Below are 144,179 nucleotides of genomic sequence, written 5' to 3'. Positions count from 1 at the left end.
GACATGGAGACAATAAGGCATGGAGACAATAAGGCATGGAGACACTAAGACATAAGACACTCAGGCATGGAGACACTAAGATACTGTCATGACGTTGGCAGTGGGGGTAGGTTTATGACAGTCATAAATACCTCTTTCCCCCTTTTTCTCTTCCCTACTGATGTGACATAAGAAAACCCCTTGGTTAACATAGAGATTCTGGGGACATCAGAAGGTGGGGGGGAATGAACTATATTCTGGTAATCCGACCAACGGATATGCGGTGGTACTTAAGGTATATTATGTCAGTTCGGTTGGCCTCTGACACAGTCTCATCAATGATAGAATGACATAAACTCTACTGTGGAAAGTCTAAACCTCAGAGGTACCTGATTCACATGGAATTGTTGTTTAATTCAAATGTTTGAATATTAAATTATTTGTGAAGAGATGAAATTTAATTTTAGCTTCCAAATGAGAGATCTGTGTTTTCATAAGCTTGGCTTCTGCTAAACCAGGGGCCCGCCCCTGGGAAGAGACATGGGTTATAAACTTTTCAGACACACCCCTCTCCCTCCACTATAAAAGCCATTGACAAAAATATAACTTCCTGTTCCTGGGACACTAGGATGACGATCCGGTGTCAGAATGGTTCAGATAATAACTACAGAACTAAGCCAACAGCAGCATGGACTTTGGTTGTGAATGGTATGAACTTTGAACTCGTATTCACTACAGAAGGGATACCTCCTAGCCGTTGAGTTAGCAACAGCTGCTACAAACGTAGGTTAGGAAGGACAGTCAGAGTATCCCGTCTACTACACACGACGTTACTCCAACGTATCCAGTGATCACCAGAGACATTCTTCAAAGGACAGAGGACTCGGGTTGGCGATACGGTCTTCCATCTACCACCAACCTACTGAAGCGCAGCTCAGAGTAAATATTTATTGCATTTCCCTTTTTCAAATGGGCGGAAATTTAGAATTCATAAGATACTGTATTTACGATAACACAGCTTCGCCTATGTTCCAGTCTCCCGCACTTTCACTAAAATCCCGCCCCTTTTCTTTGTGTAACAAGCTGTCATATCTATTCCGCCCGCTAGGGACGTTTTTCTGTATGACGGCACTTTGTAATCAAGTTATGATTTAATTGTATATGTGTGATTAGTTAGGTATTTAGTAAATAAATAATTAAACCCAATTTTGTATTGCTGATTCAACTTGTTATCCAGGATTCTTGCAGATAATCAAGGATTTACAACTTTCAGATGAGATTGAATAAACTGACGATTAATGTGACTGCTATGGGTGTAAAATATTACTAAATCTTTAAGCGTTTATTCGGAAGATAACAGCTCTATAAATATTATTTCGTGGTGTCCCTCTCTAGTTAATGAATATTTACATGATTAGTTCAATCAGGTAATATTAATTATGGAGAAATTATTTTATAGAATAGCATGTCATAGCAATTAATCTGGCATAGTCAAAGACACGACAATACTAAGACACTAAGACAAAAAACATGGAGACACTAAGATACAAAGACATGGAGACACTAAGACATGGAGAAAATAAGACACTAAGACACTAAGACATGGAGAGACTCAAACATGGAGACACTGAGACACAAAGACATGGAGACGCAAAGACATGGTGAAACTAAGACACTAAGACACTAAGACATGGATAGACTCAAACATGTAGACAATAAGACACTAAAACATGGAGACACTGAGACACAAAGACATGGAGACGCAAAGACATGGAGACAATAAGACACGGAGACACTCAGACACGGAGACAATAAGACACGGAGACACTCAGACATGGAGACAATAAGACACAAAGACATGGAGACACTAAGACATGGAGACACTAAGACACTAAGACACCAGGCCATGGAGACACTAAGACACTAAGACATGGAGACACTAAGACATGGAGACACTAAGACACAAAGACATGGAGACACTAAGATGTGGAGACAATAAGACACAAAGACATGGAGACACTAAGACACTAAGACATGGAGACACTAACGCATGGAGACACTAAGACATGGAGAAACTAAGACACTTAGACACTAAGACATGGAGACACTAAGACATGGAGATACTAAGACATGGAGACACTAAGACATTAAGACATGGAGACACTGAGACACTAAGACTTGGAGAAACTAAGACCTGGAGACACTAAGACATGGAGACAATAAGACTCTAAAACATGGAGACACTAAGACATGGACAGACTAATATATATACATATATTTTTTTTTTTCACCTTTATTTAACCAGGTAGGCTAGTTGAGAACAAGTTCTCATTTGCAACTGCGACCTGGCCAAGATAAAGCATAGCAGTGTGAACAGACAACAACACAGAGTTACACATGGAATAAACAATAAACAAGTCAATAACATGGTAGAAAAAAAGAGAATCTATATACAATGTGTGCAAAAGGCATGAGGAGGTAGGCAATAAATCGAATAATTACAATTTAGCAGATTAACACTGGAGTGATAAATCATCAGATGATAATGTGCAAGTAGAGATACTGGTGTGCAAAAGAGCAGAAAAGTAAATAAATAAAAGCAGTATGGGGGGTGAGGTAGGTAAATTGGGTGGGCTATATACCGATGGACTATGTACAGCTGCAGCGATCGTTTAGCTGCTCGGATAGCAGATGTTTAAAGTTGTTGAGGGAGATAAAAGTCTCCAACTTCAGAGATTTTTGCAATTCGTTCCAGTCGCAGGCAGCAGAGAACTGGAAGGAAAGGCGTCCAAATGAGGTTTTGGCTTTAGGGATGATCAGTGAGATACACCTGCTGGAGCGCGTGCTACGGGTGGGTGTAGCCATCGTGACCAGTGAACTGAGATAAGGCGGCACTTTACCTAGCATAGCCTTGTAGATGACCTGGAGCCAGTGGGTCTAACGACGAACATGTAGCGAGGGCCAGCCGACTAGGGCATACAGGTCGCAGTGGTGGGTCGTATAAGGTGCTTTAGTAACAAAACGGATGGCACTGTGATAAACTGCATCCAGTTTGCTGAGTAGAGTATTGGAAGATATTTTGTAGATGACATCGCCGAAGTCGAGGATAGGTAGGATAGTCAGTTTTGCTAGGGTAAGTTTGGCGGCGTGAGTGAAGGAGGCTTTGTTGCAAAATAGAAAGCCGACTCTAGATTTGATTTTGGATTGGAGATGTTTGATATGAGTCTGGAAGGAGAGTTTGAAGTCTAGCCAGACACCTAGGTACTTATAGATGTCCACATATTATAGGTCGGAACCGTCCAGGGTGGTGATGCTAGTCGGGCGTGCGAGTGCAGGCAGCGAACGGTTGAAAAGCATGCATTTGGTTTTACTAGCGTTTAAGAGCAGTTGGAGGCCATGGAAGGAGTGTTGTATGGCATTGAAGCTCGTTTGGAGGTTAGATAGCACAGTGTCCAAGGAAGGGCCAGAAGTATACAGAATGGTGTCGTCTGCGTAGAGGTGCATCAGGGAATCGCCCGCAGAAACAGCCACATCATTGATATATACAGAGAAAAGAGTCGGCCCGAGAATTGAACCCTGTGGTACCCCCATAGAGGCTGCCAGAGGACCGGACAACATGCCCTCCGATTTGACGCACTGAACTCTGTCTGCAAAGTAGTTGGTGAACCAGGCAAGGCAGTCATTAGAAAAACCGAGGCTACTGAGTCTGCCGATAAGAATATGGTGATTGACAGAGTCGAAAGCCTTGGCCGGGTCGATGAAGACGGCTGCACAGTACTGTCTTTTATCGATGGCGGTTATGATATTGTTTAGTACCTTGAGCGTGGCTGAGGTGCACCACCTTGACTTGGCTTTCGAAGACCTTAGATAGGCAGGGCAGGATGGATATAGGTCTGTAACAGTTTGGGTCCAGGGAGTCTCCCCCTTTGAAGAGGGGGATGACCGCGGCAGCTTTCCAATCCTTGGGGATCTCAGATGATACGAAGGAGAGGTTGAACAGGCTGGTAATAGGGGGTGCGACAATGGCGGCGGACAGTTTCAGAAATAGGGGGTCCAGATTGTCAAGCCCAGCTGATTTGTACGGGTCCAGGTTTTCCAGCTCTTTCAGAACATCTGCCATCTGGATTTGGGTAAAGGAGAAGCTGGGGAGGCTTGGGCGATTAGCAGTGGGGGGGGGGGGGGGGGGGGGGGCTGTTGGCCAAGGTTGGAGTCGCCAGGAGGAAGGCATGGCCAGCCATTGAGAAATGTTTGTTGAAGTTTTCGATTATCACGGATTTATCGGTGGTGACCATGTTACCTAGCCTCAGTGCAGTGGGCAGCTGGGAGCAGGTGCTCTTGTTCTCCATGGACTTTACAGTATCCCAGAACTTTTTGGAGTTAGAGCTACAAGATGCAAATTTCTGCTTGAAAAAGCAGGCCTTTGCTTTCCTGACTGACTGCGTGTATTGGTTCCTGACTTCCCTGAACAGTTGCATATCGCGGGGGCTCTTCGATGCTATTGCAGTTCGCCACAGGATGTTTTTGTGCTGGTCGAGGGCAGTCAGGTCTGGAGTGAACCAAGGGCTATATCTGTTCTTAGTTCTGCATTTTTTGAACGGAGCATGCTTGTCTAATATGGTGAGGAAGTAACTTTTAAAGAATGACCAGGCATCCTCAACTGACGGGATGAGGTCAATATCCTTCCAGGGTACCCGGGCCAGGTCGATTAGAAAGGCCTGCTCGCAGAAGTGTTTTAGGGAGCGTTTGGCAGTGATGAGGGGTGGTCGTTTGACCGCGGACCCGTAGCGGATACAGGCAATGAGGCAGTGATCACTGAGATCTTGATTGAAGACAGCAGAGGTGTATTTGGAGGGCAAGTTGGTCAGGATAATGTCTGTTAGGGTGCCCATGTTTACGGATTTAGGGTTGTACCTGGTGGGTTCCTTGATGATTTGTGTGAGATTGAGGGCATCTAGCTTAGATTGTAGGACTGCCGGGGTGTTACGCATATCCCAGTTTAGGTCACCTAACAGAACAAACTCTGAAGCTAGATGGGGAGCGATCAATTCACAGATGGTGTCCAGGGCACAGCTGGGAGCTGAGGGGGTTCGGTAGCAGGCGGCAACAGTGAGAGACTTATTTCTGGAGAGATTAATTTTTAAAATTAGAAGTTCGAACTGTTTGGGCATAGACCTGAAAAGTGTGACAGAACTTTGCAGGCTATCTCTGCAGTAGATTGCAACTCCTCCCCCTTTGGCAGTTCTATCTTGACGGAAAGTGTTATAGTTGGGTATGGAAATCTCTGAATTTTTGGTGGCCTTCCTAAGCCAGGATTCAGACACGGCAAAGACATCAGGGTTGGCAGAGTGTGCTAAAGCGGTGAGTAAAACAAACTTAGGGAGGAGGCTTCTGATGTTGACATGCATTAGGCCAAGGCTTTTTCGATCACAGAAGTCAACAAATGAGGGTGCCTGGGGACATGCAGGGCCTGGGTTTACCTCCACATCACCCGAGGAACAGAGGAGTAGTAGGATGAGGGTGCGGCTAAAGGCTATCAAACTGGTCGCCTAGAGCGTTGGGGACAAGGAATAAAAGGAGCAGATTTATGGGCATGGTAGAATAGATTCTGGGCATAATGTTCAGACAGGGGTATGGTGGGGCACGGGTACAGCGGAGGCAAGCCCAGGCACTGGGTGATGATAAGAGAGGTTGTATCTCTGGACATGCTGGTCTCAATGGGTGAGGTCACCACATGTGTGGGAGGTGGGACAAAGGAGGTATCAGAGGTACGGAGAGTGGAACTACGGGGTCCATTGCAAACCAAAACAATGATAACTAGCCTGAACAACAGTATACAAGGCATATTGATATTTGAGAGAGACATACAGTAAGGCATAAAGTGATTGCAGGTCTTGATTGGGAGAGCTAGCTAAAACAACAGATGAGATAACAGCAGCTAGTCAGCTAACACAGCAACAGCAGGTAAAAATGGCGACGACTAGGCAGAGAGGGTCGGATTAACTACACACAGAGCCTGAGATAAAACACAGAGCCGACAGATTAAACACAAATAAACAGAATGGAGTACCGTGAATTAATGGACAGTCCGGCAGGCATCAGCTATGTAGCTAAGTGATCATAGTGTCCAGTGGGCAGCCGTAGATGGAGCAGGGAAGCCGCCACTAAGCTAGCACGCGGCATTTTAAAGTTAGTAGCCCGGGGGGTGGTCTGCTCAGACGGAGGGGGTCTGCTCAGACGGAGGCCGGTTGAGGGCACAGCGGATGGGGTATTCGTCTGCAGACCAGACGTGGTCGTGTCGACAGAGAATCCAAGCCGGATGGCAATGGCGAAAGAGAGGTTGTAATTGTAGAATTGTGTTTGCTAACTGGTGCTAGCTTCGTGGCAGTGGCTGCACTAGCTGCAAGCTAGCTGTGAGGATCAGAAGTAGTGGCTCAGGGATTACGGCAGGAATCCGGCGTTGTTGTTGAGAGACAGTCCGATGCTGGTAAATTGGTGAGTAATATCCAGGCTAATAACAGGGCTGGTGTCTGTGCAGAAGGTAAAAGCTGCTAGCAGCGGCTAAAAATGACTAAATAGCTTGTAGCTGATTCGCTGGTTAGCTACTGGGGGTTCTTGAATGTGTTCCAAAGTAAAAAAAATAATAGCGATTCCGTATCACATTGGGTGAGGTAGGTTACTGGAAGGTATAATCGAATTAAAAATCGAAAAGAGAAAAAGAGAAAAATATATATATATATACAAGAAATACGAAAAATACAAACGTACACGAGAGGACTAAACAAACACGTCTACACTGCTACGCCATCTTGGAATAAGATATGGAGACACTAGACACTAAGACATGGAGACACTGAGACACTAAGATATGGAGACACTAAGACACTAAGACATGGAGATACTAAGACACTAAGACATTGAAACACCAAGACATGTAGACACTAAGACACTAAGACATTATGAGAAAAAAACTGAATATTTTATTGACAATATTGAATGCCTGCTCTTATCCCCCTGCACCTCCCCAGGTTTAGCAGAGGTTTCAGACCTCTGGTGTTCCAGTAAGGGATTTATACTAGCCTGTGATGGATACCTACAGTTCTTATTAGCCAGCTGTGTGGAGTTAACCTCCAGAGGTGTTCATTGGTGCGTCCTCAGAATTATGGGCTACACATTACTTATATTCTGCTGTGTTGAATGAGTTCGAATTTAAAGGCACTTCAGATTTCTGTAAATTAAAAAGGGGGAAAGGTCAATTGGGGGACTTGGGAATGCAACAAACAACCTTCATTTTGTTACTAGGCTATCCTAGAAAAAGAAAAGCACGAGTATTCAAATGTCTCCATAGATTTTGAAGTATATCAGAAAAGGCCAGAATGCTCCAAGGCAGACATGTGCACTTTCCTACTGATCCCATAAACTGAACTGACCTGTATTCCTGTAGTCCCTTGACTCTAACTCTAACCCTTGCAAACTGTGATATTCAACTTAGATCGTTTTTAAAAGTAATTACCGAAAACGGGAAAACGACTAATCCCCAAGCTTATACCTACTGCTAAAGGCTGGATCTTTGCCATTCTTTTTGGCTGCGGAAAATAGAGAATATCTCAAGATTAGAAGAAATGTTGTTGCAATAACTCATTTTCTTGTTCCATCACTCACAAGTGGTAGCCATTGCAATTTTGCTTGGCTCGGGGGGCAACTCAACTCTACTCTCACCAGTATGAAAAGCCTTAAAGCGCAGGCCCAGCTCACCCAACTCTGGCTGAAAATGAGTCTCGCTGCAAATGCTGCTGCATTTTTTATGAGAACATCTGCTGCCCCGCTCCTCTGGTAGAAAGCAAGGCTTGCTTAATCACACAGTTTATCCCTCTAGTCCCGCTGACTGGGACAGAGAAGGCAGAGCGATTAGGTAGCTGACTAGCCACTTCACAGAGGACCAGGGGAGGAGGGATATTTGATATCAGAACTTTAAACACGTCAGATGAAAGTTGAAAGGGGAAAAGAACATGACATGGTTCTAGACTGCAGCTGGGAGACGTGTGCCCATGGACAGGCCTCCACCTCTGGGAGAGGGTGGGGTTGGTTTGCTCCTCCTCCTTAAGCCCCAGGAATCACAACCTACATAAGATGAGTGATTTCATTTCCTCTGTAAGTTATCTTATGTCCTCTGTAGTACCTTTGTGAAATATTGGAATAGACTTCATAACAGATCATCATATTGAATAAATCTCTAAATCGTCCCTTCGTATTTCACCCTAATAAAGGAGATCTGAGGAAAACGCGACCGAAAATCTATCAACACATCTCCTGTGCTACACGTGCATCATATAGCCTGGATCATTGTTACTCTCTCTTCCAAGGTAGCTACAAGGTCCTCCCCCGCCTTCCCTTTGGCAAATCAGATCACGGCTCCATTCTGCTTCTTCCCACCTATAGGCAGAAACATAAACGGGAAACAACCGTGGTAAGGACTGGTCAACATTGGTCTGACCAATCAGAATCTATACTTCAATATTGTTTTGATCATGCGGACTAGGAAATGTTTCGGGTCTCCTTCGAGAACAGGATTGACGTATACACTGACTGGTGACTGGATTCATCAGGAAGTGCATAGAGGATGTTGCTCCAACTGTGACAATTGCAACTCATCCAAACCAAAACCCGTGGAAAGACGGCAGCACTTACGCTAAACTGAAAGAGGGAACTATTGCATTTAACCATGGAAAGATGACTGGAAGCATGGACGTTTACAAACAGACTGGCTATGACCTATCAGAGAGGCTATCAGAGAGGCAAAACAACAGTACATGGACAAATTAGAGTTGCAATTCAACGGCTCAGACACGAGACGTATGTGGCAGGGACTCCAGACAATCACGGAATAAAAAAGGAAAGCAAGCCACGTCGCGGACACCGACGCCTCGCTCCCGGATAAATTAAAAATCTTCACCCGCTTCGAGGAAAATAACATTGAGCCGGCGATGTGGGCCCCTCCGCTCACGAAGAATGTGTGTTCTCACTCTCAGTGGCTGACGTGAGTAAGTCATGTTAACCCTTGCAAAGCTGCCGGCCCAGATGGCACCCCAAGCTGGGTCCTGAGAGCATGTGCAGACCAGCTGGCTGGAGTGTTTACGGACATATTCAATCACTCTATATCCCAGTCTGTTGTCCCCACTTGATTCAAGATGTCAACCATTGTTCCTGTACCCAAGAAAGCGAAGGTAACTGAACTAAATTACTATAGCACTCATAGCACATTGCACTCATAGCACACTTGTCATCATGAAGTGCTTTGAAGCACTAGTTAAAACTTCTTGAGAATACAGGGGGTGCTGTTTTCACATTAGCATAATTGCCTCTACAGATAAAACTGCCTCTTATTCAATTATTGCTGTTACTATATGCATATAACCATATGCCATTGGATAGAAAACAAGCTATGGTTTCTAAAACCGTTCCAATTTTGTCTCTGAGTCAAACACAGGTCATTTCACAGCACTTTCCCTGAGCCAGAAAAAGATTGCAAGATGTGTATGCTCGCTTCAAAGCTCTGCCTATATATGGTCACGCGACCTATGACCCGAAACACACTTCCTTCTTCTTCCTCTGGGTGTCTGGAAGACGTCAGAGGAGAAAGTTTTTGTTTATCTTGTACTGACGTGAAATAAGACCTATTTCTTTAGCGTGACCGACAACTTCCGGTTTCCTGAGATGCGCGTTTAGAGAAGCCATTGACTTTTGTTATGCTGACGTTATGGATGAAAACTATCTCCGTGTCAAAGTTTGTTTGATACATGTGACCATATCACCGTAATGTATGTTTTTTCAATATAGTTTAATCAGATTATTAGAATTTTTTCGGGAGTTTTGCCGTGTTCCGTTCTTTGAGTTTTTTAACTTTGGACAGAGCCGTGCTAGTCGACCAGTACCCAGGCTAAATGAAGAGGGGAAGTTGCCATTGTGAATGGATTGAACGACTCATCAGGACTAAGGACACCTTGATCAACATTCTGATGAAAGACCAGCAATAGTAAGACCCAATTTACGATGTTATTTCATATATCTGTCGTGCATGTGAACTGGTCGCGCGCGTCCAGCTGGTTCTGGCTGGCCTGGTTATGCTAATTTAGCGCTACATTTTGTTTTCGCTATAAAACATTTAAAAAATCTGAAATATTGTTTGGATTCACCAGATGTTGGGCTTTCAATGTCTGTACGCTGTGTATTTTTTCTGAAATGTTTTAAGACAAGTAATTAGTTATATAACGTTGGTCTCTGTAATTGTTCTAGCTGCATCAGCACTATATCAGATTGCAGCTGCAATGTAGAACTGTGATTTATACCTGAAAAATGCACATTTAAAAAAAAAAAACTATGCTATACCATAAATATGTTATCAGACTGTCATCTTAAGAATTTTTTTGTTGGTTAGTGGCTATCAATATCTTAGTTTAGCCGAATTGGTGATAGCACCTGATGGAGTAAGAAACTGTTGGAGTAAGAAAATGGTGTCATTTTGCTAACGTGTTTAGCTAATAGATTTACATATTGTGTCTTCCCTGTAAAACATTTAAAAAATCTGAAATGGTGGTTTTATTCACAAGATCTGTGTCTTTCATTGGGTGTCTTGGACTTGTGATTTAATGATATTTAGATGCTACTATTTAATTGTGACGCTATGCTAGCGATGCTAATCAGTGTGGGGGGTGTGGGGGGTGCTCCCGGATCCGGGTTAGGTACTCTGTAGAGGTTAAGGACCATATCCCCTCCACCTTACCGTTCAACCTAGACCCTCTACAATTCGCCTACCGCCCCAACAGATCCTCGAACCATGCAATCGCCATTGCACTGCACAAATCTCTATCCAAACTTGAGAAATACCTATGTAAGAATGCAGTTAATTAACTACAGCTCAGCCTTTAACATCGTACTACCCTCCAAGCTCATCACTAAGCTCAGGGTACTGGGTATGAACCCCTCCCTGTCTAATTTGGTCTTCATGACGGGCCGACCCCAAGTGGTGAAGGTAGGCAACAACATCTCCGCCATGCTGATCCTCAACACCGGGGCCCCACAAGGGTGCGTGCTCTGCCCTCTCCTGTACTCCCTGTTCACCCATGACTGCGTGGCCATGTACGTCTCCAACTCAATCATCAAGTTTGCTGACGACACAGCAGTGGTAGGCCTGATTAGAAACAATGATGAGACAGCCTACAGGGAGGAGGTGAGAGCCCTGGCGGAGTGGTGCCAGGAAAATAGCTTCTCCCTCAACATCAACAAAACGAATGAGCTGATCGTGGACTACAGGAGACAGCAGAGAGAACACGCCCCCATCAACATCAGCTGGGCCACAGTGGCTAAGCCCATGTCACAAAGTGCTCTACAGAAACCCAGTCTAAAACCCCAAACAGTAATCAATGCAGATGTAGAAGCACAGTGGCTAAGAAAAAAACCCTAGAAAGGCAGGAACCTAGAGAGGAACCAGGCTCTGAGGGGTGGCTAGCAGGGTAAAATAATAATTATCACAGTGGTTTTAGAGGGTACAGGGCTTTTCATAGCCGATCATTCAGAGTTAGAGACAGCAGGTGCGGTAGAGCGAGAAAGTCGAAAACAGCAGGTCCGGGAAAGGTAGAACATCCGGTGAACAGGTCAGGGTTCCATGGGGCAGGCAGAACAGTTGACACTGGAGCAGCAGAAGGTGGACTAGGGACAGCAGGTGGACTTGGGACAGCAAGGCGTCATCTGGCCAGGTTGTCCTGAGGCATGGTCCTAGGGCTCAGGTCCTCCGAGAGAAGAGAGAAAGAGAGAGTTAAAGGGAGCATACTTAAATTCACACAGGACACCGGATAAGACAGGAGAAATACTCCAGATATTACAGACTGATCCAGCCCCTTGACACATAAACTATTGCAGCATAAATACTGGAGGCTGAGACAGAAGGGGTCAGGATACACTGTGGCCCCGTCCGACAATACCCTCGGACAGGGCCAAACAGGCAGGATATAACCCCACCCACTTTGCCAAAGCACAGCCCAAACACCACTAGAGGGATATCTTCAAACCACCAACTTACTACCCTGTAGTAAGTTGGTGGCCGAGTATGGCCCACGAAGATCTCCCCCACCGCACGAACCCGAGGGGGGCGCCAACCCGGACAGGAAGATCACGTCAGTAACTCAACCCACTCAAGTGACGCACACCTCCTTTAAGTTCCTTGGCGTGCACATCACTGATGACCTGAAATGGTCCCTTCATACAGACAATGTGGTGAAGAAGGCGCAGCAGCAACTCTTCAACCTCAGGAGGCTGTAGAAATTTGGCTTGACCCCTGAGACCCTCACAAACATCTACAGAAGTACCATTGAGAGCATCCTGATGGGCTATATCACCGCCTGGTATGGTAATTGCACTGTCCGCAACCGTAGGGCTCTCCAGAGAGTGGTGCAGTCAGTCGAAAGCATCATTAGGGGCACACTACCTGCCCTCTAGGACATCTACAGCACCTGGTGTCACAGGAAGGCCAGGAAGATCATCAAGGGACTCAGCTACCCGAACCACGGACTGTTCACCCCGCTACCATCTAGAAGCAGGAGACAGTACAGATGCATCAAAGCTGGGACCGAGAGACTGATAAACAACTTCTATCTCCAGGCCATCAGACTGTTAAACAGTCACCACTAGCCGGCGCACAAGTTTGTGTCAAGAACTACAACACTGCTGGGTTTTTCGAACTCATCAGTTTCCTGTGTGCATCAAGAAGGACATCCAGCCAACTTGACACAGCTGTGGGAGGCATTGGGCCAGCATCCTTGTGGAACGCTTTTGAAACCTTGTATAGTCCATGCCTGACTCAATAAGTTGTTCTTAATGTTTTATATACTCAGTGTATATACTGTATTCTAGTCACGGCTCATCCTACACTATATTATTATGTCGGTACATTTACATTACATTTACATTTAAGTCATTTAGCAGACGCTCTTATCCAGAGCGACTTACAAATTGGACACCTTTTCTATTCGTATACTGTCCGTATTGTATATACACACCATTATATATTTATATTCCGTACTCTGTGTCACGTTCGTTATAGCGATGAGACCAAAGCGCAGCGTGATTTGAATACATCTTCTTTAATGAAGAAAGAACACAGAATGAACTATACAAAAACAACAAAACGAACGTGAAGCTATATAATAATAGTGCTGACAGAGGCAACTAACCATAGACAGGACAAAAAGCATATGTCACCCTTGTCACACCCTGACCTAACCAAAAATAATAAAGAAAACAAAGAATACTAAGGTCAGGGCGTGACAGAAAACCGAGTGCAGGCACAGGTTGAACCGGGCTGTGGGTGAGCACTGGAGATATAGTGCATACTACTCGCACCTCTCCCTTAGGCTCAATTCCCACATTCGCCCGGCACGAGCGGAGCGCAGGCATAGGACCCCCAAAAAATGTTTTGGGGCTGCCGTGCTGCCTCCTCATATCGCCGCCGCTCAGCTTTCGCTGCCTCCAGCTCTTCCTTGGGGCGGCGATATTCCCCAGCCTGTGCCCAGGGTCCTTTTCCGTCCAAAATCTCCTCCCATGTCCAGGAGTCCAGAACTCGCTGCTGTCCGATACCACGCTGCTTGGTCCTTGGATGGTGGGTGATTCTGTCACGGTTGTCGTTGGTGGAAGGAGAAGAGGACCAAAGTGCAGTGTGGTACGTATTCATAATAATTTAATAAAGAATGAATACTGAACAAAAACAACAAACCGACATACCAACAGTTCTGTAAGGTGCAAACAAAAAACACTAAACAGAAAATAACTACCCACAAACCATAGTGGGAAAACAGGCTACCTAAGTATGATTCTCAATCAGAGACAACGATCGACACCTGCCTCTGATTGAGAACCATACTAGACCAAACACATAGAAATATAACGACTAGAACAAAACATAGAAAAACAACATAGAATGCCCACCCCAACTCACGCCCTGAGCAAACTAAAATAAAGACATAAAAAAGGAACTAAGGTCAGAACATGACACTCTGACATTTCTCATTCTGATATTTCATAATCTCTTTCTTTTTACTTTTTGGATTATGTGCATATTGTTTTGTATTGGTGGGTATTATTACTACACTGTTGATGCTATAAACACAAACATTTTGCTGCACCTGCAATCATTTATGCAAATCTGTGTCCGCAAACAATAAACTATGATTTGATTTGGTTATGCAGTTATGCATAATGCATTACACTCTTAGAAAAAAGGTGCTATAGAACCTAAAAGGGTTATTTGGCCGTCCCCATAGGTAGAACCCTTTTGGGTTTCGTGTAGAACCCTTTCTACAGAGGATTTTATATGGAACCCAAAAGGGTTCTACCTGGAACCAAAAATGGTTCTCCCATGGGGACAGCTGAGGAATCCTTTTAGAACCCCTTTTTCTGAGTGTACATTAACAATTAAAGTTGGTCTCCAGAGCAACATGTACAGTACAGTAGAATAGCCCAGATTGCAGATTAAACAAATGCAAACATTAACAAGTGTGTAGCGCAACCAGATAAAATCATTAGAGAATGAAGCATGACAACATGGTCTGGCTGATCCTCATATAGCTGGAAAATCATTAGAGAATGAAGTATGACAACATGGACTGGCTGATCCTCATATAGTGGGAAAATCATTAGAGAGTGAAGCATGACAACATGGACTGGCTGATCCTCATATAGTGTGAAAATCATTAGAGAATGAAGCATGAAAACATGGACTGGCTGATCCTCATATAGCGGGAAAATCATTAGAGAGTGAAGCATGACAACATGGACTGGCTGATCCTCATATAGCGGGAAAATCATTAGAGAGTGAAGCATGACAACATGGACTGGCTGATCCTCATATAGTGTGAAAATCATTAGAGAATGAAGCATGACAACATGGACTGGCTGATCCTCATATAGCGGGAAAATCATAAGAGAGTGAAGCAGGACAACATGGACTGGCTGATCCTCATATAGTGGGAAAATCATTAGAGAGTGAAGCAGGACAACATGGACTGGCTGATCCTCATATAGTGTGAAAATCATTAGAGAATGAAGCATGAAAACATGGACTGGCTGATCCTCATATAGCGGGAAAATCATTAGAGAGTGAAGCATGACAACATGGACTGGCTGATCCTCATATAGCGGGAAAATCATTAGAGAGTGAAGCATGACAACATGGACTGGCTGATCCTCATATAGTGTGAAAATCATTAGAGAATGAAGCATGACAACATGGACTGGCTGATCCTCATATAGCGGGAAAATCATTAGAGAGTGAAGCATGACAACATGGACTGGCTGATCCTCATATAGTGTGAAAATCATTAGAGAGTGAAGCAGGACAACATGGACTGGCTGATCCTCATATAGCGGGAAAATCATTAGAGAGTGAAGTATGACAACATGGACTGGCTGATCCTCATATTGTGTGAAAATTGTTAGAGAATGAAGCATGAAAACATGGACTGGCTGATCCTCATATAGCGGGAAAATCATTAGAGAGTGAAGCATGACAACATGGACTGGCTGATCCTCATATAGTGTGAAAATCATTAGAGAGTGAAGCAGGACAACATGGACTGTTTGATCCTCATATAGTGTGAAAATTGTTAGAGAATGAAGCATGAAAACATGGACTGGCTGATCCTCATATAGCGGGAAAATCATTAGAGAGTGAAGCATGACAACATGGACTGGCTGATCCTCGTTTTGCGGGAAAATCATTAGAGAGTGAAGCATGACAACATGGACTGGCTGATCCTCATTTAGTGTGAAAATCATTAGAGAATGAAGCATGACAACATGGACTGGCTGATCCTCATATAGCTGGAAAATCATTAGAGAATGAAGCATGTCAACATGGACTGGCTGATCCTCATATAGCGGGAAAATCATTAGAGAATGAAGTATGTCAACATGGACTGGCTGATCCTCATATAGCGGGAAAATCATTAGAGAATGAAGCATGACAACATGGACTGGCTGATCCTCATATTGTGTGAAAATCATTAGAGAGTGAAGCAGGACAACATGGACTGGCTGATCCTCATATAGCTGGAAAATCATTAGAGAATGAAGCATGACAACATGGACAGGCTGATCCTCATATTGTGTGAAAATCATTAGAGAGTGAAGCAGGACAACATGGACTGGCTGATCCTCATATAGCTGGAAAATCATTAGAGAATGAAGCATGACAACATGGACTGGCTGATCCTCATATAGCTGGAAAATCATTAGAGAATGAAGTATGACAACATGGACTGGCTGATCCTCATATAGCGGGAAAATCATTAGAGAATGAAGCATGACAACATGGACTGGCTGATCCTCATATAGTTTGAAAATCATTAGAGAGTGAAGTATGTCAACATGGACTGGCTGATCCTCATATAGCGGGAAAATCATTAGAGAATGAAGTATGACAACATGGACTGGTTGATCCTCATATGGTGTGAAAATCATTAGAGAATGAAGTATGACAGCATGAACTGGCTGATCGTCATATAGCAGGAAAACGCAGCCCCAGCTTTTGTGTAGAAAGTAATAAAAAAACTATGCTCTGGAAAGAGAGAGGGTAGTGTGTGTGTGTGTGTGCGTGTGTGTGTGTGTGTGTGTGTGTGTGTGTGTGTGTGTGTGTGTGTGTGTGTGTGTGTGTGTGTGTGTGTGTGTGTGTGTGTGTGTGTGTGTGTGTGTGTGTGTGTGTGTGTGTGTGTGTGTGTGTGTGTGTGTGTGTGTGTGTGTGGGCGTGGGCGTGGGTAGGTGTGTGTGTGTATGCCTCTGTGTTTCTGCATGTGCGTGTGTGTCTCAGAGAGCGACAGGCAGCAGGCAGGCAGACTGGCCCCCTCAGCAAACTGCAGTGAAATATGAGCTGGTGAAACAAGTGAGACTACTAGCCTTTTGGTGACCCTCTACTGAGGCCCACCTCCTACCCAATGAAATAGTTCAGATAATGCACCCTGAATGATGCTCTGTGCCTGGCAGCTTTTTAAACAACCTCCATGTCTCTGGATTAGACACCAGGCTCTGCTGCTCCACGCTGGGGGGGAGCTGACGCAGAGAGTATGGATCAGGTACTTATATACACGCACACATTCGCGCTCGCGCACACACAGACAAACACACACAAGAAACGCATGTAGAGACACACACACACACACCAATCTGCTCTCCCACCACAAAGCCCTTCCTGTCCGTGAATGTTACACCCATTACACCCCATTGTGCTCCCCACTACATTATCTTATCTGGTTACTGAAAACTGGCCCATGCAGACTTGCTGGAGACGGTGTAGTGTAGAAAAACATACCTCCATATGACTTGTGGTTGCTGCATGAGATATGCCACCACCATATATCACAGAGCTGGTAATATCAGACCTGCCTGACAGCTTCATTGTTCAGTATCGTATACAAGTGCTAGGCCCAGACAGACAGGCATATCAGTGTTGTGGCTTTGGCCCATAATCATGCAGTAAATCACAGTGACTCCTACCACTGCTGTCTGTTGTTTGTCATTACAAGTACTCCAAATGAAATCAGCACAGGGAGATATGTTCTGTTGAGTTGCAAATACACAAATAAAATTATGTATTTGGTTTCTGATGTTCTCTACCCACAGTATCATAACAACTACTCTAACTAGAGTATAGTAACAACTACTATATCACAACAACTACTCTACCCTACAGTATCACAACAACTACTCTACCCTACAGTATCATAACAACTACTCTACCCTACAGTATCATAACAACTACCCTACCGTACATTATCATAACAATTAATTGTCAGGAATGCTAGTGGTTAGAGCGTTGGGCCAGTAACCACAATCCCTGAGCTGTCAAGGTAAAAATCTGTCGATCTGCCCGTGAGCAAGGCAGTTAACCCACTGTTCCCCCTGCGCAGAAGACATGGATGTCGATTAAGGCAGCCCCCCGCACCTCTCTGATTCAAAAGGGTTGAGTGAAATATGGAAGACACATTTCAGTTGAAGGCATTCAGCTGTACAACTGACTACGTATCCCCCTTTCCCTTTAATCTACCCTACAGTATCATAACAACTACCGTACCCTACAGTATCATAACAACTACTCTACACTACAGTTTCATAACAACTACTCTACCCTACAGTATCATAACTACTACTCTACCTACAGTATCATAACAACTACTCGACCCTACAGTATCATAACTACTACTCTACCTACAGTATCATAACTACTACTCGACCCTACAGTATCATAACAACCACTCTAGACTACAGTATCATAACAACAGCTCTACCTACAGTATCATAACAACTACTCTACCCTATAGTATCATAACAACTACTCTAGACTACAGTATCATAACAACTACTCTACACTACAATATCATAACTACTACTCTACCTACAGTATCATAACTACTACTCGACCCTACAGTATCATAACAACCACTCTAGACTACAGTATCATAACAACAGCTCTACCTACAGTATCATAACAACTACTCGACCCTATAGTATCATAACAACTACTCTACACTACAATATCATAACTACTACTCTACCTACAGTATCATAACTACTACTCGACCCTATAGTATCATAACAACTACTCTACACTACAATATCATAACTACTACTCTACCTACAGTATCATAACAACTACTCTACCCTACAGTATCATAACAACTACTCTACCCTACAGTATCATAACAACTACCCTACCCTACATTATCATAACAATTAATTGTCATGAATGCTAGTGGTTAGAGCGTTGGGCCAGTAACCACAATCCCTGAGCTGTCAAGGTAAAAATCTTTCGATCTGCCCCTGAGCAAGGCAGTTAACCCACTGTTCCCCCTGCGCAGAAGACATGGATGTCGATTAAGGCAGCCCCCCGCACCTCACTGATTCAAAAGGGTTGAGTGAAATATGGAAGACACATTTCAGTTGAAGGCATTCAGCTGTACAACTGACTACGTATCCCCCTTTCCCTTTAATCTACCCTACAGTATCATAACAACTATCGTACCCTACAGTATCATAACAACTACCGTACCCTACAGTATCATAACAACTACCGTACCCTACAGTATCATAACAACAACTCTACCTACAGTATCATAACAACTACTCTACCGACAGTATCATAACAACTACACTACCCTACAGTATCGTAACAACTACTCTACCTACAGTATCATAACAACTACTCTACCCTACAGTATCATAACAACTACTCTACCCTACAGTATCATAACAACTACTCTACCTACAGTATAATAACAACTACTCTACCCTACAGTATCATAACAACTACTCTACCTTCAGTATCATAACAACTACTCTAGACTACAGTATAATAACAACTACTCTACCCTACAGTATCATAACAACTACTCTACCGACAGTATCATAACAACTACTCTAGACTACAGTATAATAACAACTACTCTACCCTACAGTATTATAACAACTACTCTACCCTACAGTATCATAACTACTACTCTAGACTACAGTATCATAACAACTAATCTAGACTACAGTATCATAACAACTACTCTACCTACAGTATCATAACAACTACTCTAGACTACAGTATCATAACAACTACTCTACACTACAGTAACATAACAACTAATCTACCTACAGTATCATAACAACTATTCTTCCCCACAGTATCATAACAACTACTCTACACTACAGTATCACAACAACTACTCTACCCTACGGTATCATAACAACTACTCTACCTACAGTATCATAACAACTACTCTACCCTACAGTATCATAACAACTACTCTACCCTACAGTATCATAACAACTACTCTACCCTACAGTATCATAACAACTACCCTACCCTACAGTATCATAACAACTACTCTAGACTACAGCATCATAACAACCACTCTAGACTACAGTATCATAACAACTACTCGACCCTAATGTATAATAACAACTACTCTACCCTACAGTATCATAACAATTACTCTAGACTACAGTATCATAACAACTACTCTAGACTACAGTATCATAACTACTACTCTACGCAACAGTATCATAACAACTACTCTAGACTACAGTATCATAACAACTACTCTACCCTATTGTATCATAACAATTACTCTAGACTACAGTATCATAACAACTACTCTAGACTACAGTATCATAACTACTACTCTACGCAACAGTATCATAACAACTACTCTAGACTACAGTATCATAACAACTACTCTACCCTATAGTATCATAACAATTACTCTACCCTATAGTATCATAACAACTACTCTACCTACAGTATCATAACAACTACTCTACCCTATAGTATCATAACAATTACTCTACCCTATAGTATCATAACAACTACTCTACCTACAGTATTATAACAACTACTCTACCCTACAGTATCATAACAACTACTCTACCTACAGTATTATAACAACTACTCTACCCTACAGCATCATAACAACTACTTTAAACTACAGTATTATAACAACTACTCTACCCTACAGTATCATAACAACTACTCTAGACTACAGTATCATAACAACTACTCTACCCTACAGTATCATAACAACTACTTTATACTACAGTATCATAACGACTACTTTATACTACAGTATCATAACAACTACTCTAGACTACAGTATCATAACAACTACTTTATACTACAGTATCATAACAACTACTCTAGACTACAGTATTATAACAACTACTCTACCCTACAGTATCATAACAACTACTCTATACTACAGTATAGATAAGTGAGACAGTGGGACAGAGGAGTTCAATTTTCAAGGCTATGGTATCTCTACCTCGTCAACTGACAGAGTACTTATCCAGACATCGTGTTAAAAAGACTGTGTCTATGTAACTTAATATTCCTATCCTCATAAACTCTATGGTGGATTCAATGGCCTGTGGGGGCGTGAGCTGATCTGTCATGAGACACATGGTTTGCGATCCAACACGCCCTAATCCCCAAATCATGCACTACTTGTGACTATGGCCCTGTCCAAAAGTAGTGCATGGTATAGGGAATAGTGTGTCATTTGGGACTTAGCCATGGTTATCAAACTCCGATAGCATTTCAGTTAGGTTGTCATGATGTTTAAACAGGTGCCATCTAACAATGGCTAGATGTAATAAGAACCAGAGTGCTTAGAATTCAGCTGCAAGGCACAAAAGCACATTATCTTTATATTGCATCCAAATGATATTACTGGTGATGGTCTACTCTACGCAACAGTATCATAACAACTACTCTACACTACAGTATCATAACAACTACTCTAGACTACAGTATCATAACAACTACTCCACCGACAGTATCATAACAACTACTCTACCTACAGTATCATAACAACTACTCTACGCAACAGTATCATAACTACTACTCTACCTACAGTATCATAACAACTACTCTACCCTACAGTATCATAACAACCACTCTACACTACAGTATCATAACTACTACTCTACCCTACAGTATCATAACAACTACTCTACGCAACAGTATCATAACTACTACTCTACCTACAGTATCATAACAACTACTCTACCCTACAGTATCATAACAACCACTCTACACTACAGTATCATAACTACTACTCTACCCTACAGTATCATAACAACTACTCTACCTACAGTATCATAACAACTACTCTACACTACAGTATCATAACTACTACTCTACCCTACAGTATCATAACAACTACTCTACCTACAGTATCATAACAACTACTCTACCCTACAGTATCATAACAACTAATCTACCCTAATGTATAATAACAACTACTCTACCCTACAGTATAATAACAACTACTCTAGACTACAGTATCATAACTACTCTAGACTACAGTATCATAACAACTACTCTACCCTACAGTATCATAACAACAACTCGACCCTAATGTATGATAACAACTACTCTACCTACAGTATCATAACAACTACTCTACCTACAGTATCATAACAACTACTCTACCCTACAGTATCATAACAACTACTCTACACTACAGTATCATAACAACTACTCTACCCTACAGTATCATAACAACTACTCTACCCTACAGTATCATAACAACTACTCTACCCTACAGTATCATAACTACTACTCTACCCTACAGTATCATAACAACTACTCTACCTACAGTATCATAACAACTACTCTACCTACAGTATCATAACAACTACTCTACCCTACAGTATCATAACAACTACTCTACACTACAGTATCATAACAACTACTCTAGACTACAGTATCATAACAACTACTCTACCGACAGTATCATAACAACTACTCTAAACTACAGTATCATAACAACTAATCTAGACTACAGTATCATAACAACTACTCTACCGACAGTATAATAACAACTACTCTACCTTACAGTATCATAACAACTACTCTACCCTATAGTATCATAACAACTACTCTACCCTACAGTATCATAACAACTACCCTACCGTACATTATCATAACAACTACTCTACCCTACAGTATCATAACAACTACTTTATACTACAGTATCATAACAACTACTCTAGACTACAGTATCATAACAACTACTCTACCCTATAGTATCATAACAACTACACTACCCTACAGTATCATAACAACTACTCTACCCTACAGTATCATAACAACTACTTTATACTACAGTATCATAACAACTACTCTAGACTACAGTATCATAACAACTACTCTACCTACAGTATCATAACAACTACTCTACCTACAGTATTATAACAACTACTCTACCCTACAGTATCATAACACCTACTTTATACTACAGTGTCATAACAACTACTCTACCTTACAGTATCATAACAACTACTTTATACTACAGTGTCATAACAACTACTCTACCCTACAGTATCATAACAACTACTCGACCCTAATGTATAATAACAACTACTCTACCTACAGTATCATAACAACTACTCTACCCTACAGTATCATAACAACTACTCTAGACTACAGTATCATAACAACTACTCTAGACTGCAGTATCATAACAACTACTCTAGACTACAGTATCACAACAACTACTCTAGACTACAGTATCACAACAACTACTCTAGACTACAGTATCATAACAACTACTCTAGACTACAGTATCATAACAACTACTCTACCCTACAGTATCATAACAACTACTCTACCTACAGTATCATAACAACTACTCTACCCTACAGCATCATAACAACTACTCTAGACTACAGTATCATAACAACTACTCTAGACTACAGTATCATAACAACTACTCTACCTACAGTATCATAACAACTACTCTACCCTACAGTATCATAACAACTACTCTAGACTACAATATCATAACTACTACTCTACCCTACAGTATAATAACAACTACTCTACCCTAGAGTATCATAAAACCTACTCTAGACTACAGTATCATAACAACTACTCTAGACTACAGTATCATAACAACCACTCTACCCTACAGTATCATAACAACTACTCTACCCTAGAGTATCATAAAACCTACTCTAGACTACAGTATCATAACAACTACTCTAGACTACAGTATCATAACAACTACTCTACCCTACAGTATCATAACAACTACTCTACCCTACAGTATCATAACAACTATTCTACCCTACAGTATCATAACAACTACTCTACCCTACAGTATCATAACAACTACTCTACCTACAGTATCATAACAACTACTCTACCCTACAGTATCAAAACAACTACTCTACCCTAGAGAATCATAACAACTACTCTACCCTACAGTATCATAACAACTACTCTACCCTACAGTATCATAACAACTACTCTACCCTACAGTAGTATAACAACTACTCTACCCTACAGTACTTTAACAACTACTCTAGACTACAGTATCATAACAACTACTCTAGACTACAGTATCATAACAATTACTCTACTCTAGAGTATCATAACAACTGCTCGACCCTAAAGTATAATAACAACTATTTTACCCTACAGTAGTATAACAACTACTCTACCCTACAGTATCATTGTCACGTTCCTGACCTATTTCTGTTAGTTTGTTGTATGTGTTAGTTGGTCAGGACGTGAGTTTGGATGGGCATTCTATGTTTTCTGTTTCTCTGTTGGTTTAAGGGTTGCCTGGTATGGCTCTTAATTAGAGGCAGGTGTTTGGCGTTCCTCTAATTGAGAGTCATATTTAGGTAGGTTGTTTCACAGTGTTCGTTGTGGGTGGTTGTCTCCTGTGTCAGTGTTTGTCGCACCATACGGGACTGTTCGGTTTGTTTTTGTACGTCGTCATTATGTGTAGTCTATTTTCCTGTTCGTGAGTTCTGCGTTGTATGTGAGTTCGCATGTCCAGGTTTGTCTACTCCGTTTTGTTGTTTTGTTAGGTTATAGTGAAGTTCGTGTTTTTTCGTCTTTTCTGTAAATAAATATGTTAACTTCAGAAGCTGCGTTTTGGTTCAATCCATGCTCCTCCTCTTCGGATGAAGAGGAAGAAGACTACCGTTACAATCATAACAACTCCTCTACCCTACAGTATCATAACAACTACTCTACCCGACAGTATCATAACAACTACTCTACCCTACAGTATCATAACAACTACTCTACCCTACAGTATCATAACAACTACTCTACCCTACAGTATCATAACAACTACTCAACCCTACAGTATCATAACAACCACTCTAGACTACAGTATCATAACAATTACTGTCACGTTCCTGACCTGTTTTCTGTTGTTTTGTATGTGTTTCGTTGGTCAGGACGTGAGCTGGGTGGGAATTCTATGTTGTGTGTCTAGTTTGTCTGTTTCTATGTCAGCCTAGTGTGGGTTCTCAATCAGAGGCAGATGCTAGTCGTTGTCTCTGATTGAGACTCATATATAGGAGGCTTGTTTTGTGTTGGGATTTTGTGGGTGTTTGTTTCCTGTCTCTGTGATTGTCTGCACCAGATAGGTCTGTCTCGGTTTCTGCACATTTTGTTATTTTGTATGTTGTTTGTAGTGTTTCACTTGTTATTTTATTAAACATGATGAACACTAGCCGCGCTGCACTTTGGTCCAATCCTTGCTACTCCTCTTCGGATGAAGAGATGGAAGAAGCCCGTTACAATTACTCTACCCTAGAGTATCATTGTAACGGCTGTCTAATGCCTCCTCCTCGGACGAGGAGGAGGAGTAAGGGTCGGACCAAAATGCAGCGTAGGTTGAATCCATAATGATTTATTTAAAGACGAACACTGACACGAAATACACTGGAATAACTACAAAACAACAAAACGACGTAGACAGACCTGAACATGTGAACTTACATAAACACTAAGAACACACAAACAGGAACAGACTACATACACGAACGAAAACGAAACAGTCCCGTGTGGTGCGACATACACAGACACGGAAGACAATCACCCACAAACAAACAGTGAGAACAGCCTACCTTAATATGGTTCTCAATCAGAGGAAACGTCAAACACCTGCCTCTAATTGAGAACCATATCAGGCAACACATTAAACCCAACATAGAAACACAATACATAGAATGCCCACCCCAACTCACGCCCTGACCAACTAAACGCATACAAAAAACAAGGAAAACAGGTCAGGAACGTGACAGAACCCCTCCCTCAAGGTGCGAACTCCGGGCGCACCCCTAAAACTCAAGGGGAGGGTCTGGGTGGGCATCTGTCCGCGGTGGCGGCTCCGGCGCAGGACGAGGACACCACTCCACCATTGTCTTTGTCCCCCTCCTTAGCGTCCCGTGAGTGGCGACCCTCACCCCCGACCCTGGTCCAGGAACCTTCACCAAGGCCCCTCCTAAATATAGACAACTCAGCACAGAGAGGTAGCTCAGGACAGAGGGGTAGCTCAGGACAGAGGGGTAGCTCAGGACAGAGGGGTAGCTCAGGACAGAGGGGTAGCTCAGGACAGAGAGGTAGCTCAGGACAGAGAGGTAGCTCAGGACAGAGGGGTAGCTCAGGACAGAGGGGTAGCTCAGGACAGAGGGGCAACTCCGGACTGAGGGACAGCTCCGGACAGAGAGGCAGCTCTGGACTGAATGGTTGCTCCGGACTAGATGCAGCTCATGACTGGAGGGCAGCTCATGACTGGAGGGCAGCTCATGACTGGAGGGCAGCTCATGACTGGAGGGCAGCTCATGACTGAAGGGCAGCTCATGACTGAAGGGCAGCTCATGACTGAAGGGCAGCTCATGACTGAAGGGCAGCTCATGACTGTAGGGCAGCTCATGACTGGAGGGCAGCTCATGACTGGAGGACAGCTCATGACTGAAGGGCAGCTCATGACTGGAGGGCAGCTCTGGCGGCTCCTGACTGGCTGGCGGCTCTGGCGGATCCTGGCTGGCCGGCTCTGGCGGATCCTGGCGGGCCGGCTCTGGTGGATCCTGGCTGGCCGGCTCTTGCTGATCATGGCTGGCTGGCGGCTCTTGCTGCTCATGGCTGGCTGGCGGCTCTTGGTGCTCATGGCTGGCTGGCGGCTCTGGCTGCTCATGGCTGGCTGGCGGCTCTGGCTGCTCATGGCTGGCTGGCGGCTCTGGCTGCTCATGGCTGGCTGGCGGTTCTGGCTGCTCCTGTCTGGCGGAAGGCTCTGGCTGCTCCTGTCTGGCGGAAGGCTCTGGCTGCTCCTGTCTGGTGGAAGGCTCTGGCTGCTCCTGTCTGGCGGAAGGCTCTGGCGGCTCCTGTCTGGCGGACGGCTCTAGCGACTCCTGTCTGGCGGACGGCTCTAGCGGCTCCTGTCTGGCAGATGGCTCTGAAGGCTCATGACAGACGGGCGGCTTTGAAGGCTCAGTACAGACGGGCGGCTTTGCAGGCTCAGTACAGACGGGCGGCTTTGCAGGCTCAGTACAGACGGGCAGTTCATGCGGCGCTTGGCAGACGGACAGTTCAGACGGCGTTGGGCAGACGGGCAGTTCAGGCGCCGTTGGGCAGACGGGCAGTTCAGGCGCCGTTTGGCAGACGGGCAGTTCAGGTGCCGTTGGGCAGACGAGCAGTTCAGGCGTCGCTGGGCAGACGGCAGACTCTGACCGGCTGAGGCGCACTGTAGGCCTGGTGCGTGGTGCCGGAACTGGAGGTACCGGGCTAAGGACACGCACCTTCCACAGGACTCTGGAGACGCACAGGAGGCTTGGTGCGTGGTGTAGGCACTGGTGGTAATGGGCAGGAGACACGTACCATAGAGCTAGTGCGTGGAGGAGGAACTGGTGGTACCGGGCTGGGGACATGCATCTCAGGGCTAGTGCGGGGAGCAGTAACAGGACGCACAGGACTCTGGAGACGCACAGGAGGCTTGGTTTGTGCTGTAGGCACTGTCTTAACCAGACGGCTAGCACGCACCTCAGGACGAGTATGGATAGCTGTTCCCGGTGACATCAACTCACCAACACGTTCAGTCGGACGGATGTCGTGCCTCATGCAACAAACCAGTACATCCCTCATAACTCTCTCCTCCAATTTCCTCATTAACTCCTTCACTGTCTCTGCGTCACTCACCTCCAATTCCGCCCTCACCGGCTCCTTGCGGTAAGTAGGAGGAGTTGGCTCAAGTCTCCTGACTGACCCAACTACACTCCCCGAGAGCCCCCCCTCAAGAAATGTTTGGGTTTGACTCGCGGGCTTCAAGCCTCGTTTCCGTGCTGCCTCCTCATATCGCCGCCTCTCAGCTTTAGCTGCCTCCAGCTCTTCTTTGGGACGGCGATATTCTCCTGGCTGTGCCCATGGACCTTTTCCGTCCAATATTTCCTCCCATGTCCAAGAATCCTGCGATCGCTGTTGCTTACTCCCACGCCGCTTGGTCCTTTGTTGTTGGGTGAATCTGTAACGGCTGTCTAATGCCTCCTTCTCGGACGAGGAGGAGGAGGAGTAAGGGTCGGGCCAAAATGCAGCGTAGGTTGAATCCATAATGATCTATTTAAAGACGAACACTGACACGAAATACACTGGAATAACTACAAAACAACAAAACGACGTAGACAGACCTGAACATGTGAACTTACATAAACACGAAGAACGCACGAACAGGAACAGACTATATACACGAACCGAAAACGAAACAGTCCCGTGTGGTGCGACATACACAGACACGGAAGACAATCACCCACAAACAAACAGTGAGAACAGCCTACTTTAATATGGTTCTCAATCAGAGGAAACGTCAAACACCTGCCTCTAATTGAGAACCATATCAGGCAACACATTAAACCCAACATAGAAACACAATACATAGAATGCCCACCCCAACTCACGCCCTGACCAACTAAATGCATACAAAAAAACAAGGAAAACAGGTCAGGAACGTGACAATCATAACAACTACTCGACCCTAAAGTATAATAATAACTATTTTACCCTACAGTATCATAACAACTACTCTAGACTACAGTATCATAACAACTACTCTACCCTACAGTATCACAACAACTCCTCTACCCTACAGTATCATAACAACTACTCTACCCTACAGTATCATAATAACTACTCTAGACTACAGTATCATAACAACTACTCTAGACTACACTATCATAACAACTACTCTACCCTACAGTATCATAACAACTACTCTAGACTACAGTATCATAACAACTACTCTACCCTACAGTATCACAACAACTCCTCTACCCTACAGTATCATAATAACTACTCTACCCTACAGTATCATAACAACTACTCTAGACTACAGCATCATAACAACTACTCTACCCTACAGTATCATAATAACTACTCTAGACTACAGTATCATAACAACTACTCTAGACTACAGCATCATAACAACTACTCTACCCTACAGTATCATAATAACTACTCTAGACTACAGTATCATAACAACTACTCTAGACTACAGTATCATAACAACTACTCTACCCTACAGTATCATAATAACCACTCTAGACTACAGTATCATAACAACTACTCTAGACTACAGTATCATAACAACTACTCTAGACTAGAGTATCATAACAACTACTCTACCCTATAGTATCATAACCACTCCTCTACCTACAGTATCATAACTACTACTCTACCCTACAGTATCATAACAACTACTCTACCCTACAGTATCATAACAACTACTCTACCTACAGTATCATAACAACTACTCTACCCTACAGTATCATAACTACTACTCTACCCTACAGTATCATAACTACTACTCCACCCTACAGTATCATAACTACTACTCTACCCTACAGTATCATAACTACTACTCTACCCTACAGTATCATAACTACTACTCTACCCTACAGTATCATAACTACTACTCTACCCAACAGTATCATAACTACTACTCTAGACTACAGTATCATAACTACCTTTCTTCCCTACAGTATCATAACAACTACTCTACCTACAGTATCCTATCAACTACTCTACCCTACAGTATCATAACAACTACTCTACCTACAGTATCATAACAACTACTCTACCCTACAGTATCATAACAACTACTCTAGACTACAGTATCATAACTACCTTTCTTCCCTACAGCATCATAACAACTACTCTACCCTACAGTATTATAACAACTACTCTACCCTACAGTATCATAACAACTACTCTAGACTACAGTATCATAACAACTACTCTACCCTACAGCATCATAACAACTACTCTACCCTACAGTATCATAACAACTACTCTACCCTACAGTATTATAACAACTACTCTACCCTACAGCATCATAACAACTACTCTACCCTACAGTATCATAACAACTACTCTACCCTACAGTATTATAACAACTACTCTACCCTACAGCATCATAACAACTACTCTACCCTACAGTATCATAACAACTACTCTACCCTACAGCATCATAACAACTACTCTACCCTACAGTATCATAACAACTACTCTAGACTACAGCATCATAACAACTACTCTAGACTACAGCATCATAACAACTACTCTACCTACAGTATCATAACAACTACTCTACCTTCAGTATCATAACAAATGCTCTACCTACGGTATCATACAAACTTGAATATGACTTGATACTAGCCAAGTGAACTGAAATGACCTGGGAGATGACGAAAAATGTATCTATGCGTTAGGCACATCTCATAGGGTATTATAATGCACTTATAAAACATTATGAAGAGGGTATTAGTAGGAAGTGCTGCCATGAATCCTTTTGTCAGTCAATTGCAGCAGCACTGCCTTAACTTAAGGGTTGGGTGACAGGGCAGGCTACAGTCTCACATCCTATCTATCCATTTTGGATGTCTATATCTCATCTCCTAAATGATTTCCTGAGCTGTCACTCTAGTTAGGAGACCTCAGCGAGAGGAAGAGTGATTGATGTTCAGACAAAGCGTGGCATGGGGATTGGGGACAAGGCCGAGAGAGAGAGAGAGAGAGCGAGAGAGCGAGAGAGTGAGAGAGCGAGAGAGCGAGAGAGAGAGAGAGAGAGAGAGAGAGAGAGAGAGAGAGAGAGAGAGAGAGAGAGAGAGAGAGAGAGAGATGGTTGTCTGCCTTTTAAACATAGATAGATAGAAAAGAGAGACAGGGGACAGGAGTCTCAGCCAACCTGACCCATCTGTCCGTGAGCGAGAACAGAGAGAGAGAAGAGAGAGAGAAAGAGAGAGAGAGTCACAGTTTGTTTTCACCAGGATCACGGTGTCAGATTCTCTGACAGCAGTGTTGTCCCTGAGCAGTCAGTCAGTAACAGAGACGGACCAATAGAACAGTGTGCCGTAAGGAGAGCCGAGTAGACTTTTTTCATATTACAATGTTGCGCTGTACATATTCATCACACAAGTCAGCCAACTATTCCACTCTAGTGGAGTTTGTGTTTGGGGAGCTCAGCTCTCCTATTGTCTTTGACCATTTTACCTCCTCACTCAGTCTCAACAATGTTATCGATGTCATGGGTTGTGGGGCTCTCACTGACTCAGAAGTGCTGTGTAGGATAACCTTGTAATAATATCTTCAGCTTTTGTCGCTAATTCTCCTTTAAGGGGGGACCTATAGGTCACAGTTTGTCAGGTGCTTTTGAGATTTGGCAGTTGTGGCGTCTCTTTTTGGGTGAGAGTTACTACACTGGCTTTGAATACATAATTTGAGTAAACCTGTAAACACAGTAAATCAGTTGATTACATCTCAATAGGATGTATACGGAATGTTCAAGATCCTTTCCACACGATACATTCTCATTATGTCAGGCTTACAAACATAAAAGTCAATCAAAGTTAAAAAACTATTGCGAGATGAACTGTATGTCCCTTGGTCATTAAGTTTTGAATAAAAATTTAACAAAAAATCCCCCCCTTTTTCAAGTTTATGTAATCTCCATCATACTGCTATTACAGTACACCAATGGTTAGATGGAATGAGAACACTCTATGCATGCAAATGCATAAAATTCTTAATTTGGTGGCAAACATTATCTCAGCATTTAAATTACTCCTCCACAAATACCCTTAAAACATTTCAGAACAACAAGTCATTAAAATGTGAGATTATCTTCCATTGGCTGTTTATTCTCTTCTGTTGCTATGCTTACAGGTTCCTTTAAATTACACGAGGAAGTCTACACCTACAGAGGTGAGTAGTGTGTAGGATACCACTTAACATCATTACCACTGGGTTACTCACACAAGATTGACCTTTAACTTTGTGAAACAAAATCAGAGTCCATGTAGTCCTTGTACTACATAGTAGCACATACTGTAAGTAGCTAATAACTGCACCATCTTCTGTGAACATTGGGCCCAGCTTTTCCTTCTCAGATAATTGTAAGGTCACGGGTTCGGGAAGAATTCACGGCCCCACTTATAACACTACAAGCCTGATGAATATACACACACGCATGCGCGCCCACATACACACAAAGACACACACACACGGAAACGCACGCAACACACAGACACACACACACAGACACACACACACAGACACACACAGACACAGACACAAACACACAAAGACACAAAGATACACACATGCATGCGCGCCCACAAACACACACACACACAAACACACACACACACAAAGACACAGACACAAAGAAACGCACGCATGCATACACACGCACACAGACACAGACGCACAAAGACAAAAAAGATACACACAAGCATGCGCGCCCACATACACACAAAAACAAAGACACACACACAAAGAAATACACGCACACATACACACATACACACACACACACAGAAACACCAATCGGATTCACCTTTTCTCTCTCTCTTACACAACACAGTAGCACAATGAACCATCCCAGTCTGATATAGTAGTACAGCTTTTATAATACAAACACGATACTGCATTATGCATTATTTCACAGTGGGATTAATCAGTGGGCTTGCCATGGGATAGCTCTGCCAGGAGACATCAGACAAACCCTGCCTGGCTGGCTGGCTGGCAGGCATTATACCCTGGAAAGCCAGCCAGGTAAGAGAGGAAACAACTTGCTTCAGGTGCCCAATCTCCCAGCGGAATCCATATTGATTATATCTTCTACAGCACGTGCACAATCTCCCAGCGGAATCCATATTGATTACACCTTCTACAGCACGTGCACAATCTCCCAGCGGAATCCATATTGATTACACCTTCTACAGCACGTGCACAATCTCCCAGCGGAATCCATATTGATTACACCTTCTACAGCACGTGCACAATCTCCCAGCGGAATCCATATTGATTACACCTTCTACAGCACGTGCACAATCTCCCAGCAGAATCCATATTGATTACACCTTCTACAGCGCGTTCAGTATCTCTGCACTCTGACAGTGCACCGGCTCTGACAGTGCACCGGCGAGGAGAGATGGATAAACGCTCTATCATTGATGTATAAAGGATGTTTGGAAGGCAGATTGGGGAGTTCTTTTTACGGGTGTACATACATTGTAGGGAAGTGTTATCGGGTGTTGTGTGGAAAGATACTGTATCTAGGAAACCTAAAATGTCATATCCTCGTTTATTATTTGACAATGTTTTTTGGCAACAGACTCATCTGGGAAAAAAAGTTTTTAAATTAAAATGTATCTGAGATTGACAGCACTCGCAGCAATGTGAAGAGGGAGTCAGACTCGGGGAGGTATATTTCCAGAACATCTCCAAGGGCTGTTCACTTCTTGACTGTTGCTTCTTAAGAGTAGTAGAGGAGGAAGAGGATGGAAAGCCTAGCTTCTTCATGCTGAGCTCCCAGAGGTAAAGGCTGGTGGGTATATGGAGCTGTTGATTATTGAGATGAACAGCTATAAACTCAATATTTTCAGAGGGGGCGGTGAGAGGACTGCAAAGTAGGCAAATAGCTGCTCTCTTGCTCAGGAGAGCCGCAGAGTGAGCCAGGTAAATGGGTGGAGGGGGATTTATACGGCTTCGTCAGGATAAGGAACTAGAATCTAGCAGTGGAGATGTTTTTATACTCCACAGCCCTGGGGCTTTTCTCTCTCTCTCTCTCTCTCTCTCTCTCTCTCTCTCTCTCTCTCTCTCTCTCTCTCTCTCTCTCTCTCTCTCTCTCTCTCTCTCTCTCTCTCTCTCTCTCTCTCTCTCTCTCTCTCTCTCTCTCTCTCTCTCTCTCTCTCTCTCTCTCTCTCTCTCTCTCTCTCTCTCTCTCTCTCTCTCAGTTTCCACAGTCTGCGACAAAGGTGGTGAGAGAGCGAGATTGAAATGTGATCTATACGCACAGTTCCAGGTCATTTGGAAGGATAAATTGTACTCTTTAAACATGTACATGTAGCTCAGCACCTTGGCAGCCAGTAAACATGCTGCCTCATTGTATACAGAAGTTATAGTGTAATAATTGAGTACAAGTTTCATGTATGTGGTGGAATTTTGAGTGTGCAAACATTAACTCTAGTCATTGATTCATATTGTGCAGTATTCTTTGGAGATCTCTGTTACTCTGTGCACTGTAATTTCTTCTCCTCTCTCTCTGAAAGCAGTCTGCCCCCCCAACCACTGTGGTAGTAGCAGTGTCTTACAGAGGATTAATCAGAGAGGAGTCTCTCCCCTGACACTGTTACAAGAATCTGGGATCAGGTTGCTCTACTTTTATTTAGGTGTAGTGGTGGATGTTTAAATATTTTCGCTATCTGAGAGCTTAGTTTGTTTTGACCTCGTCATCAGGGTGGCTTGTCTCACAGACACTCAAGAGAGAGAGAGAGAGAGGGAAAGCTAGAGAAGGAGAGAGAGCGAAAAAGAGAGAGACAGACAGAGAGGGAAAAAAAGAGCGAGGGAGAGGGAGAGAGAGAGAGAGGGAAAGAGATCAACAGTATCCAAACAAGTAGCGAGCTCCTCTGCTTTCTGGTGACGGTTGACACTGATGAATTTGGAGACATGCCTAAGCATTAATGGCACTGAAACAAAAATAAACCATCTCCAAGTATAAAATGAGACACACACACAGCTGCGGAGGAGAGAAGACGGCAGGGTTGTCTTTGATTTATCCCTCTGGGAGAGGCAGGACGATATGTGAGGAAAGGAGAAGAAAAAACTCCACAGTGCACAGGGAACATTCGCTACTCACCACAGGAAATCAATTTATTTGAGAGGGCAGCCTGAACTAAAAATAGGGAGCCCCTAACAATACGCAGAATTAATTGCCCAGATTTTGTAGAGAGAGCGCAAGAACACGGAGAAGACTCAAGAGAGCCAAAGTTTATTCTCTGTCTTGTTTTTGTGTCTGTGTTATGGAAATATTAGTGCAGTCGGTCTGTCATGTTTTTGTTTAGTGTTTTTCTACTTGTCTGCTGATATCAGAGCTGTAGCGAAGACTTCCTCATTTGACAGTAAAAGAGGATGTGTGTATGCCTGTCTGTCTGTGTGCAAGCGTGTGTGTGTGTGTGAGCACTGTGTGTAAATGCCTGTGTGCATGTGTGTGAGGGAACACCGTCTGTGTGTGGGGCCTAAAGTGAGCCGACGTGAAGCTTTAAATGAGATCTCACAGTGTGTTTAAATATTTAACAATGCCTGGTGTAGCCCCTCCAACAGCCGACAGGGAAGTCAACCGGCGAGGTTTCATTCCATTACCCCCCACCATCCATCCCCACAAAATATGAAAACTAGACTAGGTCTGGAAATGAGATTGGTATTTATCATATGCACCAACCCTCTACCTGAGAAATGATATGTACACAGAGCTGTAGGTAAAGTGATGAATTATGCATTCAGAAATGTCAAATTAGCTTTTTCATGTGAAAGATATTCAAATGTGTTGAGAAAGGAAAAGAGGTTAACTGAGAATTGGCCTGAAAGGACTATATGTACAGCGTAAATGCACTGTCATAAAGAGTCATAAAGTAGGACCAAAATCTAGAAACCCAAAGAAAATGTTGTAATTTACAGTACAATATCAAGACACACTTGTTTCTATCCTTCAATCAATGTCAAAACACTGTCCCTTGATCCACTGCTTCACTATTTGTCTCTCCATATTGAAGTGTGAGGTTTGGAGGAGCTGTCCCCCACTGATCCTGTTGGTGCTGGGGGAGTAGCTGCTGCTGCCACCCTCCCACTGTGTTCAGAGGGCAGAGTGGGGGAGGAGGGGAGAGAGAAGGGGGAGGCAGGGCCTACCTGCCAGCTGGAGGAGTCTGAGGAGAGCTGCAGGATTGTGGAGCCACCGAAGGAGTCCCCCCTCCCTGTTCCAGCCTCACTTCCACCTTACCCAGACAGACAGAGCCCATCCCTGCCTGTCTGCATGGGCCAACCTCACCCCTTTCACCACCCCACGACTCAGTCTCCATATCACTTCATCTGGCAGCCAAGTCACACTCAGTGGAAGGGCCCATGCCATGGCACCAGACTTCCCCCTCTCCCTCCCCTACTACCACCCCCATGTCCTCCCACTCCCCTCCAAGCCCTGCTGCCCCCATCCCTCCTCTCCACACCACACTCATTATTCATGTTCTGAGGGACAGCTTTCATTTGATCTATTACTTAGAATGGGACCAGGGCTGCTGTGCTGCCGCGTCCCGCCTGGATCTTTCATTATTTCAGGGAGGGTTTTCTCCGGCTGGGTCTCTGTTGTGCAGATGAAATATTGAAGGGAGTAGTGTAGTGGAAAGGGCCTCCATGCAGGGTGAGGTAAGGGCCAATGCTGGGCTATAGCTGTTCTTCTCAGACAGACCTCTCCTTCCTTTATCCAGAAGGTGGGCACTGAGCTTCACCTTGATCTTAACCCTTCAGTGTGCTACCTTCATGGATTGATAATGTCCCCTTGAAAGTACTTCTTAACTTCTTTCTCAAACAAAAGTTTGACTTTTTTTGTTGTTATAGTGCCATCTTGTTTGGATTGTTTGCACTTAAAGCTGACATGTGTCAGCCCTCATTTACGTGCATTTACCGGATCTGTCTGTCAACATTTACCGGACCGGTCTGTCAACATTTACCGGATCGGTCTGTCAACATTTATCGGACCGGTCTGTCAACATTTACCGGACCGGTCTGTCAACATTTACCGGATCGGTCTGTCAACATTTACCGGACCGGTCTGTCAACATTTACCGGATCGGTCTGTCAACATTTACCGGACCGGTCTGTCAAAATTTACCGGACCGGTCTGTCAACATTTACCGGATCGGTCTGTCAACATTTACCGGACCGGTCTGTCAACATTTACCGGACCGGTCTGTCAACATTGCAGAGGAAAGAATGGGCAATTGGTTTGGCCCATTTGGCAAAGGACTATGTTCACCTTGACCAAGTCCCAGGCCTTCAACTAATAAAAATAACAGTTCTTAATTGGACATTGAGCTGTATGGTTGCTTTGGTATACCGAGTTGAAGTGGATCATTATTTGTTTACTGGTTAAAATCTTCATTATCTAAACAGTCGTAAACTACACCTGCCGTAACGACTACTGTATTGTGTTTTTAATGCATGTACGAGGTATGTGTTTGGGTGCAGATGTAGGATCTTAATTTGATCACCTAGTTGCAGGAGAACTGTCATGCAATACAGGACATTATTTTACTGCATTTGTGGATTTTTAAAACCTGTTTTTTAGGTTTAAAAAGGCTTCTGAAGTTTGTGATTTCCACTTTAAATTTCAGACTTGAATTCCCTTATGAAACACGTATCAACACCTACAGTTAATTATAATCCACATAATAATTCACATTTCCTGTTTCTGCAGGATTATTCTCCTGTTGTAGCAAACTGCCTCAAATTTAGATCCTACAAATGTGGGACTTCATTAAGCCTTAGGGTAGAACATTTAGTTACGTCACTCTGAAATGTTCTGCTGTGAAGAATGAAAAGACATTATCACATTTGTCTAAGAAACATGTTAGACATTGTGCTGGTACCACATAACTTGAACGTTCTGCCTCGAGCCCATGGTACATGATGCCAAAGTAGAGATTGGCCCGTGGCATTACTGGCACAAGTCACTCTGCTTTCCTACAACATCATTTTAGTGTACTCTTGAGACACTGTGTTGCAAATTTTTACATTTTAGATTTAAAAGGAATGTCTATAAAGAGCTTTTTCTCTGAGTAACTGCTTAAATTCAAGAAACTTTTAGTCAGACTTACAGTAAATAAGTGGAAACCATACCATGTCTACGCCCTTGTGATACTGTATATAAAATGCATGGATGCTGATACATTTCTCACTTCATCAGGATTTTAGCCAAGGACATTCAATTTTCACTCCTTGTAAAACCAATTGATTTGGCCTTTTCCAGACACCCTTGGCTTATTTGAATCATTTCAACAAACAACGTAATTCCATGGATATATGATATGTCCCTAATGATAGAACCTCTCGGGCCACTGGAAACAGTGAGTTACAGTAATTGGAAGAAGAGGCCCATGCATGTGGCTTGTGCTGTGCTGGAGCAAGGAATGACATTGATATAGAGTGCTCCATTAATTGCCATATGAATAAGGTCCACAGCCGTTGCCTCTCTGCTGATGCATCACTGTAGAAGAGATGGGTCACTCTGTCTTCTCCGGCCCATAGCCTTGCCAAGCTCATAATTACTAAAACCTCTAATTAATCTTCCCATCACTGGCCAAATACAGCTTCCTACTATATAAATGAGTTAATGTACCTGTATGTGTTTAAATGTGGGTGGGTGTGTGCATGGATGATAGAGAGAGAGAGAGAGAGAGATGGTTGTCTTGTGTTTTAATTCCTGGGTCTATATCGATACTTCAAAAGGAAAACACAGAACTAGCTGTGGCGGCCTGTTTAAATGAAATAGAAGTGATTGATGAAAATACAAACCCTCCCTTTCATTTCCTGAATTTCAGGTCTAATAAAAATGGTTGTCACTGCGGGCAGTCTGGCTGCATATCCCTAAGTATCGCTACTGACGGATTACAAGGGCATTCATAATAACGTTCCTCCTCAGCTCACTGATGGCAGTCGGACAGAATAGGACATGTCTGACACTCTGGTCGGGGTCTTGGCCCCGTGCGTGTGTGCGTGTGCATGCATGCTTGTGTGTGTGTGAGAGTGTGTAGTACTGGCCCTTTGCCATATAAGGCTTATCCCCAGTCCAGACACTCTACACCAAGGTTCTCCAATGCTGTTCCTGGAGAGCTACCGTCCTGTAGCTTTTCACTCCAACCCTAATCTAGCGCACCTGATTCTACTAATTAGCTAGTTGATAAGCTGAATCCGGTTAGTTACAACTGGGATTGTAGCAAAAACCTACTACGGGGTACTCCTCCAGGAATGGGGTTGGAGATCCCTGGTCTACACCCTGCTATTTTCTCACTAGCCCTGCATGTCTGTGTCAAATCAATGGCACTCTACTACCACCTAGTGAAACACAATGGAACAGCAGCCACCCGGGGCGAGACTGGGAGAGGAGGAAAGGAGCTGTTCACAAGTGGCATTTGTCCCTAATTAAAAGCAGAACTTGTTGGAGCACTTGGTCTGCAAAAGGACTGGAATCCACAGTGACGCAGGCAAAGCCCGCAATCTGGTGGCAAGCCTCCTCCACTCTGCAGACGAAGTGAATAAGCAATTACAGTATGTCCCACAAATCACCACAGCACTTACAAACTGGATCAGCAGTACTTTTTGAGATGGTATACCAAATGATATGTTTTTCCTGATCACATGACCCTACCTGGAAAAATGAAACACTCAGGGCCCTTAGGATTAGTAATGCTGTAAAACGATGGTCACAATGGTTTTCTATACTTGTATGTCCATTTTAGACTGCAAATGTATATGCCTTTGCCTAGTCCATCTATATAATGTAATATATTTCACACAATAAGGTCCAAAACATATGGCAGCCGAAGTGGACATTGAGCAACAGTAAGAACGATAGTCTACAAGATTATAGCACACAATCATTATGCCAGGGGTACGGACAGGTGATGGACTGAGTCCCAGAGTCCAGACTGTCAACAGTGATCAACAGTGGTCTTCCTTGAGGATAATGACTGCTGGTTGAACATCTGGTGAGCCCATGTAGAAAGCATTCGTCCCAAATGGCACCCTATTCCCTATATAGTCCACTAATGTTGACCAGAGCCCTGCTCAAAAGTAGTGCACTCTGTAGGGAATAGGGTGCCATTTGGGATGAAGCCCATGATGTCAGTGGGGAGGATGAATGAAAGTTGTCATCTACCAGTCTGACTAGTAGCAGTGTGTTTAGACCAGCTTAATGAAGCAGACCAGCTCAGCAACTAATCACTTGTTCTTTCCTCGTCAGCTGGTTGCCCTAGGGATGGAAAATGATTGTAAAATGTTTGATGGGTCAGACTTAAGACTGAGCAAACCTGACATACTCACTCAATGAGGTACAGCTGTGTGTGTTGTGTGTGTGTGTGTGTGTGTGTGTGTGTGTGTGTGTGTGTGTGTGTGTGTGTGTGTGTGTGTGTGTGTGTGTGTGTGTGTGTGTGTGTGTGTGTGTGTGTGTGTGTGTGTGTGTGTGTGTGTGTGTGTGTGCACATATACAAACCACGGTTAGTTCTGCTCATCTCACCATTTCAATACAGCAGTGTGTAAGGTACTGTATGTCAATAAACGGCTGTAAAGTCTCTGTTCCCAGTATCTATACACACAGTGCGTTGAAGCAGTGCGTACTGTGTCAATACATTGGAGTTGAATGTGCTCTGTCTATTTACTGTAATGAACTAATATGTACTACTGAACAGTTGAAGTCGGAAGTTTACATACCCCTTCGCCAAATACATTTTTCACAATTCCTGACATTTAATCCTGGTACAAATTCCCTGTTTTAGGTCAGTTAGGATCACCACTTAATTTTAAGAATGTGAAAAGTCAGAATAATAGTACAGAGAATTATTTATTTCAGCTTTTATTTCTTTCATCACATTCCCAGTGGGTCAGAAGTTTACATACACTCAATTAGTATTTGGTAGCATTGCCTTTAAATTGTTTAACTTGGGTCAAACGTTTCGGGTAGCCTTCCACAAGCTTCCCACAATAAGTTGGGTGAATTTTGGCCCATTCCACCTGACAGAGCTGGTGTAACTGAGTCAGGTTTGTAGGCCTCCTTGCTCGCACACGCGCTTTCAGTTCTGCCTACAAATCTTCTATAGGATTGAGGTCAGGGCTTTGTGATGGCCACTCCAATACCTTGGCTTTGTTGTCCTTAAGCCATTTTGCCACAACTTTGGAAGTATACTTGGGGTCACTGTGCATTTGAAAGACCTATTTGACACAAAGCTTTAACTTCCTGACTGATGTCTTGAGATGTTGCTTCAATATATCCACATAATTTTCCTCCCTCATGATGCCATCTATTTTGTGAAGTGCACCAGTCCCTCCTGCAGCAAAGCACCCCCACAACATGATGCTGCCACCCCTGTGCTTCACGGTTGGGATGGTGTTCTTCAGCTTGCAAGCCTCCCCCTTTTTCCTCCAAACATAACGATGGTCATTATGGCCAAACAGTTCTATTTTTGTTTCATCAGACCAGAGGACTTTTCTCCAAAAAGTACAATCTTTGTCCCCATGTGCAGTGCAAACTGTGGTCTCGCTATTTTATGGCGGTTTTGGAGAAGTGGCTTCTTCCTTGCTGAGCGGCCTTTCAGGTTATGTCGATATAGGACTCGTTTTACTGTGGATATAGATATTTTTCTACCTGTTTCCTCCAGCCTCTTCACAAGGTCCTTTGTTGTTGTTCTGGGATTTGATTTGCACTTTTCGCACCAAGGAACGTTCATCTCTAGGAGACAGAACGCATCTCCTTCCTGAGCGGTATGATGGCTGCGTGGTCCCATGGTGTTTAAACTTGCGTACTATTGTTTGTACAGATGAACGTGGTACCTTCAGGCGTTTGTAAATTGCTCCCAAGGATGAACCAGACTTGTGGAGGTCTACAATTGTTTTTCTGAGGTCTTGGCTGATTTATTTTGATTTTCCCATGCTGTCAAACAAAGAGGCATTGAGTTTGAAGGTAGGCCTTGAAATACATCCATAGGTGCACCTCTAATTGACTCAAATGATGTCATTTAGCCTAACAGAAGCTTCTAAAGCCATGACGTCATTTTCTGGAATTTTCCAAGCTGTTTAAAGGCACAGTCAACTTAGTGTATGTAAACTTCTGACCCACTGGAATTGTGATACAGTGAATTATAAGTGAAATAATCTGTCTATAAACAATTGTTGGAAAAATTTGTTGTGTCATGCACAAAGTAGATGTCCTAACCGACTTGCCAAAACTATAGTTTGTTAACAAGACATTTGTGGAGTGGTTGAAAAACGAGTTGTAATGACTCCAACCTAAGTGTATGTAAACTTCCGACTTCAAAAATGGAGGAGGCGGGTGGCAGCGGGTGGAGGTAGGGATCTGGTCGGTCTGCCCAATATAAAGGATCAAAACTGGCGGAGGAATAAAAATAGCATAAATAGGAAAGTATACTAGTTTCATTTGAGGACCAGAATGTTGACAACTGTGCCACACATATTGTAAATAGTTGGGAAGAGATTTTTGATGTACCGATTCCATGGTACAGGGTGTATGAGTTGATATATAAAACAACGCAAGATTCAAGACTTCGTGCTTTTCAGCTAAAATTATTATATAGAATTCTTGCCACCAACAAAATGTTTAATATTTGGGGCTTAAAATCATCGAAGCTCTGCAGATTTTGTTGTGAGGATACAGAATCAATAGACTATTTATTTTGGTATTGCCCTCAGTTAGCCTGTTTCTGTTCTCAGGTTCAGGAATGGTTGAAAATGCATAGCCTTGATCTAAAATTGACCCTAGAAATAGTACTGTTAGGAGATCTGGAGAGACCGGGTCAGTTAATTATTGATATACTAATACTCTTAGTAAAAGTATTTATCTTCAACACGAAATCTGTAGATTCTAATAGATTAGATAGATAGATTGAAATTGTACGTTAAACATCATAGCATAGTTGAAAGATATGTGTTGCGTAGAAACACGAAGTGGGTGGCCAGCAGAGATAGATGGGATGGGTTGAGGGAAGCTGAGGGTTGGTATGTGGAATTGGAGACAAGTGGGAGTGGAGTTGCTGTGTGAGAGAATGATGGTCAAAAGATAAAGGGGAAAAAAGTCTAAATAAAACACAATTAAAGTACATTTGAATGGAACTGAGGGGCAGTATTTTTACAACTAATGCCGGTTTGCCTGAGGCTAATGCCGTGCAGGTGTTTGTACACATGTATATACACACTCTCATTCAAATAAACACGAACAAGTACACACACATACATGTAATAGTGCCAGACATGCACACAAACATATACAGTTGGCATTGCTGTTATGATTTCAGTTGTCCTTGAGGTCCTTTGTTTTAAATTCATTATTTCGTTTTTTTTAAATTGCATTGTTGTTTTCTGTTTTCTTCTGTCTTTTCATTTGTTCTCTTTAGTTCATTCTCTTGGTTGTTGCTGCATTGGGGGGTTCTTGGGGGGGACTGTGGGAGGGGTCTCGAATGGTTGAGGGACAGCTATTGGGGAACTGTGGGGGGATTTTGGAGGGTTCGGGTTTCACAAGATTGTGATCATGAAAAAGGAAACTATGACATATATTTTATATTACTATCATGCACACGCACCATCACACATAAGGATGGCTCTGTTGCGGAAAGACTGTTACATGTTTGATAGTGTCTTGATGCTGTATTGTTTGTCCTTCATGTTCTAATAGTTTAATGTTACCCCGTCCTTTTGTTTTTTTTAATAAATAATAATATATAAAAACATTTTTAAATAAAAACAAATAAAAACTTCCAACTTCAACTGTATGTCTACGCACATCAGTGCAATAGTGTCAGCTTTGCTGTATCATACTCTGTTACAGTTGTTAACTGAAGTACAGTTTTGTCTGAATTTCAGTAATCGTACTCTTTTGGTTGTAGGAAGGTTGGACACAGGGATCAAACCCCGGCCTCTGGGGGTCAACATGTGTTACCACTAAGAGTGTGAATGTTTAAACATTAAAATATTTTAACTAAATTGGGATCATTTAAGTTAAGAAAAATCAGGACATACTAAAAAATTCAAAATAATCCCTAACCAATGAAATAAAATTGTCACAAAACCTATTACTTTCTGTGTTATAGCCAATAGGCTATAAAGGCCTTGGAAAGTTGTGTAATTCAAATAAAACCAGAGAGGAAGAGGCGGGCTTTAGGCTACTTGGTGAATTTGCAAGTCATGCAAGACAAAAATTGCGAGATGCAGATTACCAACACATATGAGCACGTTTCTGCCTGTCCCTCTTCTCTCCCTCCCGCTGGCCTGCTCTGTCTTTGCTAATGATGCAAGTGTGTGTTCAGTCTTCGGTCTGTTGCACGTAGAATGTCCTAGCCTATTCATGGCAGCGATGTCGGCGGGATAGAGAGGATCTTTGAAACAGTCTAGCGAGCACGGTGTAGCCTACTCTTTATTTTTGCCTCATAATATGAAATTACACTACACTGCCGGTAGTCTTTATTGCCCTCCAAATAATCCATGATAATCGAAAATTTCAATAAGCATTTCTCTACGGCTGGCCATGCTTTCCTCCTGGCTACCCCAGCCCCGGCCAACAGCCCCCCCCCCCGCGTGCAGCTACTTGCCCGAGCCTCCCCAGCTTCTCCTTCACCCAAATCCAGATAGCTGATGTTCTGAAAGAGCTACAAAATCTGGACCAGTACAAATCAGCTGGGCTAGACAATCTGGACCCTCTCTTTCTAAAACCATCCGCCGCCATTGTTGCAACGCCTAATACCAGTCTGTTCAACCTCTCTTTCATATCGTCTGAGATCCCTAAAGATTGGAAAGCTGCAGCGGTCATCCCCCTCTTCAAAGGGGGTGACACTCTAGACCCAAACTGTTATAGACCTATATCCATCCTGCCCTGCATTTCTAAAGTCTTCGAAAGCCAAGTTAATAAACAGATCACTGACCATTTCGAATCCCACCGTACCTTCTTCGCTGTGCAATCCGGTTTCCGAGCTGGTCATGGGTGCACCTCAGCCACGCTCATGGTACTAAACAATATTATAACCGCCATCGATAAAAGACCGCCATCGATAAAAGTACTGTGCAGCTGTCTTCATCGACCTGGCCAAGGCTTTCGACTCTGTCAATCACCGTATTCTTATCGGCAGACTCAATAGCATTGGTTTCTCAAATGATTGCCTCGCCTGGTTCACCAACTACTTCTCAGACAGAGTTCAGTGTGTCAAATCGGAAGGCCTGTTGTCCGGACCTCTGGCAGTCTCTATGTGGGTACCACAGGGTTCAATTCTCGGGCCGACTCTTTTCTCTGTATATATCAATGATGTCGCTCTTGCTGCGGGTGATTCCCTGATCCACCTCTACGCAGATGACACCATTCTGTATACATCTGGCCCTTCTTTGGACACTGTGTTAACTAACCTCCAAACGAGCTTCAATGCCATACAACACTCCTTTTTGTGGCCTCCATCTGCTCTTAAACGCTAGTAAAACCAAATGCATGCTTTTCAACCGTTCGCTGCCCGCACCCCCGACTAGCATCACTACCCTGGATGGTTCTGACCTAGAATATGTGGACAACTACAAACACCTAGGTGTCTGGCTAGACTGTGAACTCTCCTTCCAGACTCATATTAAACATCTCCAATCCAAAATCAAATCTTGAATCGGCTTTCTATTTCGCAACAAAGCCTCCTTCACTCACGCCGCCAAACTTACCCTAGTAAAACTGACTATCCTACCGATCCTCGACTTTGGCGATGTCATCTACAAAATAGCGTCCAATACTCTACTCAGCAAACTGGATGCAGTCTATCACAGTGCCATCCGTTTTGTTACCAAAGCCCCTTATACCACACACCACTGCGACCTGTATGCTCTAGTCGGCTGGCCCTCACTACATATTCGTCGCCAGACCCAAATGGTCCAGGTCATCTATAAGTCTATGCTAGGTAAAGCTCTGCCTTATCTCAGCTCACTGGTCACGATAACAACACCCACCCGTAGGACGCGCTCCAGCAGGTATATCTCACTGTTCATCCCCAAAGCCAACACCTCCTTTGGCTGCCTTCCCTTCCAGTTCTCTGCTGCCAGTGACTGAAACGAGTTGCAAAAATCGCTGAAGCTGGAGACTTATATTTCCCTCGCTAACTTTAAACATCAGCTATCTGAGCAGCTAACCGATCGCTGCAGCTGTACATAGTCCATCTGTAAATAGCCCACCCAATCTACCTACCTCATCCCCGTATTGTTTTATTTACTTTTCTGCTCTTTTGCACACCAGTATCTCTACTTGCACATCATCATCTGCTCATTTATCACTCCAGTGTTAATCTGCTAAATTGTAATTATTTCGCTACTAAGGCCTATTTATTGCCTACCTCCTCACGCCATTTGCACACACTGTATATAGACTCTTTTTTTATATTGTGTTATTGACTGTACGCTTGTTTATTCCATGTGTAACTCTGTGTTGTTGTTTGTGTCGCACTGCTTTGCTTTATCTTGGCCAAGTCGCAGTTGTAAATAAGAACTTGTTCTCAACTAGCTTACCTGGTTAAATAAAGGTGAAATAAAAAAATTAAAATGGATTACCCTTTTCAGACATATTGGAATGTGACTCGGCTACAGCATATCTGTTTGTCTGTCTGTTAGGGTAGGCTACACTATGGATTTTTAAATGCTGACACGAAACCTTCTCTGGAGATATGAATGGGCATTTTACATGTCAGTAAAGGAATGAGGTTGCTGAAGCGGGACAAACAATCATCACTAGACGACCAGCAATGCCAATCAAATAATCTTGAGCTGCTGCTCGCAGTTTGTCTCCTTGCTGTCTGGGCAGAGACCAATCTCTCCTAAAAAAGCACTTTAAAGTTAGTTAAATACCGTGATTTACCAAGACATTTAGTAGAAATAAAACACAGCTAGCTACCATACCATAAAATACGTAATAGAAAGCAACACAGCAGCACATCAATCAGCGATGTTTATTGTTGTCAGAGCAACAATACAGAACATGTAATGCCAGAGCAGAATTCTATTGTGACTTGTTTTTTTGTCCAGGGCCATAACTTGGGTTTGAGTTTTAGTGAGGTCCGGAAGGGATGGGTATCTATAAGCAACTATTTACCAGTTGTGCACTCATTCTCGGAGAGTCGTTTTTTGTTTGTTTGGGAGAAGTCTGTAGACACGACAGGAGTCTCCAGATGGTTTTAAAATGGCCTTTTGTCTGGCATCTCGCAAACACACTTTCAGCAGCATCTCAAGTTGACTACTGAGCCGACTGTGAGCTGGGGTAGTTCCTTTCTCAGGCCCTTGGCCACTACCACGAGACGGCAAGAGAGGTGCATTTGCTGCTAAAAAGGAAAATCCGGGAGGCTAATTCGGGGGACACAGGTCAACATAATGAACAAACCACTGTTTATGATTCCACTCATTCGCAGAGGTAGACGCGATTAGAACTCAGTCAGATTGAGAATATAAGCATTCTGAGCTTTGATCAACGCTGGGAGAAATATTTACCAGCAATTGATTTTATTTCATTCATAAAATTCATTCCGGCTTTAGACTATGGTGATATGGTCTATACACGAATGCAGCTGCCATAGTATTGAAGCCTTTGCAATACGCTTAAATACGGGTGATAGGTTTAGTACACATCACCACATTCTATATCAGAAAGTAGGCTGGCCCTCTCTTAAGGCTCGTAGATCAAGGCGCTGCTCTCGTTTTGTTACTAAAGGCCTCTTGTGCAAACTTCTGCCGTACCTTACTTAATTTAAGTAATTTACTCCAGACCTGATCACAGGGATGGCCAACTCAGGGTAACCCTTCAGGCTCCACTGAGTTAAGTAGATCTGTATCTAGTTTTTTTTTGCACCTTACTTGTTGAATGATCTCCAGAGCTCTCGAAGGTTGGATGTCTCCTTGCCACTAGGACAGTTCAGACAGCTGATTGATGACTTTTACTGAGGAATGTGTTTGTTTTCATGATGTGTTTTGTAAGTTACTTTTCTTAAATTGCTTGTGTCATATTTTACGTTTTTATTGCGTTGGAATTGTGAATATGATTGTGTGCAGGGCTCCCTTGCAAGAGGCCTTGGTCTCAATGTGATTCCCTGATTAAATACATTTTAATAAAATAGTGACTTAATATGAGCCAGTGTAAGGACAAATTCCTACATATGGGGAGCACTTCAATTTTTTAAATAAATGATCCATTAATGTCATTGAACAACGTGAACAATGCACATGATCCCTACCATACAGAAACAATAACATATCTTTCAGAAAGAATAACATATCCCAACTCATCAAACTTTATCCAACACCAAAACTATTTGATGCTGTCCTCACCTGTCTACAATGACAGGTGCTTGTTTGGCCTCCTGGCCTACCTGTCCAGCTGTCAGGTAATTCCAAAGGGTGTAGAAAGCCCTGCGGATGAGGGGAGGGAGAGGGGGGGCTCAGCATCGAAGCGGGCCCTCCATGGGGACAGAGCCTGGGGCGGGTACTCCAGGGCCTCCTTCAGCGGTTTTACCAGAGGAGGAGTGAGAAGAGAGAACTGAAGGATTGGAACTGACTGAAAGACCACTCAGAATTGTATGTCCTGATTACTGTGACAACATTCAGAATTGTATGTCCTGATTACTGTGACAACATTCAGTATTGTATGTCCTGATTACTGTGACAACATTCAGTATTGTATGTCCTGATTACTGTGACAACATTCAGTATTGTATGTCCTGATTACTGTGACAACATTCAGAATTGTATGTCCTGATTACTGTGACAACATTCAGTATTGTATGTCCTGATTACTGTGACAGCATTCAGTATTGTATGTCCTGATTACTGTGACAACATTCAGTATTGTATGTCCTGATTACTGTGACAGCATTCAGTATTGTATGTCCTGATTACTGTGACAACATTCAGTATTGTATGTCCTGATTACTGTGACAACATTCTGATTAATAGGACGAGGAGTGTTCCTTGATCAGCATGTGAGCTGACCTGGGAAAACTCCTGGCCCTACTGATAACCCTACAGTAAATAGAATTGCTCAGACAATAGTGAAGTAGTGATGATGTTAATCTGTAGCATCTAATCCCTCTATGACCGTAAAAGGAAAGATCCAGCACTGCCTTGGACTTTGGGAGGATGTCACCACACTGCAGACGAGAAGCAAAGGAGATAGAGATACAGAGATTCAGTTTCAGTAAGCCCAGTTTGAATATCATGTTATTCTTCTGTCCACCACTGGAGTGTGACATTGCTGGGCTTTTGTTCATGTTATTCCTCTGTTCATGTTATTCCTCTGTCACACAGTATACATGTCTATACTATATATATATATGTATTGTTTACTATATAATGACAACTACTCAAATACATGGCACCATATGCCAACTGATTTGAAACATGAACGTTTCACTGTTCAAACCTGTTGTAGAACTTTGTAGGCATCCTCAAAACTGTGGAACATATCAGAGTTGATGATGTTGAGAGTTGAAGGATGATACTCCGGCTTTTCAGCAGGTTAGCCTGTCCTCTCCCAGCACAAATAGAAGCATACATATGCTGCTTTCAAGACAACTGGGAACTCTAAAATAACCGAGGTCTAATTATGAAGTTGGTGATCTTCAGGTCGGAATGTTGGAGCTCTAGAAAGATGTCAGAGTTTCCGACTTGGAATTCAGAGTTAAATGAACGTTAAAAACTGTTTTTCCCAGTCGCAGCTCGTATTTTTCTTGTTGAGTTCCCAGTTGTCTTGAACACACTAAAGTCGGAAGTCTGAGATGTCTGGGTTCGAAGTTGTTTTGAACACGGCAATAGACTGGGTCATTATGAAACAGCTTGCCCAATAATCCTTCAGTCACTGAGGACTTAGATGCGTAGGGTACCGGGGGATATCTAGCCCCATAGGGTACCTGCCCTCCCCCCTGGTAATTCACATTAAGACCATAAGATGTCACCAAATGATTTCTCCAACACTTTCCTTGGCTGCCACTGCTCTTGCTCAACAAAATGTCCTCTTTGTCATCACAACTTTTGGAGATATAAAAATAAAATAAAGTTGTTGATATATTCCAATGAAGTTAGATCTATAATTGGGGGCAACCCCCCCTTATGGTTATGAATGTGTTTCTACCTGCCATATAGACAATGACTAGCCCAATTAGCACTAGTTTGTGCTAACTTGCTAGCTGACAACTTTTTTTACTCCACCATTTTCTTACTGCATCAGAAGCTATCACAAATTCGACCAAATAAAGATATAAATAGCCACTAACCAAGAAACACTTTCATCAGATGACAGTCTGATAACATATGCTATACAATAAATATGTTTTGTTAGAAAAATTTGCATATTTCAGGTATAAATCATAGTTTACCATTGCAGCCACCATCACAACTCTCACCAAAGCAACTAGAATAACTACAGCGACCATCGTGTATTACCGAATTACTCATCATAAAACATTTCTTAAAAATACACAGCGTACAGCAAATGAAAGACACAGATCTTGTGAATCCAGCCAATATTTCAGATTTTCTAAGTGTTTTACAGCGAAAACACAATATAGCGTTATATTACCTTACCACAATAGCAAACATCACAACAGCATTGATTCAAGCCAAAAATAGCGATAACGAATAAACCACCAAAATATATTAATTTTTTCACTAACCTTCTCAGAATTCTTCAGATGACAGTCCTATAACATCATATTACACAATGCATATAGAGTTTGTTCGAAAATGTGCATATTTAGCGGCACAAATCGTGGTTATACAATGAGAAAAGTAGCAAAGCTGCCCAGAAAATGTCGGGAGAAATCTTTGGAGAGGCACCTATTCTAATCAGTAACTAATCCAAAACTTGACTAAAAAATACAGGTTGGACAGCAAATGAAAGACTAATTAGTTCTTAATGCAATCGCTGTGTTACATTTTTAAAATGGACGTTACTTCAACATACAGCGTGCGTTAAAGCGAGGCTGCACTGCAATTAATGGCGGCTTATGCATTTGACATTTTTCAACAGAACAACGAATTATCAGCATAAATAGTTCTTACTTTTTGATGAACTCCCATCAGAATCTTGGGAAAGGTGTCCTTTGTCCAAAAGAATCGTTGCTTGGTTGTAGTCCTCTTCAACGTTGCAACTAGCAGTAAACATTAGCATGTGAGAGAGAGATACCCAACTCCCTAGAACGCCACGAAAATAAATACCCGAAAATCGCAATATACTGACATAAACTGATATAATTCGGTTTAAAATAACAACATTATAAAGTCTTTAAAGCCTATATCGAATAAAAACACAGCCGGAAATTTCTAAGAGCTATAACCGAAGGTTCTAGTACAATATGCCAAGGTCCTCAGTGCGTCAGAGCGAAGAGGGAAAAGACCAGACACGTCCTTGCCAAGCGATTTATAACCTTTCAGATCTACGTAGAGACTCCATTTCAAGTCTCCCTATTCGCTAACATCCAGGGGAAGGCGTATGCAGTGCATCTCAACCAATAGAAGACAGGCAGATTTATAAACAGATCTCAGAGTAGCTTGCAAAATTTGGCATTCTCACATCCACATAGGAAAATTGCTCTAAGTCCAGTTCTGTTTCACTCACAGATATAATTCAAACGGTTTTAGAAACTAGAGAGTGTTTTCTATCCAATGGTAATAATAATATGCATATTGTACGAGCAAGAATTGAGTACGAGGCAGTTTAATTTGGGAACGTCATTATTACAAAGTGCTAACAGCACCCCCTATTGACAAGAAGTTTTAATAGGGTTAGAAATGTATCCACCAGTGACTGATATCTGATGTTACACTTTTGTGAAACCTTATGCCATAATATCATAATATTCAGGTAACTGGCACCACTGGGGGACAGTTATCCCACGGGGGGTGGCAGTTACCCCAGTTCTAATTTTTTTTTTTTTTTCTAAGTCCTTTTTCTAAAAAAAGCATTTTATTAAATTACTAAAAAAGTGTAAACTGTAGCCATTTATTTGCCTTTATAGTTTATTAGACTAAGCAATACCTTCATCCACATACAATGTTTTCCAAACCTTGCTTTTTTGTGTCAGAAATTAGACATTGTTTCAGAAAATATTTTGGAAATTATCATTTGATGACAGTATCTTTCAAATCAGGCTGAAATGCTGACATTTCAAAACCTTACATTTGGTAACCCTTATGATAGTATTATTTTCAGTCCTCCATAAACCTTTGCTCTTTGAATTGTTTTATCGCTGTGGACATGGAGTGGGTAGCATCTTTCATCAGAAGCGAGGACATTTCTGAACATTTGTGGCACCTAGTTGCAATGCTTGGCTTGTAGTGCGAAATAGATTGGGTCAGATTTCGTATCGAATTAAACTGCTAACGCATTAAAATACCAACCATTAACCAAACCGGGACATTATGCGTCTTGCAATCTTTAATCAAACGCCGAGCAAAGTGCATTTCAGCTGAATCACAACTCACGCGCACAGCAAATGATTTTGGAAACTGAGGGGGAAATGAAACTTGAAGTGATGGACAAGCAAACCGAAACTTTAGCCAATGTGAAACTTGATGCAATGTCGTACGGAGATAATGGTACGTTCATGTCATTTCGGAAACTGGGACCTACGAATTATGCCGCGTGCTTGACCTACTCTGAACTAGGAAACTCGTAAATGTCCGACTTGCTATCTAGTTGTAGTTATACACATGCTACGTTCAACGAATTAGCAAGTCGAACATTTCAGAGTTTACTAGTTCCGACTAGCATTTGAACGCGGCATTAAAAGTAATGCTTTGTATTGAGCTTCCTATTCTTTGATTCGGATACTTTTCCAAATGGAAAACCTTGGATCCGACTCTTCTGTTATGTTACAAGGTCGACCATTACCGGGTTTCCGACAGGACATGAACGCGGCATAAGTGCGCCTGTAGCTGTCACGTTCTGTTCAATGCCGTCACATACAGAAGATCAACTCATTTCCATTGAACTTTAGGATATGACAGCCTTTTTTCATGTAGGCATGTAGGACTGCATATGAATAAGGTTATGATTTTATATTCAACATTGTAACTTTCGTTTTCCTTATTTGCAAATAGAAACTGTTTTGACCAAACGTCATGAGACGCGTCACTTAGGCTATTGCGGTAAAAAGGGATTCAAGCTAAACCTACATCAGAAGTTTCAACATGACAGATAGGTTAAGACTAGCAATGTCGTTCTCTACTCAAGTCGTGTTTGTGAAGATGTCCCTGCAGCTTTGCATAAGTAACATCCAGCATATCTTAACAACTGTCCTGGCATGGATAGGTGTGCGCGGTCCGCAGGTGCGGTTGACATCTACAGGAAAAGTCAATCTAGTGAAGGTGTTGCAAAAGAATATATCTCAAACAGCGACAACTCCGAGCAGTGTCAATTATCATTTTACTCGACAGTGCAATTATAAGTGCGGTTTTTGTTTCCACACGGCAAAAACGTCTTTTGTCCTGCCCATTGAGGAAGCAAAGAGAGGTTTACAGCTTCTGAAGCAATCAGGTAAATTTGTCAAAATTAGCCTATGTATTTATGATGTCGCAACATCCCTATATACATTCACATGACATGTTATTACATTATTATTACAGACTATTTCTGTCTAATACTTTTTTTATTCAATGTTTAGAATTCTGAATTTCATTTTTTTTTTTTGCAGGACTGGAAAAGATTAACTTCTCTGGTGGAGAGCCTTTCTTACAGGACAGAGGTGTTTTCTTGGGTAAATTAGTCCAGTACTGCAAACAAGACCTCCATCTCCCAAGTGTCAGTATTGTCAGCAATGGCAGCCTGATCAGAGAGAAGTGGTTCCAGAAATATGGTAAGATGGTTTTCATTTGAAATAAATAGTACCAACATTACGCTACTGGTCGTTATTATATCGAACAGCCACCATAAACGCGCAGTCTTGAGTCACAGAGTTTCTAAACCCAGAGGCGCAACATCGCAAGACTTCCGCGAACGCTTGTGAAACAGACCAAACAGACCAGGTCGGGGTTTAGTCAATTAGATAAATGAACAATTCTAAAGGCACAACCTAGATTCGAGCCAATGTGTACTTAAGTAGTTGAACATGTTATTACTCCAGCCTCGTGAAAGTGTCAAACTGACACGTTTTAATTTTCTTCACAAACAACTTTATATCGAAGGATCGCCGAAACGCACATGCGTAGTTTGGCGAGTGACGATCGTTAGACACGATGACGTATATCTACTAAGAGCCTTGCTAGCCGACATTGCCATGACGTCACCTACAAGTGTAATCGGGGATTTCAATTGGAGAAGCAGTTTTAGCCAATCTTCATACTTTACTGTCTTTGCTTGAATCTTCATTATTCTCATGCAAAGTCTGGTAAATAAGTTCATTTTATTCACACTAGATGTCAGCACAGGGTTAGTTTTGATATGAGGTCACACTCAGAGAAACCTTTCACTCTTTGAAATGTTTCCCAGTTGAGTTATAAAATGTAGGACACATTTTCAAATGCATGATTTGATCATCACAGTTTTATTAAAAACTACTTGTTGATTTTTATCTCAATAAATGTTAACTATCACATGTTCTAGGCTATGTCATAATTTGTATGTCTGGATGTTAATACATTTTGAATACATGGGTGTTTCAAAATACAATTCTTTGAGATTATGTCAGTTTTAAAATCAGAACTCTCCTTGTCCTCACAGGCCAATACCTGGACATTCTGGCCATTTCCTGTGACAGCTTTGATGAGGACACCAACCAGACTATAGGCAGAGCCCAGGGCAGGAAGAGCCACCTTGACAACCTCTTCAAAGTCCGGGAGTGGTGCCGAGACTACAAAGTGGCGTTCAAAATCAACTCTGTGATCAACACCTTCAATGTGGATGAAGACATGAGAGAAAACATTTCTGAACTCAACCCTGTACGCTGGAAGGTAAGGGTGTTCCGATGCATTTACATTACTCACCAGTAATGCTGTATCTGTGAATAGTGGTTTCTTCTCCTATCAGAGATGTAAGAAATTAGTTGTATGGCCTTGACTTTGTGTGTGTGTGTGTGTGTGTGTGTGTGTGTGTGTGTGTGTGTGTGTGTGTGTGTGTGTGTGTGTGTGTGTGTGTGTGTGTGTGTGTGTGTGTGTGTGTGTGTGTGTGTGTGTGTGTGTGTGTGTGTGTCTAGGTGTTCCAGTGTCTACTGATCGATGGGGAGAATGCTGGGGAGAACAGTCTAAGGGAGGCAAAGAGGTTTGTCATCAGCGATCAGCAGTTTCAGGACTTCCTGGATAGACACAGCACCATCAGCTGTCTGGTACCTGAATCCAATCAGAAGGTATGGGACTGGACTAAAGACAACACACAAAAAAATGTCAGTTATTGATATTATGATGATTCAACAACTACTATTCCTTGTAGTTTCAGAATGCTATTAATGTGTAGAGTAGGCCTAATGTAATCTACTAACTCAATTAATCACGTACAGAGCATTCGGAAAAGATTCAGACCCCTTCCCTTTTTCCACATTTTGTTAGGTTACAGCCTCATTCTAAAATGGGTTCAATAATTTCCCCCCCCTCACCTACACACAATAACCCATAATGACAAAACGAAAACAGGTTTTTAGAAAATAAATACCTTATTTACATAAGTTTTCCGACCTTTTGCTATGAGACTCAAAATTGAGTTCAGGTGCATCCCGTTTCCATTGATCATCCTTGAGATGTTTCTTCAACTTGATTGGAGTCCATCTGTGGTAAATTTAATTGATTGAACATGATTTGGAAAGTCACACATCTGTCTATATAATGTCCCACGGTTGACAGTGCATGTCAGAGCAAAAACCAAGTTATGAGGTCAAAGGAACTGTCCTAGAGCTCAGAGACTGGATTGTGTCGAGGCACAGATCTGGGGAAGGGTACCAAAAAAAAAAATGTCTGCAGCATTGCAGGTGCCTAAGAATACAGTGGCCTCCATCATTCTTGAATGGAAGAAGTTTGGAACCACCAAGACTCTTCCTAGAGTTGGCCGCCCGGCCAAACTGAGCAGTCGGGTAGAAGGGCCTTGGTCAGAGAGGTGACCAAGAACCCAATGGTCACTCTGACAGAGCTCCAGAGTTCCTCTGTAGAGATGGGAAAACCTTCCAGAAGGACAACCATCTCTGCAGCACTTCACCAATCAGGCCTTTATGGTAGAGTGGCCGGACGGAAACCACACCTCAGTAAAAGGCACATGACAGCCTACTTGGAATTTGCCGAAAGGCACCTAAAGACTCTCAGACCATGAGAAACAAGATTCTCTGGTCTGATTAAACCAAGATGGAACTCTTTGTCCGGAATGCCAAGTGTCACGTCTGGAGGAAACCTGGCACCATCCCAACGAAGAAGCATGGTGGTGGCAGCATCATGCTGTGGGGATGTTTTTAGCGTCAAGGACTGGGGGACTAGTCAGGATTGAGGGAAAGATGAACGGAGTAAAGTACAGAGAGATCCTTGATGAAAACCTGCTCAGGACCTCAGACTAGGGCAATGGTTCACCTTCCAACAGGACAACGACCCTGAGCACACAGCCAAGACAATGCAGGAGTGTCTTCGGTACAAGTCTCTGAATGTCCTTGAGTGGCCCAGCCATAGCCATGACTTAAACCCAAGCAAACATCTCTGGAGAGACCTGAAAATAGCTGTGACCCTCCCCATCCAACCTGACAGAGCTTGAGAGGATCTGCAGAGAAGAATGGGAGAAACTCCCCAAATACAGGTGTGCCAAGCTTGTAGCGTAAGACACAAGAAGACTCAAGGCAATAATCACTGCCAAAGCTGCTTCAACAAAGTCCTGAGTAAAGGGTCTGAAAACTTATATAAATGTGATTTTTCATTTTATTTTATAAATTTGCAAAATAATCTAAAAACCTGTTTTTGCATTATCATTACGGTGTATTGTGTGTAGATTGATGAGGATTGATTTAATCCATTTTAGAATAAGGCTGTAACGTAACAAAATGTGGAAAAAGTCAATGGGTCTGAATACTTTCCGAATGCACTGTATATCAGACCTATCAGACGCAATATTGTCCACAAAAAAAACGATAGTCTGTGACACTATTGTACATAATACAGAATAGTTGTGACATTAACATGTTTCCTTGTCTTCTCTTGTCAGATGAGAGATTCCTACCTCATCCTGGATGAATATGTAAGTCCTTTTCATCAATCTGTTATTTTACATGATACACACTCTACATTCCAAGTCTTAGCAAGCCCTTTAAAGTAGACAGTCCTTATCCATCAGTCCTCATTCATCAATCCTCATCCATCAGTCTTCATCCATCAGAACTATTGAACAGCCATCTAAATGCTCTCATCGATTGAGATGTAAAGACATGCACCTTCCCATATTAAGTCCCAGAGTAGTCTTGGCTTCAATCTTTAATCAGGGGATTTACAGGCTTTGAGATGGGTGAAAGGACATGTGGATGTGCAGATATTTCTGTTAGTATTAGACAAGAGGTTTCATAGTAGTGAATTACTTTGATAATGAACCACCATGTTAAGATTCTCTTTTCTGACCCGTTGGTAACACTTCATAATAACTTTCATTAATAAGCCTTTATAAATGCTTATCCATTCTTTATAAATGATTATACATTTTCTAAATGCTTATGTATTATATGTTTTGATGTGCTTTTCTTTTTAGATGCGTTTCCTGGATTGCAGAGAGGGGAGGAAGGATCCATCCAAGTCCATCCTTGATGTTGGCGTGGAGGAGGCCATTCAGTTCAGTGGCTTTGACGAGAAGATGTTCCTAAAGAGAGGAGGGAAATATGTATGGAGCAAAGCTGACATGGGGCTAGAGTGGTGATCCACACATTGTAATCAATTCCACTTTTTGTTTGTACTTGTGTGTGTGTTTTTATTTGTATAGACAGTTGTATTTAATGGATAATATAAATAGGAAAACAAATAAAATAATAACAGTAGGCTACACCAACATTAGTTTCCATTCATACAAAGTGTCGGGTAAATTGCCACAGTAGATTTGCTGTGGTAAGCCAGGAAATACTTTTATTGTATGGAATGCTTGTCAAATAGATAAGTTGCTCTTAGTTCAAAAAGGGACTACGTTGTTCTGATGATAATACCAACCAGAGGGCGAACATGCTACTAAGGTAGCACCAACATCGTTTAGGGAGTGGTAATGAGGTGACCAATAATGGTTGCAGTTGAGATCAGCTGTGTGGGCGAATTTAGAACATACTGATAGCTGGTGATAATCTAGTGACGTCGATGGTTGCAATAGACCCCTTGTTATTTGATTATATTCCAATACATTCTTTAGGCTATCCATTAGCCTATCCATTCTCACATAATGAAAGATGTGAAAACCGATAACAGTTTCCCTGGCTGAGCTAATGAGATCCTTTGGGCCATCAGTTGATTGACAGCTAATTGAACAGCTTGTTGAACAGCTGATTTCACCATCCCCACTCCTGCAACTCGTGCCAACCCTGTCTCTTTAATCGTGCGATAATGATTTGGTCATTATCATTCAAGAATCTGGCACTTTGCCGCAACCATGTGTTAAAGTTCAAATCTTCCTCCCACTGCTAAATGGCATATTATTAGGCCTATATCGTCATCATACTGAATCATATGATCATTATATTAAACAAGCCTATTATTATTCTTTTTTAAATTGACAGTCACACTCCTTTTGTAATTTTTTTGCTTTCATTGAAGAGATAGAACAGTGTTGGAAAGACGGGGAAGATAACGGGAGGCGGAGACAATGGGCAGTGGGCCAGATTCGAACCCATGCCGACTCTGGCATGTGTCTGGACAACACAATCTCACACGCAAATATGTCCGAAAAGTATTTAATTCAGATTTCGTGCGTTTTTCTGTGGCTCAATTCTTGTGAAAATACATTTTTGTGTGACTTAATTCATAGGAAAATACATTTTTGGCAGGCAAACTCGGGAACAATCTTTTGAAAGCATTTTGTTTTTCAACATTGTGTTGGGTATAATTACATTGATGTATCTAGTGAACAATGGATAAGCAACAATGGGTATGACAGATAGAAGTAGTCACTTCAGGTGTGATCAAGCCTTACATCAAAGTTGCCTGAAGCTGAATGGAAAGTGCTATGCTCTGACCAGTTATTCAGAAGAAAATTCTCTGTGACTCTCATTTACATATGTTAGCTTACCAATTTGGACTCAAAACAAACACATTCTACACATTTACAAATTACCTGTTTAACGTGTTATTACAACCATGGTGTTATTTTGTTACTGAAGCTAACAGCAGAGCCTTGTCTGGCAGCGAAACAGTTCATTCAGCCTCATTTACTACCTTCAACCCTTGTGTGGTGTTCGTGTCTGTGGGACCCATTTTCAATGTTTACTAAAAGAAAAGTGATACAATGAATTATTTTTTCAACCTGAGACTCATTGGCCCATTTTCTGTGAAGAACATGTAAAATAACACATTTTCATTGCGTGCACACTGTGCACCCTTGTAACATTTGTCGTCTGAAGATGAGGAATCATCGGACCAAAGCGCAGCGTGGTAAGTGTTCATGTTAATTTATTAAAACAGAACACTAAACAAAATAACAAAGAGAATGAAACGAAACAGTCCTGTCTGGTACAGACACACAGACAGAAAACAACTAACCACAAAACACAGGTGGGAAAAGGGTACCTAAGTATGGTTCTCAATCAGAGACAACAATAGATAGCTGCCTCTGATTGAGAACCACACCCGGCCAAACATACAGAAATAGAAAACATAGAACACAAAACATAGAATGCCTACCCCAACTCACGCCCAGACAAACCAAAATAGAGACATAAAAAAGGAACTAAGGTCAGGGCGTGACAACCCTCCTACACATTTATATTACATATGTTCTGGTCCACTGAACCCGAGGGTAATGAAAGTGTGGAAAAGTGTGTGTAGGTGAAAACAAGTCAAATTGAAACAAAACAGTTTGCTGTGTGCCTTCACTCTGTCTTCCTCCTCCCTGGGCCTGTCGTTTCAACATAGCACCTTCCTGTCTCCCGCTTTTCTCACACTCTTTACCCTTTGTAGTGTGTGAAACTGCACAATGTTATTACAATACATTATTTCGATACATTATATCGCAGTATTTTCCCACACTACCCCAGCCAGGTGCAAATTGGGGGAGGGACACAACAAATAAATTGCTTTGCATGTGTGGCTCCTTACCACGATCAATCAGTATGCATCTCCTTAACTACAAAGGAATTGAACACAGTTAATGCCTGGAAACATTGGTATAGACATGTAATAGGCCTATTGCCTTGGTTAAAGCTTTGTCTGTAATGGCATTAATATGAAATGTAATTTAGCTTTTGTCCTTGCTGAACTTGCATGATATAAATAGTTAATTTCCGACCAGGCCATTGATAAGTGCACATTTGATAGCGAATATTCACTCATAGTACCCCGTACAGTAGGAGGCGGTAATACACATTATGGGTGTAAACTCCCAATAAGCCTTAAAGAAGAAGGCGGCGCATAACAAAAGCGTTCGCTGACAAATGGCGTCCTTCCAGTGCGTCGCGCGGAGCAACTGATTTTTCCCGTGTAGTTGCTAGGCATTTTCAAGGTAGGCACGTCACCTTGGGATATTTACAATGTTATGCAGATATAAGCTCGGTTTGTGTCTTGTGAACCACCGGTTTCGAGGCGGGTGAAAGGGACGTTGCTCAGTTGCAAGGGAGTCCTCAGACATTATTTTCATGATTTCCTCATGCAGCTACTGTAACTGTCATCCGATACTGCTTGTCAGCTGTGGTATTGATTAGCGTGCTTTCGTTATCCACGTAGTCTTATTTATATTGCATTGAATATCCTCTTCGTTTATTTCCATGATACATGGTCGAATGTTTTAGCCTCTTCGTTTTGGACGGATACGTTTAGAAGTCACCACCAAAAACAATACTCTAACCATGGGTGTAATCATTAGTCTCAACAGTTGCAAAACGGACTGAAACGAGAGTTTCTAGTTGACAAATTCAGGTAGGTCCCTCCCCATTTCGTTCAGTTTGCTTCCTTTTAAGAAACGTTTTGCAACATAATAGGCGTAAGGAAGATACACCTATAACGATACTCTCTGTCTGTCACAATGCCTCTCGAGTAGCAGCAATCAGCCACCTACATTTTATCCAGTAGATAACCTTCTGAAGTTCTGCTTTCATCTCTCCTGAGGATATTTTATAACCAAGAACACGGCGCTGTCACAAAAGGCCAGGTAATTTGGCTTATTTCCAATATGTGCACCACCGAGTTGTTGACATGACAGTAATGTCTGAGAACCTTAACAGTAACTGCGTTTCCCAAACAGTCGAGGCTACACTGTTGCGTCTTGTTATAAGCTGAGAAGGACAATTAGAACGGATTTGCTTTGCGAAATACAGGCTGATATTGTCAGCTGCCCTCCAGTCAGGGCGTGCAAGAGGTCACAATTTCAGATGAACTAAACCTCACCGTTTACATTGTACAGGTAGGCTGCTGTGACACTTTTTGGTGCAGGAAGATAGTGTTGCAGCCTACTGTAGGCTTTTTGTTACAATATTAGGCCTACTGAAAATTACATGAGGCATTATAGGAGGGTGCCAACATGATTGGCTGTAGTTCTGGAATTACTTGTTGTCAGTAGCAAGCTGTTTTGCATTTTGTCGTTTTCATGTCTCGTTGATACTCCGAGCTCTCAATTGTTTTGCCAAGACTATATGTTCATCAAGTCAGGAGTACAACAATGTTGATCTTCAGCAACCATGGGACTGATGCAGTGCTGGTGTCAGATAGGCTGTTCATGTTGGATATATGATGCACAGCAAGGTGACACCCTAAAACATTATTGAGAGTCGATTATTCCCCTAGGCTACTGTTCTAGTGAGTGTCATCAACCAGAATACGGGAAATGTAAGCACCAGGTAGTGATACTATACATATGAATATCAAAGATTCCAGGTAGGAAAACATATTGCAACAAAACAAAAAAGATGACACCATATAATACATGAGTACATATCAATATTAATTCCAACCTGTTTGGACTGGTTGACTGCTCTCTCTCTGAGCTCTTAAATGTCATACGGTACCTTGCCATGGCGTTTCCATTTGAAGCAGCTATCGGTTGCATTGAAATGAGTTCACTAAGTGACAAGCCACTCAGGGGAAAATGGACCTGGATTTGCATGAGGGGAAGAATGTTTTTCAATGGATGTGATATGCTGGTAATGAGAGGCAGGCTGAGAACACAGTGTACCTGCCAGCCTCTTGGGAACACAATCAACATTACACTCCCCAATCCCTCAGAACTGTGAGTCCTGCTCAAACATCCACCTGTACCATCAGAAAGCCCCAGTGAATAATACTGACTGACTGCAGCCTTGAGTATTCCTTTTCATTTAAACAGGCATTGCATGTACCTGGGTGTAGGAGTGTGTATTGTGGTGGTGTCAAATGCCACAAGCCCCCTTTTCAGTAATAAATACTTGGGCATTTCGCAATGTGCCTCTAAGCATTTTATGGTTATTGGGCGTGGCTTGGCATGTAACATGAACTGCTGTGGTTTTTAATACTGCTATTGAATGAAAAGTTGCTTGGTTTTGAGAAAGGAACCTCCTAATGGTATTTTATTGAATGAAGGGATTCTTGGCTGCTGTACATTTAGGCTACTCAATCATAATGTATTGATCATTGTCACTAAATAAACATTAGGGCCAACTTTCATCTCCTCTGGTAGGCTAGTTCTATAAAGATATGCCATGTTAATGTTATACATGACTGGGCAATTCCAGCATGTTGAAATTGTGGGTAAGCTTATGCTATGCACGGCCCTACCCTAAGTCGTTTTTAAGGTTGCCACATTCGATCACAATGTAATCGCACAAGTATGGAGGTGGGAGTAACTTAAAAACACTGCTCACGCCTTGACACCGTTAAGCCTGGCTCACTTTGGCAGTTTGAAGTGACTCAAATATATACACTGCTCAAAAAAATAAAGGGAACACTAAAAGAACACAATGTAACTCCAAGTCAATCACACTTCTGTGAAATCAAACTGTCCACTTAGGAAGCAACACTGAATGACATTAAAATTCACTTGCTGTTGTGCAAATGGAATAGACAAAAGGTGGAAATTATAGGCAATTAGCAAGACACCCCCAATAAAGGAGTGGTTCTGCAGGTGGTGACCACAGACCACTTCTCAGTTCCTATGCTTCCTGGCTGATGTTTTGGTCACTTTTGAATGCTGGTGGTGCTTTCACTCTAGTGGTAGCATGAGACGGAGTCTACAACCCACACAAGTGGCTCAGGTAGTGCAGCTCATCCAGGATGGCACATCAATGCGAGCTGTGGCAAGAAGGTTTGCTGTGTCTGTCAGCGTAGTGTCCAGAGCATGGAGGCGCTACCAGGAGACAGGCCAGTACATCAGGAGATGTTGATGAGGCCGTAGGAGGGCAACAATCCAGCAGCAGGACCGCTACCTCCGCCTTTGTGCAAGGCGGAGCACTGCCAGAGCCCTGCAAAATGACCTCCAGCAGGCCACAAATGTGCATGTGTCAGCATATGGTCTCACAAGGGGTCTGAGGATCTCATCTCGGTACCTAATGGCAGTCAGGCTACCTCTGGCGAGCACATGGAGGGCTGTGCGGCCCCACAAAGAAATGCAACCCCACACCATGACTGACCCACCGCCAAACCGGTCATGCTGGAGGATGTTGCAGGCAGCAGAACGTTCTCCACGGCGTCTCCAGACTCTGTCACGTCTGTCACATGTGCTCATGTGCTCAGTGTGAACCTGCTTTCATCTGTGAAGAGCACAGGGCGCCAGTGGCGAATTTGCCAATCTTGGTGTTCTCTGGCAAATGCCAAACGTCCTGCACGGTGTTGGGCTGTAAGCACAACCCTCACCTGTGGACGTCGGGCCCTCATACCACCCTCATGGAGTCTGTTTCTGACCGTTTGAGCAGACACATGCACATTTGTGGCCTGCTGGAGGTCATTTTGCAGGGCTCTGGCAGTGCTGTTTAAGTGTTCCCTTTATTTTTTTGAGCAGTGTGTGTGTATATATACACATATATCATATTATATATATATATAATATGATATATATATATAAATATATATCATATTATATATATATATAATATGATATATATATATAAATATATATATTTATATATATATATATATATATAATATGATATATATATATATTTATATATAATATGATATATATATATATTTATATATATATATATATCATATTATATATATATATATATTTATATATATATATATATATTTATATATAATATGATATATATATTTATATATTTATATATATATATATATATAAATATATATATTTATATATATATCATATTATATATATATATATAATATGATATTAATATGATATATATATTTATATATATATCATATTATATATATATATATATATAATATGATATATGTGTATATATACACACACACTGCTCAAAAAAATAAATATATATATATATATATATATATTTATATATTTATATATAAATTTATATATAAATATAAATATATAAATATATAAATATATATATATAAATTTATATATATATATATATATATAAATTTATATATATATATATATATTTATATATATCATATTATATATATAAATATATATATTTATATATATATCATATTATATATATATATATAATATGATATATATATAAATTTATATATATATCATATTATATATAATATGATATATGTGTATATATACACACACACTGCTCAAAAAAATAAATATATATAAATATATATATATATATTTATATATTTATATTTATATATATATATATATTTATATATTTATATATTTATATTTATATATAAATTTATATATTTATATATATATATATATATATATATATATATTTATATATATCATATTATATATATAAATTTATATATTTATATATATATATATATATATATATATATATATATATATATATATATAATATGATATATATATATTTATATATATCATATTATATATATAAATTTATATATTTATATATATATATATATATATATATATATATATATATATATATATATATATATATATATAATATGATATATATATAAATTTATATATATATCATATTATATATAATATGATATATGTGTATATATACACACACACTGCTCAAAAAAATAAATATATATAAATATATATATATATATTTATATATTTATATTTATATATATATAAATATATATATAGATTTATTTTTTTGAGCAGTGTATATATATATAATATATATATATATATATTTATAAATATATATATATATATTATATATAAATATATATATTATATATAAATATATTTATATGTATATATTATATATATATATATTTATATGTATATATTTATATATATATATAATATGAGCTGACTCGAATCTGTTCTTTTGTCCTACAGTCTAAACAGCCAAAAAGCACATAGAATCAGATATTTCAAACAACATTTCACCTTCGTAAATGGTTTGAAATCGGATACAAATGAGATTCCTGGCCATGTGACTCTGATTTATTTGCCCTCAAGTGGTTTTAGACTGTTATTTGGCATATCCTGTTTCTAGTTACTCTGACAGTTTTGACAAGAACATGTGTAGCTAACTAGCTTTTAAATTATTATAAAATTATTTTTTACAAATGAGTGAATGTGCTAGAAAGCCAAACAGCTAGCTAGAAAGGAATTGTGATTTTGAACGTTCAAAGCAACTGGTAAACGTCCATGGCAGGCATTGTTGTCTCCTTAGCTTGCTATATAACTTCTGAGTGATAGGAAGCATGAGCACCACCACCACCAATCAGCCTACACCACTGTACGCACACCTATCGTTACTATGACAACTAGCGGAGCCAGGTCAGCAAAATGACTGCTGTCTGAACGACTTGGTCACTTCTAACTTGCTGTTTGGACAGTCAGTATTTCAAAACTGATTTGACCATAAAGGCCTGCAGTGTGAACAAGGCTTTAGAATGCGATGAATCTGTTTAGCGCCATTGTAATTGTTAAACATGACAAGTTACTCATGTAAGTAGCTCAGGCTGATTGTGACTGCATGGCCATGCCAGAAATGTAACACCCATTCAGTTTAAACAGAAGCACTTACCCCGCTAATGAATGCCTACTCATTACCTTTTAAATCCAGTTAGGCTGGCTTCTTAGGGATGCGTGTGTCACTCTCAACGTCTGCGTTTTGCTGCATTGAAAATGTATTGTCTGTCCTGGCTAGATGTTATATAATAATTTGCCGTTATATGACTTTGTGGTGGGGTTAAAATGGTTAGTTCAAGTTGTAGGAGGTTAGGTTACCTAATCGTTTTCAGTGTCATTCGCATTCAGCAGACTGCCGGGCCCAAGTGGTGGGGAACGTGGCGCGAGTCGGGAAACAAATGATTGAGTGTTTGAATGGTTCCTGAAATGTTTATTGCTCCGAGGGGCGCATTGCCTAATGGCCAGCATCCAGCCCAACAATCATAACAGTATTTGGATGCCTCCCTAATGGTATTGTACTGTAATTACTTTTTTTCGGCAGAGCTCGCTCCTCGCTCACAGTGCTCGCTCGGCATTTTGGAGTGCGTGACTCCCTCGGCTGTAGCTTGCTCGTCAGACAGGTTAGCCTTTGTGAAGTCTAGCAAGACTCATGCAATGAATGCAGTCAATGCACCATGATCCACAAAAGACTAGCATCTCTATGTTTGTGTTTTGAACAGAGAACATAGTGTGCAGTGCCATGAACACCCTCCAGGCCTAACTCTATAGCACATCGACAGTATGTTTAATCCTTGATCAAATTGTGTACTGCAAAGGTATATACATTAATCTCTGTCAATAAGCCTCGGGCTGGCCTGACAAACTCCACTGCAGCAGTATAGTGTAAAGTAATAGTACCTCTCTTAAAATGGATACACGCTTTACACGTATGCTCAGTAGAACTATAAACCCAGACCTTTAGAACATGATAGCCATATAGGCTTTGATTGTGATTTGAGGCAAAAGGTCATAGGCCTGCAGCTCTGTAGGCTGGGTAATGATAAAGACCCATTAAGGGGTTCAGCGAACTAGTAGTGAGCAGCATACTGTACACTTATGTAATTTCACTGAAGAAAAGGGTGAAAATGTTTTAAGTGCATGCATTAGTCATTAACTGGCCTTAGAGCCCATACTCGCTTCCTATTAAGCCAGTCCCCAAGGTGTTTTCTCTCCTTTTTGACATGTTAAGTCGCATACCTTACTCGTTTGAGTGTTCCTTACCTTAAGTGGGTTCTATCTAGTCTAGGGCCTCACTTTTCAGTGCACCAAACAAAATAGGACGTGAGTGTTTTCCTAAGTACACTACATGACCAAACGTATGTGGACACCTGCTCGTCAAACATCTCATTCCAAAATCATAGGCATTAATATGGAGTTGGTCCCCCTCCCCCCCTTTGTTGGGCTGTTTTTTTCCAAGATGGCGTAGCAGTTCAGATGTCTTTCTCTATACACTCTCCCGTGTATAGATCTTTTTTCTTCGTATATATTTCGTATATTTTTAACCTCAATTTCAACATACTCTCCTGCAACCCAGCTCACCCAATGTGATATGGATCTGCTATTTTCTATACTTTAGAACCGGAACCCCTAACAGAAGATAGCCAGCTAACTAGCTAGTAGTCAGTTAGCCACTGCTAGCGGTCATCAGCTAACCTTAGCCTGTCAACTGCCAGTCTTCCCTGCGCGATTCAACACAGAGCATACCAGACTGCTTTTTCTCCACCAAATCTCCACATCTCTGGATTCCTACCGCAAGCTCTGAACCTTTTCACCTGGGTCATCGCAGCTAGCTAGCTACTATCCGAGTGGCTACTCCTGGCTAACATCTCTGTCCCGAAGCAGGCAACAGTTAGCCTGGAACTAGCCTCGTACTAGGCCCTATCCCGGCTAGCTGAAGAGGTCCATCAGCCACTCCTTGGGCTACAATACCTATTTTGCCAATTGGCCTGTACCCCTTTTACTGCCGACACGGAGCCCCGCCGATCCATCATGACTGGTCTACCGACGTAATCTGGCTGAGGGGGTTTCAACAGGCTCCTCTGTCGCGATGTCCCCTGAAGGCCCATCCGCTAGCCGTGGCCCGCTAGCTGTCTAGAGCATATCGGACTGTTAGCTGAATAGATCCATCAGCCAATTTCTTGGGCTACAATACCTATTTTGCCAATTGGCCTTGACCTTTTTACCGCCTACACGCCTGCCGACGTAACCGTCCGAGGGGGCTACAACAGACTCTTCCGTCGCGACGTCCCCCTAAGGCCCTTCTGCCAGCCCGCTTGCTGTCTGAATCGCAGTGTCTCCAGCTCGCTTATCTACTCACTGGTCTTTATGATCACTTGGCTATGCATGCCTCTCCCTAATGTCAATATGCCTTGTCCACTGCAGTTTTGGTTAGTGGTTGTCTTGTTTCACTGTAGAGCCTCCAGCCCTGCTCAATATGCCTTACCTAGTCCTTTTGTTCTACCTCCGACACATACGGTGACCTCACTTGGTTTAAATGTTGTCTCTAGAGACAAAACCTCTCATCGTCCCTCAATGCTTAGGTTTACCTCCACTGTTTTCCCATCCTACCATACCCTTGTCTGGACATTATGCCTTGAATCTATTCTTCTGCACCTAGAAACGTGCTCCTTTTACTCTCTGTTCCGAACGCACTAGACGACAAGTTCTTAAAGCCTTTAGCTGTACCCTTATCCTACGCCTCTTCTGTTCTTCTGGTGATGTAGAGGTTAATCGAGGCTGTGCAGCGACTAGCTCCACTCACATTCCCCCAGGCGCTCTCATTTGTTGACTTCTGTAAATCAAAGTTTGTTACGTGCGCCGAATACAACAAGTGTAGACCTTACAGTGAAACGCTTACTTACAGGCTCTAACCAATAGTGCAAAAAAGGTATTAGGTGAACAATAGGTAAGTAAAGAAATAAAAACAACAGTAAAAAGACAGGCTATAAACAGCAGCGAGGCTATAAACAGTAGCGAGGCTACATACAGACACCGGTTAGTCAGGCTGATTGAGGTAGTATGTACATATGGTTAAAGTGACTATGCACACAATACAAATAGGGGAACACAATACAAATAGTCCGGGTAGCCATTTGATTACCTGTTCAGGAGTCTTATGGCTTGGGGGTAACAACTGTTGAGAAGCCTTTTTGTCCTAGACTTGGCACTCCGGTAGTAGAGAGAACAGTCTATGACTGGGGTGGCTGGGGTATTTGACAAATTTTAGGGCCTTCCTCTGACACCGCCTGGTGTAGCGGTCCTGGATGACAGGCAGCTTGGCACCAGTGATGTACTGGGCCGTACGCACTACCCTCTGTAGTGCCTTGCGGTCAGAGGCCGAGCAATTGCCATACCAGGCAGTGATACAACCAGTCAGGATGCTCTCGATGTTGCAGCTGTAGAACTCTTTGAGGATCTCAGGACCCATGCCAAATCCTTTTAGTTTCCTGAGGGGGAATAGGCTTTGTCGTGTCCTCTTCACGACTGTCTTGGTGTGTTTGGACCATAATAGTTTGTTGATGTGGACACCAAGGAACTTGACGCTCTAAACCTCCTCCACTACAGCCCTGTCGATGAGAATGGGGGCGTGCTCGGTCCTCCTTTTCCTGTAGTCCACAATCATCTCCTTAGTCTTGGTTACGTTGAGGGATAGGTTGTTATTCTTGCACCACCCAGACAGGTCTCTGACCTCCTCCCTATAGGCTGTCTCGTCGTTGTCGGTGATCAGGCCTACCACTGTTGTGTCGTCTGCAAACTTAATGATGGTGTTGGAGTCGTGCCTGGCCGTGCAGTCGTGGGTGAACAGGGAGTACAGTTGGGGACTGAGCACGCACCCCTGGGGAGCTCCAGTTTTGAGGATCAGGTTGGCAGATGTGTTTTTACCTACCCTCACCACCTGGGGTGGCCTGTCAGGGTGTCCAGGATCCAGTTGCAGAGGGAGGTGTTTAGTCCCAGGATCCTTAGCTTAGTGATGAGCTTTGAGGGTATTATGGTGTTGAACGCTGAGCTGTAGTCAATGAATAGCATTCTCACATAAGTGTTCCTTTTGTCCAGGTGGGAAAGGGCAGTGTGGAGTGCAATAGAGATTGCATCATCTGTTTGGGCAGTATGAAAATTGTATTGGGTCTAGGGTTTCTGGGATAATGGTGTTGACGTGAGCCATTACCAACCTTTCAAAGCACTTCATGGCTACGGACGTGAGTGCTACGGGTCTGTAGTCATTTAGGCAGGTTGCCTTTGTGTTCTTGGGCACAGGGACTATGGTGGTCTGCTTGAAACATGTTGGTATTATAGACTCAATCAGGGACATGCAACCTTAAAAGCCTTGGTTTCATGCATGTTAACATTAGAATCCTCCTCCCTAAGTTTGTTTTATTCACTGCTTTAGCACACTCCGCCAACCTGGATGTCCTAGCCTTGTCTGAATCCTGGCTTAGGAAGGCCACCAACAATCCTGAAATTTCCATCCCTAACTAACATTTTCCAACAAGATAGAGCTGCCAAAGGGGGTGGAGTTAGCCTGCAGAGTTCTGTCATACTATCTAGGTCTGTGCCCAAACAATTCAACCTTCTACATCTAAAAATCCACCTTTCCAGAAACAAGTCTCTCACTGTTGCCGCTTGATATAGACCACCTTCAGCCCCCAGCTGTGCCCTGGACACCATATGTGAATTGATTGCCCCCCATCTTCAGAGCTCATACTGTTAGGTGACCTAAACTGGGACATGCTTAGCACCCTGGCCATCCTACAATCTAGGGTAGATCCCCTTAATCTCACACAAATTATCAATGAACCTACCAGGTACAACCCCAAATCCGTAAACATGGGCACCCTCAGATGTCATCCTGACCAACCTAACCTCTAAATACACCTCTGCTGTCTTCAACCAGGATCTCAGAGATCACTGCCTCATTGCCAGCATCTGTAATGGGTCTGCGTTCAGACCACCCCTCATCACTGTCAAACGCTCACTAAAACACTTCAGTGAGCAGGCCTTTCTAATTGACTTGGCCCGGGTATCCTGGAAGGATATTGACCTCATTCCGTCAGTAGAAGATGCCTGGTTGCTCTTTAAAAGTGCTTTCCTCATCTGAAATAAGCACGCATCATTCAAAAAATGTAGAACCAGGAACAGATATAGCCCTTGGTTCACTCCAGACCTGACTGCCCTTGACCAGCACAAAAACATCCTGTGGTCTACTGCATTAGCATCGAATAGCCCCCCACGATATGCAACTTTTCAGGGAATTTAGGAACCAATATACACAGGCAGTTAGGAAAGCTAAGGCTAGCTTTTTCTAACAGAAATTTGCATCCTGTAGCACAAACTTCAAAAAGTTCTGGGACACCTATATAGTTCATGGAGTATAAGAGCTGCCCACTACACTAGTGCTAGGAAACACTGTCACCACCGATAAATCCACAATAATTGAGAATTCCAATTAGCATTTTTCTACAGTTGGCCATGCTTTCCACCTGCCTCCACCATTTCTCCTATTTTTTAATTAGAATTGATTTATTATATTGTGCATCCCTAGTTAAGAATCCATCTTACAACGGAAACGGACTCAACCACAAGAAGGCATGGCTGTCCGTCTTTAGTCAGATGTTTGGTTTTATTTTTTTAAGGTATGACAGTTTTTGTTTTCATCCATGACTGTCGGTTATACAGATTCTGCTGGCCCTATTAGGATACATGGCAGCAAAGGGTTTTGAAAGGTTCAGGTAGTTCCTCCCTGATTGTCAGTTTTCTTCCATTTGGTGCCTAATGAACACGACCCAGGCCTTGTGTGTCAGTCAGCTTCTGTGGTCGACACCAGAGAGGGCGTCAGAACTAGTCTGAGCGAATGGGAAGAGGAGAAGCATAATGTGCTTGTTCATCTATCTTTTTTCTTACTTGGATTCTGAAAACGGGTGTTGGGCAGGTGTGAATTAACGTGTTGCGTGAGGTGTTATCCCAGGCTGTCTAGCCTATAGGGAGATAGGGGGGAAAAGAGGAAAGTAACACGTGTTTCCACTGACTACCATTATGTCACAAGGCCATGGGTATGTAGAACATTGTCAATACAGAATCCTTTCTATGGAAAATACAATACATTATCTACTTAGTACACTGCTTACTATCTGAATTACCTTCTACTCTCTTGGTGGATACTCTACATGGTACCCTGCTTACTAGAGATGGGACCAAGTCACTATTATGCAAGTTGCAAAGTCCAAGTAGAACGGGTCGAGTCAAGAACAAGTTGTGGTGCATTCTAAGAGCAAGTCAAGTGTTGAACAAGTCATTGCAATTTTTTTTGTTTGAACTACAAATCTTTGTATTTGAGGCTACGAGACAGACCTTTTCATTATTTTGTCCACCAAATATGTTGGTAATGTCCCAATTGTAAATATAACACATTCCAAATGCAACTTTAATAATTAAATTATTTACATTTCTACTTCTCCATCTTAGTCTCTGACCTGTTTGGAGAGCTCCTTGGTCTTCATGGTGCCGCTTGCTTAGTGGTGTTGTGTTCCCTCTGGGGCCTTTCAGAACAGGTAGGGATGTGTGTGTGTATGCTAAGATCATGTGACACTTAAATTGCACACAGGTGGACTTCATATACTAATTATGTGACTTCTGAAGGTAATTGGTTGCACCAGATCTTATTTAGGGGCTTCATAGCAAAGGGAGTGAATACATATGCACGTACCATTTTTCCGTTTACATTGTTTTTGATACAAGTTATTTTTTTCACTTCTCCAATTTGGACTATTTTGTGTGTCCATTGCATGAAATCCAAATAAAAATCCATTGAAATGACAGGTTGTAATGCAACGAAATAGTAAAAATGCTAAGAGGGATGAATACTTTTACAAGGCACTGTATGTAGTTCAGTGGTTCTCAAACGTTTTGACCCGCGATCCCCGCACATGCGTGCGCGCAAAATTGCTGCGTAAATGTAGCCTGTCATTACAGCCATAAACAGTGAAGCATTTTCAAAACACATGACACAGAAATAAACTGTTTTACACATGCATTTTGAGATGAAAGTCATTCATGTTAGCAGGCAATGTCATGTCACATTGTCACTTCTCTGGAGTTGAGAGCAAGCAGGATAATACCTACCCTACCTGTATGCAGAGGTTGTTGCAGGAGACAAATGGAAAGCATGGTCTGTCACCACGCTGCCTGCCTGCAGAATGTTTGTTGCCTACTGGGAAGACCCTTTTTTCCTCACAAATATCGTAACATATTCTTGCTAATGTATTACCTTATCCCATAATATTGAATGTAGTGCTATGTTACAGCGATCTCCAGACATATGTGACCCGTTTATGGAAACTAGGCGTATGTCGCGGGTCACTACTTCACAGGAGAGCTGTTTGAACGTAACCTTTTTTTTTTTTTATCTAAATGTGTTTGGCAGAAATGCATTCTCGAACATGTGAACTTTCATGTGCCTTTAATAACAAACTTGTATGCCATCTGTAAATACAAATACAATTGTTAAATTACGAGCCTAGTTGGTTTAGCCACAGAAAAAGGCAGCAACCTTCCCGCTAGCCATGATTGGCTGAGATAATTAGTGGGCTAGACATGCTGAGATGAGTTTGGATTGGTCTGCCATATAGCACGCTTCTGTCTATTTGAGCTGGTTAGTATGTGTTGGTAATTCTGTCTAACGCAGCTTTTTTTATGTATCACGTAGCAAAACTGCATAAGTGTCGCTCTCCACTTTCTGGAGGACCGAGTTCAGTGGAATTTGAGTATGATATCTAAGGAGATGGAGAAAACACATGTCTCTGGATTACATCTTCAAACTAAGGGCAACCATGGCATCTGTGACAGGAGACACGTCCATCTATGATATATACGGGTAAGAAAGTGGTTTAGTTTCAAGTTAGTGTACTGTTAGCTACCTAACGTTACGTGTTTGATCTTATTATTTGTATCTCAGAGCCATTTGCTTGGGTAGCTAACATAGAATCTGGTTGGTTAGCTACCTGCAGATTCATGAGGGGTGGTAACGTAATGAGTTGGAATTATGGTTCATTGTTTAGCTAGCTATCTACAAGTCTGAACAAAAGACTCCACTATGCAAGTATCCATTTCAATAGAATGTCACTGTGACAACTGTTGATATACGTTGGTTAGATACCTGCAGATTCATGCAGGGTAGTAACATGAGATGTTCTTCATTGTTTAGCTAGCTAGCTACATGTCTTAACAGAAGACTCCACTATGTAAGTAACCATTTCGGGTGCGTTCGTAAAATCAGCCTGACCAACCACTCCGATTTCAGCGCACTCTCGTCTGAGTGTTCCAGAGTGCAGAATAACTGATTTACGAACGCTCAACATCAGTTGAATATGGCCGTTGTCAGTAAACGTCGGCAAAAAAACACAATCAAATTGTTGATACGTATTGCTGCTTTGTTTTTCAAAATAATGTTTCAATTCTGTCTTTAAACAATGTGAAGAGGGGTTTGTTCTCCGCCCACTTCATTTTATGGATTAAGAATCTGCAATGAAAAATATTTTTTTTTACAAAAGTTAAATCATTTTGATCAAAATAAATCAGTCTTTCAAATTAACATTAATAGTAGTTAAAAAAATAAGAAAATAAATCTAACTTAATCCAATCGGACATAAGAACAGTTCCAAAATCAATGGGCAAGAGTCTCTGGGTCACAACCACAAATAGACATTTGTTATGAATCACTATTTTGAATCGGTGTATAATAAAGGTCTTTAAGGTTTTAAGGCTCAACCCTTGGGGCTAAAGCGATGGGTGGGGCTAAAGCTTAACCTTTCACGAGTATCTACCCCTGGTCCGGGAGCACCCCCCACCCCCCCCACACTGAGTAGCATAGCGTCACAATTAAATAGTAGCATCTAAATATCATTAAATCACAAGTCCAAGACACCTAATGGAAGATACAGATCTTGTGAATAAAGCCACCATTTCAGATTTTTTAAATGTTTTACAGGGAAGACAAAATATGTAAATCTATTAGCTAACCACGTTAGCAAAAGACACCATTTTTCTTTGTCCACCATTTTCTCTCTCCACCAGTAGCTATCACCAATTCGGCCAAATAAAGATATTGATAGCCACTAACCAAGAAAAAACCTCATCAGATGACAGTCTGATAACATATTTATGGTATAGGATAGGTTTTGTTACAAAAATGTGCATATTTCAGGTATAAATCATAGTTTACAATTGCACCCACCATCACAACTCGACTAGAATAAATACACAGAGCAATGTGTATTACCTAATTACTAATCATAAAACATTTCGTAAAAATACACAGCATACACTAATTGAAAGACACAGATCCTGTGAATACAGACAATATTTCAGATTTTCTAAGTGTCTTACAGCGAAAACACAAATCGTTATATTAGCATACCACATGTGCAAACATTACCAGAGCATTGATTCTAGCCAAAGAGAGCGATAACGTAAATATCGCCAAAATATATTAATTTTTTCACTAACCTTCTCAGAATTCTTCAGATGACACTCCTGTAACATCATATTACAACATACATATAGAGTTTGTTCGAAAATGTGCATATTTAGCCACCAAAATCATGGTTAGACAATGACAGAAGTAGCCCAGCTGGTCAGAAAATGTCGTGCGCCATATTAGACAGTGATCTAGTCTTATACATAAATACTCATAAACTTGACTAAAAAATATAGGGTGGACAGCGATTGATAGACAATTTAATTCTTAATACAATCGCGGAATTACATTTTTTTAATTATCCTTTTCAATACAGGTTGCGCCAAGCGAAGCTACACCTAACAAAATGGCGGAACGTGCGTTTAACATTTTTCTACAGAACAACGATTTATCTTAAATATTTCTTACTGTGAGGTGATCTTCCATCAGAATCTTGGGCAATGTATCCTTTCTTGGGTCTAATCTTCTTTTGGTCGAAAGATGTCCTCTTGTCTGTCAATGCCCACTAACGTTCGACCGGGACCCCGAAACGTGCCCGGCGCTTCAAAGGGCACAACAAAGCAATGCCTCAATCGCACTAAACGGATATAAATTGCTATAAAACGGTTCAAATTAACTACCTTATGATGCTGTTAACACCTATAACGAGTAAAAACATGACCGGAGAAATATTACTGGCTAAACTAAAGCTTGGAAGGGGGCGAGTCCAACGTCCTTCGTGCGCCAGGCGCAGGCAGCAAAGGGAAGCTACTTCCGGTATTTGCTGTTTTATACAGCCCCTGATTGCGCAATCGACTCCATTCAAAGCGTCATCACGCACTGACACCCAGGGGAAGACGTAAGCAGTGTCTGTTTCTCCATAGCATTTACAGTGACCTTTAAACTGACTCCAGATCAGGGGCCAAGATGTCTGAAATCTGACTCCCTATCATGAAAAGTGCTCTAGATTGAGTTCTGTTTCACTCAGAGACAAACTTCCAACGGCTATAGAAACTAGAGTGTTTTCTATCCAATGATAATAATAATATGCATATTGTACGAGCAAGAATTGAGTACTAGGCAGTTTAATCTGTAGAGCAAATTATGCTAATGCGAAACAGCACCCCCTGTAGTTGCAAGAAGTTAAGAGGGTGTGAACGATGCTGAATGGGTGTAGAAGGGCTCTCCAGTAGTAGTACCAAAACATTCAAAGGCCATTTTCTCAAAAGTGAGTTTACAAGTTAATCAAATCATCAAGTTTATTTTATATAGCCCTTCGTACATCAGCTAATATCTCGAAGTGCTGTACAGAAACCCAGCCTAAAACCCCAAACAGCAAGCAATGCAGGCGTAGAAGCACGGTGGCTAGGAAAAACTCCCTAGAAAGGAAACTCCCCTAAACTCCCTAATCAACTTTCAAAGCAAAAATGACTTTCCCATTGTTCCTCAAATGCAGTGTATGATATGCCATTTTGTAGCTCTGAGTCTCCACTTTTATCCAATGTAAAAAATCAATTTTGCTACATAAGACTGAATTTGTATTTTATATTCTTTTTTTTGAGCCGGTCGGTCAGTAGTCCTACTTTGGGTGGCTATCTGAAATATATGAGAATGATCAATGAACTTGCCAGGTAGCCTAACCTGATTGTTTTGTCAAAGATTAGTCTGTAGTAGACTGCTTAACTGTATGTATGGGTAACTTTAATATGGATCATATAAGTAGGCCTACTCTTTTCAAGAAAAAACGTAGAAAATTAAATGAGTGCTTTCTGCATATGCTCGCTCACCTTTGGGTGCTGACAACTGGTCATTGGTCACCAACAAGACATGCAACTTTTTGGTTCTGAAGCACAGGTTAGGTTTTTTAGACAATTTGTTGCAATACTGTAGACCTATGTGAGAAACCAGATCAAATAGACAAAGGTAGAAATATATAAAATACAAATGGTATGCATATGTAGCCAATTAAATGTATAAAAAAGTATTTTTCCTATTCAGTTTCAGACTCCTTTTAATTCTCCACTTTAAGAATGGCCCAACTCTAACGTTACCCCATTGAAGGTGATATTTAAAATTGTTAAGGTAAGGGTTTAGGATTCCAGATAGCACTAACACTTTGGGAAATACTGCGCCAGCTTACCGGACCTGTGATTGACAGTTTGCTGGTCCAATCAGAGGGCAGAGTGTGCATTTCACTAGCCAATCTGTTGAAAGTTTTTTTCTTTGCATGTGTGCTGCTGCTTGCAGCTTTTCTGTCTGCTTGGTGAGTAATCTATGTAGAATCTGCCACAAAATGAGTGATAAAACGTCTTGAGTCTCCAAGTCCAAATAAACTCAAGTTTTTAATTTCTATTAAGTTGTCTCGAGTCCTCACATTTGTGAATAGTCAGACTCGAGTCCGAGTCACATGACTCGGAGTCCGCACCTCTGCTGCATACGATCTGAAAGACCTTTTACTCTCCCGTTGTTTACTGTGTGTTGAATTGTGTTGTTGACTAGAACTGCTAAGTAGTTCTTGACTTGATGGCCTGGTGTGGCCTTGCTGGATCTTATTCAGACCACGTGGGTGTGTTTAGCAGAAGGGACAGCTCAGTCAGACTCTGCCCATAGTCTGTCTGCCCACACTGATTATCCCTCAAGTACTCCTGCAGGGATTTATAAAATGCCTTAAGTGGTACGCCCTTGTGCTGAGATGACACAATAGAAATCTATATGGAGGGACTGTGTCCTTTGTTTAAGAGGGCTTTCACTGTCACTGCAGTTCTAGCAGTTGGAAATCTTCAAATTCCTATAAATTTACCAAACTGCATTATACTCGAGGAAATAACCCTGTGCCATGCCCTTCAGATTAGACTATCAGTGTCTGTCAGTAACCCTCCCTCAGTGGCCATGAAGTCACCATTGTCCAGTGCTTTACGCGCAGTCAGGGTAGTCCTCTAGGTTAATCAGTGCTCTGATTTGAGTAAGTGACATCTCACCTACTCTCCCCTCTCATTCCCACTCCTTCCCATTCCCACTTTGACCTACACTATGCATCTCAAATACAGAGGTTCTGAACGCTGGACCTAGTATGTCTATTTCTGGACTTTGTATCTTGATCCAATTGCTTTAATCCAATATTCAGTGTTTTGCTCTTGTAGATCCAGTCTCATCCAGCACTTTTCTCTAGCATCAGCATGTGGCCTAGCGTAACATATTGGCTTTTCCAGCCTGTGTGTGTGTGTGTGTCTCAGGGCTCTGGGAGAATGTGTCTGCTGCGGTCTGAGAGGACACTGAGTCTGGAGGCAGAGCTGATTTTATTACAACAAAAAAACTATCACATTTACATAAGTATTCAAACCCTTTACTCACTACTTTGTTGAAGCACCTTTGTCAGCGATTTTTGCCTTGTCTTCTTGGGTATGACGCTACAATTGTGGCACACCTGCTGTATTTTGAGTTTATCCCCTTCTCTGCAGGATGCTATGTCAGGTTAAATTGGGAGCATCGCCACAAAGCTATTTTCAGATGTCTCCAGAGATGTTCGTTCAGGCCACTAAAGGACATTCCGAGACTTGTCTGACTTGACTTGCCACTCCTGCATTGTCTTTGTCCTTAGTGTCATTATCTGAATGCTCTGGAGCAGGTTTTCATCAAGGATCTTTCTGTACTTTGCTCTGTTCATCTTTCCTTCAATCCTGACTAGTCTCCCAGTCCCTGCTGCTGAAAACATCCCCACATGCTTCACAGTAGGGATGGTGCCAGATTTGTTCCAGACGTGATGCTTGGCATTCAGGCCAAATAGTTCAATCTTGGTTTCATCAGACCAGAGAATCTTGTTTCTCATGGTCTGAGAGTCCTTGAGGTGACATTTGGCAAACTCCAAGCGGGCTGTCACGTGTCCGTCTGGAAGGTTCTCCCATCTCCACAGAAGCTCTGTCAGGGTGACCATCGGGTTCCTGGTCACCTCACTTACCAAGGCCCTTTTCCCCCGATTGCTCAGTTTGGCCAGTTGGCCAGCTCTTGGAAGAACTTCTTCCAAGAGCTTCTTCCAAATGTCTTCCATTTAAGATTAATGGAGGCCACTGTGTTCTTGGAGCTTCAGTGCTGCAGAAATGTTTTTGTACCCTTCCCCAGATCTGTACCTCGACACAATCCTGTCTCACACAATTCCTTCGATCTCATGGCTTGGTTTTTGCTCTGACATGCACTGTCAACTGTGGGACCTTTTTATAAACAGGTGTGTGCCTTTTCCAAATCATTTGCAATTAATTTAATTTACCACAGATGGACTCCAAGTTGTAGAAACTTCTCAAAATGATCAATGGAAACAGGATGCACCTGAGCTCAATTTCGAGTCTCATAGCAAAGTTTCTGCATACTTATGTAAATATATTTGCAACCATTTAAACCTGTTTTTGCGTTGTCATTATGGGGTATTGTGTGTAGAAAAAATAATTTCATACATTTGAGATTAAGGCTGTAACGAAATGTAGAAAAAGGAAGGGGTCTGAATACTTTCTGAATGCACTGTATATACAGTACCAGTCAAAAGTTGACACACCTACTCATTCCAGGGTTTTTCTTTATTTGTACTATTTTCGACATTGTAGAATAATAGTGAAAACATCAAAACTATGAAATAACACATGGAATCATGTAGTAACCAAAAAAGTGTTAAACAAATGAAAATATATTTTATATTTGAGATTCTTCAAAGTAGCCACCCTTTGCCTTGATGACAGCTTTGCACACTCTTGGCATTCTCTCAACCAGCTTCATGAGGTAGTCACCTGGAATACATTTCAATTAACAGGTGTGCCTTGTTAATTTGTGGAATTTCTTTCCTCATAGAGTTTGAGCCAATCAGTTGTTGTGACAAGGTAGGGGGGTATACAGAAGATGGCCATTTTTGCTAAAAGACCAAGTCCATAATATGGCAAGAACAGCTCAAATAAGCAATGACAGAAATGACAGTTCCAGATTGACTGACCTTCAAGTCTTAAAGTAATCTGGAACATTTTAAGAACTTTGAAAGTTTCTTCAAGTGCAGTCGCAAAAACCATCAAGCGCTATGATGAAACTGGCTCTCATGAGGACCACCATAGGAAAGGAAGACCCAGAGTTATCTCTGCTGCAGTGGATAAAGTAGTAAACTGCACCTCAGATAGCAGCCCAAATAAATGCTTCACAGTTTAAGTAACAGACACATCTCAACATCAACTGTTCAGAGAAGACTTTGTGAATCAGGCCTTCATGGTCGAATTGCTGCAAAGAAACCACTTCTAAAGGACACCAATAAGAAGAAGAGACTTGCTTGGGCCAAGAAACACGAGCAATGGACATTACACCGGTGGAAATCTGTCCAAATGTGAGATTTTTGGTTCCAACCACCGTGTCTTTGTGAAACTCAGAGTAAGTGAACGGATGATATCTGCATGTGTGGTTCCCAACGTGAAGCATGGAGGAGGTATGAGGTTGTAAGGGTGCTTTGCTGGTGACATTGTCTGATTTATTTACAATTCAAGGCACACCTAACCAGCATGGCTACTACAGCATGCTGCAGCGATACACCATCCCATCTGCTTTGCACTATCATTTTTTAACAGGACAATGACACTTCAGGCTGTGTAAGGGCTATTTAACCAAGGAGGAGAGCGATGTAGTGCTGCATCAGATGACCTGGCCTCCACGATCACCTGACCTCAACCCAATTGAGATGGTTGGGGTGAGTTGCACCGGAATGTGAAGGAAAAGCAGCCAACAAGTACTCCGCGTATGTGGGAACTTCTTCAAGACTGTTGGAAAAGCATTCTAGATGAAGCTGGTTGAGAGAGTGCGAAGCTGTCATCAAGGCATGGGGTAAATAAAATATATTTTGATTATCACATTTTTGGTTGCTACATAGTTTGTCTTCACTATTATTCTACAATCTAGCAAATAGAACAAATAAACAACCCTGGAATGAGTAGGTGTCAACTTTTGATTGGTACTGTATGTGTGTAATAATGTATCATTGGAGTGTTTCAGAAAAGCTTTTTCAATCCATACAAGTGTCCTGACATTACAGTGAAATGTAAAGTCATTTCTACTATAAAAAGAACGGAAACCCCGTTTTTTAAAAAGTACTTCTCTGTCAGAGCAAATAGATGTGATTGTGATGCGGCTTGAGCTGTTTTGAGAAGTAGAGCTCACAAAGCATTGAGAGACAGCAGACTGTCAGCACAGTCAACCCTGGGCCCTTGCTCTCTGCAGCTGTCAATAAGGATTTGCACATTGGAGTGCACACGCCGTCTCGTTTCTTCAGACACCAATATGTGCAAAGAGACTGGGGAGAGGACGTATACTGCTCAGTTTTAACATTATGGAAAGTGTTTATTTTTTTTATTCCTTCTCAAAATCAAAACAACCCAAGCCTTTGTTTGGTCTGTGGTTGTCTTTCTCTCTAAGGCTGTGTGAAGTTGTTTGGAATTCTCAAACCAGCACTAGTAGGTGTACAGCATCCAAAATGTCTCTATGGCAACAACACTGTCAATCTGACTGTTGTTGACGTAGAAGTATGGATGAGTAAAAAAATATATATTACTGACGGTAACACATCCGTCTAGTTGAGGGTGTGCACACTTAGTAAGCAACATGGTATGGGGTTCTGTTACAAAAAAGACTTTCTGGTGACTTTTTGCATTGATATGTGTCATGTATTGTGGAACTCTGTTAGATGAGCATCTGTAATTGCGATTTAAAGTGGGGGAAAATAGCATACCGGTGTCAAGGCAGCCGAGAGGGCTAAATGTGCAGCAGTAGCTCAACTCAACGTTATGAAAACTACATTCAAAAGTTTTTATTAAATTAAGAATTTCAAATGTCACATGGATCGTATAATTGAACGTTTTTTCATTGTTAAAATCGGCCTAAAAAAATCGAACACTAACTTCTGTTAGGCTATCCGAATATTCGTTTAACCTTGCCCATCCCTAGTAGAGTACATCCCCTCCGAGAGGACCCTCGGTAGACTATAAATAGATCTTACGTAATCCAGTTTGATATGACATTATGTAATTACAGAGAAAGCTGCTAGACCCAGGTTCAAATGAGAGCCGTTCTTGACCAGTCTCTGTCTGCATCGCAGCCGAGGAGGTGTTGAATATTGATATTAACGAGTGATGGCAATGCTTATCACAGCAATTTAATGCAGGGCTCGGCTATGGTGTCATTTGAGCGGTAGGGTGCAGTGACAGACGGGGAGAGGGAAGGGAGGCTTGTCTAGGCCTTTATGATGACGAGTGGGACTGGGAATTGCCAGGGACCTCAATATGATATTGTCACGATACTTAGTGCTTTCGGAAAGTATTCAGACCCCTTTTTCCACATTTTGTTACGTTACAGCCTTATTCAAAAATTGATTAAATAAATGGAAGTCCTTAATCTACACACAATACCCCATAATGACAAAGTGAAATGTTTGTAAATATATAAAAAATAAATTGATACCTTATTTACGTAAGTTTTCAGACCTTTTGCTGTGAGACTTGAAATTGAGCTCCGGTGCATCCTGTTTCCATTGATCATCCTTGATGTTTCTTCAACTTGATTGGAGTCCACCTGTGGTAAATTCAATTGATTGGACATGATTTGGAAAGGTACCCACCTGTCTATATTAAGGTTCCACAGTTGACAGTCCATGTCAGAGCAAAAAAACATGCCATGATGTTGAAGGAGTTGCCCGTAGCGCTGCACAACAGGATTGTGTTGAGGCACAGATCTGGGGGAACGGTACCAAATGTCTGCAGCATTGGAGGTCCCCAAGAACACAGTGGCCTCCATATTCAATGTTTGCTTTTTTATTTTTACCCATCTACCAATGGGTGCCCTTCTTTGTGAGGCATTGGAAAACCTCCCTGGTCTTTGTGGTTGAATCATTGTTTGAAATTCACTGCTCGACTGAGGGACCTTACAGATATTTGTATATGTGGGGTACAGAGATGAGGTAGTCATTCAAAATTCATGTTAAACACTATTGCACACAGTGAGTCCATGCAACTTATTATGTGATTTATTCAGCAAATTTCTACTTATGCTTGCCATAAAGGGGTTGAATACTTCTTGACTCAAGACATTTCAGCTTTTCATTTTTAATTAGTAAAATGTTCTAAACTTAATTCCACTTTGACATTATGAGGTAGTGTGTAGGCCAGTGGCACAAAATATCAATAATCTTTTTTAAATTCCGGCTGTAACAAAACAAAATGTGGAAAAGTCAAGGGGTGTGAATACTCTGAATGCGCTGTATATTTCTGCGTATCACAGTCCGGGTCATGGACTATACGTGTGAAGATGACCCATTTCCTCTGATGGAAGATGAATTATGTAGAGATACTGTAGTATACAGGATATGTCCATTTATAGTTACTTGGCTAGCTCCTCAAAGTACCACTGCCCCACTTTCTATACAGCCCTACTCTCTACTGTACACTTTCACTATCTAGGTTGCTCACGTAATGTGTTATGGAATAGTTCAACGTTGTACATTCGTAGACGGATGGATACATTCTGTGCAGTTATAGCAATATAATGCTAGAACTGTTCTCAAATCCCCCAGGATACTACACAATGTACACACACACACACAGTGTTTTCTGACACCATTTACATATATTTGTATTATTATTGACAGGCTCTAACCCTGTATGTTGTCGGGAGCTTAGACCGCAACTCCGGAAGACCAGACTCCGGCACTTCCACTTATTTGTTAGTTAATCTATAAGATAAGAATGTAAACTTCCTTGTCTGTAGCCGTGGTTAACCACGTTGACTTACGGCCTCCTGCATATTGATTGCTGCCGCAATGTGTCGTGCCAGACATGCAGTAGGTTTATTTTAAAAGCAGGGAGCTGAGATCATGCATTTGGTGTGTGTCACTGAGCGATAATGGACCTCCTGGTGTGGAGCTCCCTTTTGAATTGCACCATTTTTTGTCATGAGAACTCTGCTCTCTCATCTCCTCCGGCTCGCCTTAGAGAATCTCTCATTTGTCTTTGTTGATTCTTATTTACCCCGCCTAACCAATACATAGAGGGAGCTTTATAGTACACGGTCTGTATTATGGCAGTCTATCCACCTTGTACTACTGTTGGAGAAAAATCACAACATCTTCAATGAGGCTCTCGTTGTAAAGACAGCCGTATAATGCACATACCATTTCAACAATCATATGGCGATCTATAGTGCTAATGTGATTCCACTTCCACTTGCTGCTGTGATGGCTGGCCCTGGCAGGTTTTCACTCGGCAGCCAGTGAGTCTTGTCTTGGCACGTTTGATTGGTGTAGAGTAGACAGGCTTTTAGAGCTCTTGGCTAGCCTCCCACTACTTGGCCTGATGAAAGCAGGCCCAGTGTACTACACTAATGGATAGGAGACTCTCCTCTCGCTCCCTCTCCCCCCTCTCTCTCGTTCTGCCTCTCTCGCGTCCCCTCAACCTGCCTGCCTCCACTGAAGAGCTGAAGGGAAGACCAGAGTCCACAAATCAAGGGGAATCACTTAATAGGCAGGAGGTGCCCATTTCAGTTGCTTTGTCACAATATGAATAATTTACCACATGATTCCCTGGACTTCTCCCTGTCTTGTCTGTTTTACACACGGTGGTTTTGGTGACTCCCCATGCAGCACGTTGACCTTGACACAACCAGACAAACAACACTGTTCCTATAAACGACTCACACTGGCCAGTGTGTTGTCAGCTTGGCAGCCTTAGCACAGGTCAGGACATGTTCTCTCCCTGCAGCATGTGTAGACAGCATTTGGCCAATGTTGACTCATTCTTAGTCCCTACAGCAGCCCCTCCTTTTGTATATTTTTAGGTGGTAGATCAGCTTTAATATTGCATATTGTGGGTTCTATCAATGTAATTGTCTGCATTTCCAATCCCCCATATGTTTTTCTTATTTTCCTTGTTTATTGTTTTCCCCTGACCCTCCCACCCCTCCCCTAATTGAAGTAAACTAATGGACAACAATGCTTAGGCTTCTACTTCCAGTTTATACATACTATATACATTTTACAGACACAGTACATTTTACATGAGTTAACCAGCCACTCATCCTTTCTGCCTCCTCTGCCTTCTTCCACTTTTTGGTCTCTGAGAGGGAAGCTATTGTGTTAGTGCTCACTGCTCAGACAAGTGAAAGCTATGTATCTGCCAGGCTCCTCCTTTTCTCCCTCGTCTCTCCCCAGTTGCCTAGCAGCGATGGGGGAGTTTGAAGTGTTGACATTTCCTGAACGGGGGCAGTTCCTGTAAACACTCAGACATTAAGTGACTGCTGTCTCTTCCTCTCCGGTCTCAGCCAGGGTGGACGAAAGGCAGTCAGAATCAGAGTTGAAGGCCCAAAATAAAACCATTTTTCAGAAATTGAAGAGAGGAGATGACGGCGAAGGGAAAGTGTTCTTTTAATACGACTGCTTTTATCTCGGGGCAACAAGACGCTCGCTGCAGGTTTAGCTGTCTAGAGATGTATTTATTCTGTCTGAGAGCATCCAGAAGGGAAGTAATTGTTACTGACAAGGTGCGTTTAGGCAACGAGCTGGTGTCACACTGCCTTTCTGACCAATGCAGAATGACACAGCAAATAACTGCATGTCTGGGACATGGGGACAGATCATGTAGATGCTCATTACTGAGCTATTCACACATTGTGAATCTCATATCAGTTTTCATTTTGTTGTCTGTGAAATGACAAACATTAGCCATTCTGCGTCGTAAACCTATCATTAAACACCAGTTGCAGAGCTTGAAGAGCATCAAATTCTCAGATTCATCTCAGGAAATGTTTTTAACCAGGGCTCCTCTCTCTTGCTCTCAGCTCTGTGCCAGGCAAGATGACCACAGCCAGGTATCGGCCCACCTGGGACCTGGCCCTGGACCCGCTGGTCTCCTGCAAACTGTGCCTTGGAGAGTTTCCCCTGGAGCAGATGACCACCATCACTCAGTGTCAATGTGTCTTCTGTACACTGGTGAGTGCACTTCAATCGTGTGTTCCTCGTCTTGTCAATATGTCCCCTGTGTGCACCATAGTGTGTATGTGTTGTGTTTAACACCGTCCTTGTCTATGTCCTCTATGAAAGAGCCGTATCTGTGTTGTACATGTTAACATCCTGAAGAATAGTGTTTGTTCACCCATGTTATGTCTAAGAAATCATGTGCGTTCTACCTCAATATGTGGATAGTGAAGTACTAGCAGTGAATACTATGCAATTCTTTCTTCCATACAGATCCAGTGTTTACCACTGCCTTTGAATGCACAGAACAATGTAACAATATAACTGTCAACTAAGTGAAAGGAATTCTTAAAAGGCTGGAGGTTGTGAGCACATGCATCGCATTCCTTGATCTAGGAGTGAGCAACTCCTATACACGTCAGTCCATGGTGATTCCTCTACCTGGGTCAAACACTGAAACCTCAATGAGACCTCAACTCCCTTCTTGATCTTGCAATTTTATTTGTAATGTATCTACAGAAATACAATACTGGTCTTAACTTAACTAAATGTAAACTACAGTCATTGTGGACTGCTGTCCAGTTGCTTGAATTCACAGAGGAGAGGCACATTGATTTTTGACCTCTCCGCAAGCTGGGACCACAGCCACGACTTTCCCAGCATGTGAAAGCCTGAAGATGCTTAACAATTCAGCATCATCCTCCAACCCTGTTATCCCCTTCTTTCATTTTAATCTCGCCATTTGACTCGCCCCTCAGTATTTTTGGAGAGTGAGAGAAAGTCAAAACATGACAAACGATTTGTTTGCCGAACCATAAAAAACGAAAATAACTGACATATCTTAGTTGGGACTTAAGGTGTCTTCCAGTCAGTGGGCCTACATCAAATGTATTGTGTTTTGTCTGTAATTGACATATTGAATATAAACTCAGTCGCAAGAGACTGAATGTACTGTAATGTTTTGGTAGGAGATCTCTAAAACCAGTCCGCTATCATTTTACTTTTGAACAGTGGGAAAAATAACTGGCTGTTTTTAGGGATGCACGATATATCGGTGAACATATCGATGTCAAGTTTAATGGCGACGTTAAAAACCGATGTCAAAGCTACCCTGCATACCTACAGTTGAAGTCAGAGGTTTACATACACTTAGGTTGGAGTCATTAGAACTTGTTTTTCAATCACTCCACAAATTACTTTTTAACAAACTATAGTTTTGGCAAGTCGGTTAGGACATCTACTTTGTGCATGACACAAGTCATTTTTCAAAAATTGTTTAGACAGATTATTTCACTTATAATTCACTGTATCACAATTCCAGTGGGTCAGACGTTTACATACACTAAGTTGACTGTGCCTTTAAACAGCTTGGAAAATTACAGAAAATGATGGCTTTAGAAGCTTCTGATGGGCTAATTGACATAAGTTGAGTCAATTGGAGGTGTACCTGTGGATGTATTTCAAGGCCTACCTTCAAACTAATTGCCTCTTTGCTTGACATATGTGGAAATCAAAAGAAATCAGCCAAGACCTCAGAAAAAAAATTGTAGACCTCGACAAGTCTGGTTCATCCTTGGGAGCAATTTCCAAATGCCTGAATGTACCATGTTCATCTGTACAAACAATAGTACGCAAGTATAAACACCATGTGACCACGCAGCTGTCATAACGCTCAGGAAGGAGACGCATTGTCTCCTAGCGATGAACGTACTTTGGTGCGAAAAGTGCAAATCAATCCCAGAACAACAGCAAAGGACCTTGTGAAGATGCTGGAGGAAACGGGTACAAAAGTATCTATATCCACAGTAAAACGAGTCCTATATTGACATAACCTGAATGGCCGCTCAGCAAGGAAGAAGCCACTGCTCCAAAACCGCAATAAAAAAGCCAGACTACGGTTTGCAACTGCACATGGGGACAAAGATCGTACTTTTTGAAGAAATTTTCTCTGGTCTGACGAAACAAAAATAGAACTGTTTGGCCATGATGACCATTATGTTTGGAGGAGAAAGGGGGATACTTGCAAGCCAAAGAACACCATCCCAACCGTGAAGCACAGGGGTGGCAACATGTTGTGGGGGTGCTTTTGCTGCAGGATGGACTGGTGCACTTCACAAAATAGATGGCAAATTGTGGATATATTTAAGCAACATCTCAAGACATCAGTCAGGAAGTTAAAGCTTAGTCAAAAATGAACAATGACTTCAAGCATAATTCCAAAGTTGCGGCAAAATGGCTTAAGGACAACAAAGTCGAGGTATTGGAGTGGCCGTCACAAAGCCCTGACCTCAATCCTATAGATAATCTGCGGGCAGAACTGAAAAAGCGTGTGAGCAAGGAGGCCTACAAACCTGACTCAGTTACACCAGCTCTGTCAGGAAGAATGGGCCAAAATTCACCCAACTTATTGTGGGAAGCTTGTGGACAGCTACCTGAAACGTTTGACCCAAGTTAAACAATTTAAAGGCAATGCTACCAAATACTAATTAAGTGCATGTAAACTTCTCACCCACTGGGAATGTGATGAAAGAAATAAAAGCTGAAATAAATCATTCTCTCTACTATTATTCTGACATTTCACATTCTTAAAATGAAGTGGTGATCCTTACTGACCTAAGACTTTTTAATAGGATTAAATGTCAGGAATTGTGAAACTGAGTTTAAATGTATTTGGCTACGGTGTATGTAATCTTCCGACTTCAACTGTATAAAACGTAGGTACATCACATAACGCCACGTAAAATTGTGCGCTACACATCATTCCTAACCTAGCCCACACAATTTCTGCTGTGCGGATCGAGCATTCAACAAGTCAAGCAGTCATTTGAAAGATTTAGAACATTTCAGCGAGACAACTCAGAGGCGAAATCCATTTTTTATTTTAATTTTTTATTTAACCTTTATTTAACTAGGCAAGTCAGTTAAGAACAAATTCTTATTTTCAATGACGGCCTAGGAACAGTGGGTTAACTGCCTGTTCAGGGGCAGAACGACAGATTTGTACCTTGTCAGCTTGGGGATTTGAACTTGCAACCTTTCGGTTACTAGTCCAACGCTCTAACCACTAGGCTACCCTGCCGCCCCATTAAAGCCAAGATAATGAATTCATTGCCTTTGACAATCTTCCGTTCTCTGTCGTTGGCGACGTTGGTTTTCGCCGACTGGTCGAGCACCGGTACACACTACCAAGTGCGCTATTTTTCAGATGTTGCTCTACCGGAGTTACACAGTAATAGTGTCAATGCTATTAGCTTCACAACATACATACTATGGAACGCCGTTTGAGTCTTTGTGTGTCACAAAAGATACAGTAGCACTGTGAAAGCTGTACAAAAAAGTCTGCAAACACCAGCCACGAACTATGTGTTTACAATACCACGTTGGTAATAAAGCAACTTCTGGGGTAGCTAGCTTTAGCTTGGTGCCTAGTTGCACCAATACAACCAGCCTGAAAACATTGACCAATAGAAACTGCAGTCATTTTCATTTTTTCTTAGGACTGATTTGGGAATCCTCGTGAATAAGTATTGTCTAGGTTGCCACTTGATGTTCACCTATTGAAATTGAACTTCAGATCATGAAAATAAATAGCCAGCTACTTAACCCTGTTGCCCAAAGCAAACGTTTTAAGCAGCCAGCTAGCTTCATATGGCTAGTGACGCTCGACTGGACCGGGTTATGTGTTGTGAAGCTAGCCACAATAAGGATTAGGCACAATAGTGGAATTTGCGGTTTGCTTTCAAAATAAAAGTATGCCATTGACAGTGATACAAATAGTCTAATTATGCCTACTTTTTATTTTGAAGGCTAACCGCAAAGTCGACTATTGGGTCCGACCACCATTAATCAGATAAGAACGATTTTATAAATTAGGTTTATTTTAGATGACACCTAGCTTATATAGTTAGCTAGCTAACTATAGCTACTGAAACCGATTTTATGTCGTTATTTGACACGTCAAATAGTGTAATTTGACGTATACCTTTTTTGACACGCAAAGACCCAAACTGCGTTCAATAGAAATCCTGGTTGAGAATGAAACGACTGAACAACAAAACAGCACAGCAAGTAAGTGAAATAGTTTTTTTTTTTTTATATATTTTTTTTTTATACCTTTATTATTATTCCCCGCAAACCCTACCACCGATCCCCCAATTGGAGTAAACTGATAAACATTTCTGTTTTTACCTTCAATTTATACATCTTATACACATTTTACAGACACAGTCTACTTTATAATAGTTCTCTCTTGTTTGTTCTTAGTCCTTCCTCTATTTCTGTTGTCCATCCAGTTTGATTTCCACTTGTAACTGTGCTATTTCACAATAGCTCCGCACCTATACACATTTCACAGATCCCGTATGCCCTACATTGTTTATCTTGTTATTAGTCCCACCCTTCAGCTCCACTCAACCTTTCCCATCTATCTTCCAACATCATCCATTTCGGATTTTTATTTGCCATATATTTTTCAACTGTGCTGTGATGCTTCACAAAAGATTTGAACCTTCCTATTCTCATAGCTTCCACGGATTGTAAATTAAAAATAAACATTTTTGCTAAAATAATTATTATATTATTGATTGATTGACTATGGCTTTTCAAATCCCCCAGTATTGCTATCTGTAGCGTTAGTTCTACGCAAATGTTGCAATTCTTCAACCATTCCTGGACCTGTGACCAAAAACGAGCTACATGCGGACAATACCAAAATAAATGGTCTAATGACTCTGCCTCCTCACAGCAGAATCTACAGAGCTGGGAAGATTGTATCCCCCATATATATAACATGCTATTAGTTGCAAGAATTTTGTACAATAATTTAAATTGAAAAATTCGAAGTTTTGAATCTGGCGTTTTGCGTATCAATTCATAAACCATGTGCCATGGAATGGGTACATCGAAAATCTCTTCCCAACTATTTTGCAATTTATATGGCACAGCTGTAAGTTTTTTGTTCCTTAAATGAAATTGGTATATGTTTTTATTTATCACACTTTTCTTTAACCATTTATGTTCTTTAATATAAGGCCGACATACAAGTTCCTTACTTTTATCCCCTTCCACCTGCCTCTTCCATTTTTGTGGTAATGCTGCAATTAATTGGTTGTAATTTTGGGTAGAGCAGACATTTCCATATGTCTGTGTTAGCTGCATGTGTGACATTACTCCACCAGTCCTATTTATGATATCATTCACAAAAATTATACCTTTTTTAAACATTTCTTTGATAAATACAGTTTTTTTTTATCAATTACTATATTTGAATTTAACCACAAGATTTGTTGTACTATTTGTTCCGTCCTTTCAGGTGGATTAAACTGAAATTGCAACCAACTTTCTAAGGCTTGTTTAACCTGTCTAGGATCAGCGTGGCGCTAGCGGCACACCCCCCCCCCCCCCGGTGAAAAACCAGTGCCGCGAAATTCAAAAAAAATATTTTTTTAAAATATTTAACTTTCACACATTAAAGTCCAATACAGCTAATGAAAGACACAGATCTTGTGAATCCAGTCAACATTTCCGATTTTTAAAATGTTTTACAGGGAAGACACAATATGTAAAGATGTACATCTATTACCTAAAAACACATTAGCATAATCCACCATCTTTTATTTGTCCACCAACACCAGTAGCCATCACCAATTCGGCTAAACTAAGATATTTATAGCCCCTAACCAACAAAAAAACTCATTAGATGACAGTCTGATAACATATTTATGGTATGGGATAGGTTTTGTTAGAAAAAAGTGCATATTTCAGGTAGACTTCATAGTTTACAATTGCACCCACCATCACAAATGGACTAGAATAATTACAATGAGCAACGTGTTTACCTAACTACTAATCATCAAACATTTCGTAAAAATACACAGCATACACGAATCGAAAGACACAGATCCTGTGAATACAGACAATATTTCAGATTTTCTAAGTGTCTTACAGCGAAAACACAATAAATCGTTATATTAGCTTAGCACATAGCAATTAGCAGCCCAGCATTGATTCTAGCCAAAGTGAGCGATAAAAGTCAACATCGCCAAAAGATATTAATTTTTTCACTAACCTTCTCAGAATTCTTCCGATGACACTCCTGTAACATCACATTACAACATGCATATACAGTTTGATCGAAAATGTTTATATTTAGCCACCAAAATCATGGTTAGACAATGTGAAATGTAGACAAGCTGGTAAAGAAAATGTCCTTGCGCCACTTAGACAGTGATCTACTCTTATACATAAATACTCATAAACGTGACTAAAAAATACAGGGTGGACAGGGATTGATAGACAATTTAATTCTTAATACAATTGCGTTATTACATTTTTTAATTTATCCTTACTTTTCAATACAGTTTGCGCCAAGCGAAGCTACGTCAAAAAACATGGCGTCCTAAGCCACTAAAATGTTTCGACAGAAACACGATTTATCATAATAAAAATGTCCTACCTTGAGCTGTTCTTCCATCAGTATCTTGGGCAAAGGATCCTTTCTTGGGAGAAATCGTCTTTTGGTGGAAAGCTGTCCTCTTGCCATGTGGAAATGTCAACTGCGTTCGGGATGAACTGAAAAGCGTGCCCAACTTTTCACATCGTTGCAAAAATAAATGTCCCAAAATCGCACTAAACGGATATAAATTGCTATAAAACGCTTTAAATTAACTACTTTATGATGTTTGTAACTCCTATAACGAGTGAAAAGATGACCGGAGAAATATAACAGGCTAAACTAACGCTTGGAACAGGAGAGGGTCGGTGTCTTCCACGCGCGTTACGCAGCAAGAAAAGACTTGCTAGCTAAAGGTTTTTTTCATTTGTAGTGCCTGTGAACGCGCAATCGACCCCATTGGAATCGTCATCACGTAAAGGCATCCAGGGGAAGACGTAAGAAGTGTCCGTATAGTCATAGCAACGACAGTGCCCTTTTAACTGACTTCAGAAAAGTGGCCAACATTTCTCAAATCTGACTCCATGTCAGGGAAATTGCTGTAGAATGGGCTCTGTTCCACTTAGAGACAAAATTTCAACTCCTATAGAAACTATAGACTGTTTTCTATCCAATAATAATAATAATATGCATATTGTACGATCAAGGATTTTGTGGGAAGCCGTTTAAAAAATTATCCAAATTAGCATAAATAGTCTAAACAGCGCCCCCATCCCCAACAGGTTAAAAAATAAAGATATTTTGGAGATTATTTCCTTTTCAAGCAACCGAAAGTGAGCAGGTGTAATCTGAATAAAGGGAAAAAGGCCCTTCTTGAACATAGGATGAGACATTCGTACCAATCTACTAGAGAACCAGTTTGGATTTAAGTATAACTTTTGTATGACTGATGCCTTTAGTGAGAGGTCTAATGCTTTAATATTTAATAATTTCTGCCCTCCGAATTCATATTCGTTATATAAATAGGCCCTTTTTAATTTTATCTGGCTTGCCGTTCCAAATAAAATTGAATATTTTTTGTTCATATAATTTAAAAAGCAGCTCACTAGGTGTAGGCAAAACCATAAGCAAATAGGTAAACTGTGATATGATTAAAGAGTTAATCAGGGTGATTTTCCCACAAATAGACAGGTATTTTCCTTTCCATGGTAGCAAGATCTTATCTATTTTTGCTAACTTTCTTTACAAATTTATTGGAGTGAGATCATTTCTTTCTTTTGGGATTTGTATACCGAGTATGTCCACATCACCGTCAGACCATTTAATTGGTAAACTACATGGCAATGTAAAATGTGTATTTTTTAGTGATCCAATACGTAATATGGTACATTTATCATAATTTGGTTTTAATCCAGAGAGGATAGCAAATGTATCTAGATCCTCTAAGAGGCCGTGGAGAGATTCTAGTTGTGGTTTTAAAAGAAAACATGAATCATCAGCGTACAATGACACCTTAGTTTTTAGGCCCTGGATTTCTAATCCCTTAATATTAATGTTTGATCTAATTTTAACAGCTAACATTTCGATGGCAATAATAAATAGATATGCCGATAGTGGACAACCTTGTTTTACTCCTCTAGATAGTTTAAAACTTTCTGAGATGTAGCCATTATTTACTATTTTACACCTAGGGTTACTATACATAATCTTTACCCATTTTATAAGAGATTCCCCAAAATTGAAATATTCTAGGCATTTATATATAAACTCCAGTCGTACTTTATCAAAAGCCTTTTCAAAATCAGCTATGAAAACCAGGCCTGGTGTCCCCGATATTTCATAGTGTTCTATTGTTTCCAGTACTTGCCTTATATTATCTCCAATGTATCGTCCATGTAAAAAACCTGTCTGATTAGGATGAATAATATCTGACAACTTTTTTTATTCTATGCGCCAAGCATTTTGCTAGGATTTTTGCATCACAACACTGAAGTGTAAGAGGTCTCCAATTTTTTAAATGGACTGGATCTTTATATATACCACTTGGGTCCTGTTTCAGTAATAATGATATCACACCTTGTTGCGTGTCTGATAATCTATCATTTATATAGGAGTGGTTAAAACAAGCTAATAATGGTCTATATAATAATGAGTATATAAAAAAAATGTTTGTATACTTCCACTGGTATGCCATCCAGTCCTGGAGTTTTCCCATCCTTAAAGGCCCCAATTGCATCAAGTAGTTCCTCCTCTGTAATTAGGCCTTCACATGAGTCTTTCTGTACAGATGTTAATTTTACATTATTATTAGGGAAAAATTCCATACAATTAGTGTCAGTTAGTGGAGATGGAGGAGCCTGAAACGAAAATATATTCTTAAAGTACTTTACTTCCTCTTTCAAAATATCATTTGGTGAATCATGCGTGACTCCATCATTTGTAACAAGTTTTAATACGTTTTTTTTGGTAGCATTTCTATATTGAAGATTGAAAAAGAATTTGGTGCATTTTTCCCCATATTCCATCCAGTTCGCTTTATTTTTGTAATATATTACACTGGATCTTTCTTGAATAAGTTCCTCCATTTCTTTTTGTTTTTCCTCTAACTTATTCTGTGCCTCTATGGTACCGTTTTTATTATCTAACTGTACTGTTAGTCCTTCAATTTCCTTTGTTAATATGGACTCTTTTGATCGAAATTGCTTTTGTTTTATAGATGAGTACTGAATTGCATGGCCTCTAAAGGCACACTTAAAAGTGCCCCATACAATATGGGGATCTGCTGTACCTATGTTATGTCTAAAAAAGTCGGTAATAAATTCTTCTGTCCTAGTTTTAAACAATTTGTCATCTAGTAGGCTTTGATTAAATTTCCAATATCCTCGCCCACGTGGAAATTCTGTAAGAGTAATATATATGCCAATTATGTGATGGTCCGACCGCATTCTGTCCCCTATCAAACACTTTTTAACTTTTGGTGCCAGAGAGAATGATATAAGAAAGTAGTCAAGGCGACTAGCTTGATTAAGCCTCCGCCATGTATATCTCACTAGGTCAGGGTATTTAAGTCTCCATATATCCACTAATTCCAATATATCCATGACATTCCTGATTTCCTTAAGTGCCTGAGGGTGATAGTTTGTAGTGTGATTTCCTTTCCGGTCCATAGAGGTATTTAAGACCGTATTAAATTCTCCCACTATAATAATAAAGTCTAGTGTTGCTTGTAGAGTTGATACATTCTTATATATATTGTCAAAGAAGCTTGGATCATCATTAATCGGACCGTATAGGTTAATAAGCCATATATGTTTATTGTCCAATAACATATTTAAAATAATCCATCTACCTTGAGGATCTGTTTGGACAAGTTGCACATTTGGATCAAAGTTATTATTAATTAAAACCATCACCCCTTTTGAATTTCTTTGCCCATGGGAAATATATTTTGCCCCCCCAGTTCTTTTTCCACAAAACTTCATCTAAAACTGTCGAATGGGTTTCCTGTAAACAGTAGATATTATAATCCTTCTCTTTTAGCCAGGTAAATACTGATCGTCTTTTCTTATTATCTGCTAAGCCATTACAATTGTAACTGGCTATACTTATTTCACCACTTACCATAATGAGACACACCTTTCAATTATTTTTATCAAAATATATGTTTGTAAACGTCCTATTAAAAAAGTAACATAATGATTGAGTGTCTATATAGTTGTACCATGACATTTGCATCTCCACTAAGCAAACCTCCAATTGGTCCCCACTATTCCACCCGCCAAAAGCCCCCATCTCGAGTTGGGTTGTCATCCCAATGCCCGGCAGACCACCCCCGACCCCCCGCATCGCACAGCCCCGGACCGACTGGAATCCATCCTTCGAAAAGTGCACACAGCACCATCCACCGAACCGAAGCAGATCCATTGCCAAATGCATTTCCATCGCCCTCACCTCAATTTTTATTACATATTGCTGTGAATCATCCTCTATAGTCCCTAACATCTTTTACTTCTTCCTTCGCAACAGTTGTGGGATACACACATACACCCACACACATTCAGCCCTTACCCCCACACAACCATAAGCTCACCCTCTCAACAATTGCACCATCCCAGAGCCCAACTCAAGATGGGTCATGATTTAAAAATGTACTTGCAGCTGCATGAGAAGGCCTGCAAGACCGCGCAAAAAATGAGCATAAATGTAGAGATTTATTTACCATTGTCACATCCTAGATGATGGAGGTCAAATGTACACCTTCTTCCTGAAACACCCACAAAACGGTCATCCATTTTGACCATGTTCCCAAGCATCTCCATGCAGTCCGATTGGTTTCGTGCCACCAGGGCCACAATAATATACCCCCTCTCTGAATGTCCGAGTGTGACCCCCTCCCCATGGGTTACTGCAGCTAGTGTTGCCAGCACTGCCACTGCCTGGGTGGGGGCACCCCACCGGAATCCCCACCGGCTAGGTACAAGGTCGTCAAGGTTCTCATTAGCAGCTTTGAGAATTTCCTTGTTTATTATGCTCTCCCTTTAGGGGGCTTTGGCTTTGCAGGACCAACCTTGCCAAGCAGGCTCAGAATCTTGAGGGGGCAGTGCTGCTCATGGTCCCTGTCCTCATTTTGGCTGCATACAGACCGTTTACAGCATGCACATAAAACAGTTAGGGACTTCTCCTTAGTATCTGGGCCATTCATGTGGGTGTCTAGGGTATAGGGCCATGGACCGTACCATTAAAATAGGATAATAAATAATTAGATATAATTTATTTTAAAAATGTAGTTCCCCATGATAGGACAATAAATAAATAAGACGTATAATTCATTATAAAAGTATATCCATTTGAACAACAGTGAAATAGGTTTTGATTATGTTTTACTGGTAATGGGGACATGCATAAATGCCAACAAAATAACTGGTAATGGGGACATACATAAATGGCAACAAAATAACTTTTTGGTGTGTGTGCATGTACTTTATTTAACTAGGCAAGTCAGTTCAGAACAAATTCTTATTTACAATGACGGCCCGGAGGACGCTGGGCCAATTGTGCACCGCCCTATGGGACTCCCAATCACGGCCGGATGTGATAGTCTGGATTCAAACCAGAGACTGTAGTGACGCCTCTTGCACTGAGATGCAGTGCCTTAGACCGCTGCTTGTGTGCGTGTTAACTATTTAACTGTACTAGAATGCTTAAAAGACCGCAAAAATTTTAAATATCGGTATTGTTTTATTTTGGCAAGGAAAATATTGGATATCGGTATCGGCCAAAAATGTAATGTGTGTATTACAAGTCGGTCGTCGGTGGAGCTCAATCAGAGCTATGAAAGAGCCGTGGCTTTTAGTTTGGTAATGAACTCGTGTTTGGTAATGAACTCGTGTTTACTGCAGTTGCTAATAGGGAATTGGCTGGATTTGTAGCACTATGCAATATTACATATTGTAGCTGTGAATAGCCTTAGTTTAGAAGTCCCTCTCACTGTCTCATTAGTTTAAAATACTTTCATTGGGATGTTGTGGTTAGCATGCTTCTCTTCAGCTAACCAGAAACTGTCAAGAAACCAGTAATGGATGGCAGAATGAATAGTTAATGCCAAAAGCAGAGAACTTCTGCTACGGGGTTCAAAGAGGGAGAGGCACTTTGGTTGTCGCACCATACAATATGCCAGGGATGGGTAACTCCAGTCCTCGGGGGTCCTGATTGTCCTTTCCCCGAGGACTGGAGTGGCCCATCCCTGCACATTTTCTGATTGACTGCATGGCCAAAGAGTGAGATCAATTTCATACTCTTTGTTTTTATTTCAGTGCCTGAAGCAGTATGTGGAACTCCTGATCAAAGAGGGGCTCGAAACTGCTATTAGCTGTCCAGACTCTGCCTGTCCAAAACGAGGACACTTACTGGAAAATGAGGTATTATTTACAAAAATGTTTTTTAATTATATAATTTGTTTCAGGGACATATACAATTCAGGTATTGAAGGGGCCAGAGCCAAATGTATTGTACAATTTTTCAGCTTTTACTTTTCAGTGTACAGTTGCTTACTTTTAAGAATATGATATTACATCTACACACACACACACACACACACACACCAGAATTCATGTGAGTGAATTCATGATCACAAAGTTGTGGTAAGTTGATAATGCCATTTGATTTTACTGGACTTGTTGCTTGCGGTTTTCAGCAAAACAGAATAAATGCAGAATTGACAGATGTATCTTAAGTAAAATGTGTTCATATTGAGAAGACAAAATGTAGGTTACACAGACAGAACACAACTCAATCGTGATGGATGATGGGGAAACTAGACGGAATGGCAGTCTGTTTGTGCTATCATTCCAACTCTGTATCACTCATTGTTATGACAATGAGCAATACATTTGGCAAGAACAAACTGATCTGGGACCTGACTATGGTGACACTACAAAGTTTCATAGTGATGCAAAATGCATTGCATGCATACTATCAGATCATCAAGGAAGTCCAAAACACACATTCCTATTATTAACAGTGTTAAATAACACTGTGAAACCATTTTTTTTTTGTGAAAAATGTTATAAGGACAAAATGAAAAGAGAGAGGTAGAAATGTGAAAATCATTTTGGGAAATCTGTTGCAGCTCAAATCTACTACAAAACCCACAATGCAATGTTCTCTCTCTCCCTCTCTGGGCTAGCTAGCTAGGTAGCTAGCTAGAAACATAGCAACATACAATAATACCAAAGTGATCTGGTGTGCAGGTGATTGTTTTAAAAGCTTTGTGAATTGTGATTGTCTGTGACGAGTTATATACAGTGCATTCGGAAAGTATTCAGATCCCTTGACTTTTTCCATATTTTGTTACGTTACAGCCTTATTCTAAAATGGATTAAGTTCGTTTTTTCCCCCTCAAACTATACGCAATACCCCGTAATGACCAAACCAAGGTTTTTTAGACATTTTTCAAATGTACAGTACCAGTTAAGTTTGGACACACTTATTCATTAAAGTTTTTTTTAACTATTTTCTAGATTGTAGAATAATAGTGAAGACATAAACTATGAAATAACACATATGGAATCATGTAGTAACCAAAAGTGTGAAACAAATCAAAACATGTTTAATATTTGAGATTCTTCAAAGTAGCTACCCTTTGCCTTGATGACAGCTTTGCACACTTTTGGCATTCTCTCAACCAGCTTCACCTGGAATTATTTTCCAACAGTCTTGAAGGAGTTCCCACATATGCAGAGCTCTTGTTGGCTGCTCCTTCACTCTGCGGTCCAACTCATCCCAAACCATCTCAATTGGGTTGTGGTCGGGTGATTGTGGAGGCCTGGTCAACTGATGCAGCACTCCATTACTTTCCTTTTTGGTCAAATAGCCCGTACACAGCCTGGAGGTGTGTTGGTTCATTGTCCTGTTGAAAAACAAATAAAAGTCCCACTAAGTGCAAACCAGATGGAATGGAGTATAGCTGCAGGATTCTGTGGTAGCCATGCTGGTTAGCTGTGCCTTGAATTGTAAATAAATCACTGACAGTGTCACCAGCAAAGCACCCCCACACCTTCATGCTTCACGGTGGGAACCACACATGTGGAGATCATCCGTTCACCTACTCTGCGTTTCACAAAGATCTGGCAGTTGGAACCAAAAATCTCAAATTTGGACTCATCAGACCAAAGGACAGATTTCTGCTGATTTTAAATGTTCTATGCTCGTGTTTCTTGGCCTAAGCAAGTCTCTTCCTATTATTGGTGTCCTTTAGTAGTGGTTTCTTTGCAGCAATTTGACCATGAAGGCCTGATTTCATTGAGTCTCTGAACAGTTGGTCTTGATGTGTCTGTTACTTGAAGTCTGAAGCATTTATTTTGGGCTGCAATCTGAGGTGCAGTTAACTACAATGAACTTATCCTTTGCAGCAGAGGTAACTCTGGGTCTTCCTTTCATGTGGTGGTTCTCATGAGAGCCTGCTGGAGGTCATTTTGCAGGGCGCTGGCAGTTCACCTCCTTGCACAAAGGCGGAGGTAGCGGTCCTGCTGCTGGGTTGTTGACCTCCTCCACATCTCCTGATGTACTGGCCTGTCTCCTGGTAGCGCCTCCATGCTCTTGACACTACGCTGACAGACACAGCAAACCTTTTTGCCACAGCTCGCATTGATGTGCCATCCTGGATGAACTGCACTACCTTAGCCACTTGTGTGGGTTGTAGACTCCGTCTCATGCTACCACTAGAGTGAGAGCACCGCCAGCATTCAAAAGTGACCAAAACATCAGCCAGGAAGCATAGGAACTGAGAAGTGGTCTGTGATCACCACCTGCAGAATCACTCCTTTTTTGGGGGTATCTTGCTAATTGCCTATAATTTCCACCTTTTGTCTATTCCATTTGCACAACAGCATGTGAAATTTATTGTCAATTAGTGTTGCTTCCTAAGTGGACAGTTTGATTTCACAGAAGTGTGATTGACTTGGAGTTACATTGTGTTGTTTAAGTGTTCCCTTTATTTTTTTGAGCAGAGTATATACCACTTGAGTACTGTTTCAATAATAATGATATCAGACCTTGTTGGTGTGTCCGATAAGCTACCATTTATATAGGAGTGGTTAAAACATGATAATAATGGTGCTCTGGGTATATAAAAAGTGTTGTATACTTCCACTGGTATGCCATCCTGCCCTGGAGTTTTCCCAGCCTTAAAGGCTTTACTTGCACCAAGAAGTTCCTCCTCTGTAATTTGGCCTTCACATGAGTCTTTCTGTACAGATGTTATTATTCGGGGACAAATCCATACAATTAGTTTCAGTTAGTGGAGATTGAGGAGACTGAAACGAAAACACAATTTCTTAATAAGTAATAATGTATTGCTGTTTCTCTTTGCTTATTTGAGCTGTACTTGCCATAATATGGACTTGGTCTTTTACCAAACAGGACTGTCTTCTGTATACCCCCTACCTTTTCACAACACAACTGATTGTCTCAAATGCATTAAGAAGGAAAGAAAATCCATCCAAAATCCACCAATGAATGTTAATTGAAATGCATTCCGGGTGACTACCTCATGAAGTTGGTTGATAGAATGCCAAGAGTGTGCAAAGCTGTTATCAAGGCAAAGGGTGGCTACTTTGAAGAATCTCAAATATAAAATATATTTTGATTTGCTTAACTTTTTTTTATTTTTATCATTACTACATTATTCCATATGTGTCATTTCATAGTTTTGATGTCTTCACTATTATTCTACAATGTAGAAAATAGTCCAAATAAAGAAAAACCCTGGAATGAGTAGGTGTGTCCAAACTTTTGACTGGTACTGTATAAAGAAAATAAACTCACATTTACATAAGTATTCAGAGCCTTTACTCAGTTCTTTGTTGAAGAACCTTTGGCAGCAATTACAGCCTTGAGTATGACGCTACAAGCTTGGCACACCTGTATTTGGTAAGTTTCTCCCATTCTTCTCTGCAGATCCTCTCAAGCTCTGTCAGGTTGAATGGGGAGCGTTGCTGCACAGCTATTTTCAGGTCTCTCCAGAGAAGTACGATCTGGTTCAAGTCTGGGCTCTAGCGGGGCCACTCAAGGTCTTGTCCTGAAGCCACTCCTGCGTTGTCTTGGCTGTGTGCTTAGGTTCATTGTCCTGTTGGAAGGTGAACCTTCGCCCCAGTTTGAGGTCCTGAGTGCTCTGGAGCAGGTTTTCGTCAAGGATCTCTGCTCCGTTCAGCTTTCCTGACTAATCTCCCAGTCCCTGTTGCTCAAAAGCATCCCCACAGCATGATGCTGCCACCACCATTCTTCACCGTAGGGATGGTGCCACGTTTCCTCCAGACGTGACGCTTGACATTCAGGCCAAAGAATTCAATCTTGTTTTCATCAGACCAGAGAATCTTGTTTCTCATGGTGAGAGTCCTTTAGGTGCTTTTTGGCAAACTCCAAGTGGGCTTTCAAGTGCCTTTTACATAGGAGTGGCTTTCATCTGGCCACTTTAACATAAAGGCCTGATTGGTGGAGTGCGGCAGAGATGGTTGTCCTTCTGGAAGGTTCTCCCATGTCCACAGAGGAACTCTGTCAGTGACCATTGGGTTCTTGACCACCTCCCTGACCTAGGCCTTTCTCCCCCGATTGCTCAGTTTGGCCAGGCAGCCAGCACCAGCCAGTCTTGGTGGTTCCAAACTTCTTCCATTTAAAAGTGATGGAGGCCACAGTGCTCTTGGGGACCTTCACTGCTGCAGAAATGTTTTGGTCCCCTTCCCCAGATCTGTGCCTCGACACAATCCTGTCTCGGCGCTCTAAGGACAATTCTTTCGACCTCATGGCCTAGTTTTTGCTTTGACATGCACTGTCAACTGTGGGAACTTATATACACGTGTGTGTGCCTTTCCTAATCATGTCCAATCAATTCAATTTACCACAGGTGGACTCTTGTCAAGTTGAAGAAACATGTAAATTATGATCAATGAAAACAGGATGCACCTGTGCTCAATATCGAGTCTCCGTACAGAGTGTGATTACTTATGTACCTAAGGTATTAAAAAAAAATATATATATATTTTAATACATTTGCCAAAATTTAGAAACTGGTTTTCACTTTGTCATTGTGGGGTATTGTGTGTAGATTGAGAAGGGGATTATAAAAATAAAAAAAATCTAATTTAGAATAAGGCTGTAACGTAACAAAATGTGGAAAACGTCAAGATGTCTGAATACTTTCCGAATGCACTTTGACACATTCCTACGCGATTTTCACAGATGGACTACTTAGAAGTTAAATCATGGGGAAATGTTTTATTTTACCCACTGATAGAACATAGGCTTTCACCAAATTGACAAGTTTCATGATTTTTATTTCTGGGGGTGGATTATCCCTTTAAGGCGGAGTAACGGCCACAGAAGAGGATGTTCTGGGTGTTGTCGTGTTGGATTAAGAACAAAAATGGGTAGTCCGCTTTGAAGGTGTGTTTTTAGGTTAGCAAAAAGCAGCAGATAAAGTAATATTCTGCAAGCATGCTGGTGGTGGTGGTAGCTGCCTCAGTGCCCATCTCGTTCACCTCTAAAGGCTTTGGGCAAATCCAAGTCGTTGTTGGGCAACATGACTGAGAAATCGCTCCTGGATGGGTTGAAGTTGTTCACTATGCCCATGCTGGGCTTAACTACTTTCAGGTCGTAGGTACATTTTGGCAGATTTACCCCTTACCTTCATGTACTGCATCCTTTTTGGCCCTGTCCACGTCAAGAGTTCTTGTGAGATTCTTCTTCAGCTTCTCAACCCCAGTGGTGAAACTCCAGCTTTTTCAGCCCTCATCAGGGAGCATGATGAGCATGCCCTATGATGGGAATGATCTGAGAATCTTCGGAGTCTGGCAGTTGGCCTCAGGGATGACTGCCAATTGGAAATTGTACATTGTTATCATTTCCACAGCACACTCAATTTTGCTCACTTTGAACTGAGCTTCTCTGGTTTTGGCCTACTCAAATTCCTCTTTCCGCTGGCCCTTGAAGTAGATGGCATTCACCAACACTTTTTGTGTTAGTTTACAGTCCCCTCCCACCATGTTATTGATTTTCCCCTCTGTTTCTCCACCAAGCTGTTTAAGTTCACCCTAGCAGCCGCTGCACTGGACTTGAAGGTGACAGACTCCAACTCTGCACCGTAGTACTACTTGGTTTCACTGAGAAATGCCTCAGCAAACTTGTAAGACTGGTCTCCTTACAGGAGTTAAGCCAGGCTCGGTGCATATGGGGCTTTCTCCTTTGTTCAGCACAGACAAGAGTTTTCTGAACCTGTGATGGATGTCACCCTCAACTTTGAAGAGATCCAAGGAAAAGCTTTTTGCCACAGACAGAGATGACATCCTTACTCTTGAGGCAAGAATGAGTATGGCCTAATGGGGAACTGTAGTTCGATTTATAAAGCAGGAAGTGGGAGGGAAGTTCCAGCAAAGATGACTGCCACATGCACCGAGTGCGTGGCATAGATAAAAATGTGAAAAGTATTCAATAACAAGAAAGTAACAAAGCACAAAATATATGCATTTATAGATAATTTTTCTTAGATACCACTCACTCACATAGTTAATGTCTCTGTACCTTGACACTTAGCCTGTGGGCAAGCAACTTTAATTCACGCTTCAGATTTTTCAGTACTTAGCTCCTGCTAACAACTGCTAATATTAGCATCGATCAAAAACAATGGAAGTGAAGGTGGTGTCTTGGATGTGAAGGGGACAGGTTTTAAAATGTCACTGAAATTGTTGTCTTTCCTGGCCCAACTTTTATTGATATTTTGTCCTTTTGAACAACTTACTATGAACATATAGATACATATGTGAGTTGTTTGGATTAATTACATTTGTTCACATGTCCTTCAAAGATCTCCACATCCATTCCTGAGACCTGAATCTGCAGAAGGACTGTTTTTAATTGGGGTTTCCTGCTGAGCAGACATTAGCTTTCCCCCATGCTTCCTCCACACAGCAATCTGCCCTATCTCCGGCTCCCTCTCACCACAGCAATCTGCCCTATCTCCGGCTCCCTCTCACCACAGCAATCTGCCCTATCTCCGGCTCCCTCTCACCACAGCAATCTGCCCTAGCTCCGTCGCACCACAGCAATCATCTGGCCAAGCTCCATCGCACCCCAGCAATCATCTGGCCAAGCTCCATCGCACCCCAGCAATCATCTGGCCAAGCTCCATCGCACCCCAGCAATCATCTGGCCAAGCTCCATCGCACCCCAGCAATCATCTGGCCAAGCTCCATCGCACCCCAGCAATCATCTGGCCAAGCTCCATCGCACCCCAGCAATCATCTGTCCAAGCTCCCTCGCACCACAGCAATCATCTGGCCTAGCTCTGGCTCCCCCTCTAAACGTGTCATCGTGCTTATACAGAGTGGATGGGCTCTGCTCTCCTGCATCCCTCCCCAATTTGAGGTCAATCCAAGGGCACCGCTCCTCGCCTCTCCAGGTAGTTTGCTTGATGGACTCACTCTCTCTGTCTCGGAGGCTGGTGGCACGGCCGTATGTTTCCAATCAATCAAAGTCACTGGCCCTTTAATAGAACCCGGCTTGTAACCCAAGTCAGACGGTGTACTCATTCAGCTGCTATGACAGCTACGTCTTTGAGAAACCCCCCCCCACCACTGAATGTTCTTTTCATTGTCTTGTAAAGACCACATTTAACCCTCCGTATAGCTTACCAGTATGCATATATTCCTCTCTTTAAAACAGGTTAGCTAGTTCTAATGATGCTGGAATTGAGTGGGGTTTTGTAATTGATTATGTTGTGGTGTAACTGAAAGCATCCTGTCCGATATTCCCTTGGTAAGCTATCAAAAGCACATCATGTTCCTCTTCTCTTCCTCAGATCGAGTGCATGGTGGCTTCAGAGGTTCTGCAGAGACACAAGAAGCTACAGTTTGAAAGGGGTGAGTGGGAGAGGAATTGATCTGTGACAGCCTCACCACTCATAGCCTGGTGTGTGGCGTGTGTGTTCTCGCGCCCGTCCGTGTGTGTGTCTCGCGCCCGTCCGTGTGTGTGTTGCTTTTCCGCGTGTGTCTCGCGCCCGTCTGTGTGTGTCTCGCGCCCGTCTGTGTGTGTCTCGCACCCGTCTGTGTGTGTCTCGCGCGGCCATCTGTGTGTGTGTCTCGCGCGGCCATCTGTGTGTGTGTCTCGCGCGGCCATCTGTGTGTGTGTCTCGCGCGGCCGTCTGTGTGTGTGTCTCGCGCGGCCGTCTGTGTGTGTCTCGCGCGGCCGTCTGTGTGTGTGTCTAGCGGCCGTCTGTGTGTGTGTCTAGCGGCCGTCTGTGTGGGTGGGTCGCTCGCTCGGCCGTGTGGGTGGGTCGCTCGCTCGGCCGTGTGTGTGTCGCTCGCTCGTCCGTAGGTGTCTACGCTGGTCACAGGAGCCCCACCTGTCTCCCTTGTCTCCCCACACCATTTTAAAGTGATCTGGAGGACAATGACAACCCTCTACCTTGTCATGTGTGTACAGCCTTTGTCCACTCTCTCTATAACATCTCTCATTCTTTACCTGGACTCTCACGGTCTCCAGTCCTAGTGGACTGGAGGATTATCAGCAGTGTCATCCCCAAATCAGAATGTTTGTTCTGTTGGCTGACCTATCGTGTCCTGGCTTCAAGCCTGTCTCTGTCCCAATCAAGTTGAACACAACCCGCTATCAAAGAGAGGAAAGAGAGGGCTACAGTGCTTTCGGAAAGTATTCAGACCTCTTTCCTTTTTCCACATTTAGTTATGTTACAGTAGGACTGGGCGATAAATCAATAAGTATCGAGGTAATTACTTTCCTCAATAACGATATAAAAACGTTTAGATAAATTTTTGATAATGTCGATATCGAAAATTTAGGTACAGCAGTCAATATCACCTCTGACGCAGCAGGAACATGCGGCGGAGAAGTGAAAATATGCACGTGGAGAGGTATACGCAGACTAAAAACCACTTAGCACCTCGAGTGATGGAGTAGCCACTATTAACCACGAAAAATGTGTGATGTAGGCAAAAACAGTGGCAGTGATAGCCATGGAGAAGGAGCAGCTTCCAACATAGAAATTATTGATAAAAGGGGTTCAACTGTTTCAGTTATTTGGAAGTGGTTTTGCTTTTTGAAGTCCGACAAGTAACAGAGCAATGTTCGGTGCAAATTGTGCCGTACACAGGTAGCTACCAAGTCACCATCTGAAGAAAAATCACTCAAGGGCACATGCAGAAAGTTTGAGTTTGGCCACGGTATTGATAAACGCCCCTCAAGCACCAGCCAATCTGAAGCAGTCAATACTGACAGTGTTTATGCCCTACGAGCAAACATCGAAAAGACACAAAGACATTGCAAAAGCTCTTATGCATTGCATTGCTAAGGACACGCTACCAATTAGTGCAGTCAAAAAGGAAGGTTTCAAGAGGCTTATCAATTTAATTGACCCCAGGTACATGCCCCCTGGCCGCAAACATTTCTCTCACACCGCACTGCCTAAACTCTACGCCGAGTGTAGAGAAAAAGTTGAGGAACAGCTCAAGACAGATTTGATGTATTTTGCTACTAATACCGATCTGTGGTCTAGTCGCACGTCAGAGCCTTATATTAGCCTCACTATCCACTATATTGACAAAGACTGGAATCTTCTAAATAAATGCCTTCAAACATCATATTTTCCCGACGACCACACGGGTGAAGCTATAGCGGAGGGGCTCGTTGACGCGCTCGCCTCCTAGGGACTCAGTCAAGACAGACAGGTCTGCATTACAACGGATAGTGGTGTGAACGCGGTGAAGGCCGCTCAAATCAACAAATGGACCCGACAGCAATGTTTTGGAAATCGTCTGCACTTCGTAAGTAATCTTGTCAATTGTGTATATTGAAGTAATTGGTTAGATGAAACTAAATGTTTTTTTGTTTTTTTCATCAACTAGTTAAGTACAAATGTAATATTTAACTTAAATCAAAGGGATTATTGTGATTAACATTTTATTAAAATCTTTTGATTTCTCTTAGAGTGGGTAGAGACAAACGGGTGATTGAGCAATTGGAGTGTGTAGGAAAGTGGTAGGTGCCTTTTCCTATTCATGGGAAAAGAAGAGACCTGACAGTTGGTGAAAAAGAACACAACCTACCCCAGCACAAGTTGGTGACAGTCACCTACCAGGTGGGGATCACATCAAAAGATGGTGCAAAGAGTACTGGAGCAGGGGAAAGCCATTTCACAGGTCTTGTCCAGTGACAAGAAGACCTGGCGCTTAGCTCCCACCTATATAGATGTTCTTGAGTCCATCAACCAGGCATTGATCCCACTCCTAGAATTCACAGATGCTCTATGTCTGGTGAGTCTTATGTCAGTGTGTCTTACTTGAAGCCAGTACTACACCTGTTCAATACAGAGGTCATGAAACCTGATGATGGTGAAACAGAGCTCACCCAAACCATCAAAACGGTAGTCATGGACTATCTGAATGAGAAATATGATGACCTAGCCACAGATGACCTCCTGGACATAGCCTCGTCGGGTCGACCCTCGGTTTAAAACACATTACATCCAAAGAGGAGAAGGTGGGCCACGTAAAAGCAAGAGCTGTCTCAGAGATGGTCAATGAGGGACATGAAAAACCAAGCCCAGCACAGGGAGACGTTGCTGCTTCTTTGCCAGCTAAAAAGAGTCACTAGGCAGTTTTTTCAAAAAGCCATGCTCCACCACCACAGGTTTTACTGAAATCCAGCTGGTAGAAAAGGAACTCAGCTGCTACCTTCAGTCTCCTAATGCTGACAGTGAAACCAATCCACTGGACAGGTGGAAGATCCACCCAAAAAACCTTCCCAAAGTCAGCCACCTGGCAAAGTGCTACCTGTGCATTCCTGCGACCAGCTCCCCCTCAGAGCTTGTTTTTAGCACCGGTGGCAACATAGTGCCCTGCCATAGGGCAGCTTTAAAGCCATAGTTAGACTTGTCCTTCTTGCTTGTAAGACAACAACTACCCCAACTTCAACTGTGATGTGTCATTAGGCTAACAGTTATAATGCATATTGACTTGCACTATTTTTTTTTTTTCTTCTTCTCATGACTTGTAAGGGTTTACATCTTAAAAAAAAAAAGTGGAGTTAAAATGTTATTTGAGTTATACTTCTGACAATAAATAAACATTAAAGCTTTTGGTTTGTTCAGGCATTCTTGAGTCTGAAGCAGATATTAACCTTTTTTAAACATTATTTGATTATTGTGATAATTATCATTATCGAATTAAAAAAAAAATATAGATATATATCGTGATAATTTATTTTCCATATCTCCCAGCCTTACGTTACAGCCTTATTCTAAAATAACCCCATAATGATTTTTAGACATTTTCACAAATGTATGTGCTGCAGAGGGACAAGAGACATGAGAAAATGAGTTTTGATCAGTCATCAAAATAAAAATGCTAAAAACAAATTGGCTGAAAAAAGTTATGAATGAAAAAACAGGAGTTTTTGTGCAGATACAGCCAACAAGCGCAAAAAAATAGTCAGGGACTGGGAGGTTAGTCAGGATCGAGGGAAAGATGAACAGAGCAAAGAACAGAGATCCTTGATGAAAACCTGCTCCAGAGTGTTCAGGACCTCTGACTAGGGTGACAGTTCACCTTCCACCAGAACAACGACCCTAAGCACACAGCCAAGACTAGACGGGGAGTGCCTTCGGGACACTCTCGGAATGTCCTTGAGTGGCCCAGCCATATTCCGGACTTGAACCTGATCGAACTTCTCTGGAGAGACCTGAAAATTGCTGTGGACGCTCCCCGTCCAACCTGACAGAGCTTGAAAGGACTTGCAGAGCAGAATGGGAGAAATTTGCCAAATGCAGGTGTGCCAAGTTTTTAGCGTCATACCGAAGAAGTCTCAGCTCTGTAATTGCTGCCAAAGGTGCTTCAACAAAGTACAGAGTAAAGTGGTCTGAATACTTATGTAAATGTTGTTTTTTTTGCCTTTGGAATGGCACTTCCGGTTTTGTCTGGAAATACTCGGGAGAAAAGGGATTTTTTTCTCAGGATGGAACACTTTGTAAAATGTCAGGAAAATATTCAACTCTAGTGTGCATGCATACACATACAAGAACACACACACAATATGGTGACCGTGGCCACATTAGAACTCCGTAAATGGGTAAAAATATTTAAGAAAAGCCAGGGAGAAGAGTGGGTAAAGGCAGTCAGCCATCTCATCAACGTTCCAGGCCAGCGAGTCAGAATAGTGTCTGAAACCAAACCATATTTGGCAGAGCCAAAGACTATATGTGGAATTGCGTGCAAGCAAGGGGCTGTTGCATTGGACACAAGCAGTGTGCGTTTTTGATTGGGACAGGATGGTCAGGTTTGTTTTGTAGCGACAGACCAAACATTGAGCATCTGCCAGCTTTGTTTAGTTCGGTAGATGCTAATTTAATTTAAATAGAGAAAAATAGAAGTGCATTTATCTGCCCTGTTATGGACCAACTGAATGTGATTTTGTGTCAAATTACACATGATTGTATGTGTACCAAACCAATTGTGAAATTCCCAATCTCACTATACACACAGACATGAAAGATGACAATCAACAATAAAGTAGTAAAAAAATACATGGAATTATTGTATTTGGATTGTTTTTGATATCATTAATATCGCTGTAATTTCTGCAAAAAGCCAATGCATTGAATGTGTGTTACCACATGTAGCGACATAGGCACTACAATCACTTATGACCTCAGGTCACCATGCCACTACCACACAGGCGGGCGGGGGTTACAGTACAGTCTTTTGGTGACACCTGGTTTTGTGCCACCACAGAGGTGCTTCTGGACCCGTGTCTGACGTGGTGCCCTTCGTCGTCGTGCCAGGCAGTGTGCCAGCTGAAGGAGACTGAGGTGGCGCTGCCCCAGCTGGTGCAGTGTGCAGTGTGCACCCTGGAGTTCTGCTCTGCCTGCAAGGCTAACTGGCACCCCGGGCAGGCCTGCCCACCACTGGAGAACAACCTACCCATCACCGCCTTCCTACCTGGAGAGACCAGGTATGGAACTAGACGGTCTCCTCTAGCCTTGGCGGTATACCAGGATATTTGGAAGAAGCCACGGGATGGTTTTTCAATTGTCAATACCGCTTAAACAATTTATTTTTAAGTGTTTTTAATAGATGGGTATTTTTGCTACTTTTTAAGTAAATACAAATTGTGCAATATGTTCGGAGATAAAGAACATTGCGTTCATTTCACCTGTCACATTATTATGAAGCTTATGGTAGACCCCAGTCACGTGGCGTTTGTTTACAAGCACATAAGCACGGTAGACTAACTGTTGTGCGGCATGCACCAGGTGATCTAGTTAAGCTATGGAATTCAAAACAAAACAGTTATACGATTTCTAGCTGGCAAACATTTAAAGTTAACTGTCTAAAATGTGATAAATGCTCTGCAGTTGTGCATTTGGTTTGCTAATTTAGTAGGTAGTTAGCTATCTAGCTAACGTTAAGTGGCTTAGCTTCTTCCAAAATTAAGCATTCGCTTGGTAATAGCAGAGAATCCCCTCCTTGATCAAGAGCCTTGCAGGCTAATATTTGTTTTGTGCGTGCTGCAAACTGTGAGTATAATTTGTTTGTTACTTGTGTAGGTCAGAAACTGCACAAAGTGTTTGAAATATGCTCGTTAGCATTTAGTTCTCTATGGAATTTGACATGTGCTTGTTAGCATTGCTAACCTTTTGGATTACAGAGTATCAGTGAACCTTGTGTTCAATGCCGGTATTACTGAATATCCCAGTATGGCACAAAGTCTGTATGAAGGTATGACCATCTAGATACCACCCAAGAGTCGTCTTTTCTTTTTCTTCATCGCAATCACTTCCTATCCTCCCGGACACATCCTTCCTACCCGTAAGAGACCAGGTATAGAGCTGGAGTTTTGTCATCTTCCTCCCCCTGTCTTCACTATCTTTGACGCCCTCCAGTCATCTTTGAACTTTTTACTGTTTAAAAGCGATATCCCAAGTATAAATACATTCAAGTACATACACTAAAGGGTAGGGAAAAAATCTGTTTTGAGCAAAACGTGTACTGCAGACTTCAAGGTGTATAGGGAATTCAAGCCAGAGGTGGTCTGATGGCATGTCGTGATGTCATCAGCCTCCCCCTTGTTCGAGGGGCAATAGAGAACAAAAGAGGGAAGGCTTACCCCCCACGGTGCTCTGTCATGACTTACCTGGATGTGCCCTTTTGATGTGCCTTTTTGTTAAGTAAATCGGATGTTAAATGAAGTGAAAGAGACTGTAGTGCCACTAACTCACTCTCCTTCCCATCACCTCAAACTAGTTGAATAGTTTGAATGACATTTCACCCCAAAAAGCAGCACATGGGGCCTTATTCAATCAACCTGCTTAGCTGGCTTTCCCCAATAAGTTACACTGTAAGCATTGTTTTGTTGAGAGCATAAACATAAGTTTGTTCTTAATGTTCTTATTTTGGAAACCCTGGTGCAATGATCCACGTACGTACATACATGCATTGTTTTTAGCCGTCATTGTTTCCTTCTCATGTTGAGGATCTGTCCTCTACCTAGGACACAGCCTCTGTCCTCTCTACTGAAGACACTGTGAGGACACAACCTCTGGTCCCTGTGGGAACCTGTATTTACAATCCAGCCAGCTCTCCGTTTCTGGATACCAGCCTAGCTGCTGCTGTTGATGGATCCAGGAAGCCTGCAGCTCTCATGCGTAACGCTATGGCATGAATCATGTAGTAGTCTCTAGTCATCTAGTACATTTTTGTGGATATTTAATATGACCGAGTGTATTGGTTGGAGCAGATTGCCTGAGGTAGTGCTGGGACCCATGGGGTCAGTTAAGGCTAGTCGGGGTAGACTAAAGTCACCCGGTGAAAGTTGTACCGGGAGCAAGTAGATCAATTTATGATCCTAACTCATAGCCAACTTGGATGAGTTGTCTACTTAAAATTATAGGATCTGGTGGCCCAGTGTTAAAGCCATCTGAAAGAAGAGTGAAGGGGAGAGAGTTGTTGAGTTGTCCTCAGATGTCACGAAAGGCCCCAATGTTAAAGGGACTGTTCAGGATTGTACAACTTAAGTAGTCTGTGGGCCAGGAGAAACTGTGATCCATGGTTCGGTTTTCTCTTAACAGCCACAACAAACTTTCTCCATGGCCAAATCAATTCTCATCAGCTCTACATTTAGTTGCTACTTAAACGTCATTTCGCATACAATAAAAAATAAAAAAACATGCCCCATCACTTCCATTGATTGTTAGCTAGTGGTGGCTAAAGTTAGTTAATGTTCTTTTTTTATTTTTTTATTCTTAGGGATGGATCAGCTTAATTATGCGGGAAGATTGTTGCTTCCATCAATGTAATTGTCTGCATCATCTCCAATCCCCCATATATCTTTTGGGTAAATGGCCAAAAGTTTTGAGAATGACACAAATATTCATTTTCAGTCTGCTGCCTCAGTTTGTATGATGGCAATTTGCATATACTCCAGAATGTTATGAAGAGTGATCAGATGAATTGCAATTAATTGCCAAGTCCCTCTTTGCCATGCAAACTGAATCCCCAAAAAACATTTCCATTGCCTTTCAGCCCTGCCACAAAAGGACCAGCTGACATGTCAGTGATTCTCTCATTAACACAGGTGTGAGTGTTGACCACGACAAGACTGGAGATCACTCTGTCATGCTGATTGAGTTTGAATAACAGACTGGAAGCTTCAAAAGGAGGGTGTCATTGTTCTTCCTCTGTCAATCATGGTTACCTGCAAGGAAACACGTGCCGTCGTCATTGCTTTGCACAAAAAGGGCTTCACAGGCAAGGATATTGCTGCCAGTAAGATTGTACCTAAATCAACCATTTATCAGATCATCAAGAACTTCAAGGAGAGCGGTTCAATTGTTGTGAAGAAGGCTTCAGCACCAGGACCGTCTCCTAATGTTGATTCAGCTGCGGGATTGGGGCACCACCAGTACAGAGCTTGCTCAGGAATGGCGGCAGGCAGGTGTGAGTGCATGTGCACGCACAGTGAGGCAAAGACTTTTGGAGGATGGCCTGGTGTCAAGAAGGGCAGCAAATAAGCCACTTCTCTCCAGGAAAAACATCAGGGACAGACTGATATTCTGCAAAAGGTACAGGGATTGGATTGCTGAGTACTGGGGTAAAGTCATTTTCTCTGAATCCCCTTTCCGATTGTTTGGGGCATCCGGAAAAAAGCTTGTCCGTGTAAGACAAGGTGAGTGCTACCATCAGTCCTGTGTCATGCCAACAGTAAAGCATCCTGAGACCATTCATGTGTGGGGTTGCTTCTCAGCCAAGGGAGTGGGCTCACTCACAATTTTGCCTAAGAACACAGCCATGAATAAAGAATGGTACCAACACATCCTCTGAGAGCAACTTCTCCCAACCATCCATGAACAGTTTGGTGACGTACAATGCCTTTTCCAGCATGATGGAGCACCTTGCCATAAGGCAAAAGTGATAACTAAGTGGCTCGGGAACAAAACATCGATATTTTGGGTCCATGGCCAGGAATCTCCCCAGACTTTAATTGAACTTGTGATCAATCCTCAAGAGGCGGGTGGACAAACAAAAACCCACCAATTCTGACAAACTCCAAGCATTGATTATGCAAGAATCAGTCAGTATGTGGCCCAGAAGTTAATTGACAGCATTCCAGGGCAGATTGCAGAGGTCTTGAAAAAGAAGGGTCAACACTGCAAATATTGACTCTTTGCATCAACTTCATGTAATTGTCAATAAAAGCCTTTGACACTTATGAAATGCTTGTAATTATACTTCAGTATTCCATAGTAACATCTGACAAAAATATCTAAAGACACTGAAGCAGCAAACTTTGTGGAAATTAATATTTGTGTCATTCTCAACTTTTGGCCACGACTGTACATACATAAACATCCATACATATACAAATACCTATATAGATATACATACTTTTGTTAGAATACACCTTTATTATTCCCCGAAAACCCTACCACCCTTCCCCCAATTGGCGTAAACAAATTAACAATAACACTTAGGTTTCTACCTTCAGTTTATACATCTTATACACATTTTACAGACACAATCTATTTTACAATAGTTATATTTTTTGTTTTTAGTCCTTCCTCTTTCTATTTGTAACTGTTATTTCACACAATTTCTGAATCTATACATTTTACAGACCCCGTATGTTTTACATTGTTTATCTTGTTATTAGTTCCACCCTTTAGCTCCATTCAACCCCTCCCATCTATCTCTTAACACCATCCATTTTGGATTTCAATTTGCCATGTATTTTTCAAATGTGCTGTGATGTTTCACAAAAGTACTGAACCTTTCTATTCTCATAGCTTCTACAGATTGTAAATTAAAGATAAATATTTTTGCTAAAATAATTATTATATAATTGATTGATTGACTATGGCTTTTCAAATCACCCAGTATTGCTATCTGCAGTGTTAGTTCTGGGCAAATGTTGCAATGCTTCAGCCATTCCTGGACCTGTGACCAAAAACGAGCTACATATGGACAGTACAAAAATAAATGGTCTAATGACTTCTCACAGCAAAATCTGCAGAGCTGGGAAGATTGTATCCCCCAAAAAATATACCATTCTATTGGTTGTAATTTAAATAGAAAATGTGAAGTTTTGATTCCGGTGTTTTGTGTGTCAATTCATAAACCATGCGCCATGGAATGGGTACAACAAATCTCTTCTATTTTGCAATTTATATGGCACAGCTGTCAATTTTTTGTCCTTAAATGAAATTGGTATATGTTTTATTTATCACACTTTTCTTTAACCATTTATGTTAGCTAATGGTTGTATTGTTTGTATTGTCTGTTTAAGGAAAACCATGGATTACAGTTTCCCATAGACTAACTTCAGGATGAGGAACCAACTAACATCCAGTTGTAAAATCCCAACTAACATCCAGTTGTAAAATCCTGAACGATTCATCTTTTAACGCGGCAATCAGCTGTTGAATAATACCAAATCGTACTCCCCGCCTCTGTTTGGGTATAAAGCGGAGGAATGAGGCTGGAGAAATTTAGCCACACTCAAATTCATAGACAGAGCTATGGATGCAAGGACTGACCATCCATGATATCAAAATGGAAGTTTTAACCACGTTTTGAGGCTTTACAGGTTTTGTTTACATTTACAGAGTAAAACAGGCATATTTTGGTTTCTCATGGGGTACTAATTTCATGAGGCATTTATAATTTATATTACTCAAGGGGTACATATAATTAATTTATACGTCCCAAAATGGATGTAGGAGCTGCAGATTGCCCCTTTAAACTGCAGCCTCCTCTCTCTCCACTGTCAAGACTTCAATTATGGCTTGTATGGCTCTTACTGTGATGCTTCAGTTGTCTCAACAATGATCTCTGGAGTACATTCTTCCTTCTCTCTCTCCTTGAAGAGTGTGGGAGGGGAAATTAGTCTCCTTATTCGAATGGCCTCCTCTTACACTATTAGCCCATTCTGCAACCAGCTGACATATGAAGCAATTATCACAAAGGGCAAATGTTATCCTCAGTGGACCGATCCCGTTTTGCACGGAGTTTGCTGCCTTTCACTGATATTTGTTTTAGTTTCTCTCTGTTGCCATTGCTCATATGAAACAGACACTCTCCTCAAACCTCACAGCGATCCATGTAGTTTACCTTCTGATCTTGAACCTGTATTCCGTTACTTTCAGGCCTCCATCCCTTTCCTTCCAAAGTAGATGCTAGAATCCAAAGTCCTTTTTTGTTACAAAATGGCTGTCAGGGTATCAAATTAAGGAGGAAGTAAGAGGTGTGCCTTAATTCACTCTGGCCGTATGTGATCAGTAGCTAGGGAATTGGCTCAAGAAATGAATATGCTTGTTCTGTGTCCAGCTCTCTGAGACTCGAGGGCATTCGACAGCATCACCTGCTCCTCTCTCGCTCTGGCCTTGAAGAGTCAGCAGCAATAAGAATGGAGACACAAGACCTGCCTTTACAATAATAAGGGGAAAGAAAGGACTGAAATGAGTGGGGAAAAGAAAGGCTAAGATGAACACACTTTGGGTTTCTCATTTTAAACACTCATTAAGTGTTTTATTGGAAAGTGTTGCTTATTGCAAGCTTGGGTCTATTGTGCACTTACAAAGGCTATAACAGCTCTGTGGCATGATAAACTGTATGGGTGGAAAATCTCTGGGTCTCTGATGTATCGTGGTCTTTGTTAGCATTATTCAGAATAAACACTTGTTTCAAACAGAATTTGTTGAAGAAACGTAACACACACTGCATGTTGCTCTCTCACTATGTCTCCTCAGCTCCTTCTACAAGAGTGACGATGATGACGGTCCCATCAAGCGCTGTCCCAAGTGTAAGGTGTACATCGAGAGAGACGAGGGCTGTGCCCAGATGATGTGCAAGAACTGCAAACATGCCTTCTGCTGGTACTGCCTGGAGTCACTGGACGTGAGTAGAGAACCCGGTCTCTCTCACACACACGCCTTTCTGCTGGTACTTTCTAGAGTTCCTGGACTTGAGTAGAACGTTGTCTCAATGTTTGCCTTAAACAACACCACACATGCTGCTACAACATGCTGATGTTCCTATAGAATAATACACACGTATCTTTGCCGAGGATTTTTAATTTCGCTGTACAGAGAATGTTGCACCTGACTGCAATACGGCAGTCTGAAATCTGCATAGAATTCACTCTGTCTGGTTTTAGCAGTGATTCAATGTGTTACATGGGAGTAATAGCACTACAGGAGGTGTGATAAGGCTGCAGGCCAATGTCTTTCCAAATCCATGACGTTTGATACAAGGCAATGGAACTGAAACAACAGTTTTATTTATTTGTTATCTGTGCTTGTAGGAAGCTAGGAGGCTTTACTGGCAGTGTCTTAAATAAATCCTAATTTCAGACTGCACTGGTCATTTAAAAGCAATTTTCTCCCAGCAGCTGCCTCTGAGTACTAATGATAGATCATTATTCTCTCTCTGTCTGCGTGTTTTGTGTATGTGTGTGACAGGATGACTTCCTCCTGATCCATTTTGACAAAGGACCCTGTCGAAACAAACTAGGTCACTCCAGGTCGTCTGTCATCTGGCACAGAACACAGGTGAGTTACAGTATGTTAGCACACTCACTGTTCTCCTTCATAACTTTCTTTCTCTCGCTCTCTTTCACGTGTTCAACATGAATATACATGGACGGTGTTCTGTAAAAACACTGGTCGGTAGGAGAGCACAGGTTGGTTCATGTGCTCTAGATGTTGGCCCATTGTTGTTGGTGAGAACATGTCTGACATTGCTATCTTCTAGGTAATTTCCTTTGTATGTGTACATTTACTAGTCAATGGGTAATAGTAAAGCTTTCAGTTTGGCACAAATGTGACAGGCTGCTCAGTATCTTGCATTACTGGTAAGATAGTAAGTTACAGCATGCATAACCATGTTTTAACCGACTGTCTCCCGAGTTGCGCAGCGGTCTAAGGCACTGCATCTCAGTGCTTGAGGCGTCACTACAGACACCCTGGTTCGAATCCAGTCTGTATCAAAACCAGCCGTGATTGGTCGTCCCATAGGGCGGTGCACAATAGGGTCGTCCGGGTTTGACCGGTGTAGGCCTTCATTGTAAATATGAATTTGTTCTGAACTGACCTGCCTAGTTAAATAAAGGTTCAAAAATAACATAACACTTGCCATACATTGGGAAATCAAATGAAAGTCCATACGTCCTTTAGAATTGTTATTTTAATATTAATTTAATGCAACAACAAAACAATTTAATCTTACATCACCAAGTTATTTTTCAGTTATAAGTACAGTAACTTGGAGCACATATCTATTCATAGACGAGCACGTTTCCCGCGTTTAATAGTGTTGTGACTGCTAGCTTACACACTGACATCTGTTGCCCAGTGGGACAGGCTGAGTCATTTGAGCATGGTTACAGCTTGTGTACTGCACCTCCTGTACCCAGCCCGTACAACCTCACTGCTTCCTTCCCAGCCCGTACAACCTCACTGCTTCCTTCCCAGCCCGTACAACCTCACTGCTTCCTACCCAGCCCGTACAACCTCACTGCTTCCTACCCAGCCCGTACAACCTCACTGCTTCCTACCCAGCCCGTACAACCTCACTGCTTCCTACCCAGCCCGTACAACCTCACTGCTTCCTACCCAGCCCGTACAACCTCACTGCTTCCTACCCAGCCCGTACAACCTCACTGCTTCCTACCCAGCCCGTACAACCTCACTGCTTCCTACCCAGCCCGTACAACCTCACTGCTTCCTACCCAGCCCGTACAACCTCACTGCTTCCTACGCAGCCCGTACCACGTCACTGCTTCCTTCCCAGCCCGTACCACCTCACTGCTTCCTTCCCAGCCCGTACCACCTCACTGCTTCCTTCCCAGCCCGTACCACCTCACTGCTTCCTTCCCAGCCCGTACCACCTCACTGCTTCCTTCCCAGCCCGTACCACCTCACTGCTTCCTTCCCAGCCCGTACCACCTCACTGCTTCCTTCCCAGCCCGTACCACCTCACTGCTTCCTTCGCAGCCCGTACCACCTCACTGCTTCCTTCGCAGCCCGTACCACCTCACTGCTTCCTTCGCAGCCCGTACCACCTCACTGCTTCCTTCGCAGCCCGTACCACCTCACTGCTTCCTTCGCAGCCCGTACCACCTCACTGCTTCCTTCGCAGCCCGTACCACCTCACTGCTTCCTTCGCAGCCCGTACCACCTCACTGCTTCCTTCGCAGCCCGTACCACCTCACTGCTTCCTTCGCAGCCCGTACCACCTCACTGCTTCCTTCGCAGCCCGTACCACCTCACTGCTTCCTTCGCAGCCCGTACCACCTCACTGCTTCCTTCGCAGCCCGTACCACCTCACTGCTTCCTTCGCAGCCCGTACCACCTCACTGCTTCCTTCGCAGCCCGTACCACCTCACTGCTTCCAAGGACCTTGTCGCTCTCTCGAACTCCTCATGAATACCTAACACATGGCCCTTATTCACAAAAGGGGTGCTGATCTTGGGATCTAAAAGGCAAAACTGATCATAGATCAGCACTTTTTATGAATAAAGGCCCTGATCTGATAGGGCAAATCCTGCCTTGATGAAAGCTCAGCCTCTGTCTGACTTCAGATCAGTTCTGGGATTGTGTCCACTGGGGATGCAATAAGAGGAATAGAGGTCACCTCTCTAGGTGTATTGTTCTTTTCTCTAGGCTTACTGTTCTCAGACCAGACATGGTATATTCTATACGATAGCATTGTCAGGGTTTGTTCATATGGGCACACGGGATATCATGTTAATGCAGGTATACCGGCACAACTAAAGGTTAATGTGCTGCTCGTCTGGAGAATTCATGTAAATATTAATAACTCCACAAGAGGAAGAGAACTGAAACACCCAAGAGTGGAGCTCAACTATGATATTTATCCATGCTTGGTGGTCTTTAATTAAAATGTCTTTATCAAAGGATATTATTTTAAACCATCTAGCTGACTGTCATAATTGTCCGTTAGCAGTTATTTTTAGATAACTATATCTCACTCTCTGCCGTCTGGTCCTTCACACACCTACCCTGAGGTGATCCCCAAAATGACTCTTGCTCTGAAACTGGCAGAATTGTATTCTGTTATTCTATGGAGGTCTTCCCTGTAAATGCATGTTTTGAATGTCATTTTGTTGCTGAGGAGATGTTGGGCTGGAATCGGATGCCACCATGTGGTGGGATAGATGACTTGCACAACAAAGATTGAAAAGACAAGGGATGCCCAGCACTCACACAAGGGTTTTGTTCAATAAGGCCAAAATAGAAAATGGTTTGAGAAGAAAAGTGAAAATGGCTTGGAGTCTAATTATCATGTTAAGGGATTCCGCAGATGCTAGTCCTCTTCAGTGTTTTCTCTATAGTGCGGCATGTGTCCTTTTGATATGTTTGCTATGTATCTAAACAAACAATGTCTTATTTGCTGGTGCTTCTGTCTTGTTGCAGTCTCTCATCCTCTTACTTTCTCTCCCCCCCTCTCTCTCTCTCTCCCTCCTCTCTTCTTTCTCTTGCTCTCCACTCTTGCTCTCACTCTCTCCAGGTGGTGGGGATCTTCGCTGGCTTTGGCCTGCTCCTGCTGGTGGCCTCTCCCTTCCTCCTCCTGGCCACACCATTCATCCTCTGCTGCAAGTGCAAGTGCAGCAAAGGAGATGATGACCCCTTTCCCACCTAAACCTCACCCCACCAACACAGGAGGGTGAAGAGTCCGCCCCCCCTCCCCCGCCATGGGCCATTTTTTTTTCCTTTTTTCCCCTATTGCCTCCCTCCAAACTTGGAGTACTGCTTCATTTAATGGGACTTGGCTAGCCACATCCCAATCCATCATGGTGGGAGTGGAGGAGGAGGAGTTGACCCCATGCCCACTGGCCTGGTAGAAGAGGTCAAAGGTCACAGGTCAGACTGAGGAGGACAATGATGCCCCTCTCTGTGTGGATTTGGGGGCTTGTGTAAGTATACTGTAGCAGGGCCACTCTGAGGCCTCAGCTGTGCTTCAGGCAGTACAAGACAAGAGGAGGGTGTTTTATCAAGATGAAGGATAAACACATTAGGATGTCTTGATCAGGGTTGGGCTCAATTCTAGTTGAGGTCAGTCCATTTAGGAATTAAACTAAAATTCAATAATTTATAAAATTGCATTTATTTTAAATTACTTCTCAATAAACTTAACTGTATAAACTTTTTATTTCAAAAGTTAAATTGAAATCACTTCCATGAATTGACTGCCTTCAATTGGAGTTGAGCCTAACCCTGTTCTAGATCCTCTCCTCGGGACATTTTCATGCAGTGCCAGCTTGAATCGGAGGACCTGTCACTTGAACTTACTTTAATCAAGTTTTGTTCATTTGTCGAACACAAAGCTCCCGCCCCCCACTCTCTCTGTGTAGCTGTCAACATACAGGAAGTAGCACTTCAGTTACATGATGACCCACATTTTGTGTTCACTCTGTTTGCACATGACTCCCGTTTGTCACTTTACGGACCGGGGCGGGAGTTGGTGTTTTCTCTCTCACTCCACTGTACAGCACGTTCTCTTGTTGATGTCAGTGTTTTTGTAATCTTTCGCTCTGTTCCAACTATCAGCAAGAAAGTATTCATTTTACAAACTGAATTTGAACTCTTATGTGTCTACAGGTATTTGTGAGGGTGTCCCAATAAGATAATCATGGGCCTGTATTCACACCGTCTCAGAGTAGGACTGCTGATCTAGGAAAGACTCAACTAATCCTAGGTTAGCACTCTTACTCTGAAACACTCTGTGAATACAGGCCCTGAACCTTAGTGTCGTCATCAGACGGAAACAAACCATTTGGAATCAACAGAAGCGACTTCTGTTGTCAAATGGAATACCTGAATATAGACGTCATGCCGTTTTTAATTCAGAGTTCCTCTGAACCCAGATAAGCATGTTGCTTAGCCAAATAGAACAAATGGTTTTAAATAAATTAGAAAAGTAGCCAAAAAGCCACCTTAGTGTTCTGAAGAAGAAAAAAATTGTCTTGCAAAAACATGGCTTTTGTCCAGTTCCGTCCTTGTGAAAGCACACTTAAATAATGAATATGTTTAATGCATCACAATCAGTCATTAAAACCTGTTTATTGTCAGGTAGAACATAAGAGATGAATTCATGTCTCTCTCTGATACAAAGATGTCTCTTCATATCATCCATATCACATTGATGTTGGTCATATATCCAACTACTGTAATGAACAATAATCCTATACAAATGTTTTTTGTTGTGTGAACTAGTGGAAAACTTGCATATGTTAGTGGTATGGTTGTCAATGTTTTCATTGGGAGAAAGTTGAGAGCTCACTCTCTCTACATGCAGCTAACCTTTGCAGGGCTATCAAAATGTCAAGAACTTCACTAGACTGTTTTGGACACATCCGAAAGCTGCTCTACACATCACTGTATCTATGCAAGTTTGTGCGTTTCCAATCTTACTAGGTCTTGCTAATAGTGGTCATATCAAGCGGTCCACTATGTTATACCAGATTCCCTGTGCCATCTCTTCATACGGTAGTGTTTTACAATGGGGTGTTTGACTTGCATCAGATGTAACATGGGTTTGATTTGACCTATCTGGGAAGCCATACATTAGTTAATCACCGTCATTTGTTCTCATGTTGTTCCATTAGACTGTGTGGTGAGGATGCATGTAGCTACACCGTTTCTCACTCTGAAACACATTTAAAAGGGCAATCTGCTGCATCCATTTTTGGACTTTTAAATTCATAATATGTAGCTATTGATTCATGGAGAATATAACGGTCTCATGAGCTTAGTTCAACTGTTTAAACCCATTAGAAACCAAACAATACCCTTGTTTTACTCATTTGTAAACACTAATAATTCTATAGCCTCAAAATGGTTAACTATAGTTTTGATATTTAATGGATGGTCAGTCCTTGCATCCATAGCTGTTTTATGAATTTCTACATCTACTGTTTACCAAAACAGTGGCAGGGTGCCCACTTTTTTTTTTTTTTTTTGTTGCTTGAACTGAAGATTGACCCTAAACTCAAGACATGAGTCATTATCATTCCGTCCATCACTTAGCTACTTTGGAACACATACAGAATACTGAGAAACTCTTCAAAGAAGTCCCGGATTTTTAATGTTGCTCTCGTAGCATTCAAATAGGGGCTATGGCAGTTAACAGAACTAGCATCAGCTATCACCTTACCTCATGGTAGCCATTCCTTTAAAAACAAAGGGAATGTTAGCCTAAATGTTTAAATACCTCGTCTGTAGCCTCATTTTCTTCTAACCCTTACTGTGTCAAAGCCTGTAATTCCCCAAAAATTCAGTTGATCTTATTGACCCCGTTCTGTCAGTAAGGAATATAAAGGTTTCAACTGAACATGTGGCTCACTGAGCTGACCATGTCTTTATATGACAATCGTGCCAAGAAGGTCTCTCGTGGGTGGCAATGGTGAAATTGAATGAGTGAATAGTTTGAAGCGTCTAAGAATGTTTCAAATAAAAGCTGCGATCTTGTTTCCATATGTTGTGGATGTTAATGTTGGAGTTGAGCCTTGGAATACTCTATGGTATGACGTGTACTATTGTTTTGGTTTTCAAGATGTAGTATGTTCATTAAATACTGTAGTTCTTTCTGGAATTGTTGAGTTTTTGAATGTGTTCGGAGATCAGAAGAAATGTAGGCGCTATTTCCAGGTTTCCTCAACTCGGAGACTTGGAAGGATGGCATTGTAGGACTATAGAAATGTAACACACAACTTGTTTCCACTTCTCTTATCGTCTATTTGGTATAGTTGGGATGTTGAGCTGAGAAGAAATCTTGAATATTTGTCCTCTGACTCAACTGATTTAGGTTGCTGGCTTTTCATATGGTTACACAGTATCTACCAATCAAACTCCAAGGACTCATACAGTCATTGGTGTCATCTGGTTTCAGTCAGCATTATGCAGCAAAGGGCCAAAAAACGTACATTTAAACGCCATTCACCTTGAGGTGAGGCCATGCATGTTGCACAATTATTTTCTAAGATTTGATACTTCTATTTCTTTGTCCACATTTCTACTGAGATAAATGTAGGTTGTTGAAAAAATTCCATTGCTCTTGTATTTAAAATGCATGTTGTACTCTACCATTACTATGTGTTTTAAGATCCCATACTACGCCTCTTCATTTTAGGGACTGAAACAAGTCCTTAAATTTTGGAAGTTTTCTGTCATGACATACTCTTTATCCTGGCTTTTGGAGTTTGCCTTTCACACTTAAGATACTGTACATAGGTTGCCTTTGTGTTATACTTGTTCTGTTGGCTTTGATGCAGTTAATCATACATTTAATTACTTTCAACTTTTCAAAAGATGTAACCTTTTAAATTGGCATGTGTGGATATCCTTCGATAAACCAACATTGTACTTTTCCCATGTATCTACAGTTTCACGAACTCTGTGACATGGAATAAATGTGGTTGTTTTTTGTGACTCGTGTCTCCTTTGGACATAATGTCAATATGCATGACGCATTTAACGTCTGATTCACAGTAGGGTTGTCCAGAATCGTACTGCGCTGTTCCTTTTCAGCAACTATGGGGGATGTGTAAGCAGACCAGTCCAGTACAACTTGACTTGGTTTGGCCGTATGATGTGAATAAGGGAATACGTTGAGCACAACGTTGAAAGTGGTATTTTCAACTTCTTTTCAACCAAAAAGTCGTATTTTCAACGTCTTTTGCTCATAGGGAAGTTCTCACTAGTCCTCATCGGTCCCAGGAACATGACTGGTGTAAGTGCGCACTCTGGTGTTGAAAGATGGATGGTACATTTGTCTTTGTCTTCGTCAAACACTTAGTAGGATATTTTCATTCCAGTCAGCGCTTGCATCATGTTAAATATCACTGAAAATAGATGTGCAAATGAATTTAAAACCTCCGTCAGTGTGTTGGTCTTATTTGAAGGGAGACCTATCCAATAAACCTTGGCTTTTCCACTGGTACGCATTAGTTATTGTATGTATCTAATGTTCCTTCTAGGAGATACATAAAATAATACACATATGCATTGAGACATTCAATCAAATCAATTCATAAAGTTGCTGTTGACCTTCCCCTCTGCCAGTTCTTGGCTTTGCACTGTGATAGGTTCTCAGAATAAGCAAAGTGTACCTATAATCAGAATAGTCAACATGAATTTCTTGGTACCAGCTCATAAATAAAAGCTGTACCATTCATATAAATTAAGTATGTTTGTACGGTACCATTCACAATGTTTTGGTCACAAGGTATTGTATAGCTTTTAGGTTAAATGCATACAGAGTTGAATGTATGGAGGTTATAATAACTGCGACATACGCAAGCCAATGTACTCTATAGCTTCTTGTAAGTATTCACCCCATTCTTCAAGGCTTAACTGCTTCAGCTTCTTGTAAGTATTCACCCCATTCTTCAAGGCTTAACTGCTTCAGCTCCTTCAAGTTGGAAGGGTTCCGCTGGTGTACAGCAATCTTCAAATCATACCACAGATAATCAATTGGATTGAGATCTGGGCTTTTGACTAGGCCATTCCAAGACATTTAAATGTTTCCCCTTAAACCACTCAAGTGTTGCTTTAGCAGTATACTTAGGGTCATTGTCCTGCTTGAAGGTGAACCTCCGTCCCAGTCTCAAATCTCTGGAAGACTGAAACAGGTTTCCCTCAAGAATTTCCCTGTATTTAGCGCCATCCATTTCTTCAATTCTGACCAGTTTCCCTGCCGATGGAAAAACATCCCCACAGCATGATGCTGCCACCACCATGCTTCACTGTGTGGATGGTGTCTCAGGTTGATGAGAGGTGTTGGGTTTGCAACATACATAACCTTTTCCTTGATGGTCAAAAAGCAGAATTTTAGTCTCATCTGACCAGAATACCTTCTTCCATTTATTTGGGGAGTCTCCAACATGCCTTTTGGTGAGCACCAAATGTGTTTGCTTATTTTTTTTCTGTCCACTCTTCCGTAAAGCCCAGCTCTATGGAGTGTACGGCTTAAAGTGGTCATATGGACAGATACTCCAATCTCCGCTGTGGAGCTTTGCAGCTCCTTCAGCGTTATCTTTGATCTCTTTGTTGGCTCTCTGATTTAATGCCCTTCTTGCATTGTCTGAGTTTTGGTGGCCGGCCCTATCTTGGCAGGTTTGTTGTGGTGCCATATTCTTAATTTTATTTTTTTATGGAGTTAATGGTGCTCCGTGGGATGTTCAAAGTTTAGGATATTTTTTATAACCTGACCCTGATATGTACTTCTCCACAACTTTGTCCCTGACCTGTTTGGAGAGCTCATTGGTCTTCATAGTGCCGCTTGCTTGGTGGTGCACCTTGCTTAGTGGTGTTGCAGACTCTGGGGCCTTTCAGAACAGGTGGGTGTATGTATGTGTGTATATATATATATATATTGTGTTTATTTACAGTTGAAGTCGGAAGTTTACATACAGCTTAGCCAAATACATTTATCATAAGTGAAATAATCTGTCTGTTAACAATTTTTGGAAAAATTACTTGTCATGCACAAAGTAGATGTCCTAACCGACTTGCCAAAACTAAAGTTTGAACAACACATTTTTGGAGTTGTTGAAAAACGAGTTTTAATGACTCCAACCTAAGTGTATGTATGTACATACAATTGAAGTCGGAAGTTTACATATACTTAGGTTGGATTCATTAAAACTCATTTTTATATATATATATATGCATATATATATATTTGTGTGTATATGTGTGTGTGCATATATTCTGATCATGTGACACTTAAATTAAATTGCACACAGGTGGACTTTTTTTTAAAGAATTATGTGACTTCTGAAGGTAATTGGCTACACCAGATCTTATTTAGGGGCTTCATTGCAAAGGGGGTGAATACATATGCACGCAGGACCTTTAAAAAATAACAAATAAACCATTTTTTTCACTTCACCAATTTTGACTATTTTTCATATGTCCATTAAATGAAATCAAAATAAAAAATATTTAAATTACAGGTTGTAATGCAACAAAATAGGAAAAACACCAAGGGGATGAATACTTTTGCAAGGCACTGTATATGCTCACTAAAGCTATTGAAAAGCCTTCTGCATCAATCTCTACTTCTCTTCACACATTGTAGCCCTGTCAAACCAACACCTGCTCTTCAGCTCTTTGTTAATCACTCTCTCCCTCTCTCATTGTGCTTCCATTTCCTGCCAGATGTGGGTCTGGGAGTGTCACGCAGACTAGCCTGAAATGAAAGCGCAAACGCCAAATAACAACCCAGTGATATATCATCCCCCAGCAGCTGTTCTCTGTTTGGAAGGCCTCCGCCAATCGCAGGGTCCGGCCGCAGGAAGCACCATCTGTGGGCTCCATGGCGACAGGGTTCCGGGTGCTGAGGCTGATGGGTTATCTGGAGCGAATGAAGTGAGGAGAGGAAGCCAGAGCCAGGCCCTCACACCTGTACTGTACGGTACACAGAGTCCTGACATCACAGGTGTGGGCCGCCCAGCCACAGGGCTGGGTTTACCCACTGCTCAGCCAAGGCCTTCCTCTGCTCTCTCCTGTACTTAATCTTTGGTGTAAAGAGAGGTTACTTCTTTGTCCTTGTGTCTTTCTGTGAAATGTTCCACTAATAAAATGCTCTAGAGTGGACCTGCATAGTAATTGGAATGTCCTAATTTACAGGCAGGTAGGTTCATAAGGTCTTCATTTGTTTTTTAAATCTTATGTACACACATGTACTTTACCCAAACCTCTTCATATCCATGATATATTTTACACTGAGTAAACAAAACATTAAGGACACCTGCTCTTTCCATGTCATAGACTGACCAGGTGAAAGCTATGATCCCTTATTGATGTCACTTGTTAAATCCACTTCAATCAGTGTAGATGAAGGGGAGGGGACAGGTTAAACTCAATATTAGGAAGGTGTCCTTTAATGTTTGGTACACTCAGTGTATATTTCCTTAGATATGATGCTCTTCATAACCTGCCTGTTCTCTCAGAGGTCCTCTTCCTTTCTCTGTGGTTTGTAACAGATTGCTAGGAGCTGGGACTGGGAGGCAGCTGTAGACCTGGCTGTGTAGGGACTGGAATGGAATGGTGATGGTATGATGTTGGAATTTCTCATCTTCTCCAAGTGGTGACTTGAAGGGGTAGCCCTTAAAATGTCTTGAAAGCGATTTGATATTGCTATTGTAAAACAGGCCCCTGTCTTTCAGCTGGTATTGGAGTGAACCCATCTCAGAGATTTGAACCCTATGAGCAAAGCTTTGATTGGAAAATAATGCAAGCAAATAGCTCCTTTTTGGTCATCAGTGGCTCTGAGTTATGTTAGAACTTGAGATATGGATGTCACATTGAATGGCAGTTAATTCTCAACCCATGTCCAGGCAATGTGTTTGTCAGTGATGACTGATTAGAATATGCCAATGAATGATTTACATGAAATGTAATGGGTAAGTAATACACTGTATTAAAATGTCTTTCTCCCTCAACTAAAGTCTGTCAGAATAACACAGATGACGGTTTATTAGCTGATGACTTAATCAGGCCTTAACTTCATGTACAGTTTCTGTTTCAGTGCCTTCAGGATTCAAGGGGGTGTGTGAGCGCAACTTAACTTTTGCAATGTAAGTAGTTCACCATTTTACACCCCCTCATATTCACACCACATGGTTAAATCAATTACCCAATACGGAAAGGTCTCACTTTCAAGGTGTTGCTGATGATCCATTTTTGGTTCTTAGTTTTTCTTAATTGTCCATAATGTGTATTGAATTGAATTAATATGATTAACAAGTAGCAAGTGGTTATTTTTGTCATTCCCACTTTCACTTTGAAAGATTTAAGGAGTGCAGAACTCAGCAATGAAAAGTCTCTTTACTTACAGTAGTGCAGAACTCAGCAATGAAAAGTCCCTTTACTTACAGTATCCAACTTTTACAATTAACATTATCACTTAAACTCGCTAATTTGTTTAATTTAACATGTATCCGTTATTTTTACCACCTCCTATAACACATTAGATTCAGAGCAGTGAGCTGTAAGAAATGAATATAATATCAATAGGATATTACTAACATTTTCTGGTGTTCAACAGTATCATGCCATCATCTGGACAAATTGATGGTGTTGAATTTCACGTTTACTGACCCAGCGAGGTTGGTGTTTTTTTTATCTAACAGGATTTAAATGTTCTATTAATCTCAGTTATTTTCTTAACCTCACTGGTCTAGCTAAATGTTAGGATGACTGCGTTTACACAGGAAGACAAATTCTGATCTTTTTTACTGAAATAGATCTGATCTGAAAAGATCTGATGTGATCGGTCAAACAACCAATCAGTGGAAAAAAAATATCATAATTGGGCTGCCTGTCTAAACGCAGCTGATGTTATCTAAATCAGTAAATACTTGATATTTTTTATGTTTTTATGTCTTTCTTGGATATTTTGGGGCTTTAATTCAAGGGACATGTAGCCTTCCAAGGTGAATGCTATAGATCCGTTTGCCATGAGAGGGAACTAGAGTTCCATCATCTACAACACAGACAACATGCCGACCACCACCCCGCCCTGCCCCCAGCCAACCTCTCAGAACACAGACAACATGCCGACCACCACCCCAACCCACCCCCAGCCAACCTCTCAGAACACAGACAACATGCCGACCACCACCCCAACCCGCCCCCAGCCAACCTCCCAGGACACAGACAACATGCCGACCACCACCCCGCCCCCAGCCAACCTCCCAGGACACAGACAACATGCCGACCACCACCCCGCCCCCAGCCAACCTCCCAGGACACAGACAACATGCCGACCACCACCCCGCCCCCAGCCAACCTCCCAGGACACAGACAACATGCCGACCACCACCCCGCCCCAGCCGACCTCCCAGGACACAGACAACATGCCGACCACCACCCCGCCCCCAGCCGACCTCACAGGACACAGACAACATGCCGACCACCACCCCGCCCCCAGCCGACCTCACAGGACACAGACAACATGCCGACCACCACCCCGCCCCCAGCCAACCTCCCAGGACACAGACAACATGCCGACCACCACCCCGCCTCCCAGAACGATGTTCCACAGTAACACACATAATGTGACTGAGAATCGGAATATAGAGCTAACCTAACCTTACCGCAAGTGGTGCTTCAGGTGAACGACTCATAGCAAAATGGCTTATTTAGGAGCGTCTAACATTCAGCGTTTCATATAGACAAGCAACGTATAGAGTTGATAATGATTTCTCATTCTGCGTGGCAAGAGCTATCTTTTTTACACCATATTGATAAACTTTTCGTAACGCTTCAACGTTCCTGAACCATATACCCATATATTGCTCGGTATCCACAGCCAACACACTGGAGGCATACAGGCCGCTATGATGCGTTGACAGGGGTTGTTTGTTTCCCACACATAGATGAATGGAGCAAACACATGTTGCCATTGGGGATTCCACCTAAAGGTGAAAGGTTAATAATGAGAAAGGTGATGTGACTCAAGCTGTGACCAGAGGCCATTGTGCATCACTAAGTGATCAGTTGACATGTTGTGATCAGTTGACATCAGTTTTCTCCTATCATGCTACAATGCTGCTCTTTGTCCACTACCAATGACACCTATTAACTTCCTGTGGTTTGACGTGGCCTTGGTCCTCCCGCGTTGTGTGACATTAGCAGAAGAAAAAAAGTATCTTTGGCCTCCGACTGACAAAGGATGCACTTATTTGTGATTTTACAAACATCTTCTTGCGCCCTTGACAAGATTTTCTGCACGTCACACCATTCATTCAATTCTGGGATTGATATATAAATTAAGGTAAATGCTGCTGTGCTGCGATACTGTTATTACCTAGTAATTCAATTGAGTATTCTGACAGAGAAACACGAATGTATGTTTTACTACCATAAACTTCCAGTTACCAGTCCAAGTACTGATTGGATTGATCGGGGGGAAGGTAGCCAAGTAGTTAGAGTGTTGGGCCATTAACTGAAAGGTTACTGGTTTGAATCCCCAAGCCAACAAGGCTCTCTCGATGTCCCCTTGAGCAAGGCACTTAAGACTAATTGCTCCTGTAAGTCACTCTGGATAAGAGTGTCTGCTAAATGACTAAATTGTAAAGTTCTTGCTTTTGTATTGCAGCAAAATCACCTCATATCAACCTCATACCAAGCGTCTAACCTTTCCAGTTCATGTTAAAATAGCAGAGGTAGTGCATTCATGACCTACGGTAGAAGATGTTGTGTAACAACTCAGTAGTGCTGACATGTCTACTCTCCATGGGGTTGTTCCAACCCATGGGGCTCCACCCTCCACCTCTCCCTCTGAGGACGCCTGCAGTCATTCACCTTCTCAGCTGCTCTGTCTCTCTCACTATGACACATCTGCTGCTGCTGGCCTCCGTGGAGATGTTGTTCTCTGCTGGAGGTGAAAAATAGCTGTTTCTCTGTATCTGTTCTGACACCCTCAGACCTGAGCAGGCCCGAGGAATTTTTTGGTAGTGAATGCAGGCGAATGCCAATGCACAAACATGTTTGAAATGTGTATCGGAGAGTCAATCAGCAAACACTCATATCTTATGACTTAGATCGTTTCGAGGCCAAGATTTATTATATGTAGGACAAGAATGTAGGACAAGAGAAGGCATGTGTGATAAGACAGATGATGTAACTACAGCATGTGTGATAAGACAGATGATGTAACTACAGCATGTGTGATAAGGCAGATGATGTAACTACAGCATGTGTGATAAGACAGATGATGTAACTACAGCATGTGTGATAAGACAGATGATGTAACTACAGCATGTGTGATAAGACAGATGATGTAACTACAGCATGTGTGATAAGACAGATGATGTAACTACAGCATGTGTGATAAGGCAGATGATGTAACTACAGCATGTGTGATAAGACAGATGTTGTAACTACAGCATGTGTGATAAGACAGATGTTGTAACTACAGCATGTGTGATAAGGCAGATGATGTAACTACAGCATGTGTGATAAGACAGATGATGTAACTACAGCATGTGTGATAAGACAGATGTTGTAACTACAGCATGTGTGATAAGACAGATGTTGTAACTACAGCATGTGTGATAAGACAGATGATGTAACTACAGCATGTGTGATAAGGCAGATGATGTAACTACAGCATGTGTGATAAGACAGATGTTGTAACTACAGCATGTGTGATAAGACAGATGATGTAACTACAGCATGTGTGATAAGACAGATGATGTAACTACAGCATGTGTGATAAGACAGATGTTGTAACTACAGCATGTGTGATAAGACAGATGATGTAACTACAGCATGTGTGATAAGGCAGATGTTGTAACTACAGCATGTGTGATAAGACAGATGATGTAACTACAGCATGTGTGATAAGACAGATGATGTAACTACAGCATGTGTGATAAGACAGATGATGTAACTACAGCATGTGTGATAAGACAGATGATGTAACTACAGCATGTGTGATAAGGCCGATGTTGTAACTACAGCATGTGTGATAAGGCCGATGTTGTAACTACAGCATGTGTGATAAGGCAGATGATGTAACTACAGCATGTGTGATAAGGCCGATGATGTAACTACAGCATGTGTGATAAGGCCGATGTTGTAACTACAGCATGTGTGATAAGGCCGATGTTGTAACTACAGCATGTGTGATAAGACAGATGATGTAACTGCAGCATGTGTGATAAGGCAGATGTTGTAACTACAGCATGTGTGATAAGACAGATGATGTAACTGCAGCATGCGTGATAAGACAGATGTTGTAACTACAGCATGCGTGATAAGGCCGATGTTGTAACTACAGCATGTGTGATAAGGCAGATGATGTAACTACAGCATGTGTGATAAGGCCGATGTTGTAACTACAGTAGAGGGATTTTGACTGGTTTAGCTTAAGTTCTCAGCATGTGTGGATTTTTCTTTAAAGGTGTCGAGTTACAGTGCAAAGCTCAATTACACCCTAATGTTCATAGTCACAAAATAGCATGTTGGATATGCTGTATCTACCTCCCACCTTCCCGAAACACCACGAACCACCACACCTGGTTATGGATCTATGTGGCCTTGATCTGAAGACTTAAAAAAACAAACACATTCTACATTATCAAACTGCTGCATAGCCTCAGTGTCACACCCTGATCTGTTTCACTTGGCTTGTGCTTGTCTCCACCCCCTCCAGGTGTCGCCCATTTTCCCCATTATCCCTTGTGCATTTATACCTGTGTTTTCTGTTTGTCTGTTGCCAGTTGGTCTTGTCTCGTCAAGCCTACCATTGTGTTTTTTCTGCCGTTCTGTACCTTTCTGACTCTGCCCTGGATTACTGACCTCTGCCTGCCCTGACCCTGAGCCTGCCTGCCGTCCTGTACCTTACTGACTCTGCCCTGGAATACTGACCTCTGCCTGCCCTTGACCTGTCTTTTGTCTGTCCCCTGTTTTGTCAATAAATATCTGTGGTTCGAACTGTCTGCATCTGGGTCTTATCCTGAGTTGTGATATTCAGGCACTAGAAAAAATCAGAATTCACACAAGTTCCAATCTAAAATGTATCTTTCGAGCAGTGTTTTAAATAGTATGTTAATTCTGTAGATAATCCTAAGAATTCCAACGGTCCAAACCTCCAAACCGGTCCAAAGTCTTTACCCTTGTGGGATGGCCCGAATTAGGGTGACTAAAGCAATGGAGGCCGGAGAAAAAAAAGTGGTAAAAAATCTGGAAAATTGCATCGTGTCAGCTAGGCTTTATGGAAGACTTAAGGCTATTGGCTACCTGACAGGCTCACTTTCCTATTGAACTTGTCATCTTTCTTCTCGAATCCGCAGGACATAAAACAATATAGAGCTAAGATGGATATCGATTTTGAGACATGACGTATTTTCATATTAGTATACACTTTTCATATTAATTGGAAATTCCTGTTCTTTTACGCTTGTTTGTAAGAAATCATTGAATCTATAAAATGCCAATGGAGCACTGAGCATTCCAAGCTTTTTATTATCAATGTCTTTTACATTTAGTTCATTCTAATTTGCTTTTTGCAACCTTGGAAGATGATGACCACAAAATGTAACATCTTTAGAAGTTATGAGAAACCTTTACCACGACGTCAACAGAACTCGGTGCTTATTATCGTATGTATTAGATTACGAAATCTAACTTTTTGGATATAATGCTAATGAAATGTTAGGGAAAGACCCCACTGAATGATTCAGACATGAATATTCATATTTGTCTAGGTAAAATGTATTTGATAACATAAGGAAGTGAAATTTCATCACCAAAGTGCGTCTTGGCAGAGTGGGTGGACACTGTGAGCATTGTTTTGAAACCACCAGTGATAGTCTTGGCAGATTTCACACTGCACCAGTCTTTACATTGTGTCATTCAGTCATCGCTCTATAACTTCTTCTCTTTGATGCGTGTTTGATTAGTGTGATTGGATGTGGCAGTAATCAAAAGAGATGTATACCACATGATGTTCAGTTATACCGGCGCTCCCAGCTATCCACCCCTTCTGCTCTCGCGTTGCTTGTGGATTTTGCCTGGTGTTTCTCATTAAAAACTCAGTGAAATAGTTCTGACAAGTGAGGATTTCCACAAAGACTCTGTCAAACTGACAGACTGATAAATAGACATCGGGCAAACATGTTGTTGATAGCAGGTTCCTTACTGCGAAAAAACAGGTGTCTCTGAAGACTAGGGGATAAACCCAGATGTAATTGACAATGCTGATAGTCGGTTTTATGTAAGTTGCAAAATCACTGACTTTCTCTCTGGAATGAGAGTAGATGTCAAACTATTGGCAATGTGTGGGAGAAATTGAAAGCAACCGATGATTATCTCACGGAGACACTAGGTTGTTGGCTTTGGCTGAGTTATTTGTTCTGTTCAAAAGAATTAGGTTCTTATACACGTAAGCATATTACTTCAAATTCATATTTAATATTTTCTGACATCTTTTTTCCCTCTTCTGCTTTCCTTGTTTTCCCATAATAACTTCAAGTTTCTTAGAGCAGTTTTGCTGTATATACAGTACAGTAATGGTTCTATGATCTCCTTAGCTCTGGCTTGAGTGCACACTCTTTTCTGTCACGTGCCCTCTGTCACCAGTAAACTTTTTGAAAAGCGAGTTTAACAGGCAAGGAAAGAGCGGGACAGATGGCTACATTCTAGGTGGTAATTATCAACCACTTCGTCCCTATAACAAGCAAAGGTGTTGCCGTCAGGTCAGGCAGCTGACGTTTCGCTAGTCAACTTCAATCGATGTCGGTCTTCTGCCGCGGAGACGGCGAGAGAACGATGTCACAGGTCACACTCGTCCATAAGAGGATGCGCATCACTCTGGATCAAGTCTATATTAAGAGCTGACTAATAGGTTGGAAAATCAAATGTGATTATACTGTATTGTAGGCACTGGTTGGCGAATGTTTTCTGTGTTGTCATGCACAGACTTGACAAGATGGCGCTGATAGACATGGTCGTCCTGTTCATGGCTCCACAAGCATTTCGCTACACCTGCTAAATATGTGTATGCGACCAATAACATTTTATTTTATTTGCTATAAGACCTGATTAGTGCAAATCTTCCCTTCTCGACAAGCTATTGGTAATATGTGTGTTTACTCTGCATTTGACGAGCAGGGATTGTTTTTGAAGAGCTTAACCGTTTATTTTGGCGACAAGCTATTCAAATTGAAGGTGACAGCTAATTTGAATCTCTCTTAATTTGGGCGAACTGGAATACTCTACACAGTGACGGCAGCTCCCCTCGTACAGGCGTGCACATGCAAAAATATGTAAATGCTTCCCATATTAGAAGCTTTGTCTGCTTGTCATTCTCACATGGGACACATCAAAGCCATATGACCTGATTTTGCACCTGCTGTTTAATTATATTTACAAGACAGACAGTCTCCAGTCCTGGTGATGTACAAATCTAGTTTTATTACCCGGGCCCTGTAATTTACAATGCATTTGACTGATAAGTGGTAATCAAAGAGGGAGGCACCATTACCTTACTGCCAATACAAGGGCCATCCACAGACATTTTGAACTTTCTCCTGATATTAGGCTCTGAGATAGTGTTGATTGTAAAATTGACATTGTTTAAAGGAATTTGTATTATGAATTCATGGTTTGATAACGGTTGTTATTTTATAAATATGATGCACTCCGATTGATATGTTATTCATTATCCATTATGATTATGATTGTAGTCATTTATTCCCAATTTTATACTCTCTAATTACTTGTAATTACATTAGGGTATACATTACTTGCCAGCATGTTCCTTTATAAAACAACACAATATAAAATACAATACAATTAAAAAATGAAATGTTTTGTTCAAAAAGAGGCTGGTGTCTGCGTGAAGTATGCACGTTTGTGATTGCATGTGATTCAGAAACATGCCCCGGTCGCAGAGGACTGTGCTTCTCAGGCAATCTATAATAGATGATGAAATTTGGCGAGCCATCCAACCTTATGGTCCATTCTTCCTCCTGCAGCTGCTTGTTTTCCCAGAACGCATCTGTGCTGACCAAGTTCCTGTGTGTGTGTGTGTGTATGTGTGTGTGTGTGTGTGTGTGTGTACATGCCTATGCCCGTATGTCACTGGCTCTGCCCAGAAGCACTCCACAAGCAACTTTCCATTATTCAATATGTCAGGCGACGTGAATATGGAACACCAACTTTTCTCTCAGCACTCAACCTCCATGTGCATATATGGGCGAGAGTTGAGGAGTTGACTAGAAAGGCCATGTGTTTTAGAGGAAAAGAGATGGGAGTTAAAAGTAGAAGGTGAGCTGTTGTTTGACTTGAGTCTAAATGTTTGCCTGCATGCTGGAGTTGGAGGAAGTTGCCTCGAGACCAGGAGTGGGCAAACTGAGCCAGAATCAGAGCCGATTCAATCCGTCCCATGGGAGGTTTGTGTGTGTACTCATTCAAGGGTTTTCTTTTATTTTTTTTACTATTTCCAACATTGTAGAATGATAGTGAAGACAAACTATGAAATAACACAAATGGAATCATGTAGTAACCAAAAAAGTGTAAACAAATCAAAATATATTTCGTACTTTAGAATCTTCAAAGCAGCCACCCTTTGCCTTGTTACGGCGTTGCACTCTCTTGGCATTCTCTCAACCAGCTTCATAAGGAATACTTTTCCTTATGAAAAAGCACTTGTTGGCTGATTTTCCTTCACTCTGCGGTCCAACTCATCACAAACCATTTCAATTGGGTTGAGGTCGGGTGATTTGTGGAGGCCAGGTCATGTGATGCAACACTCCATCACTCGCCTTCTTGGTCAAATTGCCCTTACACCGCCTGGAGGTGGGTTGGTTCATTGTCCCGTTGAAGAACAAATAAAAGTCCCACTAAGTGAAAACCAGATGGGATGGCGTATCGCTGCAGAATGCTGTGGTAGCCATGCTGGTTAAGTGTGCCTCGAATTCTAAATAAATCACTGACAGTATCACCAGCAAAGCACCACTACACCATCACACCTCCTTCTCCATGCTTCACGGTGGGTACCACACGTGCGGAGATCATCCGTTAATCTACTCTGTGTCTCAAAGACACGGCGGTTGGAAACAAAAAATCTCAAATTTGGAATCATCAGATTTCCACCAGTCTAATATCCATTGCTCGTGTTTCTTGGCCCAAGCAAGTCTTTTCTTCTCATTGGTGTCCTTTAGAAGTGGTTTCTTTGAAGCAATTGACCATGAAGGCCTGATTCATGCAGTTTCCTCAGTTGATTTGAGATTTGTCTGTTACTTGAACGCTGTGAAGCATTTATTTGGGCTGGAATTTCTGATGCTGGTAACTCTAATGAACTTCTCCTCTGCAGCAGAGAGAACTCTGGGTCTTCCTTTCCTGTGGCGGCCCTAATTAGATCCAGTTTCATCATAGCGCTTGATGGTTTTTGCAGAAACTTTCAAAGTTCTTGACATTTTCTGCACTTCTTTTTGCTTATTTGAGCTGTTCTTGTCATAATATGGACTTGGTCTTTTACCAAATAGGGCTATCATCTGTATACCACCCCTACCTTGTCACGACACAACTGATTGGCTCAAGCCTATTAACCTGTTGGGGATGGGGGCGCTGTTTAGACTATTTATGCTAATGTGGCTAATTTTTTAAACGGCTTCCCACAAAATCCTTGATCGTACAATATGCATATTATTATTATTATTGGATAGAAAACAGTCTATAGTTTCTATAGGAGTTGAAATTTTGTCTCTAAGTGGAACAGAGCCCATTCTACAGCAATTTCCCTGACATGGAGTCAGATTTGAGAAACGTTGGCCACTTTTCTGAAGTCATTTAAACGGGCACTGTCGTTGCTATGACTATACGGACACTTCTTACGTCTTCCCCTGGATGCCTTTACGTGATGACGATTCCAACGGGCTCGATTGCTCGTTCACAGGCCCTACAAATGAAAAAAACCTTTAGCTAGCAAGTCTTTTCTTGCTGCGTAACGCGCGTGGAAGACACCGACCCTCTCCTGTTCCAAGCGTTAGTTTAGCCTGTTATATTTCTCCGGTCATCTTTTCACTCGTTATAGGAGTTACAAACATCACAAAGTAGTTAATTTAAAGCGTTTTATAGCAATTTATATCCGTTTAGTGCGATTTTGGGACATTTATTTTTGCAACGATGTGAAAAGTTGGGCACGCTTTTCAGTTCATCCCGAACGTAGTTGACATTTCCACATGGCAAGAGGACAGCTTTCCACCAAAAGACGATTTCTCCCAAGAAAGGATCCTTTGCCCAAGATACTGATGGAAGAACAGCTCAAGGTAGGACATTTTTATTATGATAAATCGTGTTTCTGTCGAAACATTTTAGTGGCTTAGGACGCCATGTTTTTTGACGTAGCTTCGCTTGGCGCAAACTGTATTGAAAAGTAAGGATAAATTAAAAAATGTAATAACGCAATTGTATTAAGAATTAAATTGTCTATCAATCCCTGTCCACCCTATATTTTTTAGTCACGTTTATGAGTATTTATGTATAAGAGTAGATCACTGTCTAAGTGGCGCAAGGACGTTTTCTTTACCAGCTTGTCTACATTTCACATTGTCTAACCATGATTTTGGTGGCTAAATATAAACATTTTCGATCAAACTGTATATGCATGTTGTAATGTGATGTTACAGGAGTGTCATCGGAAGAATTCTGAGAAGGTTAGTGAAAAAATTAATATCTTTTGGCGATGTTGACTTTTATCGCTCACTTTGGCTAGAATCAATGCTGGGCTGCTAATTGCTATGTGCTAAGCTAATATAACGATTTATTGTGTTTTCGCTGTAAGACACTTAGAAAATCTGAAATATTGTCTGTATTCACAGGATCTGTGTCTTTCGATTCGTGTATGCTGTGTATTTTTACGAAATGTTTGATGATTAGTAGTTAGGTAAACACGTTGCTCATTGTAATTATTCTAGTCCATTTGTGATGGTGGGTGCAATTGTAAACTATGCCATATACCTGAAATATGCACTTTTTTCTAACAAAACCTATCCCATACCATAAATATGTTATCAGACTGTCATCTAATGAGTTTTTTTGTTGGTTAGGGGCTATAAATATCTTAGTTTAGCCGAATTGGTGATGGCTACTGGTGTTGGTGGACAAATAAAAGATGGTGGATTATGCTAATGTGTTTTTAGGTAATAGATGTACATCTTTACATATTGTGTCTTCCCTGTAAAACATTTTAAAAATCGGAAATGTTGACTGGATTCATAAGATCTGTGTCTTTCATTAGCTGTATTGGACTTTAATGTGTGAAAGTTAAATATTTAAAAAAAATATTTTTTTTGAATTTCGCGGTTTTTCAGTGGGGGGGGGGGGGGGAGTTTTTCAGTGGGGGGGGGGGGGGGGAGTGCCGCTAGCGCCACGCTGATCCTAGACAGGTTAAGAAGGAAAGAAATTGAAATATTCTACAATGTAAAAAATAAAAATCCTTGAATCGGTAGGTGTGTCCAAACTTTTGACTGGTACTCTGTATATGTATATACTGTACAGTTGAAGTCGTAAGTTTATATACACTTAGGTTGGAGTCATTAACCTGTCTAGGATGAGGGTGCCGCTAGCGGCACTCCCCCCCTACCCCCTCTGAAAAACCAGTGCCGCGAAATTCAAAAAATATATTTTTTTAAAATATTTAACTTTCACACATTAAAGTCCAATACAGCTAATGAAAGACACAGATCTTGTGAATCCAGCCAACATGTCCGATTTTTAAAATGTTTTACAGGGAAGACACAATATGTAAAGATGTACATCTATTACCTAAAAACGCATTAGCATAATCCACCATCTTTTATTTGTCCACCAACACCAGTAGCTATCACCAATTCGGCTAAACTAAGATATTTATAGCCCCTAACCAAGAAAAAAACTCATCAGATGACAGTCTGATAACATATTTATGGTATGGGATAGGTTTTGTTAGAAAAAAGTGCATATTTCAGGTAGATGGCATAGGTTACAATTGCACCCACCGTCACAAATGGACTAGAAAAACTACATTGAGCAACGTGTTTACCTACTTACTAATCATCAAACATTTCGTAAAAATACACAGCATACACTAGATTTTCTAAGTGTCTTACAGCGAAAACACAATAAATCGTTATATTAGCATAGCACATAGCACATAGCAGCCCAGCATTGATTCTAGCCAAAGTGAGCGATAAAAGTCAACATCGCCAAAATATATTAATTTTTTCACTAACCTTCTCAGAATTCTTCAGATGACACTCCTGTAACATCATATTACACAATCCATATAGAGTTTGATCGAAAATGTTTATATTTAGCCACCAAAATCATGGTTAGACAATGTGAAATGTAGCCCAGCTGGTGAGAAAATGTCCGTGCGCCACTTAGACAGTGATCTACTCTTATACATAAATACTCATAAACGTGACTAAAAAATATAGGGTGGACAGGGATTGATAGACAATTTAATTCTTAATACAATCGCGGAATTACATTTTTTAAATTATCCTTACTTTTCAATACAGTTTGCGCCAAGCGAAGCTACGTCAAAAAACATGGCGTCCTAAGCCACTAACATTTTTCGACAGAAACACGATTTATCATAATAAAAATGTCCTACTTTGAGCTGTTCTTCCATCAGTATCTTGGGCAAAGGATCCTTTCTTGGGTCCAATCGTCTTTTGGTGGAAAGCTGTCCTCTTGCCATGTGGAAATGCCAACTGCGTTCGGGATGAACTGGAAGCATGCCCAGCAATTCACAGCGTTTCAGAAATAAATGTCCCAAAATCGCACTAAACGGATATAAATTGCTATAAAACGCTTTAAATTAACTACCTTATGATGTTTTTAACTCCCATAACGAGTAGAAACATGACCCGAGTAATATTACTCCACTAATGCTTGGAACAGGTGCGGGTCGGTGTCCTCTAGGCGCATGACGCAGCTCCAAAAGAGTGACTAGCCTCAGGGTTTTTTAATTTGTAGTGCCTGTGAACGCGCAATCGACCCCATTCAAATCGTCATCACGTAAAGGCATCCAGGGGAAGACGTAAGCAGTGTCCGTATACTCATAGCAATAACAGTGCCCTTTTAACTGACTCCAGATCAGGGGCCAAAATTTCTGAAATCTGACTCCATGTCAGGGAAATTGCTGTAGAATGGGCTCTGTTCCACTTAGAGACAAAATTTCAACTCCTATAGAAACTATAGACTGTTTTCTATCCAATAATAATAATAATATGCATATTGTACGATCAAGGATTTTGTGGGAAGCCGTTTCAAAAATTACACGATTAGCATAAATAGTCACAACAGCGCCCCCATCCTCAACAGGTTATAAGTCACACATTTCTTGTTAACAAACTATAGTTTTGGCAAGTCGGTTAGGACATCTACTTTGTTAATGACACAAGTAATTTTTCCAAAAATTGTTTACAGATTATTTCACTTATATATATGTATCACAATTCCAGTGGGTCAAAAGTTTACATACACTAAGTTGACTGTGCCTTTAAACAGCTTGGAAAATTCCAGAAAATTATGTCATGGCTTTAAAAGCTTCTGAAAGGCTAATTGACATAATTTGAGTCAATTGGAGGTGTACCAAAAAAAAAGACAGACTACGGTTTGCAACTGCACATGGGGACAAAGATTTTACTTTTTTGGAGAAATGTCCTTTGGTCTGATGGAACAAAAATAGAACTGTTTGGCCATAATGACCATCATTTTGTTTGGAGGAAAAAGGGGGAGGCTTGCAATCCGAAGAACACCATCCCAACCGTGAAGCACGGGGGTGGCAGTAACATGTTATGGGGCTGCTTTGCTGCAGGAGGGACTGGTGCACCTCACAAAATAGATGACATCATGAGGTGGGAAAATGATGTAGATATATTGAAGCAACATCTCAAGACATCAGTCAGGAAGTTAAAGCTTGGTCACAAATGGGTCTTCCAAATGGACAATGACCGAAAGCATACTTCCAAAGTTGTGGCAAAGTGGCTTACGAACAACAAGTTCAAGGTATTGGAGTGGCCATCACAAGGCCCTGACCTCAAACCTATAGATAATTTGTGGGCAGAACGGAAAACGCGTGTGCGAGCAAGGAGGCCTACAAACCTGACTCAGTTACACCAGCACTGTCAGGAGGAATGGGCCAAAATTCACCCAACTTTTTGTGGGAAGCTTGTGAACGGCTACCTGAAATGTTTGACCCAAGTTAAACAATTTAAAGGCAATGCTACCAAATACTAATTGAGTGTATGTAAACTTCTGACCCACTGGGAATGTTATGAAAGAAATAAAAGCTGAAATATATCATTCTCTCTACTATTATTCTGACATTTCACATTTTTTAAATTAAGTGGTGATCCTAACTGACCTAAAACAGGGAATTTTCACAAGGATTAACTTCTGACTTCAACTGTATACACTACCTTTCAAAAGTTTGGGGTCACCTAGAACTGTCCTTGTTTTAGTAAGAAAAGCACATTTTTGGTCCATTAAAATAACATCAAATTGATCAGAAATACAGTGTAGACATTGTTAATGTTGTAAATGGCTATTGTAGCTGGAAACGGCTGATTTACATAGGCGTACAGAGTCCCATTATCAGCAACCATCACTCCTGTGTTCCAATGGCAAGTTGTGTTAGCTAATTCAAGTTTATCATTTTAAAAGGCTAATTTATCATTAGAAAACCCTTTTGCAATTATGTTAGCTGATTGTTCTGATTAAAGAAGCAACAAAACTGTTCTTCTTTAGACTAGTTGAGTATCTGGAGCATCAGCATTTGTAGGTTTGAGTACATGGTTAAAATGTCCAGAAACGAATAACTTTATTCTGAAACTCGTCAGTCTATTCTTGTTCTGAGAAATGAAGACTTTTCCTTGCGAGAAATTGTCAAGAAACTGAAGATCTCGTACAACGCTGTGTACTACTCCCTTCACAGAACAGCGCAAACTTGCTCTAACTGGAATAGAAAGCATAGTGGGAGTCCCCGGTGCACAACTGAGCAAGAGGACAAGTACATTAGAGTGTCTAGTTTGAGAAACTGACGCCTCACAAGTCATCAACTGGCAGCTTAATTAAATAGTACCCGCAAAACACCAATCTAAACGTCAGCGGAGGCGACTCTGAGAATCTGGCCTTCTAGGTAGAATTGCAAAGAAAAAAACAAATATCAGACTGGCCAATAAAAAGAAAAGATGAAGATTGGCAAAAGAACA

The 144,179-nt window shown here is 41.7% G+C and overlaps 2 protein-coding genes and 1 pseudogene across 5 annotated transcripts; 2 read left to right on the top strand and 1 right to left on the bottom strand.

Annotated features, from left to right (window-relative positions):
• Positions 1 to 38,804: 38,804 nt before the first annotated feature.
• LOC129811238 (UMP-CMP kinase 2, mitochondrial-like) lies at positions 38,805 to 52,328 on the bottom strand (annotated as a pseudogene).
• Positions 52,329 to 52,380: 52 nt separating this feature from the next.
• Positions 52,381 to 58,857, top strand: LOC129811464 (S-adenosylmethionine-dependent nucleotide dehydratase RSAD2-like). Its single transcript, XM_055862792.1, has 6 exons — positions 52,381 to 52,943; positions 53,101 to 53,262; positions 54,126 to 54,355; positions 54,598 to 54,747; positions 56,571 to 56,603; positions 57,105 to 58,857. Exons 1-6 carry the CDS (start codon positions 52,598 to 52,600, stop codon positions 57,267 to 57,269), a joined length of 1,086 nt encoding a protein of 361 aa, XP_055718767.1. The 5' UTR covers positions 52,381 to 52,597; the 3' UTR covers positions 57,270 to 58,857.
• Positions 58,858 to 59,918: 1,061 nt separating this feature from the next.
• Positions 59,919 to 124,884, top strand: LOC129811465 (probable E3 ubiquitin-protein ligase RNF144A-A). 4 transcript variants are annotated; one of them, XM_055862794.1, is made up of 8 exons: positions 59,919 to 60,047; positions 85,855 to 86,005; positions 98,195 to 98,299; positions 105,730 to 105,790; positions 110,672 to 110,891; positions 117,184 to 117,331; positions 117,895 to 117,984; positions 120,965 to 124,884. In XM_055862794.1, the coding sequence occupies exons 2-8, from the start codon at positions 85,871 to 85,873 to the stop codon at positions 121,094 to 121,096; spliced, it is 891 nt and encodes a 296-aa protein (XP_055718769.1). In that variant the 5' UTR covers positions 59,919 to 60,047; positions 85,855 to 85,870; the 3' UTR covers positions 121,097 to 124,884. The 4 variants fall into 4 exon arrangements, with proteins under 4 accessions (XP_055718769.1, XP_055718773.1, XP_055718770.1 ...); XM_055862798.1 differs by lacking the exon at positions 59,919 to 60,047 and adding an exon at positions 60,065 to 60,460; XM_055862795.1 differs by lacking the exon at positions 59,919 to 60,047 and adding an exon at positions 60,467 to 60,692.
• Positions 124,885 to 144,179: the final 19,295 nt, after the last annotated feature.

This window comes from Salvelinus fontinalis, chromosome 15 (genome assembly GCF_029448725.1).
Source record: "Salvelinus fontinalis isolate EN_2023a chromosome 15, ASM2944872v1, whole genome shotgun sequence".
Lineage (NCBI taxonomy): Eukaryota > Metazoa > Chordata > Actinopteri > Salmoniformes > Salmonidae > Salvelinus > Salvelinus fontinalis.
The sequence above is the reverse complement of the archived record's forward strand: the minus strand, read 5'-3'. Positions and strand labels throughout refer to the sequence as shown.

Coding starts and splice junctions, on each gene's coding strand:
- LOC129811464 (XM_055862792.1), top strand. CDS start 52,598: ATGACAGATAGGTTAAGACTAGCAATGTCGTTCTCTACTCAAGTCGTG. Junction 53,263..54,125: donor GAAGTGGTTCCAGAAATATG/GTAAGATGGTTT, acceptor TTGTCCTCACAG/GCCAATACCTGGACATTCTG. Junction 56,604..57,104: donor ACCTCATCCTGGATGAATAT/GTAAGTCCTTTT, acceptor TTTTCTTTTTAG/ATGCGTTTCCTGGATTGCAG.
- LOC129811465 (XM_055862793.1), top strand. CDS start 73,358: ATGTCTCTGGATTACATCTTCAAACTAAGGGCAACCATGGCATCTGTG. Junction 86,006..98,194: donor AATGTGTCTTCTGTACACTG/GTGAGTGCACTT, acceptor TTTTTATTTCAG/TGCCTGAAGCAGTATGTGGA. Junction 117,332..117,894: donor ACTGCCTGGAGTCACTGGAC/GTGAGTAGAGAA, acceptor TGTGTGTGACAG/GATGACTTCCTCCTGATCCA.